Source organism: Ischnura elegans, chromosome X, assembly GCF_921293095.1.
Source record: "Ischnura elegans chromosome X, ioIscEleg1.1, whole genome shotgun sequence".
In the NCBI taxonomy this organism is placed as follows: Eukaryota; Metazoa; Arthropoda; class Insecta; order Odonata; family Coenagrionidae; genus Ischnura; species Ischnura elegans.
Genome location: NC_060259.1, coordinates 29,799,686 through 29,943,864, shown reverse-complemented (window position 1 = coordinate 29,943,864; position 144,179 = coordinate 29,799,686).

The window sequence follows — 144,179 nt, the reverse complement described above, 5'->3', positions numbered from 1 at the left end:
CCACGCCATTTTAGAAATTAATGCAGCTCTAAACTGCGCAATTCAGTGCCCCGTGTAAAACGGCCTTTTAGAGTTAAAAATGATGCATTTTCGATCTAAAGATCATTCTCCTATCTCTCGCTATAAGTGCCAGGAACATGATAGCGATCTTCCTGCAATGTCACTCTTGCAATGCTGATAGTTCACTTATCATTCAATAGTCTATATTGTAACTTATGTACTAAAAAGGTGAAACTTATCATACAACTGATAACTTCAGGTTTTACTTTGTGAAACATCTCCATATTGGAAATAAAGAAATACAACTTTGTAAGGTTCACTATTATTTAATTATGGGCACGACCCGGGTTTCGTAACTTGGTTACATTGTCAGGTCTTACATGCATGTTATATTTATACATACATATGACAGTGAGGACATCTATCAGAAAGGAATGGACTGGTTGAGAGGGCAGGGGTGGGGGTTTATTTTCGAAACTTATCATATTCAGATTTTCTAAAGTTTTTTAATATAAACCTTTATTTTTTGGACCTAATTTTTTTCCTAACCTACTGCAAAAACAGCACAAATGCCTCGGCACTTTTAGCATAGCACTTAAAAAATCTGTTGGAATTCAAAGGGTTAAACTATGAAACTTTGAACCTGCCGCTCCGATTGAACGCAAGTTTGCCCTGTTGCCAGATGTCGTGAATACATCGCGATCTCCGGCCGGCAAAGCATTCGAAGTCATGAGTTGTCCTGATAATCCGGCAAAAGGGTAAACTTGCGGCCAATCGGAGCGCTTCGGTCAAAGTTTCTGCAGTTTAAAAATTATACGATTTCGACCAAAACATCATCGGTTAATTTTTTTCTACTAGCATCAGCTGCTCAGGGATAAAATTTCGTGACACAATTTTCTCACCCCTGTAGTTTAGGGTGGATCGGAAAAAAATCGATTTTTTTTCCCAGTCCATCTGGCGCAATGAAAAAGGTTGTGAGACTGATCAAAAATAAGGCCTGAAATTTTTGAGACCTCTAGGTGAACCCCTGACCCTCGCTCAAATGCCATTAATGGGAGGTAAGGGTCAAAAATAGAAAAATTTACTATTTTATGGTCGTTCCCTGTAGATTTTGCCGAGTTATTGCTCGTTTAAGGCATTTTGACGTATCTGCCACCGTTAAGCCACAAAATACCAAGTTTAAGTGCGCGCCCCCGAGGAAAATATTCCATTGCCCACGCAGTGTCGCGGATAAAAGAGCGGCATGCCGATCCCGTTCCTTCGTTTTCAACATAATCATCATTGGTAATTTTGGTTTCTACTTATATCAATCCGTTAAAATTTCGTAGCATAATTTTTCTCCACTATGTGTTTACAAAGAGTGCTTGAACTCGTGAGGGATAGAGTTAAAACTGTGTCGCTTTGATTTATAATATTACGAATATAAATTTCAGTAAACAGCACTAATGATAGCCTAATTCCCCATGAAATTCGGATCGTTTCACCGTCAGAAAAAAGACGGCAAAGACATGATCGTGAACGCGAGGCGATGTGGTCCTGCCGATAGAAGTTGGTCCATTTCAAGGGCAAAGGGGAGTGGGAATAAAGCCTGAATCACATCATCACTATTTTTATCCCTTTATAGGGAAAATTCGAGCGATCGTTCCAATAATGGCAGAAACAATTCTTGAGATTTTTGAAAACAAAAGTTTTTCCTTTTCTCCGTAGTGAAAAAGTTATTACTTTCTTATGTTCAACGTGATCAAAAATATTTGAGGTTTTAACGGTAACGGCAGGGTTACATCGCCTCACGTTCACGATAAAAACGGAAAGGGACGAATAAATCGATGGAAGGGGAACGGTGCGAGAGACCGTGCGATGCAGGAAATGATGGGTCGAGCGATGACTCTTTTGGTCCCTGAAAACCTATCGCTGGAGCCATCAGTCTGAGGGACGGAAAAATTTTCGTGTGATTCTTAGGCTATCTTGAGGCTTATGAAACTCTACTCGAACGACTGGAGCAAGAGGACTGTATAGAAAGGGCCCCATTCTGTAGCGCAAAACCTATATTACAGATGCCATTTCGGCACATATTAATCGGTTTACAGAAATGTCCGCAGCGTGGCGATAGTGCGTAGCCATCCGTTAGCTCCCCATATTTGCAATGTAGCATTTCCCATCGCAAGTAATAGAACTGAAAAGCTATGATTTTGATATATCACACCATCACAAACATATATAGCGTCGAAATCAATCGATTTGGCTTTCATTATGTTCTTTATACTTTCATACGACGCGTTTCAACGCTGAGGGGTACTTGAGAATGACGCCTAGGGGTTGAAACGCGTCATACCAATAAATAATTTCCAGTGAAAAGTTATCAAGGTTGTTTATTTTTCATGTGTAGAGGTTATTAGTTCGAATTATAGCTTAGTTCTCTGAGAATTTGGATCACTCTGGTCATCCCATTAATTTATTAAACCCATTCAAATGCTCAGTATGAGATAATACGTCCAGAGGCCAACTGGATAATACTATATTGCAATATTCCTTGGGATTTGAGCCGCAACATGCACTCACGATCGACCGTCCGCCAGCCTTGAGGAGGTAGAAAAGGTATTCCATCGAACCGTCGCAGAAATTTAGAACCAATTCCGGTTTGCAGTACGATAAAACATCATGGCGGTAGTTACCGTTAAAACCTCAAATCTTTTTTATCACTTTGAACATAAGCAAGCAATAACTTTTTCACTACGGAGAAAAGGAAAAACTTTTGTTTTCTTAAATCTCAAGTCCAGAGCCGTCTTTCGATGACTCTGAGTTAAAAGTTATCTGAAAGAGACTAATTGACCTATTAAACGATAGTAAATTAGTAATTCCTTCTTAAAATTTCATATTTCACATGAGCATTCGCTTGAAAATAGTATACAGCCCCAAAAAATGATGCTATGTTTCGTTATGTGTATATATGTATAAGTATTATGTGTTATGTTATAGGTATATGTTTCGTTAAATCCGTGGAGAAAGGAGGCAATAATTTTAGCTACTGAATTTTATATTTCACATTTTGAAAGGTAAAATGTACACAAATGTTCAATTCATCTAATTCCGTCTTTTGAATATTTACTACGTTTATTACCAAAATCGTTAATCGATATTATTCAAGGGGTAAATTTCTGTAGCAGTAACATAAATTAGTATTCAACGTGAGAATATTTTGTGGGCATTACTCAGTTTTGCTATGGTTATTCTGTTTCGCAATGCAATTATCTCAAGGTTTATCTCCCTCACGCACCTGCAATTTGGAATCAAATTTCTCAATAGTCTGACGCAAATAACTTTACACTCCCAAGCGGGAGTAAGGAATCTTGGAGGGAGAAAGTAATCTAAATACTTTTGCATGAAATCCAAGAAATATAGATACCACCAAAGAATCCGAACTGGTTTTGCATTCGTATTAAGATGTTTATGTTTAGTCATAATGAATTATTACAACAAACGTGGGCTACGGCAGGGTGAAGTGAACAATGCTGCCTAAGAATTAACTGTCTTGTAAAATGAAATCGATACAAATCCCTCTTTCATTATCCGACGCATAAATTCCTAACGCAAAATGTTGGCCGGCGTTGTCATTTGTTGTTTCGTGACGATGCAAAGTGCTTGTAAGCATTCTCTAAAAACACGGGCATGATCAAGAAAAATCATTATAATTTGATTTATTGCCAGCATGCCTTTTTGGTTTTTGGCTCATTGTTCATGCACAAACATTCGTATTCATGTTCACAGTTATCCGTAAATTTATGACACCTAATTTATGAGCATGCTCTCCATCAATCAAACACAAACTTCAACAGAAAATGTCATGAATGCTAAATGGCTAATTACTACGCGACGAATTGGCGAAAACATTTAACGAAATCATTTTTTTCCCGTTTATTTCATTCTATCCCCAAAATATTTTCACTTCAAACCACATCTATAAAATGTCGTTCGGTATTAAATTTAGAACTAGAATGTATCAATGAGAGAATGCTTTTCAAGTGCCTACTAAAAAAATGGTTTCTTTGGTTATTTTTTTCAGCGATATCTTCTTCGCCCAGACCTGACAACAAGCAACTAAATAGTTGAAAATCTCTCAGGGTTCAATCTAGGAGGGAGAGTCTAATATATTGCCAACGAGATAGCCACAAAAATCTTGCGAGAAATTTTCAAGTAAATGAGAGTTATAAATAGTAATGTTTCAATAAAGTAATTAGACTCAACTGACTGAAATAAATACCAGAAAATTACAGAAAATAGTGTTAATATTCATTTTATGACGACCATTTGTGGGTGAGAACTTGCATTTTCTCAGGATAAATTTACCACAACAACTATGACTTTAAAATAGTTAGACTCAACTGAATGGAAACCTGAAATTAAAACCTGAAATATAAATCGACGGGAAAGCATCATACATAAATTCAAGAAACTGTTGCTTTAGACACATTACACAAAATAGCATCTTAGGATACACCAGATTGGATAATGTTACTACATTAACAAATATCGCAGATATTTCTGCGTCTAACGTCGCTAACAATGAATATTTCGTAAGCACTACCTGATGAAGTGGAAAATTAAAAGCTGAAGCTGAAGGAATACAAAGTTTCCATAGAAAATATAAAAAAAGTAAAGTTGTTAATAATGTCAAACGAAAAGTCGTAGTGGTTGTGGTAAATTTATTTCATCAAAGTGCTAGGTCTCGTTCCACTGATGGGCGAGAAAAATAAATACTAGCGCGGTTTTAAATTTCTGAAATGCATTTATTTAAAAACTAGTTAGTGTAATCACCATCGCAATATAAATCATAAATTTAGGAGCCATGGTCTGAACTAAGCAAGTCAAATATTTCATTGTGCAACGCGAAATTTCTTCTCCAGCGGCGTGGTTCCTAGAATTGGAGCCTTAAAATTTTACGCTATAGTCTCACTTGGCCCCTATATTGATCAATGTCTTACATATCCTTACGTTACTAATATGCGGCGCATATTTAATCGGTGATGTGAAGAGGACGGGTTTATCTGTAATCACTCACGTTTGTCACAAATATAGCCTACAGGGTTTTCCATACACACCACACCCAGCGCACCACAGTTATTCAAAGCGTCTTAAAAGGCAACTCACAAGAAGAGTCATCGACTAAAATCGTCATTCTCACGAGCATTCCTTTACATTATTTCCGCGCTTGGCACGCTATCCTCCTTGGATGAACCATTGCTGAGCAGGCGGAATTCTGTATTCTGGTCGAATAGCCAGAGATGTTCTGCAGCCGCTTATCTGATTTTCCCCAATTCGCGATTTATGACGAGGGGAACTTAAACGGGTGGGTACTGATCTGGATGCCTTATTCCCAGTTACTCGTTTTGCCTTTCATATTACTCCCCATTGATTCCCTCCTTGGGTTCCAGCTGCAACGAACGTCCACCGAATACGATTCCAAGCGATTTTAGATGTAAAATAGGAATCGGGATAGATACCGCGGAGAGTATAAGATCCGTCAACCCAGTCTCGTAACCTACGTATTGATTAGAAAGGATTGTCGGGGTTTCAACCGGGTAGATGGCTCCTGGTCTCCCGACGTTTCGAAGAATGACTTAATCTTCATCCCCAGGGTATCTTCCTGAGCCAATCACCCGGTGGAAACCCCGATAATCGTTTATGCACTTGATAAGCCGGGAGAATCTAAGATCCTACAATGTAATGATTAGGTCTCCAAGTTCCCCTAAAGTAAAAACAAAATCTCAGCCGAAAACCATGGTTCTCCGAAAATGTTACGCAAATTTCATTGATTAGACTCATTTGGACAGGAGTTCGATACTATCTAACGTGCGCTAGTGAAAAGTTGAGGTTAACCATTGAAATAAAAGGCTGAGAATTCTAGAGTGACTTGACTGTGACCTTTATAATTTTTTTTAGTTTTAAGCATCTAGTCCATCATTAGTATCCCAAATAACATCCAATTAATATTCTCAGAAAAATATCAGCATGTAAGATTCCTTTTAGCCAGATTTGCTCGGAGATTATAAAAAATAGCTTAGCCAAAATCTTCGAACTCTTCGAACTATTCACGCAAATCTATTGATTACACTCATTTGGACAGGAATTTGATACCATCTGGAGTGCGCAAGGGAAAAATCAAATTTGAATTTATATATTGAAATAAAAGGTTTTGAAACTTTGTGTAACTTGACTGTGATTTTTCAACAAAGTTTTATAGATTTAATCATCTAGTCTGTCATTGTTATCTCTCGTTGCATCGAATTAATATACTCAGAAAGATATCAGCATGTAAGATACTTTTTAGCCAGAGTGGCGATTGTAATTTTTCCAAAAATTATTTAATTCAGGCGACGCGTTCTGGCTCACAGAGCCATCATTTGATACAAGGCCTCTGATAATGAAGTCTCTGAAGTTGAATCTGAAGTGAATTAAGTCAACATTCCCTGATAAGATTTTTTCATCGAGACTCATCATTATACTATAGGTAATTCAAAGTAAACAGCATTATACCCGAAAGATTTTTTAACAAGTCATGAATAAAGCGGGTCAACTTGTGTAAAATTCAGGATACAGAATCTATAATTGCGACCAGCCGCTAGGATCTAGGGATTTTATTTAGCCTAGAAACTCCAGTTTACTCACTTTAGCCTGTCGTTGCATATCGCTAATGGTTTGACCTAGATATGCTTGACCCCACGACATTTCATGGTTCATTTCCCTTGCCGCCAATGATAGGCCAACTCTGATTGGGCCCAAGTTCATCCCATCCGAAAAATATATTTCGACTTATTTTCAAATAATACATCACCAAATTTTACTCTTTTCCATTTTTCAATACTGTGATAACATCATAGTAAACAAGATGAACAGGTCAATTTTGGAAATGGGCATGTTACTTTCCCATCCTCAGGGCCCAGAAAGATGAAAATAGTTGTAGTTATCACTCCTCATTATCAACACTCACTTTATTAATGCGAAAAAGCGTTCAATGAGTGAAATTAAAACAGGATAAATTATTTGATTTCTTTGATAACATGCAATTAATTGATAATTATCAATTACAAACCACCAGTGAGAAATTGTGATTGTGTACTTTTAATTTTACTAAGGGTCAACTTCTTAAAGATTTACATGAAGAGCCAGTGTAAGATAAAGATGACTATATAATAGACACTTACGACTTTTTGTTTTCGTGAAATTGATACTGTTGATATAGTAGCAATCATGACTGTATTATGAATATAGGCAGGTTTAAGTATGATAACATATTCATATTCTTAGCATGTTAAAGACATGTGACAGGAAATGATGGACGTCATCAAAATTTACATATAAGGAAACACAAATTTGATTGCAGACAAAGACCCTTGGGAATCAATATGAGATCAGTAAATCATTACTTTAACCTGGTTATATGGCATCATAGGGATAGAGAGTTGGATTGGTAAGAAGTGACCGAGGAAGTCTACACAGAGATAATTGGCATACTAAGTGAGGATGGGATAATGTTTGGCAGGAAACTAAGAAGGTAGAGGGTGTTGTGAACTAAAAGGTTCTTAATTTTAAGTCATTATACACATCTAAACTCGGAATACAAGCATGAGACATGACTAATTGCTAACAATGACAGAGTGGTAGAGTTTTAAAGCATCTAGTCCGTCATTGGTTCCTCTCGTTGCATCGAATTAATAGTATACTCAGAAAATAGATCAGAATGTAAGATTATTCTCAGCCAGAGTTGCGATTGGAGCTCGCATCCTAGCATTACTAAACTATTTTGACACAAATTTCATTATCGCAACAAGCAATAAACGCGCGCTCAGCTTGTTTGATAGTACCCCATTGAAAGGATCCTACGTCGCAGAATATTCCAAATGAAGGTGTAACAAGGTCTAGCTAACTAAATATTGGAACCCACACCGCAATTCGTTGATGTTACACTTATATTTTATATTAATTCGAAATATACGAATCCCAAATTTCTATGTCTCACAAAGGATCAGATTCATTCAATTTGGAGGTGTTTTAAAAATTTCTACCTCTTCCTGCAAGGTTTGACTTTCATCAATGAGTAATATCAAAATATATATTATTTCGATAGCTTATAGGTGCTCAGGGTTTAAATTGATTTAATATAAAAACTTAAAAAACGTCCATTCCTTTAATTAGTACCTTCTACCGAGGTGAGTCACAAACCCGCGACATCCGGACAGGCGGACGACGACTTAAACCCTCTTCCCCCGCCACCGTGGCAGACAGAATCACATATTCCTCGAAGTTGGTTTCTGACATACACATTGCAAGCCGTCGTCGTCTTCTAAATTGGTAAATATCGTTAGCCAGCTGAAAGTACATTGGAGTCATAAATACGACCCGAAACGGTAATTCATGAAAAGAAATTGGTTAATGGAAAGGAAAGATTAATGGCGAGGGAAAAAATCTTCTCCATTCAGCTATTATCTGGTATGTCAATATAACAAAAAACGAAAGTTGCCGCTCAACTTTCATGAGTTGGTGACGGTATGAGTTCTGGTTAATTTAATCAACCTGGTAGAATCTTTCTCCGAGGAAAGGTATCGCTCTCAATGAGTGTAAACCACAGCTTACCACGAGGCATTTGTACAAGACCGAGGAGTAGCTGAGAAGCGGAGTCACGCTCAGAATGATTTCGTGACGTAAACAACTCATGCGCGAGAGGTTAAAGGTCGTTGATTTTGCGCCGTGAATAGCTGAGTTAGCAGTTGGCAGGCGTAAACCCGGAAGAATAAGGAATCCCTTATTTTTATTTTATGTTATTTGATTTATGGTTCATTTACTCTATCAAGAAGAAACTTTTATTGAGGAAAGGTATAGCTCTCAATGAGTGTTAACAACAACTAACCACGAGAAGCTCTTGTGCAAGACCGAGGAGTAGGTGAGAAGCGGAGTCACGCTCGAAATGAATTAGTGACGTCATAAACTTAAATGTGAAAGCGGGTTAAGGCCGTCAATTTTGCGCTGCGAATAGCTTATTAAGTAGATGAGAGACCTAAAAACGGAATAATAAGGAATTCCTTATGTTTATAACTCTATCATAATCAAAATTTAAAAAGAGTTAGCCCAGCTGCGAAGGACAGGAAACATAAATCTTTCCTCTTTCGGGTTCAAATCTGGCCATTCTGAAGTTATTAATTTCCTTACGATAAGTATTTTGTTTGAGAGTTTCAAGCACGCAATTGAATAGTACAGCAAGAAATTTTTCTTTCCAAACAGTAACTTCAATCCGGACGAAATGCACAGTTCGCCGAGAATGTAGTTGGATTAATACCACTGTAATGTGAGAGCAAACTTGAGTATCTCAATTAGAGCGTTGCATTCTCTCTATTAACGACGCACTGCATTGTCCGAGATCGCTTAATGATAAGCAAATCAATTAGAATCGCTGATGCCGCGGAAGTGTCGTGTATCAGTAATGAAGAGGAGCTCGTATGCCGAGTCATTTTCCACAGAAGAATGTTAGGTTAGCTCGTAGCAGGAGGAACATTTGTGGGAAACACGAAAGTTAGAAATGAAACTTAGGCAGACGGAAACTTGGTAGATTCACTAAACGATATCCTCGACGAGATCTACGGTGTAACTTCCATCCCGAAGCTTCAATCGGACCATTCCAAGACCGCTCCACAAGGTGTTCAAATGAATTGACTTTTCTACGAAGTAACCATTGGGATGTTAAATTCATCGTATTTTACTGAAAGACATTATTAGATGTAACTATATCGAAAAATTGAATGCTGCCTCTGAGCTATTGTTCTCCTATTAATCTCTAGACAAGCAAGCAGCTTCACTTTATTTTCGGGGAAAGCTTGGGTAGTATGCGGTTTGGCCATCCTGGTACTTTGTTAACAATTAGCGAATTGAAAAACTCTACCTTTCATTAAATCAGCTATATATTTTGTTTGCATACCCCTGAAAGTTAAATTCATCGTTTGTCACTGACAGACATTATGAAATGTTACTATATCGGAAAATTGAGTATCAGAGAGTAGCCGTGTCTGAGCTAGTGGTTTTCTCAACACATGTGTCGCAGGTAGCCACCAGGAGGGTAAATAAATCGGGGGGATCTGAAGCCTCCAAAGCCCCCCCCCCTGGACACAAGCATGGCAACAGGCAGCAAGCAGGCATGTGCATGGCAACAATTCACAAACCTATTTGAGATGCTTTTATAACATTTTCAACGATACATCTGGATAGTGGATCTTGTTCTTGAATCATACGACAAATAAAAACACAACAGGTAAATTACGGTGAGATTCCCCTAATTTAAATGAATAAGTTCCATAGCAAGAGACAGAATCATCAATGTGGAATGAGTATAGGAGGGGTCCCTCATGTTGTACAGGATGTGAATCGAGGCACTAAAAGCAAACGAGCTGGAACTTCCAAGCATGTGTTAATATGTATTAGAAGTGCCAAAAGGTTATATCACCTCAAATTTCACAAAAAAATGCTATAAAATGGTCATCATGGCGATTTTAAGCCACACATTCTTCATTGCGAAAACATGGGAGTAAATTTAATTTCTTAGAATGCTTGGAATTGTTAGAGCACCAAGAAAAACATTTTTGCTCAATGACCATGTTTGTTTGCTGTTACTCAACGTTGCTGCCTGCCTCAAAGAATTTATTCGTGAATGACCCACCATTCTCTTCCTCCACTGCCCAACATTCCTTACATCGTTCACCGTTTACCATGTTTTTTTGTTGGGTTTAAGTTGACTAATCGGTACCAGGCTATCCTTGTTCGTATCATATATAGAGCCGACAGTGTCTATCCTTTATCACATTCTTGGGTTATAACAATTCCAAGCATTTTCGAGAAATTCAATTTACTCCTTTATTTTCTCAATCAAGAATGGACGGCTCAACCTCTTCAGTCCTGGCGTATTTATTAACACGTTGAAGCCGGCGTGACCCACCGGTGTGTCACATTAGTTTTCGCCATTGGGCGGCGTGACCCACCGGTGGGTCATACTCTCCATAGATCTGCGGAAAATATCTCAGCGCAGCCATTCCGTTGTATTATATCCTGAATAGTCCTCTGCCAGATAGATCTTTTAAGGTTCCATTTACATTTCCTTTTTTATGACTTTTCGCATTAATTAACTCGTTACTATGATTAGAAAAACTTACTTTCACTCAGTATTGATGTATTTATTCGTCTTTTTTGGGTAAGTAATAAAAAAGACGAAAATTACTCAGAAAAATACTCAGATTTTTCCTGTTATCTAACTTCTTGTGAATGCACCACGCATTTACCAACATGGTGCCACAAATAAGCTCAATTATAATTTTCTTATGCCACTTTATCGTCTTCCTCAAAGATGTATAGTATGAAGACATTTGATCAGATATATTGACACCTTTCTTTGCAGCATTGTAACTAATGACGGTGTCTGGTTTTCTAACAGACGCGTTTCTGTCGACTTAAGTACATTTATGAGTTTTGCACATTGTCAACATGAGTACATGCCTTTTTTCTGTCCACTTCACAAATTTGATTCCATCTGAATTTTGTAGATTAATATCTCACCTCTTTTTTGTTGAGGAACACTTGTGTAGAAACTGTCCGTATATAATAAACGAGCTTCATGCAGGAGTTCATTCATGAGCTTCATTACAATGTCATGTACATATCCCTTTTCAGATGAATATCCTATTTTACAAGAGTATACAATCACATTATAAGTGTAGCCTTCGGGAAGGCAAAGCTTATAAAGTTTGATGCCATATTTATGCCGTTTACCTGGTATATATTGGCGAAATATCATACGCCCACGCCAGGGAACCATGCTTTCATCAATCACTTCTTCTTTTCCAGGTTTCACATGCTTTTGGGAATTCTCATTTATTTTATAAAGAATTGAGCTAATCTTATGTAAACGATCTTCATATCGCGCATGATTTTTATCGCAAAAGTGCCAATACCTTAGAATGGCTAGGAAGATAGATAAATCGACGCATGAATTTTTCACCGTTTTTATAAGTGAAATGTCGTGATTAAAACTAGTGCATCCGGAAAGATGACAGCTCTATGATTCACAGAAATTGCTAATGCAGTTTGTTAACATTAAAATTACCATAAATATGTAGTTACCAGCACTGAGGCGGTTAAAATCACTATGACGACAACTTTCTATCAGCTGCTTACTGAAGTCTCTTACCCAGACCTTTTCTTTCACATCAACTGAAAATTTTACATTACAGTGCTTTGCTGGTGTTCGACGCATTGAGAATGACGTTCACCGCTGAAACTTTAGCAAAAGTGTGCTAATTTGAATGTGTGAATAATTACTAAGGAAGTACTTTTGCTTCTATTTTCATTATAGAAAATTTCCACCAGGAAAAATTTGAATCAATGGTTTTTCTCCCTGCAAGACTAACAACTTTCAGAAGAACCAAATACTTGCAACTCTAAGAACTTACCCGCAATATTCTCTTTTTTTCCACTATTTTCATGATGGAAAAATTCCACCAGTTAAAATCTGAATCAATTGTTTTGCTGCCTTTTCAACTTCCAGAAGAACCATATTCTTGCAATTCAAAAACTTTCCACGCAATATCCTCCGTAATTTGAACCAATCCGTGGAACAAGCACTGTTACAAAGAATTCGGGAAGAGTTGAAATCGTGCCGGGCATCACTAATGACCCGCTTCTTTGTGAGATACTTCAATTAAAAATTTGGCCCTTCCGCAGTCGTGAGCACGGAATGTTTTCTACGCAACTCGTCAGTATGCATTACCTGAGGGTCGTCGATGTGAAGCTCCACACTTCACTCCGCGAGACGGCTTGTGCTTGGGATTCCTGGTCATAGAACTTTCGTGTAAACACCGAGAGGATATAATCTCTCAGGACTTCGTTTCTTCCCCGGATTCTTTCATTCCCTCCGTAGCATCCGATTGCTTTAACTTTAAGGAATGTTATCCTCGATCCGCTAGAGGGGATTTCAACGCGTTGAGAATTTAGGAAAACCCAGTTTGGATTCATAGAGGACCACATTTAACACAAAACCATTTGAAACTTTACGCCTCGCACCTAAATTCCCATTTAATGTCGGTGATTTTGAGAAATATGTTATTTGGCTTTTCTCTTCAGCTTTATTATGCATGCAAAAAACACACCGAAATTCATGGTAGACAAGGAGTTATTTTACACATTGAATGTATGATTCATTTTATGCAATGTAGACTCACTTTAGGTTACCGCAAATCCTAACTATTCGATATGATTATGTCGTGCATTTATTCTGGAATAACAAGGTACCAACCAAATTTATCCAACTTATTTAACCGTACCCGATCAAATCCATGTGTTTGTAGGCACATAGTCGAACAGCCTTCATTTTGGCGAACAAATATGAAATATAAAACTTGATTAAATAAATACTTAGTTCCATTTTGATGTCTTAACAAACCGGAAGCTTTGTGTTAGGAATATTAAAAACCGTGCTCACTGAAGATATGGATAAAAAATAGTGTCTTAGCTTAATAAAATATGTGTATGTTACGTAAAAAAGTTTCATGAGTACTGTTTATGTGGAAAAAAAATAAAATGTGACAGCAGACGGTAAAATTATTGTGGTTATCATTATAAAAATCTACAGTCGAAATTTTATCCAAGAATGCGCTCATAAGCTTTATTACTTTTGAATGAATATATTATGGATAGCACCATACTATATACTATAAGGAAGTTTGAATCCACACCTAATTTCAAGCAAAATGCCGTAACTTTCAGCACTTTCTGCCTAAAGTTCAGGTGTGACATATACTTGAATATGCAGCGAGCGTATGGGATCCGGTACAGATAGACTTAATCCGCGAACTGAATAAAATACGAAGGAAGGCTGCGTGTTTCGTCAAAAACTGCTACGGGCGTACAGACAGCGTTACGCAGATGCTAAGCGAATTAGGCTGGGAGCCGCTGAAGGCTCGGAGGCTGCGCGCCAGGCTTAGATTGCTTGAACAATTGAGAATGGATATCTTTAAGAGCGACACGGAGAACATAATATTAGAGCCACACTATATTTCCAGGTCCGATAGAAGCGATAAATTAAGAGAGATGTTTTGCCGAACGGATAGGCATGGGAATTCGTTTTTCCCCCGAGCCATAAAGGACTTTAATAAATGCTAGTCCCAACTTCGTATAGTTCATTTTTTTATGCGTATGCGGGTGGTGTCCTAACAATCCCCGCCACACGCTATTTAGGCGGCTCGCGGGTTATCATGTAGATGTAGATGATACTTTCAAACCTCCCAGACATTTGCGGCCAACAGCACGACGCATGATGAGTAAAATTTCCACGCATGTCGCGCACCCTACAACTGATTCGTATGGAGCTGGTAAAGGTGGATTGTGGCAGCGCTCGAGGCACACTGTGGAAACGAAATAGAATGGTTTGCGAAACTGTTTCCACAAATAGTGTTTTGGGAGCAGATGGAAAGCGAGCGGATTCCATCCTTTCGATGTATTTCGCCAATCTGTGGGGAAATGAGAAGTAGACCTGACGTCACGCAATGCACTTAAAGCAACACAAGAACCCAGAACAAAGGGTGTATTTAAGCCTAAATTTTCATCCCAATACCGGGGACTGCGGAACTGCGCCTAGCCATCCTGTTTTTCAATCGCCAGAATCTATTTAGTCCCCGCAAAAAGCACTTAATGTTGAAGTTGAATGTATGCACACAACGTAACAGAGGTGAGTAACGCATAGCACATTACTGCCGGAGTGTATTCGCGATAATGATAAAGCTGCGCTGAATTCTAGTCCCTATGAACACAGCACTTCGTCTCTGAGCAAGTAAACACTAAATCGAATAAATGGCAATGCAAACCAAGCGAAGGCGGGTAAACACCATTAACACCATCAGAGTGTTGATAACAGCGGCTTAGCGGGAAAACTGTGTTGAGGCACCTAGGTACAGAATCTGGATTTTTTAATTCCAGTAAATGTCCTAAATCTTCAAGTTTGAAGGGAAACTTTAGTACGACAAAAGTAATTTTTAAACGCCAATATAAATCGATTCCCCCATATTTTTCCAAAATTTCGCATTTCATATACACTCGTCAAATGGAGAGTAGAATATCGGGTACACCAACCCATAAATAGTACTCCTGTCTTCAGGCGCAATCAGAATAAGTAATCAGACCAAGACTATAACACACTGATCACTTCTATAAAAGCGAATATGGGTATTTTTCGCGAAAGGGATAAGCATTTATGACAGATTAATGTATTACTTTTACAATAACTTGGCATTTTCAATAATTGCTTTAATTAATATTCTTATAATTAACGGAAATCATACTTAAATATATGGTGCATTAATTTCAGGGCAGGGGATCGGGTTGGTGTGGTGTAGAGTGTAGCTTTCTACCCAGTGGACTCGGATTCAATACCTGGTGGTAGCAGAGAACTATCAGAGACTGCCCGATCCCTGCTTAAATGTTGTGTGGTGGACATTTCAAGCGCAGCACTCCGTCCGTCGGATGGGACGTCAAGCCGTGGTCCCCTTGGCGCCTTTCGAATCATCAAAATAGCGAAATTTATTCAGGCTCTTCTCACAAGGACTCATGAAAGAATCCCTGAATGTAACAGAAAAACTTTAATTTAGGGACACTTCCCGTCTGAAAAATGATTTTCTCACGGTAGATATATGAAAATAATGTAGCTGGACCATTCTTTCACTTATAATTTTCAGAAAAGAATGCAGATAGCATATATTCTTGGACGTTGTACCTCGCTACTATCACATGCACCGCGAAAGCCGGCACAATATATAAGCCATATTAGGGTAAATAACATCGATTGCAAAAGGATTGACGTCAGGGAAGGGCATGAATAGAGCCCCTAAGTATGAAATGAAATGACATTAGAAGAGAATCTCAATTCATCTAAGGCGTAATTACATCCCCCTCCAATAATTCGTAATCAAAGGACAATGACACTCACTAACAACAGGCTCTAACTTTGAAAGTAGTTATTTTAAGTTCGGAGTCACACCACACCAAGAGGTATCCTCGTAATTCTTTCAAAACCTTCCCGTGGCAACGCATAAAATTCAGTATTTATATCCTTCTCAACAAAATACTACCCCGCTGTAAAAATAAGTCTAAAATAAAAAGGGGGCCTCGATAAAGACATATTTATTGCTCATTGCAGAACAGGTTTTGCTGAATCACTTGCGATGGAAAAGACACAAACTAATGCCAACTGCGCCTGATATACATGCACTAAAGAGTTAGAAGGAAACATAAATTTAGGATGGAAGGGGGATTAGCCTGGGATATTCATCGTGTACGAATGGCGAGGACCGCCACAAACTTGAGAAGATAATAGGATTGACGAGAGGGAAAAAAACGTATATCAAAGGCGCGACGGACAAAATATCAAGAATATTACTTAAGCATGGTATTATAGCGATCTTTAAACCGGGGAAACTATTAAGGGGCTCGTTGAGGAATTTTATGAATAGAAAAATACATAATGGAGTTAGAAGGATTTGAGTAGATGAAATGCAAGAGATGATAGAAATTCTACGCTGTAGAAACTGGAAGAACAATAAGGGCAATAATCAAAATACATTAGAAGGAAACATAAATTTAGGATGGAAGGGGGATTAGCCTGGGATAGCGCTGCCATACGGCTGGGTCATACAGAAAAATCAGCCGACGCAGAACACGCTGCCCTGGGTGCAGATATTAAAAACCCCACTATCTCCGCAAGAGAATCAAGATTTTTTTAAGAACCATCACCGGAGTTAAAGAACCACCAAACAATTAAAAAGAGAAAATTGACAACGGATCAATTACTCGTGGCCTCAGTAACTGCCAGAAGAATATACCCCACTCCAAATATTCCACACCCACTCCCATAACCAGATTTATAGTTGAGGTTTGAGCCCTGGCGAGGTAAACGCGAAGAAATATGGTCCGTTGCTTCAATGGACGCAAGAAAAGCTGGAAATAACTTTTACAATCACCGTGCAGAGGAAAAAATACGGGTTGTGAGAGTGCCTCTTGTGAGGGCTGTAATGGAGTTAGAGAAAGAGAAAGAGAAAGGTTACAGAGTAGAATAGTGGTTACAGAATGGGAGTTAAGAGAGAGTACGATTTAAAAAAGTACATACCAACAATTAAACGTACCATTCTCACGCTAGGTATCCTAAAATTGTTAAAATACGTCATATTTGTCATTTTTTCCTGCAAATTTACTACTTCGAGGTGGCATTCTAACATTTGCATTTTATCCTTAAAGCGTTTAAGCGTGTAAACATTGCTAAGATAACTTCGTTCATTCACGGTCATGAGATACTAATTTGGCTTTAGACCTATCTCCCGGTTAAATATCCAACGAAGTAAGTTCATAGAATACAAGACGGCTAAAGACATTATTTAGTTTAATAGAGGGAATAATGAGGTAAGAGGCTTATAAAGCTCTAACGAGCATTTATATTAATAAAAAACGTAATTCATTAGCATCTTTCATAATTTTCACATCCTATTTACATGTTATCTTCTTTCACTTAATTTTTAAGACAGTTTTAAACTTTCCCGGCGTTCCAAGCGGTTCAAAATCATGCATGTTTATTTCAATTTTGTTTAAAACGTCATCCATAGCCCAGGCAGCATTTAGGCTCCATTACGGCCTTTACAACAAGAACAAGGAACCAGTCCAGTATCCTCCTCCCCCTTTCAACTACCTCACAGCTTTATCCCCAGGAGATATTGGCATATTATTATAGTGAATATGTTAAACCCTTCGCTAAATTTCATGAAATAGTCCTTTACTGTCCATAAACATGCCTAAAATATTCCCTCCGCGTCTTATGATGGCCGAAAAAATGCTAATGTTTAATGCAATTACAACTTAGATCGCAGGGTCGAAATCTCTTTTGAATATTTATAATTAAGAAAAACTGAGATGACATGATTTACAGGTAAAATATATGGTATATAATTGTAGACGATTCAAAAGGAAGGCGATAAATTTGTTGATCAGTAATTACCGCAAAGAGTGCTTGTCACTCAACCTTACAGTAACTTCATTGCGTTGCATTACCTGAAATTATTTGTTACTTTGATGCTCACTAAAGTATATTATTTCCATATCTTGTATGATGTTGGGCACGATATGGTGGAAGTTCTTAGTATTATTAACATAAGACATTGCAATATTTCCACTGAGTTTTATTATGACAGTACGCGTTTCGTCGTTACAAACAACTTGATAATATTGTTTGTATCGACGAAACACGTAGTGTCATAACAAAACTCAGTGGAAATATTGCAATGTCTTATTTGAATAATATATTATTTTCATTTATACGAATATGAAAGTGAAATTGATGGAACATTTCAGATGCCAATGTTGCATCGAAAGATATAATGCAAATTTCCGTAGATTCTCCACATATAGAGGTTAAGAGTGGAGGGACTGTCGTTTGAGTCCAGGCACCAAATGATTCGGTGTGTAATTTTTAAACCGTAGAATCATTGCGTGTAGATAAAATATGATTTGACGCCAATTTCTAACGCTTTCTTCCTCAAACGTTTCCGCGTTTGGATATCAAATAAGGCTGAAAATTATATAGATAGCAACTGAAAGGTGGAAAAGTAGAATCGGTTATGAACCCTGAAAACTACTAATTTCTACGTAAAAGCATTCCATACGAGCCGAAAGCCCGAAGTCTGGAAAATTTCATTTATATTAATTACTTCGCAAAACATCTCGAGGTGATGAGAGTATTTTTATGTAAGGGTTTATGGAAAGTTCCTGGGAAGTGACTGATTGAGAGAGTGCAAGGCGGCGGTGGAGAAACATGAACGCTTAGAGCACTAAAATAAATTTGGAGAGGAAGCGGTGCAAGAACTTGAAAATTTCAAGTAGAGAGAAGTTGCGAAAATTATTTTAGCTCGTGAAAAAAAATCCTGCACAAATAAAGGCCTGCGCCAACCACTCGAAAAAACGAACTACGACCTTCGGAACGATTGATCAAATGGACGCCGTACATTCATCAAAATCTACGCGCGTTCCACGCTCTTTCGTTCATTGTCGTCCGGAGCTCTGTCTTCGTAAAAATGCGAACGGGTCTGCGACAGCTGGAGGCGTACAATCACCGCCCCTTATGACCCTGATTGCCGTGTGCCCGAGCGAACGATTCCGATGATGGAGAACGAGGCAAGCACGCCGTGTTTTTGGAGCTCTCTGGCAACGCACCGAGACATCGGGCGCACAGCTGGACGTTACGTCGTTTAGAGAGCCGCATGATTAATCTCGCAGGGAGCTCGACCATTTTTCAAAGGTATCCGAACTCCGTGACAGAAGATGTCCAGGCGAAAGGAAATCAATATTTAATTGGATTTAAGCGTATTGGGCGTTCGAGTTTTAACAGCGCCGTATTGCATTGCGATATTTTAATTGAAGGGCATGTTCATAGAGATGTAAAATGGTATGAATGAACTAAATTAGAGAAGATTTAAGCTTTTAGGTTCTGAATTCGAGAAAATTAATGCGTCGGCAAAATGTTTCAATTCATTATCAATGATTATCAACAAAAAAATTGGTTTCGTCTAAAAATCAACGTTGGAATGTGTCCGTTGTTCGATTCGATAGGTTTTAATAAAACGTAAATGCCATATTCCTTGTTTTTTTTAATTCAAATCGTAACTTAAAGACTAAACCATTAATGATGATTATATGTTTAATTGAGAAGATTAATAATACCTCATAAGATAGTTCCGTAAGTGGTGAGGAATATAGGGGTACGGGACGGCAACCCCCGTAATATCCAGTAAAATTGAAAAGTAGGAATTTTTTAACGAGGCTCTCGAACGTAATTATTTGCTTACTATCTAAAGAGAAAATGTTAAAAAATAATTCATGAATAGTTAACAGTCACTTGTTTACATTTCAGATATGAGACGCACATTCGCGTGGCTATATTCCATACCAACAAGACGGGAAGTAATGAAACCCCCAGAAACAACGACCTTAATCCGCCCCTCGCTTCCATTGCCTAGGTTAGCTCTTTCTTCGGCTTTCGTGCCACGTTCGATTGTTGAACATAAAACATCGCGAAAAAGATAGGAAAGATGAGATAGCAATTACTTAGAAGTCAGGTCCCATTCTATTACCCAAACAATATGTCTAAGGCACTTTAGCCCTCCAGATACCGTAATATTCAAGATATAATATTTATAATTCTACAAAAATACTGAACGAACTAGCACATGCTATCCTATAAACTGAAATAGAGATAAACTGTATGTTCCTAATCGGAAAACAGCCACTAATTTTCGCTCTTGGGCATTTTGTCACCAAAATTCATTCCAAATATTTAAAGGAGTAAATTTATCCGGCTATTGGTTGTAACATGTTGACTGTAGCATAGAACCTTGCTGAATAGTTTTCGCACTTGCTGTCATCATTGAGCTACTTCACGAATTTATATAGCTAGAGTGCTTAATATCTCCGATGGTGTTATTCACTGGCGTAAAAATGCTTGCGCCTTGAAATGACATCTAACCGCGCCGTTGTGCTGCGAACCGAAGGGAGTTCTCTGGTGACTTAATCGATGATTACCAGAACAGCGATTTCTCTGAAGGCCCTCAGTACCGCCGACGCGACGGAGGTCGTGAGGCATGGGAGGGGAGGTCATCGGAGTAACCAGAGTTTTTCCGAAGATACAGATGCTTTCAGAACGGTGAGTCAACCCTGATGGGGTTCACCGAGTCCAAGGATTGCGCTATTATATGAGTGGGTTAGAAGCCAAGGGGTACAAGTGATTTTTTTCTCCACTGAGTTAGGTAAAGTTAATTGTTAGAATAAATACACAAAAACTTAGTTGCCACGAGATACGAGTGAGTCCGTGTTCTGTGCTGACATCGAGTGGAAAATCAAATGCACTGCTAATTATCTTATTGATCTCGTTTGTTTTCTATACCTAATTTCCATATCTAACTCTGTATAGAAAAGAGAAATCACCTGTACCCTTGGCTTCCAGCCCACTCACATAGATTCGACGTGTTTTCAGCGAAATTTTAATCTACTAAAAAGATACGTACGCACATCTTCGTGTGTATTCAAAAGATATAAATATTTATAGAAAAGAACATATTCCAAAAAGAAACTTCAAAAATTCAAACAAGTGACGCATGGAAACCTCTAACAGTATTAGAAAAAAAACCTACTACTATTTCAAAAAACTCCCCTTTTTTTCCTTGCATATGTCTGAGCTTCTAATTAATTTTTCACCAGTAAATGATTCTTAAAATTCCTTTTAAGGCTCATTTAATTGGTGCCATGTTAAGAAAAAAGCATCGAAAACGCGGCAAACTATCGCTCCGATGGCCTCCGCTCTGCGCCCAGCGCTAGCATGCAGGTATTATCAACACCCATTTCTTTAACTAATGATAGAAAATAATACAATTCGAAGGACAAATAGTGATACAAATGGCATGATTGCCGCAAAGAAGATTCTATGGAAATGAGAAAACAAAACATGAGCGAAGAGTAAGACAATTTTGTCAGTTTTCGCGATTAAATATCTCGTAATAGGGTCTAAATAGTGTTTTATTACCGTCTTCAGAGAAAAGGAAAGGTGAAATCATGGCCTCGTTCCCTGAAGCGTTTTATAGATCACATCAAGACGAATATTAAATTCGGTTAAAGGCCCAAATTATAGTTTATTTATTCAGATCGCTCTGCCCGCCAGTGACAGGAAGGAGACTTTAATGAACCCATTTAAATGCGCAGTGGGTGACATCCAAGGAGGATGTAAATATCTGGAGGGACTGTTTCTGAGTTTTTAGCGAGGTCAAAGTTCCTTCAACCTGGTTTGTCTATTTTTGGACTTAGTCTCCGACTGATATTTTGAGGTGGCTAAGTTTTGTTCTGAAAATGAATTACATTAAGAAAAAAATGCTACGATAGTCATTAGCATTTCGCCGATGATTGTCATCGGATTTTTCCCATCATTTGCGATACTTCTTTTAATATATAAACTCTTAGTATTTGAGCCACTTTACTTGCGGGGTTATCCCTGAAAATATACTTTATTACTGTAATTGTTAGATTTCCGTTGGCTACAATAAAATTAAATACCAGCACAAGTGCAGGTAAATGATTAGTTTACTTTCGTAAATTTTTATTTTCAGCTGAGCTGGTTGTAGAACGTAACCGTGGTGATTGATAATAATTATCTCTTGGGTAAAATTTGCTAGAGTCATTACTTCGCGAAGCCTACCAATGAAGTTAGAAAAAATGCATTCTTTAAGGAGCAGGATGTAAATTTACCTATAAAACAAAGATAAAGGGATAGATTTTCTCCTAAGAAATATCTGACATGAAAATATGATGGAAAGAATCCTAGAGAAAAATCGCGGAAACTTGACCGACTGAATGCTTCAAAAAGAACATATCATTTTAACTAACCTCACTGGTGAGTAGTACATTAAAGTAAGTTTTAAGGAACAAAGAATGTAACATATATTTTTTCATAGTTTCCAGTGCCAAGAGATCAACAAGTCCCACATTCTATCAATATGTCCTCCCACTTACGAAGAGCCAAGTACTTTCTGGACCTAGTATTACTATTGGCTCTCAGAGGCGAAGGATTGTAATTATGACCGCCTAGAAATTTTTGGAGAAGTTTAGAAGTGAGAAGTTAGAAATAGATGGAAGGGACGTAAATAGATTTAAAAAAACAAGAAATAACTACTTATTTTAATTTAAGAAGACAATAGTATGGAAGAAAGGAAGAGAAGGAGATAGTGATGAGTAATGGAATGTGGGATTTCGTAAAATGGGAAGAATTTTACGGTGAAAAAAAGGGACTGGAGAAAATTAGCCACAGGAATGAACTAGAGCAAGAGACCTAACTGCCTGAAAAAAAAATTTGTCAGGAATTGACAAAGTTAACGACTATAATGTGCTCTAGAGCAGCGTAACCTAAATTATAGCCTATCAAACAGTTTAATCAGTCTGATTTCCTGCTTTATCGTGAAAATACGAAATTATATTCCACATTCGATAACTTTAAATTCTATTACTCTTGCAAAAAGGTAATTATGGATAGGTTGTTCACTGAAAAATACATTAATGATATTTTCACATCATAACTAACATTTTTAACAGGGTATCATAATGGTCTCCAAATGAATTTAAACCATCAGAGATTGGCTTATAAGGACTTATTTCTATGTTGAATATATACATTTGATTCTTAAAGGCCATTCACCGCTGTGGTAATTCCGATCAAAATATTTCATGGTTGAAAAAACAAGGTTTTAATGGTTGAAGTATCTTGTAAGTTACATATAGATAGGACTTTTGCTCCTCTAGTGATTTACTACAGAAATAGGCAGGGAAATCACCCAGACTCTAAATTAGTAGACAAGACTTATCAATTCCAAAACCGAATGTTTGCGATACCAGCATTGCGCGTAGCATTCCTACATGTATTAATTTGTGCCCGCTCTCGTGCTCAAAGTGCTGCCATCTTGGAGGAAGCTGATTAAGTACAAACCATTGACTTCTTCCCCCTCTCAATGACTCGGCGCTTCAACTCACAGAATGGTTAGCATATTGGAGTTAACCTCAGAGGTGATGGCCACGGACGTGTGAACATCACAATCAGTATAGGGCTTAAAATACTTTCTCCCAGGCCAACTCGTTCTTCAAGGATTTGAATGTGGCTTGCCCAAATGATATACCTGCACTGCTTCACTTAATACAAAAAACCCATTTCAGCCCATATACTTACATATAAATTAAAAGGGTGACAAATAAATCAAGTAAAATGTAAAACATATTTCTATTCCAGCATATTTCACTACCTACGACTTGTTTAAAATAAATGACAACAGCCGCATTTTGTCCTCTTCCCATCCTACAATTTCCCAAAGATATCGCAGAAAGCGTCAGTTCTCATCCCAGTTCGAAATTGTGACGAAAAACTTTGTCTATGTCTTCCAACGTTAGAGGTAAGAGTTCAACACTTTCACCTACACGATTAAGATGTTGTATTAACGAGTGCGATTCGCCGCTGGAATATTGGTTTGCCGGTCATAGGCGGCGAAAATGCGGAGGAATTGGGCAGCTAAAGGAATCGGTCCCTCAGGCGATAAGGTAAAGCCATTGTGCGGTTTGTTTTTTGTACTCTGGTCATGAAAGACAAAGGATCTCAGTAATAGCTGCGCGCAGGAATTTAAATCCCATGGTTTTATCTACAGCCTAACGGGGAGAGTTACGAGCCGAATGGCCTGCAGTAAAACTCTTAAGCCCACGAGAAACGTCCGTTGATCCGAATCCTTAAGAGAATCCGATATTCGATATTCGAGTCAACTGTTGTCTTCACCACAAAGCGGCATCTTCCGGCCCAATAGCACTTTTTGAATCATATATTTTATTTCCCTTTTTACTTAGTGATAGTTTTAGTTAGTATCAACAAGAATAACGAAAATTTCTAAGAAATAACGTCTAAAGTGGTTGATTATATAGCCAGTAAATTCTGATAATTTATGATCAGGGTACGCAGTACATTCAATTAGAGCAGCATAATTTGGAATTATGATGAAAATAACAAATCGTCCTCATTCAAATAGCATGCATGAGACATTTCATCAGGGGATTAAGGTAGTTGATTTGGGGAAGGACAATGATAGAAACAGAAACTAAACGAAAGTAAAAACCAGTAAAATTTCAATAGTTTCGTTCCCGGGAGGGAAATGTAGAAACAAAACGAAAAATAATTAAACCCGGGGAACTAAACTCAGGGTCGAAACGAAAACGGAGTTTAAACTACTTCGGGTAGATACTAAAGTAAAACTCTAGGACGAAACGAAACGCAGGTAATGTTTCGCACCGGAGGGATCACGTGCTTCTCCTTCGAAAGGTTTAGGCCCGTATCCAGAAACCTCACTACTGCTAGATACGTCATCAGATGATGACGTAGCCGCTGTAGCGGCCGAGCACCGCTACGGGCACCGCTGCAAAAGTCTAGTGAGGTCCATGGCACACTACTCGCTACAAGTAATATGGCCGCCGGGTTTCGTCTGCTTATCGTCTCGCATTTATTATTAATAATTATTGATGTTTAAAGGGCTATAAGCTCATGATAATTATTTATTATTACTTAAAAAGATAGTAAGAATGCTTCAATAACCATATTTTATCCTAACGAGTAAATATTTTACCTAATTTAACTACCAATAAATACTGTCAACAATACCGTGATGAAACCTCTTAGGATTCACCGTTTTATTTGCAATTAACTTCTAAACGGGCCCTGTCATGCCTTGAAAACCATTTATAATTAAATACAAATAAATTAGGGACACAAGAATGTCTCGCCTTGATGCTTTTGAAATACTCTTTTACGAAAAATAACCATTGTCAACGCAACTATGCTGAAACCTCGTCGACTTTGCCATTCTAATAGCTATTAACTTTGGTATAGACCGTGGCTTTCCTTGAAAACCATTAATATTATATATATATAAGTGCCCAAATAAAGTTGCAATCACCAGCTTTGTCTCTCTGATATCCAAAATTTGCGTAAAATACTCAAAGCGACAAAGTCGTCTTCCAGTCAGCTACGTCCATTCTCAGTTACTGCTAGTTTGAATAATTTCAGTTCCGAGCCATTGAAAACCATGTTCAATGACGTGAAAACTTACCTATAGTGATTTATGCCGTCACAAAAATGATGAGTTAAAGTTTAAGGGAAGGGTCGATGGAAATGGCATATTGCTTCTCAGTCCGTTTACAATAGCACATGATATTCATCTCATAATGAATGTCACGTAAATCTTTGGACGTTGCAATACAATACATGTATCTATTATATTACCTCAAAGTCTAAAATATCCAACTATACCAATGCAATCGACAGTTGTACGAGTATATTTGTCAACCACAATGACGAATTGCGCAAGTGACACCAAGGATTATTCAGCAATAAATACCACCACAAGAATTACTGAGTTCACAAACTTGTATTTATTAACGTCGTAAAACTCACTTTCAATTCAACAAATAAAATGATCACACTTTACAAGAACACTTGTCCAAAAAAAAGTACTCACGAAGAAAATCAACATCAACACGACACGTACTGTTACTTCACAAATCTAATTAACACAAATTGCAAATAAAATTGTCCAGGAAATGTTCACACGAAGAAAATCGGGAGCGAATACACTAACTGTAACTTCACAAATCAAATTACACATACATTGCGGACACAAGAAGTCGGTAATTAGAGCGAAACATCGGCAGCGACGACCCGTACAACTTAATAACGGCACTATTTTAAAAAAATGCTCACTTTCCTTTCATTTCGCACTGTCAACAATAATTGTAACAGATGAAACATTTTATTTAAAAAATCATCAATAAAGTCAGCACCGAAACTAGGGTGTCCTGAACAAAACTTGATGAGGTTACTCTTTTCCGCCCAGATTGGTGCATTTTCGGGGTGCGGGGTCTGGGGCATCGGCCGGCTTTCCCCGGCGGCAGAGCCGCCGAGGCCAGCCGGCAATCACCGGCGATCGACACTAGTCGAGACACTTGGTACACGTCGCGAGATTTCTGAACACGAAGATTTATCAGCATGTACCAGCTGGTTCTCAATGATAACTTTGCCGATTTAAAGGGACACTTTTCACATAATGAACGGAACCAGATTCACAGAAGAAACTTGAAGAACCAAGAAAATCCCATGGAACCGAGAATAAATTCCGTGTGAGATACCGCATCTCCTAAGACATCTTATTTCCACGAACACCACTAAAAAAGATAAATTATATCAATAATTTCCATTCAGATTTTAAGAACAAGACAAAAGATTCTCCGCTGAAATTTCACAAATCACGGCCTAATAATGTGCTTACCTTCGTTACGCCATCGTGCCGATTAAAATTCAACCTCCACCTTCTCCCATGCCATAGCCTTTAAAGAAAGACTCACAGCATTGGTTTTCTTGCACTCCAATACAACTTTCCTATCAATAATTAGTTTTAAAATCAAACTCTTCTTCTACGCCGAGATTCTTCTTCCAACCCGTTTCCATTTTGCTTACAAACAAAGTCGCGTTGCGATATTCGTTATTCAATTGTCGCCCTTAGTTCCTCTCAAAGCCCGCATAGTAGGGACTCAAAATGTCGCTAAATTCGTCGACGTCATCAATCCAGCCCAAAATAAATGTGGCAACACTGCCCCCACCCATTTGGAGCGTTTTGGAGTAGTGAGGTTTCTGGATACAGCATTCAGCGGTGCGCGCCGCTACAAGCTGAAGCATGGTTCCTGGATACGGCCCTTAGTATCGACCCACACACCGAGTACGAGGTATTAGGGTGTCCCAAAAAAACCAAAAGTTTGAAAGTTGAGGGGGCATTTCCATTTTCCTATGCGAATGCATGAAAACACATCCCATAAAAATTTTCAGCTCAATCGGACAATATTTGACCCTGCCGAAACGCATTCAAAGTTTGAATTATTGAGTTTTCCAAATTTCATTCAATGTTGCCTAGCTCTAAGGGTCTTGGGGGATTTAAAATTAGAAACCTCTGAAAGAAAATGCTCTCTTAATATTATACTGTCACAATGCGGATACAAAAGCACTGGGAACAACAAGCAATATGAAAAACTAGAGTTTTTTGCCACTTTTTTCATACATTTCCCTATGCCACTTAACAACTAGTCACCGATGTTGCCTCTGAGCCTCATCATTTGTCAATTTTTTCTTGACTAGAAAATCTTTTATCAATTGAACTCCTCTCTCTGCAGTATCATTAACAACCTTAAGGTGTTGAACTATAGATAGATTCAATACATTACGTAGTGCCGTGGAGGTATACAATACATCCCAGCAATAACGCGTCCAAGGTGTGGTATGCGCAGATGATTCTTTTAGATATTCATAAATTATGGTATGGTATTTGGAGGAAATGACCGACAGCTGAGGTCATTTTCGCCATGAGGGAAGGGTAGGTAAGGATGGGTGGAGAGAAACTAGGCGTTTTTCACAGGAATGACCGCGCCAAAGGCGCGAACTGTACAGTTGTTCCGGTGAGTGTATTACTCACCCCAACCAGCCAGTTAACATAAAAATTGTTAAAATGGCGTAAGTGTGTCGTTGTCGGTGTAGTGTGATGCTTGTGAGAAGTTGAAACTTAAAATATCACCAAAAACTAAGAAGTAATCAAAGCATTAAAAATTGACAAAGAGTTTGAATACATTTAAAACATTTAGATAATAGTGGCATTACAATTGCACGAGTTGAAGGTATTTGGAATACAATATAAAATAATTTGATGAATGATATACATAGAAATAATGCTTAATAGATAGGATTCATAATATTTTTCTTTGTAGTGGATATATTTTCTTTTATATATTTTTTTTCATTTTTTGTGAACTATTTTGTATTATCTTTTATATTTTTGTTATATTTTTTATATATTATTTGTATTTTTTCAGTAATATTTAAGTTTATATATTTTGATTTTTTTGTTTTTTTTTCAACTGCACTTGGTATTTCTTTCAGACATATGCACACATTTTTACATCATCAGTTTTTTGGCAGAGTAACAAACAGAGTTATGATGAAACATTGCTTTTAGAAGGAAAATACATTAAAAATATACTGGAATTAATCTAGAAGAAGTAAAAGATGTAGGAAAGACTCATAGTAGAGTGATTTGTTGAGGCAGTGCATATTTTGTCGTGGTACTTGGGACGTAATCACATAAGTCTGTAATAAATGTATTATTAGTGCTCTTCAGCCTGGACTTGAAATTGCTTACTAAATGGAAAATGAAGTCGTTCATGGTGGGCAGACTGTGGGTGGAGAGAACATCAGATATTCGGATTAAGTTGCTAATACGGAGAATGCTGCGGATAGACTTGTTTTGAAATATTTCTAGTTAATTCCGAATCGTTTTATTTTTTGCATAAATCTCGAGAAACTAGGCGCCGGCTTTAGCCTGCTCTTAAGGAAAGGCGTCAAGGGGACCACGGCTTAACGAACCATCCAACGAACGGAGTGTTGTGCTTGAAATATCCTCCACACAACATGCAAGCAGCGATTGGGCAGTCTCAGAACAATAGCTGTCAGAGCCATCTTAAAGAGTACCATTTTTTCAATTTGTCCGCAAAATTACTCTTGGGGGGTTGGTTGCACTCCTATTCCCCTAAATATACTACACAAAGAAGCTGAATTCTCTTCCAGTTCAATACTTGATACTACAAAAATCACATATAGCATAAAAGAAATATACTAAGAGAAAGTTAGGTACCCGGCCACAATGTACACGAATAATATTCATCATCAGGACCATCAACTACTGAAATAAGGCCATGCATAAAATACAACATTAGATGACATTTAGAATTTAAACAGCGGTCATACATCGTGTTAATGAAAAAATAACTGTGCATGATTTTTAGGGATTCATAAAATAAGTAGTAACAAACACGAATTCGTAATCACTTAATCGCTTTATAGTAGAATCCCTCTAAAATTTTTATCTTCTCAACCCTCTCAGAGAGCCACGGGCCGAAATATCAGCTATGGCTTCTCGAGCTGTGTGTGCCACGAGCCGATACATCGGCTTGAGCGTACACCGGATTTAAAATCATAATAAGTTAATATTTTTCTCCATATGTAATAATTTTACAACGAACAAGTTATTCCTTTTTAAGAAAATTAAATTAAAAACATTACATTGATATCTAAAATAATAACTTCATGTTGATTTTTTATCATTGAGTGTTACATAATTTACGCTGGCACTAATCTATAGTGCCCCCACATTCCAGTGGCACTATCAAGGGAAACCGAAAACCGGATCTCAGAATTCAATCATATTTTGTGTTATAATGGTCCATCGGGAGCTGTCCTCGAATCATCCCACACATTGGAATATATAACCAATAATTAACACAAAAAACGCAGTTAAACATATGCAGGTCAAATGTATTCCCGAATAAATGCCCCCACTGGTAAAATTGAGCTCCATTCCAATCCAATCCAGCGGTTAGGGTACCCGATTGTCATACTGATGGCCTGGGATCGATTCTCGCATGCGGCACATTCTCTTCATGATCTCTCTCTACTTTTTATTTTACAGAAGCCTTTCATTCATTGATATTTCCGTGAGCTTGTAAGAGGGTGAAGGTCATTCCGAAATGAGAATAAAGCGTGTAAAGAGGACTCGATTCCGGTATCCTCGCTACGCATGCTGGCCCCGAATATTCGCACCCCCCCCCTCCCCCCCCCCCGAGTCCACTTCCGCTTCGCCCGGGGACCGCATGCGCGCGTTGGAGTGGCACTTGTGTGGAGGCAGCAAGCGAGCCGTGACCGCTGCATGAAGGGTGTCCGCCGGCAGAATTTTGACCGATAGGCGTGGCGTAATTGATGTAAATGGCCGAGGCGGCCGTGTCACGAGGAGGGACAGGCGGGCCGACGTGTGTACCCGTGACACGACATTACGGTTGGGACCCATCGACGCACTGAAAGGATTGGGACCAAAATTGCAAGCTGCTGGGATTTTTTCCCTAATGACTTCATTTCGAGAAGAAAAAACAACTCGAGCATTAATGAATGCCCGGCCTTCATGTGCCTGGCGTGGAAAAGGTACCCGAGGATAATTTGATGACAAAAACAATTTGCATGTACCTCATGCTGAAAAGTACTTTTCGGGGAATGAAGTTTCTAAATATACTTTGAGCGAATAGCACCATGGATAATTTTTCCCTAATGACGTAAATTATAAAATCCTTAAAGAAAATAATAAGAATGATAATGGGGGCAAAAAGAGACGACGCTTCTTACCCATTATTTAAATTACTAGGTATTTTACCCCTTAGATATTTATATGTTTATAGAGTCCTACGCATGTTTTATATCAGAGGAGGAAATGTCACTGGCTATGTAAATATTCCCTATCATGGCTTGAGGTCACGGAATAGAGTACCTATTCTACAACCGAATAATGAAGCTTTCAGAAGATTTTATTTATATTGTGCTACTAAGATGTTTAACCTCCTACCATTTCGTATCACACCAATAAAGTCCTTCACGTTGTTTTTAAGTGAATAAAAAATATGGTTGTTCTCTATAGACAATATTGAAGTGTACTTGTAAATACTATCTTTGCACATTATTTTTTACATTGTATGTTATTAGTCTGATTTCTGTACAGTGTATGAAATATTTCTATGTATCATGGTAATTAATGTATTTGTTTTCATTTATTTTTTTATTTCAATTTTTCATAATTTTCTCAAAGGAACAGACGTTAAAGAAAAGCGTACTTTGACTATTTACTTACGGTATATTCTTTTGTTTTTGGCCGCACCAGCCAGCTGTATGTTTAATTTAAGAGATGGCAACCCCAACACTGGTTCTTACCACAGGGGTGCCTATATTCCACCTTTGTAAAAACTCATGCTTGAGTAACCTATTAAAATTTTATGTATCATAATGTGGAATAAATATTATTATTATTAATGCATGGCTGTGTTATAAAATAAAATATTTGGGTTTTGATTACTTGAAATTGTCCGAATTATACAGCCTGCTCCGCTGAAAAATTAAATTTACTTCAAATTCAATACCAGATTTTCCGACAATCTCACATGGCATAGAAGACATACCACGAGGTCACAACCGTAATGTCGATGAATAATATTCATCGTCAATGCAGTTTATGACCATCAAAAACGTAGAGTCTAAAATATAACATCAAATGAAATTTTAAAGCTGAGCTATGGTCCCTTGTTGTAATAAAAAAAAATAATTACACATATTTTCAGAGGATTCACAAATGACTATCAAAGAAATACATAATCACGTCATTCAATTGATGAATTGATTTTTGAGGCAATGGATGAAAACAGGAAATAGTTGATTAATCAGATTATTTACGTAATTTTGACCAAGCCCCTTAAAATAATAAATTCTTTCATGATTTTAAATTCCAGAAAAAAAACTGCGAAGAAAACGCTCATGATCATATATTGTGCGACGGAAGAAACTAATACAATCTCACATTTAATGAAATCTTATTGACCCTGATTATCATAGGATTTAGCTTGTTTTGTTTGAGTGGTAAAGACATTTTATATTATTACTTTGTGAACCTAATGTCATTTTCTGTATGATTGAAACTATTTGAATATGTTTGGACAAATATAAAATGAATTATTAAAACATGGCCACATTAAATAAAGCAAAAATATTTTATCAGTCTCTTCAATGGCGGTGACCAAGTCAAAAATAAACCAGCCACAATAATTTCTGGATATATTCTCCGGAAAAACGGGGGAATTCTCCAAAGAATAAAGGACAAACTGTCATCTGGTCTCCATAAACATTGCAGATTCGGCGGCAAAAAATCACACCAAAACGATTTTCACGTCCACCATGTATCTTAACAATCACATTTTTAGCCTTTTCGAGGCCATGTAGCCCGGATAGAGCATCGCCCTTGGCACGCAACTCTCACAACGAGAAATAACACAGGGTCCGCAGATATTTATTTCGCTTCCGTGACATCCTCCTCCCCTTTCCCCCCACAACAGAACGGACCTTCATGATAAACAGCTGAATTTAGTCCAAGATGTTATTCCCTTGGCCAGATTTTGGTCCAGAGGGATTAGCTACGCTTGAGTAAAATAGAAACAATTATGTTACATTTTTATTGCTGCAAGTTATTATTGTATTCATCATTTTGGAAAAACATGAGTCTAACTATTCAATATGTTATTTGAAGGAAGCGACCGACGGCTAAGGTCATGCGCCATGAGGAAGGGGCGTGGATGAAGGAATGGAGAGAAACCTGGTATCGGCGTTAGCCTGCTTTTACAAAAAAGGCTAAGGGGACCACGGCACATCAATGGAAGGAGTGCTGCACTGGAAGTTTATTCAAGCATCAAGCAGCCTCTGAAAATTCTCTGCCACCGCCGGGAATTGAACCCAGACCAACTGGGTGGGAAGCCAGTACTCTAGCCACCACACTAATCCGATCCGCAGAATGTATTCACTACTCTCGTGTGATCTGAGATGCGAATAAATAATTAACCGACCAGATAATGGAATGCACACTGGAAAAAACCAGCTGCGAAAATAAATGATTTTTCTTTAGACTTCCGAAGTTGCTATTTAACCTTGCATCTACGATGGAGTTCAGAATCGTCAGATCCGTCAGAATAATCAGAACCGTCCAAAAATACAGTTTCTAATACTTTTTTACTTCATTATTTTAACGTTTGAATTTAGTACGTGGTTGTCCACACGAAATCTGTATGCACCTCGATGAAAAATGTTTTACAATGTCCTGATACGGCGCTCACACTGAATTACCTAAATATTCTGATTCTATGTACAACATTTAAAATATAAAAAAATCATCAATTTACCCTAATATATCAACATTTTAACGCCATCTTATCGAAAAATTGACAATAATACCTTTCACCTCGACGTAAAAAGAACTTCTTAATACCTTAATAATGAAGGAAACTGGATGGAATAACTGGTAATAGATTTGAACGGGAGTAGGATAATTGGAACCAAATAATATGATAAATAAAAGGGTAGCAAGGTGTATAATTAAAAAATAAGGAAAAACGCAGAAAAAATTATATTTCGTATCTATTGAATAAACCTTGGTACAAATAAAAGACCTCTTATGCTCGGAAATAGGGAAAACGAAATATAATTAGAATACTATCTCAAGATCCAAGCATACTGTAGTCAAAAATTTAGTAAAGAGCTCATCGAGTCAATAACATCAGCCATTCTTGGCTAATTTTAACTACTCAGGAATGTGTAAAAATTATATCGGAAGATTATATGAGAGCTATCTTAAAATTGAACAGTAGTAATGGCATAAGCCGGCAAGTAGTCGATAAACGAGACATAGGTTAGTAATGGATGGACAGAGGCATACGATCCCCATAAGCAATCAGGCATTAATGTGTATAAATTACTGAGGGTTATGCGGAATTCAAAATTATTATTAAAAATTAAATTTCTGGAACAATATCTCATGAATTAAGGCCTACATACATCTACCACTAACCCATATTCCTCATTCTATTTGTATTTGCATTTCAGTTCGACAGTAATATTATGTTTATTTCGCATCCCATGTAATTAATACCCTTTTTAAAAGGCGATAAAACTAAATACAAAGAAGTGCCTGACCTGAGAAGTTGGGGCACATTATTCCACGGGCTAATAAATGCAATTTAGGAGAGATTTGTCTATTTGTAGTTGGAAGTGATGGAAAGTTCGCTGTTCTAGAGACGTGACGGAAAACGAATTCAGTTTATGAGACTAATTAAAGAATTGCCTCTTTTTTCTGTTAATTGCAAACGATTCCACTGTTGCCCAGAAACATACTGGAAACACTGCATTCATAAATCTCCTAAGCAATTAAATTCTAGTGAAGAAAGTCAGGAATTACTTTTCTTATCTCTTTAGGTAGCCTGCATGGTAATTTTTTGGTTAATGGCCATAATGATTCAATAAATACACCTGAATATAATTGCCCAAATTTGAACGGAACTCATACACGATATGAGCGTCAAGCTCCAGTCTAAACTCAGAATTACTCAAGTTAGTCAATTTTTAAAGCTAACTTTATACGGCATATATTTTCTCAGGCTAATTATGATTTAAATACTAATTATTTAATTTTACCAAAAGCCTATAACCAATTTTACTAAATATTTTGTGCCAAAATGCAAATCATCATTGAAATACGTTCCTACATTTCAGTATAATATCCGACACAAAGAAACTTATTTATTTCCCAAAAAAATTAAATGCATATTACCATAAGAATAACATGAAATGTGAATATAACGCCGTAGGAGTATATAATACTTTTTTAGATTGCTCATTTAACCCAATTAAGATATTCATGCGCTTGTATCAACGTACCAGGAAATGGATTTCTTCTGAGGCACATTCGGTACATATTTGTAATGAGTCACCATTGTTTTCTCCTTAACCTTAAGTTAATCAAACTTTGGTAGTAGTTACGAAAATATTAGTTCTAATGTTCTAAAGAAATTTCTTAAAATGTTTATGTTTTTCTAGTACACATTTTGGCTACATAGTGTGTAAAAGTCACATCCGGTACATAAAGAATAGCTGCAGATATACCTTAAACAGCATTCACAATTTAACCTTAAAAAATAGGAATAAAATAGGAATTAAATCTCCAAATATTTTGGCACAAATAATTTATGTATGGTGGGTCACGAATAGAAATAAATTATTCTGCTGAGATTGATAAAAGTGACCTTTCCACAATGAAAATGCGTGGGGTAATTTTCATATTCCTTTAAACTGCCTTACTTACTGCCTCAATAAAATACTTCTAAAAGACGACCTATTGCTCACAGTAATACAAGTCCGAATTTCAAGGGAGCAGAAGCGAATACGCACGGCATGTCGCTACCTAAAATAATTGTATTTACGTTGCTCAACCTCGGTCAAATAGTGAGCAAGTAATTCGTCTTCAAAATAGAAGATTGAGACGACCACAGTATGAAATCACACTGAATGTTGAAGTATTAACTCAGTGAAACTAACACTTTCCATAACAACCATAGCAACGTGTGTCCCAGAAGTGGCGTATGTTTACCCTAAATCCGGGCAAAGCTCTTCACGCTGAGGATACACTTGAATTTTTCAAGATTTCTTTGGAATAATGCGAATGGCCACAGTTCCTTGAGAACTCTCTTGGCCAAAAAATATCCTGCCGTCCCATTTCCAAAGGGCATGTCATAAATTTTCTTAGCTAAAGCCGAGCAACCTCGGAAACGGGGTCTTTCGCGGGGACGATGAAAAACACGAGTGTTTTAAAGAGAATCTAAGAGAAAGTAATACGCCATTAAATTATTGCAACACTCATTTCCTTAGATTGAGGGGTGGCAACTAAGCTTTAATGAAACTTAGCTAGCGGTCACCAAAACATATTTTAACGGTAACTTTACCGTTGCAATGGTTGAAGGTTAAATTGAATTAGCTGACCGAAACTCAGCCATAATCACGAATATTACAATAGAGGATCCTCAAGACGGCCTCTAAATGTGTTGTAACCCACCGCGCATTTAAATGGGTTTGCAAACGTCGCCACTTGCGTCGCTGATGGAAAAATTGATCCGAGTTTCACGGGATTATAAGGTATAATTAGGGGCGTTAACCGAAATTTATATACATGATGATCTGATCTATAAAATTCATAATTTTTTCATTCCTATTCTTGAAATTGCAGAAATCTTTATGCAATATATTGAAAAAAGTGGATTGCATTAAACTCATCACCTCGCGGTGGACATTTTTGAAAACTAATTAAAATGCGACCGAAGTGGCAATAGAAATCAGCCTGGTATGGGATTGAATTGGGCCTCCTCTATGCAATCCTCTTGGCCATAATAATGGCCTTAAATGGAAGAAATCATGAGCTTAATTTATCTAATGATTTCGTCCCTTGCCCGTTTTACCTCGGGAAAAAGTGTAGTGCATGCTTAGATATTCCAGGTACCGGGCAAGCAGAAATTTGCCCACACCCATGAACTGCGTGTCGGAAAACCCACACAATCGGGGCTCAAACCCGCGACCCCAGGATTAGCAGGCAAGAAATTTACCTCGCCTCCACCGATCCGACCTTTATAACGAAAAGTATATGAGAAAACATAAAATTTAACACGCCTTTACTGATGCAGGAAAAATAAACAGTATACGCTCCCTATGGATATCTGCTCTCCTTAAGAATTTGATTTTTATGCCCTGAAAAATCTTACTGAGGCATAATAAAGCCAGCCATGAAGAGTTTACTCCCATTAGTACAGAGACTAACGTGAATGATTCTCTATCGAAAACTGAATAGCAAAAGGCGCAAAATTATCGTTGTCAAACAGAATGCTAATATATCATGCGAAATACAGATTGGTAAAAACGACTTTCAGAAACCATTGAGGAGAACCCATAAATGTAACGATTGCGGTGAAATGATTATGAAAGGTAATCATCACGTGTAAATCTGTCACTGATCTGTTATTTTTCATCTTTGTCCATTGATGCATAATGAAAGTGGAATGCATTCTCTGATTACTTCTCTTTCCTTTCTTATTCCTTCAGAATATTTTTCACGCTCATCTCTGAGCGGTTAAATCAGTTTTTTTTTATCAGTTTTTTATCGTAAGGGGGTCTACAAATAAAGATCGCGTAGAAAACCGTTGGTGAATTTAATTAGCGTGGTAAAGGAACGGGAGTTCATTCCTTTGCCAACGCCATCTGGTTTTTACCTCAATTTCAGAAAACTTCAATGCAACAGATAGTCCTGAGAAACACGTAGTTGAACCACAAAGATTTTTGCATTAAGCTTTACAGTACTAAAAAATATCACTCCGACGCCCGTTTCTGAGGGGTAGACATAAAATATTTAGGTCCAATCACACCAAAACAACTTTCGAGTTGGTAGAAAAAGTGAATGATTGAGCCTTAATCAGCACGAAAAAGTGGCTACTGTTGGCTTGGGATCCAGAATACAATTGAAAAGCCATTTTGTCGCAATGATTAGATGTAACGTATTGAATACTTGAAATTTCCTGGCACTCGTGGTTATGGGGAATGTCTGATGCTATGCTTCGTCCTTTACAGAATTTAATTTTAGCGACTACGAACCACAAGACACGGGCTTACTATGAGGTCATACATGAGTGTCAAAAGTTCAGCTGAGAATTTTCAACTACTTAAGCAGAATTCTAGTCTTTTTATTAGTCAAAATATTTCTTCATTTGGTTTATTATTAATTCGTAGGAACATGAATAACGTAAATTTGCTCTGATGAATGATGTGCGTATAAATTAAATGACATTTTAAGAATTCTTAATGTTCTAATACTAGAACTATTCTATTAACAATACTCTTTTAGGCAAGAGCTTTCTCCAGCTTGGGCAATAGCTGTCTCCAACATACAGGATTAGCTACATTTTCGGCTGTCGATGATAACTCTTTATTTTCGCCAAGTTGCTCGGGAAAGGGAACCCTACAGCAGGGGCAGGGGGCGATCTTTAATGAGGTTCGGATCTATTGTGAAAAGAATAATGTACCGGATGTCGAGGAAGGAGAGTGGGTAGGTAAGGAAGCTACAAGAGCCTCTATGGAGGGATTAATGTCAGATGACGAAGAAAGTCCACACTCCAATACATAAAAACTGAACTTGTTTGCGATACTATATTTTGATAAATAATGGATTACTTTCGATAATTCTTTGGCTTGAGATGCAGCCATAGAATGATCTACCTGCGGAAGAGCTCAGCGCCGCCGAAAATCAAGGAATATAAGGACTGCCCTGGAGATTTTTCTCTTCTTGTCGACTCTGTGGAAAACGAAGTATAGCAGTTACAGCGGCGACAGCAGCAATGACATACTAACAATATGGCATGTAGTATCCAGTAATACGCGCGAAAATGATAACCGGAGAGGAAATGAAGGCTTCAGAATACTTCGTTATTCAACTCCCAGAGGAATTCATTCTCGCTTGAAGGAAAAGACTAGCGCGCACCACATCATAAAAATCACTTTGCTGGTCAAATTTCCTTCCTCAATGAGCTACATGCTCATTTTTGACGTCACCGAAGAAAGGACCTTTCTCCCCAACTCAAGAGGGTTTACTGTTCTCCGAAGCGAAGGCGCTGCTCAGCAGCATTTCCAATTCGGAGTTATTTCAGAAATTAAAAAAATTTTCGTCCCTTCAGTGGTAAGATTTTTGTGTCCGGGATTGTATCTACATTTCTACATTCATGTAAATAACCGCATAAAATTAGGATCCTTCAACCTATCACGAAAGGTGAAGTTGCTAGATGTACTGCAAGGGGAAAGGACGCGGCCTTGAAGACCATTTAAAGACAGGCGGCGATCAGGCTGGTGTGATGGCTCCCTACCCCGTGGGCCCGAGTTCAAACGTCAGCAGTGGTGGCGGCAGCGGTTTTTCAAAAATTGCCCGATCCTTGTTAGGGTGTCTTGTGAAGGGCACATCATACACAGCACTAAATCTGTCGGGGCGTTAAGCCGTGGTCACCTTGGAGCCTTTCGCGCCAAGGGGACCATACCCTTTCCTCATGGCGCAAATGACCTCAGCTGTCGGTTGCCTCCTTCAAATGCCATGAAAAAAGCAGTATGAATTTAAAAATGGAGATAAATATACAATCGCTCTTTAGAGGCATGCAATCATCAAACCAATTTTGGTATTTCAGCATCAATTTAGGCAAATACATCAACCAGTTAGTTACCAGCACTTACGCGCGTAATAAATATATATGTAAATTCAGGATTCTTAAGAGGAATTAGAAACCTTTTTTTTTCTATATTTTAATTCCTGCATATTCCTATTTTCCCACTTCGTGAATCACTATCATAGCGTTATTACTTCACAACTGATACCGTGTATTTCACTCGCACACGTTGCATACGCTGCATTCAAACCAAGAGCAAATCATTGCACGCAACGGAAATCCAGGCCAAAGGTTCAAGTATGGGGATTCAATTAGATCCGTGAGTGGAGTTTCTCTTGCTTGCGTGAGAGCTTCAGGGTCCATTCACCGATGCGACTTTTTTCGTCATCAAGTGGGATTCCAGAGCTACTCATGCAGCAAGTAGTGGTTACAGCAGGAGTAAGGGAGCCATTAGACAAGTTCGAGAGCATTCGATTGAACACATCCTCGACCCAAGATCCTCAGCGATCGAGAGGAGCAAATTAAGTCGACACCGCTGACTGGATCAGTTCGATCGACCACCAACTAATGCGCGAGAGAGTAGCACTGCTAGTGTGAGCATTAACGTACGTAGAAGTGTTAAGAGATGATTAATTATCACCGATATTACATATATATTGAAGGAAAAATTATATACGGCGATAATTTCATAAAAAAAGAAAATATCATGCAAGCCGCAGCATTTTATGAGTACTGCAGGCCGAAAGCGTACGAGGCACTCTCCTAGGATTTAACTCGAATTTTTTCATCACCCATATTTATATTATTTTATGCCATTATATTATGCTATTTTGAAAAAATTGGATCAAGCGCAGAAGATAATTCAATAAAGATGAAAAAAACATATTTACCTCTCTTTTAATGAAATGTTTAAAATTTTTGCCGCGTCATACCAATTACATTCCATTGTTTAAATCTGCTGAAGCAAAAAGTAAAATTCTGGTGAACGAAAGTGTATATAGGTTTTTTCCTCAGTTTTCCAAGGCTGGCTGGGGCTACTACTGCAAGATCAAAATCTCATTTGTTCCATTTCGCAGAGTTTTTGATTTTGCGTTAATAATCTGAGATTATAAGAGATTGCTGCAGAAAGATTAAATTTCCGTCAGACATTAGACATGCATCAAGCGATAAATACTAGAGCACTTTTTTACATCAACCATCATGATAAAGTAATGTCAACGATAAAATATCCGATTTTATGGATATAGCCAATCGGCTCATTGAAAATTGGGTAGAATGGAGAAGATAAGATGAACGAAGAGGAAACAACGCGGAGGTATTAGATACAGTGGGTGAGGATATGAAACTTCAAGATTGGTAACGGGAGGAACATGAGTTTTGACGGGGCTCGGGTTGGTGTATTGGCTAGACTGATGGCTTCCCACCCGACGGGCTCGGGTTCAAATCCCGGCAGTGGCAGAGAATTTTCAGAGACTACCCAATCCCTGCTTTGAAGTTGTGTGGAGGACATTTCAAGCGCAACACTCCGTCCGTCGGATGGGACGTTTAGCCGTGATACCCTTGGCGCCTTTCGTTAAGGGCAGGCTAATGCCGACGCCAGGTTTCTCTCCACCCTTCCTTCCATACCTTTCCCTCATGGCGCAAATGACCTCAGCTGTCGGTCGCCTCCTCCAAATACCATACAATGAGTTTTGGAGTGTACGTAAAGAGATAAAGGGAGGGAATGGAGTTGTAACAAAGCGGAGAGGTGGAGCTGAAAACCAAGAGTGAGACCAGAAATTTATGAAAGCGGGGAACAGAAATGTATATTGAGGTATTGAGGAGGCAACCAACAAATACGGCCATTTGCGCCATGAGAAATTCCTTTGGAAGGAAAGTTGTAGTGAAAATTTGGTCAAAGTTTGAATTTTCCAACCATGGTTCCAGCCATGGGCTGTTATAAATATTAAATCGGGAAAACGCGAGTCATAAATATTAAATTTAAAAAATAGCTCACATATTAATCATAGCATGTAATGTTAAATTGATGTGGGGATGAGATTTGGTTAGGATATATAATAGTTTTTTCGGTGCTATGTGTAGTAGATGGTGTAGTAGTTCTCAGCTCAAAGGTGAAGAGGCTTAAAATGAAATCGTTATTAGTGTCCCTGAGAAAGTGTTATTTGACAAGTACGTTAAATTATCCACAATTGTTAGTCCAATTGGCTTCAAACCCCAAAATAAAACTTATTTAATGAAATGTAAAAAACTACAAATTCCACTATAATTTCTGTGGAATTATAAAGTTTTTTTCACATTTCATAAAGTTAAGTGAATTCCATGAATTCACGCCCAAAAAAACGAATTATATAACTTATTTCTCAGTGACATTTGGACCATTCTGCCATAGGTCGCGAATGGCGACTTAAGTTAAACCATTATAATGCACAGAGGCCGTTACAGTACGTCCAAGAGAACCTATCAATGCAATATCCGTGGTTTAAACAATATTAAGCTCAGATGGCAACTCGACGAAAACGCCACAGTGAAACTAAGCACGGTTTAGAAGAACTAAGGAACATAATGACTTCATCCGCCCACCCTGTAACTTCCAACTTAGATATTCCTAAAAAAAAAACTTCCCCTCACCGCCCCGGAAGCGGGTTTGCAGGCAGTGAGTGCTTTCGGCGGCGCGGTGCGGAGGCGCGGCATTTTCCTCGCGTGCGACGACGGGCTCGCTTGCATTTCCAATTGTGTTTCCGGCCATTTCCGCGCGCCGCTGGGGTGGGGATGCAGCCGAGGAAGGCGTGCATGAAATTCTAGAGGACGGCGTGGCCGCAGCCCATCAACGCCACCGCGAGAGCATTAGTCAGAGGACTCCTCCTCACAGCGGGCCTCAATATCCGCATGAAATATCCACCCACACCGCCGAGTCCCGCACCGACCGTAAGAGTACACTGCATGGCAGAACAAGTCGGCCAAGTACTCAAGATCCACCATTTTTTATTTTCAAAAATGCATCCCTCCCGCTCCTTCTAGTGACGCAATACTTTCTTAAACCTAGAGCCGGAAATGATCAAGTTCTATGGAGTCCACTTTCACTTAACATGTCAAAAAATGAGACCTGTAGAGCGGGTCAAGAAGACATTCAAGATGTCAGCTTATGTTTTCAACTAGTAATGCTTCACCAAAATAATAAGGGTTAAACGGAAGCGATTAATCACCTAAAACTGCAAAAAGGAGGAGAAAAGATTAATTAAAATGCCTTGAATAAAAAATAATCAAAACAGTGGCGCAATGACGTTTTTTATGCACGGCTAGACGAGGAGCGTAATCTTTGCATTATAATACCTTATAAGAGCTACATTTAGCGGTTTGTGAATATGTACAGAAAAACGTTCTTATATCAAAATCTACATAATACCCCGCAAGCCGCCTAAAAGGCGTGTGGCAGGGGTTGTTAGGACACCAGCCGTTGCAGTGAAAAAATGAAGTGCTCTAACGAAGTTGAGACCAGCGTTTATTAAAGTCCTTTATGGTTCGGGGGAAAAACGAATTCCCAGGTCTATCTGTTCGGCAAAACATCCTCTTAATTTATCGCTTTTACCGTACCTGGAAATATAGTGTGGCTCTAATATTATTTTCTCTGTGTCGCTCTTAAAGATATCCATTCTCAATTGTTCAAGCAATCTAAGCCTAGCCCGCTGCCTCCGAGTCTCCAGCGGCTCCCAGCCTAATTCGCTTAACATCTGGGTAACGCTGTCTGTACGCCCGCCGCAGTTTTTGACGAACCGCGCAGCCTTCCTCTGTATTTTATGCAGTTCGTGCAGCACCGGATCCCATACGCTCGCTGCATATTCAAGGTGCGGTCGGACGAGTGCGAAACAGCACCTTTCTTTTACTTTCTCATTCGAAAATATTCCCACAATACGCTTGAGGAATCCTAATTTTTTCAGGGCTATGACGCAAATATTCCTTATGTGTTCCCCACGAGAGGCTCGAGGTTATCGTAACTCCCAGGCACTACACTTCGTATGTTGCCCTTATGTTTATAACATCCACAGCATAAACATGGCTATAGTTGGACGAATTCCGCAAGAAATGTACCGTCATGCATTTGCTCAGATTCGAGTCCCCACTCTTGGCTCCACAAATGAACGTTGTTTTAATCCGACGATAGAATTTCATAGAGTGATCACTAATTTCGCGATAGATGACAGCTTTGTTGTCAAATAAACGTATTTTACTGCTAATTCGGGAGCAGAGATCCTTAATGTATATAATGAACAAGAGGGGGCCGATTACTCTTCCTTGTAGAACACCTGATGGAATTTTTTACTACATCAGAACTAACTCCGTCGAGAAGTACTTTTTGTTTACGATCTCTGAGAAAGTCGCGTATCCAGTTTACCGCTGTTACGTAAAATGGGTTATATGGGTTAGTGGATCTGAAAAAATGTATTCAGCAGTGTGTTGGGCCGTTTATATAGTGGTATTGAGATTCAATACGCACTGAAATATTTTTGAATCACCTCAACTTCCTCGACTGAAAGACTGATCCCGTTGCTTTAATGATGTAAGTGATACGTCACAACTTTTTCAGTGTATCCTTGAATCCTAGCACTCAGGAGCACGGAGGAAGTTGTAAAAGTCTTACTTCTCTCCGTCCGATTATGACCTGGCCATGCCTCCTCTCCGCTCGTGCCTGTCCTCCCTTGATTCATCCTCCCTTTCTAGTCTACAACCCATTCCTGCATATATGCTGTGTGTTTAATATACTAATGTAAAAGTCAACTTTTTACAGAGAGATATCGCGGAACAGTATATCTAATGATAAACAAAGATATCGTAATGCCCACTAATTTTATTTGACACAACATGTGTTTCAATTGCCTAACAATCATTATGATATTATGATATATAGTGAGTGGAGTAGCAAACAAATCATACAAATACTTAACAAGAGAGAATTCGCTTAGAATATCCCAAGCGAAGAGAGAATTCCACCAAAAGAGAGACTTGGTAAGAGCGGGAAACTCATATAAGGAAGCAATTTATAAGAACCTACGTTAGGAGTATGCTCCTATATGGAAGTGAGGCATGGAAAATGACAGCATTGAAGAAAACAAGAATAAGACCTTCGAAATGTGGTGCAACAGAAGAATGATCAGGATCAAATGGATCGACCGAATTAGTAATGAGGAAGTGCTAAGAAGAGTAGGAGAGGAAAGAAGCCTCATGAAGACCTTAATAAGAAGACGGAACAACCTTATAGGCCACAGCTTGAGACATGATGGCCTGATGAAGAGAATCATCGAGACACAAGTGGAAGGGAAGAACGGATAAGGAAGACCTCGAACAAAGTATATGGAACAGGTAAAGAAAAATGTGAAAGAGAAGAAATACGTAGGTATGTAAAGATTAGCTGATAAGAGAATTGAATGAAGAGCTGAGTCAAACCAATCTTAGGATTGTTGACCGGTGATGATGGATGGTAAAACCATTATCAGGTACTAACTAGTTAATCAGTTAGTACCTGATGAACTAGTTAGAACTAGACAACTGATTAACTAGTTAGTACCTGGTGATGATTGCAACGCAAAAGAAACATATGTTGTGAGCAGTTAAATAAAATTTTTGGGAATCACGATATTTTTGTTTATCATACAAATATCTAATAATTAAACTAGCCACCTTATATATCGTCGGTTAAGTTATGAAAAGTTTTAGGGAGGGTATGTAACCTGTGCCTGGGTTTTTTACATATTTATATAAAAATAATGGTGGATTAAGTGGAGGCAACTTATGAAAAAATTGTACAGGAGGTAATTTTTAAAGTCGCACTCAAAGTTTTTCACCAGATGAACAAGATATTATAAAATATAACTTCTTTTTCTCTAATTTATTTTCTTTCTTCAGGTTTTTCCATCTCCCTCCTATCCTCCTGTACTTTCACCCACTTCAGCTAAAAATTGAATAAATGGACTCCACTAAACACCATTTGTACCTTGAAGATGATTTAGTAACGTCGAAACCTAGGTCGCTAAAAATTAATAATCATGGAAAATTGAAAATATTTATTTCAATATGGAAAAGTTCCTCTCCATCACGCTTAAGTTTTCGGATTGCATAGAATATAATTGATTATTCACTTATCAGGCGTCAGGCACATTATCAATGAGAAGCATCGTATACCACCACGGCGAAGCGGAAAGCAATGAACTTCCCCATTCCCCAAAACAGCGACCTTATTCCGCCCATAAATGAGAGGGACCCCCAAATAGATTTAACCTTATTAAAAGAGCTAAAGGTCGAAGGACAGAAATTCTTCCTACGAATATTAAATTTCAAGGAATGAATATGCTAATAAACTTATATAATATGTTGTAGGACGCGAAGTCATTTCTTCGCACTCATCACTGACCCACCCTTTAAGAACTTACGCATAAGACGGAACGCACACTTGCCATATTGCCTGCCATTTACCTCAATCCCCTCCTGAAACACAGCGTCTACCCTATTTTACTATACATCTCACGAGAAATATATATCAGGTTTCCATTTAATAGGAAGAAAAATGCATAGAAAAGGACGAACAATTTGTAAATTGATGTGGTTTCGTCTTACTGAGTAAAATTTGTGAAGGTCATCTCTTATCTTCCCATAGTCGCCCGTTTTGAGTTACATGCTCCAAAAAAGCAGCCCCTGATTAATTTAGGAAAATTTCATTCAGGACATAACGTAATACTTATCGTATCGAAAATCCTTTTCGCTCATCAAAATATTATGTTTTATGGGACCAGTGTCACCAACAAAACTGCCAGAGAACAGTATCTCGATAGCTCGAATAATAGCAAGCGGTAAAAGAGCAACTTGGGGATAATGTTTCGACCATCCAATTATTTTTAATCACAGTCTGACGGTTCCGCACCAAATGGCATGAAAGACCATTTTGACCTCGATTATAGTGACCTACTACCTTCCGTTGAATCTAATATTTTTATGCAATTTCGGAAAACGATAGAATAGGAATTACAGGTTTTTCGAATAATTGCGATTGAAATACCAATATGAAGTCTTCACCATCTCTGATACAAAAATTTGAAAGTAAAAATTAATGAAGAAGCTGACCTCAGAGCATGCCTTGCTAAATTTTTCTTATGGAGAAAATGTGATTAACTACTTTTTTGTACGAGTAAATCAATCTCCCTCGGGGCGGACTAGAAACATTTCAATGTAAAAGTGCTTCCCCGACGATTCAAATGCGTAAATTTTCCTCGGGTCTCCCTGTTAGGTGAGTAACTCGACCTCCGTCGACGTTTTGATTACCAGCCCATCAAGACTTCTGTATGAGTCTAGTAAAGAAATTTTGCGGGTGATTACCGAATCAACAATAAAAAGTCGACGGAAATGAAGTTACTCACCTTGCAGGATACCCGAGAAAAGTTCACGTATCCCTAAATGGTCCTCTTGGGCTTTTCTCTCGTGAGCTTACAAACATCGCCTCCAAACCAGATGACGATTCCACCTCAGCAGGCGTTGCTATTACCTTTACTTAATCGGTGTACGATAGTCCATTACCTTGTCATTCCAATTATCCAATGAAATCTGCTGTGATTTAATCCAATCACTTTTGAAATTGATATAAAACTTCTTATGGAGTTAACTTTATTAACACAACAGGGCGCACATGCTTCTGAAACCTCTTACAACGTACTGCCCTCGCAGCTGACTGACTTTCGCTGTAATCCCATGTGCACCACAGGGATCGACTGGTGAAACACATACTTGATATATAAATTTAATTTGCTAACTATACCTAAAAAACTTTCTTACTCCTGAAAATTCAGACATATACCAATTAAATTTGCTAACTATACCTAGAAAAACTCTTACGAGAGGGTTTTGTTATGAGTGTCTCACAAAAAGGTTTGAAAACATTAAGAAAATGCGACTTTATCAGCAGATGGATAGGAAGAATTTCGATAGCACTAAGCGGTGAGCGGTAGAAGGCTTAAAAGCTACAAATAGTCCTCATTTTTGAGGTAACCCGGGCCCCCTGAGACCTTCCCTCATATATGCCCTTTCAATTAAGTATATTTCACCCATATGACCACGCACTCCTGAAAATTCAGAGATTTTGAAAAGGTTATTACCCTTGTTAAAAATATTTAAGCGATATTACTGTTGTAATTTATTTAGAACGTGTAATTGCATGTACAGTAAATGCTAAATGCCAACTTAGGAAATTTTTCCGTAAAAACTAAGCTGCAATTTTGTAGATACGCCTTATAGCTATTACATAGAAAAGTGTCACTAGAGCAAGCTATCTCTTCCGACGTCACCGTTAATAAGCAAGTAAGTTCAGTAAGCGCAGACAAGATGAGCGTTCCCACCGATTGCATATTAACAAAATGAGAACACTCTTTACCGGAAACGATTGACACGGCAAGTCATTCCAAAATATTCAGCAGACACACTAAATAGCTTTCAAAAATGATTCCGTATCGATGTTTATTATTTTAAACAAAAAAACGAAAATGGACGTTGTTTTCCATTTTGCAATTGCTGATTAGTCATCCATGCCAGATTACCATATTTACAAAAAAAAACTCAAAAGAGATGAAAATTTGTAGATACATTAACGAAATTTAAAAGATTTCCAACTCACCCCAAAACAGGAAATCCCTAGGTTAGGTGGTCCGAAGAAATCCAAACGTCTTTCACACGACTGACTTCGACGAAGATCGCTCCAAACCTCAGTATGTAACTTGATGATCACGTTCATTTTCCTCCATGACCGGTCGTAATCACTGAACGATTATGATAAGTGGCACATACACTTCACAGTAATCAGTTACTGCGATAAGTATTTTGCAATAGAAGGCATGGCAATGATCACCAAATAATGTTTTAACACACAAAAACTCATATCTTCTTTCCACGCCTCTCTCTCTCTCTTAACGGCTGGACGGCAATTAATTGAAATTAACACGCCGCGTAACGTTTACACTTCAGCACCGCAACAGCTGATCTGAGACTCGGTTCCAGCAATGCACCCAGGGAAACACTATGCTTACACTGTCAGTACACTAAGCGTAGTAAGACTGTATTGAGCAGGAGACAGGGACTGTTCAGTAACGGAGAATCGAAAACGTTCTTGCATCACGTGGTTGACGCTGCTTGACCCGAAGCCACGATGCTCAGTAAACCTCCCATTAGCACGGTCTACGAGATGTTTGCACCCTCTTGCCCATTGAATATTATTTTCACCTTATCTCTCACGTAGGCAAGAGTTTTGTAGGCCGTTGTCGTTCCGCACGAGTGACTTCCGAGGACTGAATACTCAAGAGTGGGTAGGTTAGAAGTGAATCAATTAAATAACTTACTTATTACCATGACCATTTATACCCTAAATGGTATTCAACCTCACCAACTGTTTGCCTACAATTATTCCAATCTACTCCTCCCTCCTCCTCGACTCCCATTGTCCTCATATCAATGTTCACCTCATCTTTCCATCTTTTTTTGGTCGTCCCGGAGGTCGTCTCTCATCAGGATTTTCTGTCCATATTTGTTTTAATAGGGCCCCTTGTTCTCTTCAAATGATGTGCCCAGCCCATTGCAATCCCCAGCTCTTGGCTTCAGCTACAACGTCTGGCGAGTTAAAAAGGTCAATAAATATCAATTCCTGTGAGAATACCGAGTCAAATATTCTCTGGTGAACATTCACCAGAGAATATTTGACTCGGTTATCGGTACAGCGCAGCTAGATGAAATTCTAGCGGAAGTTTACGTCCTTGCAGAGGATGCATGCCTCTCGTTCTAGCGTTGCCTTTTGTAAGATCTTCATGTAAAGAAGAACTTTCAAATACTATCCAGTTTTTAAAATTTGAAAATTTTAGGCACCACGCTATTTCCTCCGATGAAATATATGTAATACAATCAAATGTTCAGAAATATGAACTCAATATTCCTTAAAATTTTCAAAATGATGGAATAATTCCAGCTATTAAAATCTACTAGAAGATATGAAAAATATTTCTAAACGATAATTTTAGAAATACCCCGAACCAGAGGTAAGTCTAATCCCATTATTAAGGAATACAAAATACTAAATTATAAATATGATGCCGATGACACGGCATAGAGCAATTTTGAACTTTTCACACCAAAGAGACACTGAACGTTCTTACAATGCCATTTAAATACACTTCGGCATTGAAGGGTTCCAACATCACCCAAATGTTAACTCATCAATGCAGCAATTTGTTTGCTGCATTTATATATTGGTAAGCTGGCATTTAATCTCAGAATGCAAAATATTTATTCAAAGGAGTCATACAAGCTGACAAATTAGCTGAGACTAAATGTAATAAAAGAAAAATTTAACCACCTAGAATTGTTTTACTTGAAAGGAGGGTACCTGCATACATACGTAAAAATTTGGTTCCCAATAAAGAAATATACTTATTCGGGCCATATCAATTAAATTCAACAAAAAATGGCCAATTTTGTATTTCTGCGATATTCCTTAGCATGTAAATATAAGGATCACCTATTAGGCCAATTTTTTTACCTCAACCCGAACATAAATATTTTACGGAATATTTTTTCTGAGGAAAAATCTTAATGTTCGAAATGGAAGCCCATCTTAAATTCGCATTACGACAGGGAAGCCTCTAAAAATGAACTTGGCGGAACGTCGGTTTTATGCGTCAACGCGATTTATGCATCGATACTCTGATTTTCCGAACAGTGTATGACGCTTCACTTGCATGTGGTTTCTATAAAAGAAATAATTCGAAATTGGGTGTTAGAAAATGGAGAAACATCGAATCAAAAGCTTCCTTGAACGTGGAAACGGGCATATTTCTGTCAACATTTGTTTAGGTTGATAGCATGTACACATCTATTCTCTACATTTTTCAACAAAACCAGCCAATTACGATGGTTATTTTATAATTTATTCAAGGCTGTAAGTTGTAAGTAAACCATTGTCATGAATTATAAGGCGAAAGGGTCAATGAAATCAGGACTTTTTGCGGAACAGTTTAAAATACATAATTTTACAAGCACGTTCAATGTGCCGCACTATCCCAAATTACGGTTAAATAATGTTCATAAGTTGCAAGATCCATTGGAAAACATTACGAGAATTTTCATAAAAATCATTTTGATGGGCTGTGCATATAACAGGATATTGCGAAAAATCCACAGAGGAAAAATCATTCGCCTTTACCGGGATTCGAACCCGGATCCCTCGATTTCCGGCCGAGTGCTTTAGCTAGTTAAGCTACTGAGGCATCAATTTCCCCTGTGGATGCATTTTCAAGAGATAGGGATTTTCAAGAGATAGGGATAGGGAGATAGGGAGATAGGGATTTTACAGGATATATTTTCAAGAGATCTCAGATTTTTACATCATTTATGAAAAGCTCAAGTGGTTACTTCGATATTTTGAAATAAGGAAGCAAAATAAAAACTGAAAATAGAAATCTTATAAACATTTTCTAATAATCTAAAAAATCTTATTAAAATTTTAGAGAGAGATAAAATTTGTCAGTAAATCAAAACACATTAAAATATTTCTGAGCTGTGATGAAAGTTGTGTTGAAAGTGTGATACATCACAATCTTTCGATGATGGTAATTTTGCTATAAAAGAGCTTTTTGAAACGATTGACACGAAAAACATGCTTTTAAGAAGGAACACGGATTAACCTACTGGTAGGATAAAAAAGGAGCGACAGCCGTCTTTTTCCCTCATAGCAACGGACTCTTTCCGGGTAAATGATCCCAGATTACAATTGATGAGGATTCCGTCATTTATTACCTACCGAGTGCCCTCGAGAGAGAAATGTTTCGAAGAACTCAAACGCTGTTAAAGTCAAAGGAGAACCTTTTCGAATGCAGCATAGAGTCAGGCCATTGATTCGATGGAAGGAGGAGAAGAGGAGGTAAACGGCCCTCGAGCACAAAGGCTCACCGTGTTATTGAGACATACAACGCTGTAACCTTCACTTAAAAAAGGCCGACCGTCAGCTGAATGGAATTTAAAAGTGTTTCGTCACGCCCTTGACGAGGCATCGCTCCTCACCTTCAACATCCGCGTTCGAAAGCGCTCTTCTCTCCCGGTAAAAGATGCTTCTTCCACGGAGCCGTAAAGAGTCTGGAGAGTGCGGAAACGGAGCGGACCTGAAGTTTTCGAAGCTTGCTCCTCGGAAAAGAGGAAAGACTTCGGTTTTTTTTCCCGAGAGGAGGGCAACGAAGTTTCCGAATGAAACAGAATGACACCCTGACTTTAAGGGGGGAAACATTAAAAAAATAATATTTACATAATAGAATAATTAAATCAATTAAATAATTAAGATATAATAATATAGTTGAAATATACATTTTTTAAATAAAAGGCTCTGGTGAAATGAAAGGTAATTTACAAATGAAAGATAAAAACTTTCAAAAAGTGTAATCACCTTTCATTTCAACGCGTCAACCTTCCACATTATCACGCTAGATTCGGTCGAACTTAAAATCAAAAGCCATCGCACATTGATCAAAATGTTCTCTTGGTAAAAAGTTAGCATTTTTCCATAGTGATTTTATGCGTGTGATACGTTTAATTGATTTTCAAGGGATCTAAGACTTTTACATTGCATATGAAAAAACTTTAACATTATGAAATGAGAAAACAAAAAAAATCAAAACTTAAATCTTCTAAATATTATCTTAAAATATTTAAAATCTTCTACATATGGTAAAGAGATAAAAATATTTTACAGTGGATCAAAACAAATCTTGTACAATATGATGGCTCTGTGAGCTGAAACGCGTAACACGCATTAAATTATTGAAGAATAGTGTAATCACCTTTCATTTCAATGTGTCGAACTTCCACTATATCACGCCTAAATCGGTTGAACTTAAAATCAAAAGCCATCGTATGTTGATCAAAATTTTCTATTGGTAAAAATTTAGCGCATTACCACTGGGCCATACCTCTACCTCAACTAAAATAATCCTAAGCTGTAACTTATCGTGATATCTTCCTTTCCGCTTTAACCCTCGGCGGAGAAGGAAAAAGAAGAAGGGAAATTTTGAGACTGATTAGAAATAAAACTTTCAAGCGGTAAAATATTTAGCTTAAGTTGATGCAGCAGCGATTGATAATCAATTGGTAACATTCGAGCAACTACTTATATCGGGTCTTTTTCTACCCGATTCTACCCGATTATATTTTACCTTTCATTGTTACACGGTTATATAATGCTTGAAATATAAAATCATGGTAAATATTTGCTACATTAATTATGCTATTAAATATTGATTCAGTACTCTCGTTTCTAATTTCACCAGATATGGATACCCAAGTCGTTTTTATGATTATTAGCAAATAATTTAATGTAAAATAAAATGTATTAAGTGTTGTATTGCATTAAAAGAATCTTATTTTTAATTTCGTTACGCCTAGTAAATAATTATTGCATTTTTTACCCTAATTTTTATATCAAATAATGACCTACTTCCCTCCTCACAATCAGGAAGCAGTTTCTCTTTCCAATTACTCATCAATAACTCATGCACCAGCTACAAATAAATATTTTAAAGTTTGAAGGAAATATTTGTATTTTGTTTCTGAATGCGCTCAATTTGCCCACTTAATGTCCTTCAGACTCGTCTGATATATCGTCGGGGAGAAGGCATTGCTAGGGAAATGAACCTGATTTCAATCTCATTCTGGGACAATATTTTGCAATCAAATAAATCACTTCATGCTCCATGTCGCGTTGCCAGGTTATGTCCTTATTTCCCTCCGACATGGTGTAAGCAAAATTCTCTAGAAGAGTAAATCAAAAATTTATTTGAATTCCAGACGGCACAATAAATTAGCGGGGTGGACTGATTGAGTTGATAGACGTTTTAGGTGGTCTTTACCCGAATCAGACCCCTTGACCGGAAATGCACTCTTGAACTCTAACCTCCGAAGATTGGGTTATATTACTTATCTCCCAGGCTGCTGCCTGGGAGATCAGAAAAAAATTGTATTCGATTCAAAGGGTTTGCTTTGATCTGAGCAACGCTTAGATAAGCAGTAAGAATGTGTCACGTAACGCTGAGGCGATTAATCCCTGTATTCAATTATTAGTTTTTTTCGATAGGACAGTTTGTTGAATGACAATTTATACAATTCGAGTGGGGAAAATATTTCTACCACATAAAGAGGAATTACTCCATCTCTAACGATATCTTTCGCGACGTACCACTGCATTAAAGTCTAAGCTATCATCCCGGCATTTTCAGGGTATCTTCATCTTTGGAAATTTTCCCCACAATTGTTTTAGACGTAATACTCTTATATTTTAGATATAAGCAAATGTAGATGAAAGTCAGTAAAAAGTATCCTCAAAATTTCAAAATGATACGGTAACTTGCAGCCAAACAAAAAGTTAAGAAAATATACAAATACGGCCTGTAGCGAAGTGGTGATGTGTCCTCATAAGCTATTAAAGTAGCTGATTTGAACAAAACAAATATTATACTGCATATTTTATGTAGATTATCTGAAGGAAAGAACAATAGCTATTGGACATGAGAATTCTCTGAGGAAAGTTCAAAAGTGGGTCGTGCTACATCAACAAATAATTCCTGTATATGGCAAAAAGAAAATGGCGTTTTGTTCACGTTTCCTCAGTGGAAGTTCAGCTCGATGTTAACGGTCCATTTGAGGTCAATCAATATACCATTCATATAGGTACTGTGCTTCGCAGCTTTGTCTTTAACATCACCATTTCATAACACCGGAAAGACTTTTTTGTAAAATTATATTTTTCTTATCACTATTTCCAGTCCCATTTTCTTTCGCTCTTTGCGTGAATTTTCAGACAGAAAGTTAGGGGCTAGCTAATAATAATGCTAGTTATAGTAGAATAACGTGTTCTCAATAGAAGGTCTCACGTGTCGCACGATCTTAACGGTCGAGTTATTTGAAGTCAACCAATGCAGTACGTTAGAGGAAAACGGATACATCAGTAACGACATAAGGAAGAGAATTGTATTAGCGAAGGAGGCGTTCATTAACAGGAAGGAGCTTCTGAGAGGATCGTTATGTAAGAGTTTAAAGAAAAGGTTAGTGAAAAGTTTGATCTGGAGTGTAGCTCCCTACGGTGCGGAAACGTGGACACTGAGGAAAGAAGACGGGAGAAGATTGGAGGCATTCGAGATGTGGGTATGGAGAAGAATGGAGAGGGTGAAATGGACGGAGAGGAAAAGGAACGACGAAGTGCTGGATATGGTTGGCGAGGAGAGGCAGCTTTTAGATGAGATACGCAGGAGACAGAAGGTATGGATGGAGTTAGTGCTTAGCTGGGAGGGTATGCTGAAAATGGTGTTAGAGGGTAGAATGTTGGGGAAACGAGGGAGTGGAAGGAAAAGAATAGGATTTTTAGATAGATTTAAAGGGAATAGGCATTACAGTGAATTGAAGAAGGCAGCGCTGGATAGAAAGGGAAGCTCCCAAATCACTTCTTTAGTACTTCATGGAAACCTTCCTTAATCGGTAGAATACTGTAAATACCAATATTTACCATTCATATACATCTACATCTATATCCTATCCCGTAAGCCGCCAAAAAGGCGTGTGATGGGGGGTATTAGAATACCAGCCATTTGCATATAATAAGGAAATGCTCTAACGAAATTACGACTGGTTTTTATGAAATTCCTTCATGGTTTGGGGGAAAAAAGGAATTCGCATATCTATCCGTTCGGCAATACATCTCTCTTAATTTATAACTTCTGTCATACCTGGAAATATATTGGGGCTCTGATGTTATGTTCTCCGTGTCGCTCTTCAACATATTCATTCTCAATTGTTTAAGCAATCTAAGCCAAGCGAGCAGTCTCCGAGTCTCCACTGGCTCCCAGCTTAATTTACTTAACATCTGGGTAACGCTGTTGGGTGCTGTGCTTCTCAGATATATCCTAAAATTTCACCATTTCAAAAACACTTTTGAAGACATTTTTATACAAAATTAGATAAGTGCCTATCAATCTTTTCGATCTCATTACCCTTCGCTCTTCCGTTAATATCCAGATGGAAAGTTAGGGGCTAGTTAAAAAAAAGAATAATGCTAGTTAATAGAGAATATCGTGTCATGAATGGAAAAACAGTTCGACTTGATTGAGGTCAACCAATATTTATCATTCATATAGGTGCTGTGATTCGCAACTCTCACACAAAATTCACCATTGAAAATCACGTTGAAGACATTAAAATTAGATATTATAATCATTCTTCTAGATAGCACTATCTTTCGCTCTTTTTCGTCAATGTCGAGACGGAAAGTTAGGAGCTAGTTAATAGAGAATAATGTTGTACTTCTTTGCTTCTCTTCATCCAGAGCCCTTGCTTTGAGCGGCCCTCCTTCCACCGCGCGGGAGGGCCGCGCAGCGAGAGTTTTGTGTCGAAAAGGACGGAGAGCTTTTGAAGACAGACGATCAAAGGGGACACACATTCCTTATCCCATCGACTTACACAGCTGCATGCCCCGAAAAAGGGACTAACATCTCTCAGCGAGACTCCCTTTAATCTCTTCTTCTGCGCTCTCCGGCGTCTTCCGTATCCTTCGCCTTTATTTTCTCTGCGCCCCCCAGACGTGGTCCTCAGAAAACCCCGATGACAGCTCCCCCACAATCTATATGCTGCTCTCGTAGCTACCTCTGGCATATCCTCCAAGAGAGACGCACTGCCTACGAGTCGAGCTCATAAAATTCTAGATCTATGAAGTGGATGACGGAAAATGGGAGAGAGCTTACAGGGTCTAGGGCGTCTTTAACCGACGTCTTCGTAGTCTAGTTTTGGGTCTAGGGCAGCGGTTTCCAATCTTATTTTTCCTCCCGTACCCCTCTATATGTATATAACTAATATTGTACCCCCAAAAAAGGTGTGTTGAAATTATAAAGTAGCTTTACCGAAAACTGAAGTGTTAGAGGACAGAGGCTCGCTAGCTAGTGCACCACTGTGGTAAGCTTTTTCGAAGGCTAACCGCGATACATCTGCTGAGAAGCAGATGTATCCGGGGCAGTCGTTATAAGGGAGAATATTTCGGTGTGGGAGCGCTGAAGCCCTCAAAGTAAACGAAGCATAAGGATGAAGTACATATAAAAATTAAGTAGATGAGTCTTTTTATGAAGTAGATTTTTTTTCAAAATATCCTCGATTTTTTCAGTTGTTTTTGTGAAAAACTACCTCATTCAAATTTAGAACTATAAATTTTAGTGCATTAGCTGTATTATTTTTTTACTTTTTAGGGGGTGAGAGATTAAAAATTAAAACCAGTGCAATTTTTGTGATTTCCTCCACCAATCTATACTAATGGCTCCATCATGACTTTTTTTCTTAGCATACCAAAAAACGGAAGCATACTTTTTTTTCATATTCTGCAGTAAATTGTAGTTTGGTTGAAAGTGATTAAAATAATTCAATGCATTTCTTCTCGTATATCATTGGCTAGTGCTACATATAAGTCATCGAAAAATGTATGAATGAATGGAATATTCAATGGTTATTTTAGCGATTATATTGTCTCAGAAGTGTTCCATGGTCAAAAACCAAAAGCGGTCACCACTGGGGAACCCATGAGTACTCCATTTTTTATTTGAAATTGACGCTCCTTATATTGTAGGCAGTCATCATTGACAGCATATCAAAAATTCTTCTTTGTTAAGATACTATGTGCCAATAATCTATAACAATTTTGTTTATAAAGCCGAGTGGGATGTTTTTGAATACTAGTGTTACATATAGGAAGCAAATTTTTTCATTTGATGGAAATCCAAGTTATTTAAATTAATTGAAATTAAGCAACATGGATAATTGTGAATACTGGTTTTACATCTAGGAAGCAAAGTGTACGATTCAAAGGAATTCCATGTTGTATAATTTTATTAGAAAGATGAAAAATATCTTTATTCTTGTATTAGGTTGATGATAAATGCGATAGAATATTTGTAATAAATTTGATGCACTCATTAGTAGGACTATTAATTAATGAAATAATAATTTATGAAACTCACCACCGGTCTTAGAGGTATGTTATGTTTAACCGTTAACTAAACCATACACTTTAGGTACAGTTCCATTGTTTTATGCCATTGCATTTTTTACAAGAGTATTAACTTTAGCTTGAAGTGAAGTTGTCATTTCTTTATTTTTGGAACTCTCACTATAGATATCATTGTAATCGAGTAACTCATTAATTTTTTGTCGCATTCTTGTTAACGAAAAAATTTAATTTGCTTACACTCTAAATTATTGTAAAAAAATTGTTATAACCCGTTATGTTGTTTACATCTTAACATTATATTAATTTTACTTTCAATCCCTGGCGAAGGAAAATTAATTTCAGAGACGTCGGCAAAAAATTGCATTTGAAATATTTGTTTAACTTAAGACCTACACCCCAAGAAACTCAATTACTACTCTATAATTTGTTCAAAATAATTTGGGCAAGTAAATTAATATTAATTCAAACTAAAACCAAAGGTTTAATTTACGGTAATACGCATTCACGCGCTTAGGAGCCAACCCCCTAGACTTTAAAAATCAACTTATACTAAGAGCAATTTAGGTACTAACTGGGTAATAATTAGCTACTAATTTAGGTATTAACTTTATGGTCACAATACTGGCTATTTATGTCGATGGAATGCGTATTATGATGCATATTAATAATTGAAAAATTGTAAATTCATGTAAATATTTATATATAAATACAAATAAATTCATAGAATAGGAAAGAAAGGGACAAAAACATATAGCAGGAAAAGGACGAGGACAACGGTTCCGTGGTGGATGGAAAAAATGGCCAGAAATCAAAGGGTAAAAATGCGGCCTGACTGGGACACGAACCCAGGAAAAATACACACATGTATGTAATACATGTAAGTCATTACATATACAATTTAGAGTCATAAGTGATTACATAACTTTGTTAACAACCTTCCGAGTATTTTCAACCCTAATAAAATAATGCCCTCGATTAAAACTTCGGCCAAGCAGAAAATAGCCCCTGCGTAACGAGCCCAAAAGGAAGCGTCTATACTCCATTTCAAGGAATCACATGCTGAGACCAATATCGCACTCGCCACTACCATTACCCGTTAAACGACGCGTGAGTTACGATACAACCCAAGCCAGAGGTTTGCTTTTACAGGACATCACGAGACACTCACTACATCTCCTCCTCCATTTGTGTACAATAAACTCTGGTGAGACCAAGGTTAAGAGGTTTCCCAGACACTGTGCTTCTAGCCTTTCCACTATTCAAGCATTCGGCGTCAAATCTGCCCGGATAAACTTTCCTAACGAGCGCTCGAGTCCTTACTACGCGGAGTCTAATTCAGGAGCTGAGGCCTTACTGTTTAGCCCGTTGCCTTTTGTCTAGGTCAGGAATAATACTTCATGCATCAGGGTTAAAATATGTTTATCCCTACTGCACATACAATTCTCCATATCCTCTTGCAACCTCCATAGGTAGTATCCTAAAAAGTTTTGCCACTTTTATGTACCTTAAAATGCCATATTCACAAAATTATAAACATATGGTAGAGTAAAAAATATTCATTTCAAATTGCCTCTATGATATCTTGTCAAACTGCCTTGTTTTTGGGCAGTAAAAAGTATGGCCAGTGACGACTTCATAAGATTGAGTTTTTTTTTTTCATTAAAATGGTCACTTTCATATTTTCTCTGTCATGCAAGGTATTCATAGCGAACAAACGTATCACCATTGGCCCTCTTAAATGCACGGAATGAATTTATCGAAGCCCTCTATGTGATAAAGCTCAAATGGTCGTCACGAGAGACAAAAGAGTCTCAAATTTTCGCGTATTTGGGTATTCTCTGTGCGTCCATATAACCTTGAATGAACAGGACAGAATTATAATAATTCATGAAGCCGTTAAGAGATCATGAAATTCTTTATGATATCGTTAACTCAGGAAATGGCTTTCAAAAAGTTAAAAAACGTAAGCGCAAAAAAAGATTTACGGTCATGAACACACCATTCGAGTATAACGCTGCTTTCATGACACAGGAGACAGAAAACCCGATAGTCTTTCATTTGTATCAGACAAACAATGAGGTTACAATCAACGAACAAAGAGGTACAAAGGAAATCAAATAAATCAATCTAATAAAAATACATTTTAAAAAAAGCTAAAAATAAGTAGTAGAGAAATTTGTCCTCCCAAGCAACCTCGTTTTTATATAAGAAAAAGTTCGGTAAAAAATCACATACATCTATGAGTGACTGAAAAAATTACCTACTAAAGACTGACCTGAAGATCTATCCTCTTCTAAGATGACATGATGATTAAAGAAGATAACAGGGAAGCTAAAAATCAGTGCCCCTTGATAAATGAAACACCAATATGAATTCAATAGAAAGAGTTTTCATACATCAGAATACTCAATTGAAATAATTAACCTGAGATGGAATGCACCCATTATCAATATGGACCTATACATTTAACATGAAAGGACTAAAATAAATAATAGGACAATGGAATGATATGATATAATGCAACGCAGTTCTTTATGTACTTAACATTATTCTTCTTTTGCATCACTTTTCACTGCTCTTGAATACAAACCCATTATTGTAAATTAAAATCAATATTTTGTGAAACATAAAACTTCAAAACCCACCCGCCTTTACTTTCATTAAAAAGTATTTCCTTTTTGCTATTATTTCAAATGCAATCAGGATAAGTAGTAAGTGCATTCAATTAAATCAGAGAGCCAATTAAATTATACAAACGGGCTTAGATATACCTATATTTAATTGAAATGGCAATAGTCACGCGGCCCATTTGATTTCAAATTTATAATTGGAAATTTACACCTGAATGATAAGCATACATACGATTCAGGTTAGTCTGATTCCGAGCAATGCACGCTCGTAATGCAAAACTACCATGGAGATTCTTTTTCCTCGTCGATGCAGGAATTAATTGCAGCAATCAAACGAGCGGCTCTCCGCGAATGAGACACGAGCGATTTGCAATGGAAGTGGAGGTGGTCACCGATCCACGATTCAATCGAAGCGGAGAAATCGCTCCGGAGTCGCCTCAGCGAGGCCTCATCGGATGAGCTCACCCTCGATTCAGTGTGGCTCCAAGCCCACCACTTCACCCGCGATCGTATTCACGAATGATTTCAGCCTTTCAAAACCTGCGAGAACCTCCTGCGGGAGGGACCAGGTAACCGTGGCGAGAGGTTGGATCGTCGCGGCCACACATATATATGAACTACCAGCAAAGGCACCGGTTGAAACTCAGCAGGCAATGAGAACTCAAATATGGCTTCAATATGATTGAAGTATTGATTTACTGTGTATAACTGGTTTAAAAAATTAATTAATAGTAGCGGGCGTAACTTGGTGGAAATCCATAATCGCAGGAATAGAGGGATGAACAACTTTGCTATTTCCACATGGTAAATTATTGAGACCGACCATGGTTTCGTTAATGAGTAACATTATCAAGGTTCTTATCAAGGTAACATTATCATGATTACGTTACAGAGAAATTATTAATTAGGCGTATTGAGAAGTCTAAGAAAAAAAGGAATTACATTATTCCTTTTCCCACTCAATGACATAAATTACCAATAATGTAAAAGCAACCAAAAAACTATTTTTTCACAAACATTTTACCTTAGGGTGCTCATGCCTAATAGAATGTGTGTACCTATCCTTAAAATATCCTGTAACGAAACCATGGTCGGTCTCAATAAATTACCATGTGGAAATAGCAAAGTTGTTCATCCTTCTATTCCTGAGGTTTAAAAAAGCTGTTTCGCTTTCGCAAGCTATTCTAATGCATGTATACCTCGGGTCGTAACTACTAAACCGTTTTTCTACACTTGAATTGGAAAAAAACGATAAATTTGGATGCATAAATAAAATATCAAAAGAAAATGAGGCGTATTGAGAAATCTAAGAAAAAGGTAAATACATAATTCCTTTTCCCACACAATGGCATAAATTACCAATCGATAAATTTGGTGAACGTACCGTTTCCTAGCAAAAGAATATTGGTCTGCACGGAATACAATCCTCTTATTGTGGAAGCCAAAAATTGAACTTAAATAATATAAAAGCAACCAAAAAATTATTTTTTCACAAACATTTTACCTTAGTGCGCTTATGCCTAATACAAGATGTGTACCTATCCTTAAAATGTAATGACTCTATCGTCAGTAGTTTGAGGTGTGTGTTGACTAGTGAATGGAATTGCTAGTCAGGATGCCTTCCCTTACACAGGGGACCACGGGGGAGATACGCTTTCGGTTATTGCGTATATGGCATCCGGCCTGATTACTAACTTTTGTTGAAGGGTTAATTGCAATTGAATGGAAAATAGGTTAAAAGTTACATCTATTACAGTAAAAATATTATAACCTTTAAATTGACGCTGTCAACCATTCCGGTAACTTCCCCCCCTCCCTCTTGACAACTATATAAGTGGAAACAACTCTATCAATAGTGCCTGATGATGATACTATGTATTCGAAACCGGTCGCAGTATTTATTAAATTGTGGAACCTGCCATTGTCTTTCCTTTTTTGTTTCATCATGAAGGAGTTCCATCATGTTTCGCCTGACACGATTGAATTTAAATTGAGGGTCAAATAGGAATTAGATGAAGGTAAGATAAAAATGTACAAATGGGATGCGTTTCAAGGAAAGAGTTATCCACGGTAGTTGTGGTCATAGTGTATGATTTTACTGCCCTGACATGGCAGTAAGAAGTATGTTTATCAAGAATTCGAATGAAAAGGCTATTAAAAATTTGCAGAACAAAGCATTTTGTCATCAGATTATACAGCGGCATTGAGCACTCCTTAACCGCCCGTTGTTATCTATTATCTATCTTCTGTATGTATAAAAGAAGATGTCTCTTTGTCTGTCCGATCTACATTTCCAAACGGCTGCACGGATTGCTACTAAAGTTAGTACAAAGGTGCATTTCATACTCTCAAACCCCTTAGTGGTATTTTCAGTTACCCTCTAAGTGTCCTTTGTGTCGTTTTCTCATTACCTTTTATTACGTCACGTCATACAATTACTATGTTTGGACATCCTGCCAGGTAGGCACACATCTTGAGACGCTCAAAGGGAAAACATAACTCTAGAGGATATAATAGAATTCTACACTTAACTATTGATCATCTCGATGCAAAACTTTTTGCTGAGGTATGAGATCTCCAGACGTTTTTGGTCTACTTAAGTTACTGACACACATTTTATTTATTTAAGTAATTTTCACATACAGCCGTGACGCCAATTTACAGTGAAAATTTTAACAATGACATGAATAAGACACAATAAAATAACGACATAAAAACAAACAAAGAATTAACCAGTAGGGAAACTATAACATTCAATTGGCATACATATGGGACAGAGCTTGTTCGGTGAATTTTTTTAATGACAGGTAAAAAGAATCAATGGAAGGAGAGAGTGAATTTAGAAGGGAGGAGAGACGATATAAAGGTGAGCGCTTGGTCAGGGAGATTCTGGGAATAGGAAGGTGGAGTTCAATCAAATCAAGGAGGAGTTCAACGATCAATATTGTGGAGCGGGGTATAAGCTCATATATTGCAATCGTTTTTTCCATTGCCCTCTGTTCAGTTTGCCTAAAAATCCTGCTATGTGACATGAATTCCAAGTTTCAAGTTTCTCACTTCTCTGGATACTATCTTTCCAGGGCAACTCCGGGTGGCCTGCTAGATATCATACATAAATGTGAAATTGGAAATAAATTGAAAAGGAAACGAGGTAGTAAAGAGAATGAACCTGTAAAGATTATAGAAAGTGGGAGAAATAAATTTTAATTGATTCCCAGACAGGAAAAGACGAGTAAAGTAAATAGGGATAATTGTAAAAAAAAGAGCTTCATTAATGCAAACTACGATGCTAGTGTAAGTACCCACTACAAGTGTTTATGAAATTAAAGCCAGGAATTTTGAGTGATGAAGTCACCATCCGATTAGCCGCAAGTATAAAAGATGATTATAAGGAAGTTGTTGTCAAAAGGTTTCATTTTATGACGAGAGTCTGTGTATGAACCATTATACGGACTTCATTCGTGGCCAAGCGAATGCTTAAAAGCTCTGATAGTCGCCATAGAAGACAAATGACTCGCCATTAAATTACGGTGACGATGCATAAAATGTATACGTGTCATCTTGACCACAGACAGATGATGTGAATTGTTCTCCTTTGCTCTTCCACTGCAATTATTTCTCCTCCCTTCCATAATTAAGCATTGTAAAGTAAAAAAGCATTAGTCCGTCACGGTACTCAGATTTTTTTATACCAATGGATGCACAGACACGGAATTAGCGATGCGAAATATCATTAATTGCATAATATGGCAGTAAAGTACATTTATATATTCATTTTTGGGTAAACAGATAATAGCTTTCTGTCTTCCATTGAAACGAAGTTTATATTTATTACCTCATTACGTAGTTTCCAGTTTTTTTTTTTTTTCGACATTATTCACCCAGGATTTCTATTCAACTTTCTTTATTTCATATAATTTATTTTGCAAAATAATTCATACATCACGTTATGAATATTTCATATAATTTAGCATTAAGGAAGCTACCTAAAGCTCATTTGTATCAATTCAGTTTTTTTATATTCTTGTCTGTATGTGAGTACTAAATATATCTATCTATGTAAAGCTGCGCTCTATTTAAATCCGAATGTCGTTCTATAGTAAGGATTATATGTTTAAGACACTCAGATGTGTGTGTAATAACCTGGCATCCTTAGGAGAAACAATCCAGCTCCACGAAGGGCCCATAGTTACCCAAGGTCACATTCGCGGTGGCCGACAGCCTTGCGAAGGTGAATTCGGGTGTGTGTGCTTGTGTCTGTGGTAGTCCCTGGCGTGGAAGTTATTCCCGTAAACTGCCATAGGAGGGCATTCTGGTGAAGTGCTTTTTGTCTTATTCCTCTGAAGAGTGGTGTCAAAATTTTTACGGCCATTTGAGAATCCCCCTTTTGAATCATTTGAATCTATAGAGCGTTCCACATTTAGTTGACAGTACGGGCCTTATGGATAACAGTGTTGCCAAGCTTCCGCTCCGCCGGCAGGCATCCTAAGAGCATATGCAACCACACATAATATGGCGCCAAAATGGTTTAGTTCAAAAAGGAGTTAGGGATCGCACGAGAGACGACGTAAATTAAGGAATTTTTTAGCGTAAATTACAATACCTTTGCTGCAATATAAAAGGAAAAGTCTTTTGTTATTTTATGCGCGTACTTATTCAATGCACAAGCTGAATAATGAATAATCTGTAATGTAAAAAATAACAATAAATTGAAGGATAATAAAAATTATCGCCACTCCTGAATGAGACAAAATTTCTATTCCTTCCATATTATGCAATATTTTTTGGCTCTGGCTAGTATTACATGAAAGGCAATGTTGTATAAGACATCATCAATCTTTAATTTTTCAAAATTTTCCCGTACTTGGTTTATTGTAAATTAAAGATCTCTTTTCAAGCTGACATCTTCAAAGCTAATTTCCTTAATGTTCTCTTTCCTCCACCTTGTAGTAGACAAGGATTCCAATTTCCTTGAGTAATAGGAGGCATTATCTACCACTATAATTGATCCATCGGGTAAATTTGCAAGAAGTGAGTGCTCAAACCATCTCTCGTAACACTCGCCAGCCACTTCTTCATGATCATCCATTGAGTTCTTTTTGTACAGAAACACATGCGATGCTCCTTTTATGAACCCATTTTCCGTTCCTGCGTGTATAATTGCACATCGTCCTCCTCGGGAAGTGGGGGCCAAGCCCAGTATTTAGTCCAGCAAGGAAAGCTTGACGCGGATTCTCTAATTGTTTGTTTCGCAAACTAATGTTCACTATTTGTCCAACATTAATCCAACTTTCGCCTGTGAATACACTCGTCCTGTGTTCGTGAAGATATTTTTTAGCTTCCTTAAATAGTTAATTGTGCCACCAACGAATAATATCATCCCTTTCGATAAGGATGATTCTTTTCCCCCTGCGTTCGTACACGAAGCCCATGTCCAAAAGAAGACGATATAGTGTTGTCCTTTTGTAATCTGGGAGAATACTATCCATATTTACCGAGTTTAAGATGCATTTTAAAGTCGGAGGAATACTTTTCACGAAGGATTCATGTACCTTCCTTCTAATTCCCGATCTCACCAAACCGTCGAAAATCACTGCTCTCGAATTTTTGTAAGGCTGCCTAATTTCTTTAGTTTTTGAAGGAGTTACCAATGGACCCAGGGAGCTTTCTTTTCTCACTCTGTAAATAGTGTACTCCTAGCACCCAGTAGCCTTCGAAGCTTCTCGGCAGCCCTCACTAATGCTGAGAGATTTCCTGAAGTACGAGAAGACTTCGAGCACCAACTGTCTTTCGCGGCTTATGAGCTTCTCACCTTTACTCCTCTTCTTTGTATCAGACATATTAATTGGGCGTGTTACAGGAAAGATAAGTGTAAAACACACTTCACAATTCTCAAATTCAGCAGACCACACAACACTTGTTCACTCCAAAAAAATGCAATGACAAACTGAACGCCTTCGTAAATTCTTCCCACGGCCCCTTCGGCTAGGGTCGCTTTTGGTGCAGGTTTTATGGTACCCTATGAAAGGAACTCAGAACAAACCCAAGCCCCCTTTTGTAAAAGGCGTGCACTGGATGGGGTAGTGTTTCGCATAGATTATGAGATATTCTTTTTCTTGGTTTCCGCGATGGGACCTTAACACCCAAAGCGAAAGCGTCTTATTTCCAAGCCGCTTGCTTACTTTCGTGTATCAATGTATTCAGATAAAAACACTGCTGTTATGACGTATGAGTATTCTCTGTTTAGGATATCAAACGAATAGATAAATACATTTCATTGTATGCATTGACAAAAAACTCCTTTTCCGCCCGAGAATTTTCCCTCTGCGCGCAAGAAAAAGCAAGAAGCCCGGCCCAGCGCACAGTGGTCCGAAATCGGAAAAAGCCGGACAAAAGTCCAAAATGGCTTTTTTTGAGCTAGGAACCTGAAACTTGGCACAAATACTCACAAATGATGTTTGATTATGGATTTGTATGCCATTTTTCATAATGTTGATCCGTTGTTGAGATACAGCAGCTCAAACATGACCAATTTTCAAAAACTCGCGCGAACTCGCTTTTCTCCGAAAATCTTTGAACTTAAGCAGGTGGTGTTGCAGTTGTATGATTTTTATGGAATAAAAAACACAATATTCCTTTGAAAAGATGCTTTGGCTATATTGTTTATGATTTTTGAAGATTTTGGTTCACATTTTCATAGTTTTACAACACAAAATGGCGTACCCATTTTTCGCGTGAAATTTCAAATAAAGTAGACATTATCTTTCGTTTACGAAATATGGTAATCGGGAAATTTACATCACAGTGTGAAGTAGACATTTGTTAAGAATATTGCGAAGAAATCTTGGAAAAAAGTTTGCGACCACGGAAATGAGAGCGATTTTTCGATCGCGCATCAAGTCTGAGCTACGCCACGCGGGACTCTGAGGCTTGGTAACTGCGGGCGATTTATCAAGTTTTTTTCAGAATTGCTTCTTAAAAATCGCCATTTGAAGCATGGCACATAGTCAGTATTGACATTAAACACTATTACCAAGATAATGGATCGATCGATTAACCGTGTAACGCATTACTCTAGTGAAGATGGTAAGGGTTAGATTTTTGTCCGTACCATTCTACGTTCACGAAGTATGCTTCGGATATTGAAGTATTGTTAAGAGATTCAGTTGGCATGCGAAATAAAGAGAGAAGTAAACAGCTTCTGGGAAAGGCAACTACCTATATTCTTTGTCCCTACCACTAGCTACCCTCCCTTTTCAACCCTCGCCGAGGAGGGTCGCGCGGATTGTTGTAGTAACTTCCGTTATTAAATCCGCGGCTGCAGTATTTCCTTCCTCCCTTAAACCAAGGGTGGTGGCTAATGCCAGCTCAGCTACTGAAGAAGTACTTTTTATGTTCTGAACTTTTCTTCTCTTAGATCTGTAACACGAAGAAGTAAAGTCTTTCTCGGGCCGCCCTAATGAGCCTAACAAAGCAATAATAGTAGGATATAGAGTGGTACATAAAATGCATTACATATGGAATAAGTATAGATATTCAGAAATTAAATTTACTTTAAAAGTTCAAAACATAACGTAAATATAATACATACCTGTTGCCTTTAAGGAACCAGGAAAGTATTGACGGACAGATTCAGGGATAATTATTGGCTCCGCGAGCCATTCCTTACTTCGCAATAAAAATCGTTTATTAATACGGCAACATTTGTTCCATAATTTTTCGTAATATAGCCAAAATTCCAACCTAAGAAATTCTCGGAGACCATCAACAGCTTCTTCATAGCTCTGGACATTCAGTCTCCGCGACAAAAAATCCAGTAAGAGTATTTTTTTCTCGCCTGATGCTTTACTCTTCATTTCTAATATTTTATTATGCAACTCAGAACGATTTATTTGACATGAATCCATTGCTACCCTAGAAAACAAATCAAAATGATAATTGCCATGATGACAATCTAAAAGTGATATAACACATTGTTTAAGAAGTCGGCAAACACACGTATATTTTGTATGGAAATTGGTAGAACTTACCTTAAAAATTTTCAAGCTGGAAAATCACAGTTCCGTCCAACTCCGAGAATAGATAGTAATTATTAGTGATAATTCAATAAAGGTCGAACTAAATCACTGGGCTAGATGAATTTCAGAATTGCACTAGAGCACGACACGTCACTAGGGCAACAAACACGACCTTTCTTCACCGATTCCAAAATAAAACTGCAAGTTGACGTACGTCTTTGCCTTGAAATCCACCCCACCAATGAATTTACTATAAACTAACACACAAACAGACTTCCGAGTCACTTTTTTGCTTTTCAATACTATTGCCTTTTCGTAGGATCCCCAATTATAAAAAAAATACCACACACAGGAAGTACACCCGATGAGAATTTCAGCACACTGCCTGAAAGTACACCACATAGCTTGAATGGCTCTAGTGGACTGAAGCTAGTGGTTTAGAAGGTCCCTCAAGAGACGAGAAAATATCTCGAAGGGGTCCTGATATACGCTGACTGTTTACATGGAATCCTATATTCGTTGATTGCTGTCCAGAAAAAAAAATGCAGTGCGAGGCACATGGCCCCTTTGCTAAGGACGCTAAGGACTAAAGACGCAGGCCAAACACACTTGGGGCTCGAGGTGACGACAAACAAGGAGGAGACAGAGAGAAGGCATTGAGCTTAGAAGATACCGTATCTCAAGCTAAAGTAGCTGACCGAGCTGAAGATTTAAGAGATCTGCTAGATTTTGGATGATGTTGAAGATGAGGACTCAGACATCAGTGACGACAGTTCATTCGGGGATTGAAAGAAGAATTACCGTTAATGAAAAAAGACAATGTACAATCTCATAAAAATGCGAAGTAAAAGGTGAATTCCGAAGTATGTATCCTCTTTATATTCCTGTTCATAACTCTGCATTAAATTAATTCGTAAGATTTAGAGCTAATGATTGGTAATCCATTAATGCTACATTGTTTTTTTATTGAAATATTCCACTACGAATTTAAAAAACAGGTTCCAAACTTAAAAAACGCAAGTATTTGATTTCATAATGATTTTTGCATTAATCAAACGTGTTTCTTGTATGCTGTATAACGATGGATGAAAAGTGAAATTTGACAAAATCAATTTAACTCTTTATTTACCAATTTAATATAATATTTAATTATAAATTAAAGGATAAATCATTATCTTTTCTTTCTCCTTCAAACATTCTCCTAGTGTATGGTGATATCAAAGAGTAAAAACCCGTGTAGAAGGACCCTTTACATACCTTTGCCTTTAAAGGCCTTGCGTGGTCATAAAACGCCACTATCCGCGCGACCCTCCTCGGCGAGGGTTGAAAAGGGAGGGTAGCTAGTGGTAGGGACAAAGAATATAGGTAGTTGCCTTTCCCAGAAGCTGTTTACTTCTCTCTTTATTTCGCATGCCAACTGAATCTCTTAACAATACTTCAATATCCGAAGCATACTTCGTGAACGTAGAATGGTACGGACAAAAATCTAACCCTTACCATCTTCACTAGAGTAATGCGTTACACGGTTAATCGATCGATCCATTATCTTGGTAATAGTGTTTAATGTCAATACTGACTATGTGCCATGCTTCAAATGGCGATTTTTAAGAAGCAATTCTGAAAAAAACTTGATAAATCGCCCGCAGTTACCAAGCCTCAGAGTCCCGCGTGGCGTAGCTCAGACTTGATGCGCGATCGAAAAATCGCTCTCATTTCCGTGGTCGCAAACTTTTTTCCAAGATTTCTTCGCAATATTCTTAACAAATGTCTACTTCACACTGTGATGTAAATTTCCCGATTACCATATTTCGTAAACGAAAGATAATGTCCACTTTATTTGAAATTTCACGCGAAAAATGGGTACGCCATTTTGTGTTGTAAAACTATGAAAATGTGAACCAAAATCTTCAAAAATCATGAACAATATAGCCAAAGCATCTTTTCAAAGGAATATTGTGTTTTTTATTCCATAAAAATCATACAACTGCAACACCACCTGCTTAAGTTCAAAGATTTTCGGAGAAAAGCGAGTTCGCGCGAGTTTTTGAAAATTGGTCATGTTTGAGCTGCTGTATCTCAACAACGGATCAACATTATGAAAAATGGCATACAAATCCATAATCAACCATCATTTGTGAGTATTTGTGCCAAGTTTCAGGTTCCTAGCTCAAAAAAAGCCATTTTGGACTTTTGTCCGGCTTTTTCCGATTTCGGACCACTGTGCAGCGGCTCCGTAATATTTTTCTTAAGATCAAAACCTTGTAACTCGCTTCAGAATTGATGTAAGTTAATGATTTTTTCACCAAAAATAACCTTGCAGTTTTCTTCATATTTGATACGCAGCATATAGGGACCTACGACGTAAGAGACGTAAGTTAGTAAGCGACTACTTTTTACCTTGCAAAAATCAAAATGTTCTTGTCCTAAAGGGTGTTACGTCGGCATAACAACATTTTAACTCAATATTTGTACAATTGGTGAATACATTCAAGGAGAAAATAGTGTGAAGAATTTGTTGCAGAAGATTCGATTCAATACAGACAACGGTCAGGCAGAAATTGCGAGAAGAAGATAAAGTAAAAAAATACACGTTTCTGACGGAAATAGAAGGAAATGTTTTTTATAGCTTTTGTTATAATTTTTATCGAAAAACTATTGGCACCAATGAATGCAGCATCTCTTTCTACATTTGAATGAAATTTTTAATCAGTGCATAACGCAACATTAATTTTCGTGCTGTTATTGACAACACCGCGCTCCCGGCCTTATGGAGATTAACATGGGAAACGATTCTCCATAAGAGCCCATACTGTCAACTAAATGTGGAACGCTCTATACCGCAGATATAGAAGACGTAGAGCTCATTTACTCCGTTATCTATTTAACGACTCAGCTACATTCAGCGGATGATTATTGTGCAAAATACCAACACTTAAGTACGATAACTGCATTTTTGCTTGAAAAGTGGCCGCCAGCAATTTTAAAGGTGTTTTCTATTTTAATTTCATCCGTTATCAAAGAATTTAAATGTCGTGTTTGCCATAAGAATCACTGTTGGACAATATCAACTCAATCGGCGTCTTATGATAAAGTAAAATATTGAGAGATACTATCTTTCCATATGATAGATAAACTGTAACTTAGTATTTACCAGTGTGCATTAAAAATAAAAATTTCCTTAAAAATAAGTACACCTGGGTACCCGCAACAAAAATTTAAAAATAGAGGACTTATGTGTTTTTTCAGCAATTATTTTAATTGAGCCTTAGTATGTTTTGCAAAGTTTTTCATTGTTTGTACCGCTTGCATATTGATTATTTTGTTAATATATGATGTTAAAAACTGAAAATGTGTAACCTCTCGTTCTAATGAACTTTAAGCTCAAATAGGCTCGTTTTTGTGAGAAAATAACAACAGAAAAACAAATAATTATTTAACATAGTCCATTATTAGATAATAATAGCGGTAAAAGTTGTAATTGACGGAAAATTGTGGTCTAATTCCATGAACGAAATTAATATTATCCTGTACCAGCATCACCGACCCTGAAATCGAGGAGCGCCGGATATATCAAAGATGAAGTATTACTTAAAATTCCTGAGGACTGAAAATTTCACTAGTTATTATGCAGCAGAATATCATTTTAAAATATAAGTGAATTCTTATTAATAATTATGAAATTATCTGTGGATGTCAAACACAGACCGCGAAATTTGAGATAATAATAATTGCGTCTTTATCAACCCTTGTGTAATTAGGACGGAAGCTGGAAAATTACTCATATCCATGCTACAGATGATGTAACTCACACAGGTTGGACTCGAACCCGCGATCCCTCGAGGCACGATAGGTGAAAACGCAACCCCGCGGGGCCCCGCCACCTCCGAGGCAAGCAGAATATAACAGACTACATCCGGTGATTCCTAAGCACTCGGCCATGGCGGATAACATATGAGCTACATTTAGAAGCTATTAGCTACAGAAGTTTCGCATTGAATTAATAAGTGCATTTTAAATATTTTTATTGCATTAGGAGTTAATTTCCTTTTCATTTCCTACTAACACCATTTATAATTATTTACTATATGTCTTATTCTTTAATTTATTATTGTTATGCGTCATAATTATTTAAACTATTCCGTATTTTGCAAATAACTCTGTTTCATCACACTTTCTCGTCAACTATTAGTGCTACATTATGAAAATAAAGAAATAATAGATGCTACAAAATGCTATACACTCTAATTGAATGTGTAATAATATTAAAATGAAAGTGCTATTTTCACGTATCCTCACTAATTAAGTAACCAACACCAGGTTCAATTTATCATCAACATTCAATCATCAGCCCTGAAGATGTTGTAAAAATCTCCCAACGAATCATCAGCCGATAATCAGCAACGAAACATGCAGACACTAACCCGGTTGGGAACCCGAGAAAAATTCATTCTAGCCATTCACCGGGAAAAAATCAGATTCTTCAACTAGAAGCATTAATTAACTATCCAATCCTATATGACAATGAAACTCATATACCGCTAAACTGATCATTTTATTAATTTGCACCGCTTTTTAGGGTGAGCGAACAGTATGACAGTTGATGAAATATCACTTGGCGCACGTTAATTATTCTATGAGTAATTCTCGCTCTAAAACATAAATAACAACAAAAGAGTGAATATAATCTAATTAGAGCAAATCAATTTAAAATATGGGAAATCATTGTAGCTAACTACAGAGTGGATTATATTAGCCACCCGATTAAATAATTTAATACAATCTCACGAAAAAGATTTTGCAAAACGCTTAACAACAAATCATATATATTGGTCGCGATTCGCGATAAACTACCAAAAAATGCGGAACCTTCACCGGATTTCGGAATTGTTTTTTTTTTAATTCTTTCATAAATTAATCGTGTACAGTCCATGATAAACAGGAATGCCACCGAAATAATGCAAGACACGGAGCAATTTGATGCAAAATTGTGATAAATACTTTTAATGTAATTAAGTATCTAAAACCACGCTATTGTTAAATTTGCAGAGTTTTTTTGTGAAACTTACTCACAACTTACTCAACACGTAGTTGGAAGCAATACAAGCATATCGAAATTTTATTAAATCCAAATTTAGTTCAAGAACGAAGCGGTGCTGAGCATCACAACCTGTACACCAAGTAGTGGCAACAATGAAGCGCGAAAAGCACACACCGACAACACAATGGCTGAACACATCATGGGATCTCGTCACGATTCGGACATGAGGGCCTTAATTGAACGAACTAAAGATGCTTTCTATCATTGTCCAGCGGTGGACATTCGAGTTTTACTTCAAATTTAACGATTCACTGCCTGAAGTTGTGAATAGTTGCCTTGGCACACATAGTGAATAGTTCGTTCAGAGCCGTTCGTACACGAGCCATCTCCAGTGGCCATTGTTTGCGCCACAATGGGTCATAAGGAAGTAGTGAACGAGTTGAGGGGCCGGGGGATGGTCCAGGCTGCCAACGACATCCCCCAGCCCCCCTCCACCCCCAGACCCAAAAACCACGCCTCTTCAACTCACAGTTTACGGAAAAAAAGGCCTTGGCTGGCAAGATGCAATTGCCCACAACGAAGTGTCTTCCTGAAGAGCCCTCTCCACTAAGGGAACGAGGAGCCTTTAAACGCCCTTCCGACCCTTCAACAACCCCCCCCTCTAAAAGCTCCGGTCCCCGGGTTCAAGCCTTTTGAGGACGGAATAGTTTTCTCTCCTCCACACGAGTGGATGGTGGTTGGGAAACATGACGTCGGTCGCTTCATCTCGCGGAGGACACGTCGGCCGTATTATGCCGCGCCAGCCATCTTATTCTTCGCGTCGAGTGGGCCAAATTTGCTTCACCATCCCTTGAGAGGCTGTGAAAGAAGGGTTGATGTGTCAGGCATCTTTTCCTCAAGACGCCCTCACATCCGACAAGGCGGGAAATAACGATGGGACTGCCTCCCACATTTTTTCATTCTTGCCTCATCCTCTTTTTCAAAAGATTCAGAAAGATTCCAGGAGAGCATGTGGAAAACGTTTACCATTTGGTGGAGGCGAGGAAATCAGGGCTAATTATGCCTCTTCTCCCCGCCGCGGCGTTTATTCCCCGGCCAAATGGATGAAGATATTCGCGAATGATTCCGTGTAAACAAACGCAAAGTGATTAGAATGAATCATTTTAGCCCCCAACCTTATTTACGAGTACCTCACCCTTTCGAGTCCTACGCAAACACTTAGCTTGAAACTGGGGAGGCCATAACGGTACTCGATTTGTCTACAGCCGATAAAAAGAGTTGGCTATATGTTCTGATGGCGTCAGCACTATCATTGATGTCATTTCTGGAAATGTGAAGGCTTAGTTGTAAAAAGGGAACTAGAGTGGCGCAGCATTTTCATGAGTCGTGAAATTGGACGTTCACTACGGCTGAGGAAAAAGTAATAAAGCTCGTGTGTTTGTTTCTTTTTGCTCCTGAACTTTTCTCACTTTTATTCATCTATACGTACAACCGAGAAGAATTCTTACACTCATAACGAGCTCAAGGTGACCTCACTTGTGACTCGCCCTTTTAAACTCACGGTGACTTAAACATGGTCCCAGGCCATGACCTCATTTTTGTGTAATTTCAAACTCTTTTGACCAAAAATTGGGGAACAGAAATATATATTTTTTATTTAAACATACATATATGCCACCCTGATTTATGATAAGATAATTCATTTGGCACATTATCCATACTGATACTTTGTTTCCAACCATAATTTCGGTGGTAATATGTAATTATCAAGGCATATTCTTGGCCACGTATAGGTAATTCCTAGAATTGAATTCTCTACTTTCGAAATCATGTCGAAAAATTATGCATCAGTGTGGAACGTATCAAGATAGTTTTCATTTACAATTTCATGGTTTCAAATCAATGCCGCAACCTTAAACTCATCCGTGGGTGATTTCCATGAATAGGGTATTTTCCTTCATCAAAAAAAAACGAAAGGCATTGATTGCGATTCGTTACCCACCATTAGGGTATTCATAATATACAAATTATTTGGTTTTAGAAATACCGGTTTATACGATTGGCAAGGGCCAATTTAATCCTCATTTGAAAAACGCCAGAGTGGCGCCCATGCGATACCACTCCACGTGACGTCACAGGGTCCTAGTTTCTATACGAGTAGATAGGAGTTTTACATCGTCTGCGGTTACCAATGCATGCATGAGGCACAGAGCTCAGGGAAACATGTCTTAATAATCACCTATTATATCTGCCTGAGGTCGGAAAGTTTTCCTCGTTTGATAAGGTATTAATAATCCTTATTTAAGCCAAGCGCTACCAGCTAGCATGGTACTCTGCTACCTGCTAGCATCCTGCGTCGCGTCGTATCAGCGCTGAGAGCCTCGCCCCAAGGTCACCTCACATGCGGGTACCGGAACCAGAACGACGTCACACGTTTTTCCGACATTCATACTAATGCCCCGTTTACACTAGGAACGTACCGACGTTGATCGCGACTACTGGACGTTTACACGTCTAAAAGTTACCATCGTAACTCAGTGCTGCCCTCGTTGGGGAATTGTGTCAGATAACAACTGACGACGTGACTGCGTGAGAAAATTGTAATCTTGGAAATTTAGAAGCAAAAGAATATTAATGTTTTCATGTGCTATAACTAAAGGTAGGCCGAACTGTTGGTAAAACTTTAAAGAATGTAGGATTCATTATGGGAATCGGTCCAAATTTTAATAATATTCATGCGGTAAAGATAATAGTTACGTCGCTTTGCTACGTTCCAAATTGGAATATATTGTAAACTGGTCACTTTATTATAATATCGACTCAATCCAGCTTCAATGTGTCCAAAATAAATTTCTCAAATTAAATAATTACGATTTAGGAATCTCACTGTCTGATTAAAACACTTCATATATTCTTTCCCTAGTCAATTTCAAAACTCTATCACGACAAAGGATCCCTTAGCAAAGGCCAATTCCTCTACAAAATTATCAATTAATATTTAGATTGTTCTATGGATCCCGTCATAGCTATACAAATCCTCACCTGCTTGTTTTTAATTACCATAGAGCAAATTATGCATTCAACTCCCAGCCATCCAGAATGATGAGGTAAAACTAAACTAGTCATAACAGTCCGTGAAGCCTTTAAGAATCTTGATTCTCGGAGAGAATATGTCAAAACATTCAATAATATTCACGCATTAAAGACAGTACATATTGCTGTTATTATTTAACTAGAAAAGGCTTAGATTTCGGCTTGATTCGGCACAAGTATTGATTTCTCCATGTTCTCATCTAAATGTTATAGTTATTTCTGGCGAATTTTATCGTGAAATCCTATATACAATGATTTAATTGGTTAACATTTTGTGCATGTTTGTTATTTTCCATCATCTGTGAAGTATAATGCAAGGATACATGGTTATGGGTTAACCTGTAAATAAAGAAATGCATAAAACTGGTATAGTATAGAATATCGGATATCATTTGCTAAATAGAACAGCAGAAAAAACTTTCCCCTATCGTCCTTCCATTACCTGCTCAATAATGTCTTCAATCGTTGCCATATATCTTTGATATATTAGAGTTATTTATGAAACATCAATTATCGTATCAAGATTGCAACGGCGCGAAAGAATCGTATATGCATCGATCTTCATTTTCTAACTCTTTTTTTCTTGGCACACTAGCGCTTACCATCGTAAGTTCGGCAGTGTTAGGTACTAAGGCCTACGATGGTAACTCTGCGCGTTTACACGACGTTTTGAGGTAACGCGCGTACGGATCAACGTCGCGACGATCGTTGTGTAAATGGGGCATCACCCGTCGCGTTTTCGCGCTTGTAAATTTTTACTTTTCATTTAATCGCGAAAAATAGATATCGTCATTTAAAAATCTGAAAGCGTGAAATACGTACTCCAGGAGTAATAATAATAATAACAAATAATCTTTCGATTTAGGCAATAAAAAATAATAGAAAACCACCCTATTTGGCGTGACATTTACACGGTCATCTGGAGGTTACAATGATTCCAACTTCATTTAATGCACTTCTTGGGCGTGTTACCCTGCTAGCCAACTCCAGGATATGTTTTTATCTGATGAGTATATTCCAACAAAAATTGCCCTATATTTTCCATTTTTTTAAATACTACAGCGCTATGAAATGTTTATTTTTGTCCAGGAATCACTCACACAAATCATGCTCAGTTGATTGTAATGGCTTATTTACATGGAGCTCGGAATCAAAAGACTCTAAGATGCACTCCAACATTTTTGCAGTTTAAAATGCTTGTGCTATATTAGAAGTGGATCATCACGCTTCGTGTTACATCGGAACTTGAAGCTTGTACGTGGTGGGAGGGCTCCATATTAGCAATAGAAGACACTTCGTTACTTCCGCAATACAATTAAAATTCTGACCGGTTTCGGCTATTATATCATTATCAAGTCCATTAAAAAAAAATTTAAAAATTAACCAATGAAATATGTAATGATCAAAGGTGAGAATCGTAGTGAGCAAATAGCCGTGAGCGAAGGAACAGATGCGGTAAAATTTTAATTTTTAAATGTACTTGATAATGGTGTAGAAGCCGAAACCGGTCGAAATTTTAAATATATCTTGGATGTAACAAAGCGTCATTTATTGCTAATACCGACATTTTTTGATACCGACAATTGTTACATCCAAAATATATTTCATATTCCGACCGGTTTCGGTTGTTACACCATTATCAAGTACACTTTTTACTTAAACGGCCACAATATTGTGTAGCTGCCAATGGAAACCACCACATCCCCAGCAGTTGCAGCTACTCCTCTATTTTATTTAATATTCATGCATAAACGAGCTCTCACGAGTGAAATACTACTCGACACAGTGCTTTGTACCAATGTAATAAAATTTGAGGATAGGAACATGAAACGTTACATCACATTGTACCTGCGGGAGGCCGGAAAATCTGAGAGTGGAAATGTTGAAATGCAGAGGTTCAACCTCAACGTGCTAGGAATTAGCGAAATGAAGTTCACCAGAAGAATGGGGCTTAAAGAGTGGAAGCCTCAGAATAATACATAAAGGATGGCTCAATGTTTACGCTGGAGTGGGGATAATGCTTAGAAAGAGTACTAGGATGCGTTTGAAAACCTATCTGTAGTTTTATTCAAGGGTAGTCATGGTTAAAATCGGGATAAAACCTATGCATGCCGTAGTGGATCGGAAGGTTCTACTTAATAAAGAAAATTTTAGCAAAGAAGTAAGGAAACTACGTAATTAGAAATTACATCTGGAGTGTGCTTCTCCAGAACAATGAGGAATGGACGATGATAGATGCAGAGAGATCAAGGATGGAGTTATTCAAAATGAGGTGCTAATTTAGAATGGTGAATATCAAATGGGCCGGCCACGTGATCAATGAAAAAGCCCTAAGAGGAGTCTTATGAAAAATTCAAGGGAAAGATAGAATAACGTAATCGGCCATATCTTGGGGCATGATCGTATGATCGATGATGACCATCGTCGACGGAAATGTGAATCGAGAGATCGTAAAAGTAAGACCTCGGATAGCATATACGGAACGTTTCATGAAGTATTTGAAAAATAAGATTAGGTGAAAAAATAAGAACTTAGGTGTGAAAAAAATTGCCGATCGGAGAATTGAGTTGAAGGGTGCGCCTAATCACTCTTTGGATTGGTGACATTTTGGTGAGGATTCATTTTACACTACTAAGGTGCTCCTAGGATATCCTAATACGTGATAAAAATTTTCCTTCTAAAATTCCTGAGGCATGATGTGTACATTTTTGAGAAAAGGTATTTCCTGAGGTATGATTTTTGAGAAAAGGTCTTTCCTTTCCGACGTGGAGCAGGTTTAATGGAATAAAACAAATGGCAATAAGCAAATACCAGCAAGATTTTCCCTGAGTAGCAAGAATTCTATTTTTCTTGAAAATTAGCTCTTCCATTAATATTCAGATTCATGAGATTAGAGATCACAAATGCATCACTATTATCATGTATGATTACACAGAATCCAAAATCTCTCCATTCAATTTTTCAAATCATAAACGAAGATAGACATAAAACGGGATTACCTCGCTCAGAGTCAAAGAGTAGATGCATTGGTTATATTCTTATTGATGCAAAATAATAAATTTATTCTCACATTCTTCTTTTAAGTAATTTTCGACGTATATAAAAATAACAAATACTAACGGATAATTCAAATGGTGCCTATATGATACGGTACAATTTATTGTGTCTGCCGGATAACAATCTCAAACTAATACCATCGGATAAAGTTTTAATATTTCATTCCAACTGAAGTTGATATTTCAAATTACTATTGGAATTTTATGAATTTATGAGCATAGTTGGTTTATAATTAAATGATAATTAAAATCCATACATATTGTACTTAAAATTTCCAACCAAATCTAACTCAAAATAATACAAACAAAACCTGAGTTACATTGCTACGTGATCATTTAACTTTAGCAGATATTTTCATGAACTAGCTCATTGAGTTACAATGAAATGGAATTCAAGCGTTTCAAATTTACTTAAACAATGTAAGGCACATTACATAGTTTATAACAATGGCATGGATTTGAATCATTGGAATCTCCCTCTGTGGCCACAAACCACATTAAGCTACGTAATGATGTGTTAGGGTATCCAATGCGGTCATTTTTATGTAAATCATAGATAGAACGGAGATTATAATGCATGCGAGGTTATGAATAGCTCGAATTAGTCCGACGCACCGTGAAATTATTTTCTGGATATACTAATTGCTTCCTGTGGTCGATTTTGTTTGGTAGACTTCGGACGTTTACCACTTGCTATTCGATGTTATTCATGAGGTAATCTAGATATTTTTTCACGACTGAGTGTATGAAGAAAAACTAGCTCAAACCTCGGGGGACTCATAAGAAGAGAAATAAAATGAATGCTCTTTAATCAAGAGGCTAATTCCATCCCGGTCGTGCATAAAAAAATAACATGACTTAGTCAAAGGCAGTGATTATGATACATAATGCAATCGCTTAACACAGACCAGATAAACATATAACGCTAATGGCTAGAGAGAGAAGAACCTATAGGTGTATTAATTACGGTCTGAGCGAGCGGATATAGCAATGTCTCACTCCCTGTGATATTTCATTCACCACAAAGGCGGAAGCATGTATATTTAAACACTCTTTTGCATCATGTATTGATTTTTGTCGATACACTAGACGTGACCGAATTGCATTTTTAGTCCAATAATTCTTATCGCCCTTTTGAAAGCTATAATACTAATTTAAAGTGGAATTAAAACTCAAGGAATGGACACTCAATTTTGTGTTCATCTTATTCTATCCTGTCCAACGCAATAATTCAATTAATACTCAGATCATAAAGCCTAAAAGAACCACTTCTGAAGCATTCTGCGCTTATCATCACGATTTTGTTTAGTAGTATCTATGATTAAGCGGACTCCTCACTTCCCCTATACCGGTCGAGATCTTTTTAATTTTCCGCATAAATGTCTCACTCATCTGGGTCGTGCCGGAGAAAATGGAATAGCTTAGTCTAAGGCAGTAATTATGATACATAATACAATCGGTAAATACGTAAAAACATGGCACGAATAAAAAGAAATCTATTTTTTTGTGCATATAATTTACATCAAGAACTTAGTTTCCATCTTGAAATTTAAATGGTATACAGAGTAGACCTCTGCCAGCATTAACTCTATCCCAAATAGAAAAATGTTTCAACACGTACTTGGGCATTCAGGCTCAGGTGTTGGCAAGGATTTAGTTGATATAACATGAAAATTTTCCGGCGGTAGCTTTGGTTACACGCAGGGGCGGATTCAGCTTCAAATTTGGGGGGATCATGACCTTGATCGGGGAAGTGTGGATTAAGTCATGGGCTTGTAATTCTCCTGTGAAAATTTTTAAAGTTCCTATTTTTACACATTTCGAAACCTAAAATTTAATTTTATCCTTAACAGATAAAATTGGACAATTTTAAACATTTAAGGATAGAAAAACTATTTGAATAATATAATTCTTTTGTTTGATAATATTTGGTGAGATTGACCCTTGTGAACCCCCGATAAATCCGCCACTGGTTATATGTCGTGTAAAACGACTAGTCGAGTGGCAGTGATGCGTCATATTAAATAATTTCCAGCAATTTTTTTTTATTTTTATAATTACTTCTTTAAACAAAATTCACTAACTCTTGGTTAACTATGTGGTATTCCATTATTTCCTGGATATAAACAGTTACTTATACCACTTATTTTATAAGAGCGCGACCCGGGTTTCAATGAGTAATCATCATCATCAGGCGCTAATTAATTAATTAATTAACTAATTAATTAGCGCCTGATGATGATGATTACTCATTGAAACCCGGGTCGCGCTCTTATAAAATAAGTGGTATAAGTAACTGTTTATATCCAGGAAATTACTTCTTTCATTAATACTTGATCTCTACATATATTCCACTATATAAATGAAGCATAGAACTCAAAGCAATGGCCCAAATAAAAAATATGTATTTTCGGTGCATGCAATGGCGTAGCTAGGGGGGAATCTGGACCCCCCTACCCCCTGAAATAAGAAAACTCAATAACTTTTAACAAAAAAATTCCTTCATCTCAAAAGAAAAAATGTTGAAAAATCATGAATTTATAAAATATTTTATTGATAAATTAAGTTTTTCCATTATGAAAAGAGTTAAAAATAAGTTATAACCCGCTACTTAGTACCCTAATTTTAAATAAAATTTCCCAAGGTTTAGATCCCCCACGAACCAAATTCCTGGCTACGTCACAGGGTGCATGCACTGTTTTCAGCTACATCTAAGGCCGAAAAGGGTACAATGATGTGTAGGTACATAATGTTAAAGGGTAACACTGCCGTAAGCATGACATACGCCGAACGCTTCCACATCTTAAAGGAACAAAGTGGCAAAATAACTCCGGTATCCTGGTCCAAAAACTTCAAGACACGAGAGAAGGCTGTTCTCTGAGAGCTGATTGAAGGAAGACCACTCGTTCCAAATTAGGGGAGGAATCGTCTTGGAATGCACGGGGAAGGGCCGTTGCTCTGAATGCTGGGAAGGGGGAAGGACAATAGGGGGAAGGCCTCAACCCTGGAGCCTTTAATCTTCCTCCGAATGGGTTCCGGTTCAGGGGAGGCTGCTTAACGAGCCCTCGCGGCGTGGCAGGCAGGATTTGCTTCCTTTTCGCCCACCCCTGCCACCGTTTCGACCCTGAGTCGAGTGGTCCAGCGAGAGGAGGACACGGAAAAACCTTTTTCAGAGAATCTCCAGGCCTGGAGAAGGGGAATGGAGCTGGAGAGGAAACCGGAAAGAAGAAAGAGCCGGAGTTTGCCGCAGAGGCGGCGGGAAGCGGACGGGTTCAAGGGTCGACAAGGCCGTAGTCGGAGTCTTCCGGAAGGTTTTATGCACATCCGCGGAGTGGCCTACAATTCGGTTGGTTGGCTGGCTGTATAGAGATGTGGCCAAGGGGACAGTGGAGTAGCGAGGGGGGTATTTACCTATGGGTCCGGACAGCCCCCATAAATATTAAAACACAATCACTTCATTCCATCAAAAAATAAAACATAATGTTGAAAAAACATGAACTTACAAAATATTTTTATTGAAAAAAGAAGTTTTTCCAATTTCGAAATTTGTTGAAATTAGTTTAAAACCCTCTACTTAGTATCCTGTTTTTTCAAAAAATTTCCCCCGGACCCCCATGGTTTTGGACCTCCCCAAAAATATAAAAAAAAACAATCACGTTACTTCATCAGAAAGGAAACCAAATATTGAAAAAACATCAATTTACAATGTATTTCTTTGAATAATGAAATTTTACCGATTATTAAAAGTGTTTAAATTAGTTTAAAATCCTCTATCTAGTACCCAGTTTCTAAAAACATTTCCCCCGAACCTCGAAGTATTTGGACTCCCTCCCTCCCTGAAGTTTGAAAACATCATTGCTTTCGTTCAATCGTTCGTTCATCATTCAAGAAAAAAATATTTAAAAATCATGAATTTAAAAAAGGTTCCTTTGAAGTGTGAAGTTTTATCGATTATGACAAGTGTTAAAATAAGTTCCGTAGCACCCTGTTTTTCAAATATGTTCTCCCGGACCCCTCTGGTTTTGGACCTCCCGAACGCATTTCCTCGCTATGAAACTGGACTAATGTCATTTTATCCTTAACTCACAATTTAATTCACATCTGCATTGTGCCCTAAAATCTATCTCCTACTTTAATGATCTTCCACACGAATCAACAAGGTCGGAACGAACAGAGAAATACCAACAAATATATTTCGTCACTAGCGCTGAGTGAGGAAGAACAATCCAACCGTTGATAGTTTAAAGTATACGGGAACTAGCCGCGGTGATAACTTTTACGGGAGTCACCCGCATTCGAACAAGCATTACTTGAGGTTATGGATCACCTAGGATGCTCAAACGATTAAGACTGAATGTAGCGCTGCATTCAGGAAAACACCATAATGGGTAAAATATTAATTGCTCCATTCAATAATTTCAGGGAAGTAATAAGAAGGAAAATAGCGGGGGGTCATTCTCATTGTATTATAATAATTGAAGAGCGTTTTCATAATTATCTTCCAAATGATCAAAATTTATTTTCCAGCATTTCACAGTAAAAAAAGAAGTTTTTCCGCCTCCCCGTCATCATTCCCTAAGCACAACATATCACTCGGCGTATTGATTTGCTTTCCTCCAAAGATTCATCCAAGATAACAACTTTTACACTCTTATTTGAAAAGATGATGATACTCCATAGCAAACGCATACATCTTTTCAAATATTTCACTTTATTGGAAACTAAATTTGAGTATTTTAAAGAAAGTTAGACAAACCCATGTAATAAATCTGTTCAGCCTACTTAAATTTTATATATTAATCACTAGTTGAAATCTATATTGGTTGGTTAGAGGAGGTGTCAAGAGGCCACGAAATATTTTCTATCAAAAAGACACAGGGCGGAGAGCAATGAGTAGGATTTCTGGAAGTGATAAAGAGCAACACGGTGATGCTAACATTAGCCTTCTCGTAAGTGAAAGCATGTCCCTCTCCATACGCGGATATATGGGGGAACGCGTAGGCAAGGAATAGGAATGCTCAAATAACGAGATTTTCAATATAAATATTAAAAAATTCTATATTTTAATATGAAATTTGTAAATATTTCCATATTAATAACTTTTATAATAAAATTAAGAGTAAATAATGTAGCTAAATTGTTGCTTGTGTTTTTTATCCCAAATATGAGAAGACCGTTTTCCTGTCAGATCCTAGTGTCCCCTCCAGAAAAACATCCTGAATCCGCCTTTGTCCCTCTCAACATGTCTTACTTTGTCTTTTAAGGCGACGATTTAGTTTTTTTGAAACTTATGATCTATTATCGATGTGTTCTAGGAATGGAGAAAGACCTTTACTACTATTTTCCTGTATCAAGTTCAAAAAAATGTTTACTTGGGCAAAAAACGAAGCAAAATTTTCAAACTTGAGATACCCGCAAATGGTTATGGTCAACTCTACATACCACGAAATTTAAAACAAATACTTGAACTTTCAACCAAAAAGCTACAATCACTCAGTCAAAAATTAAAATTCGTTCCATATCTCGAGGGATTTGATCAAAATACGTAGTTTTTTTACTCTAATAAAACTACTTGGAACTCATTTTATGCACCCAAATCCTTTCAACGCTCCATAAGTAGATACAACGGAAGCACCACCAGAGCGAATATTATATATTACTACAGTCAACGGTGATTGGCTTGATATATTCTAATGCATAAAATATATTTTACTAATTCCCACGCAAATTTTCAAAACTGGGATCAACAAAAAAGACTTGGAAGAGCTTCATGACATGAAATATTTAAAATTTCAAAGAGATGCTTCAATCAGTTTAGCATGATAGCCTTGCCGATGTTTAATAGTTTCAAGATAACTAAATAACTGACTATAACTTATAGCAATCCTTAGCACTCCTAACGCAATTGTTCTAATTTCTGACATTAAAAATAACACAATATTACTTTCAGTTCCCCAAGGGTTCAATTACTACATGAACCAATGCTGGAAATGATGTAATCATTGCAAAGCTATGCGATAAGTAGCGTGGTAGATAGTTTAAAGCATGTCATGTGTGCACGGCTCGGTGGTTTAGAGCGGTCCTGGGAGAAGCTGGCGTGGAATGTGACGGTCTAGAGTATGATGCCGAGGAGAGAATGGGGTGGGACGGTTGAGGCGGCGAGGGAATTGTGGCCAGCGTGCAGGATGAATGTGCGGGTTTTAACCCAGAGCGAAGGCGGCAGAGGAATCAACGAATGCTGCGTTTACATTACCCAACGTGGTTTGGTGACGATTAGCGTGGTGGTTTCGGCCATCTTCTCGGATAATCTTGCTTATGTTTCACACGAATGGGGCTGCGTGATCGCTGGATTTAGTATTTCCGGTGGTAATGTAGCAAACGACCTCGGGAGGATGTTATAGAGAGTGGCGATGGCAATTATTCGCGTCCAACGACATAGTCCTGTCAACATTGAGTGCACTAATTTCATGTGGCTAATGAAGCCTGTCCTGAGAGACAGTCTCATTCATTCCCTCGTCAGGGTACTGCCCTAACTACTGAAGTTATGTTACATATGCAGGATCTATTATAAAGGAATTTAGAAAGAAACCGCTATCGTTATTTACCCCATCGATATCATTTTTTTCAAGAAAAAATAATGAATTTTCATAATTATTCAGAAAAAGATATCAAGTATTTAATTTTTGTTGGGATATTCCATACGCTTCGTTTACTTTTACTAACAGTACTGAAGAGACAAATTTATCCTTTTTTCTTATATTTCAGCAATACACATAAATCGTAGAAAGAAGGTGTAAACACGTAATAAAATATATCACTATACAAAAGCGCTTTTACCTAATATTACTGTAGACAGTAAACCACTGCTTTCATACATGTAGAGCCGTATTTTAATCATCAATACCCCAAATATTCCAATGGGTACCTTCGCTAGTCGATATGTAGGCTATACACCAAATATCTGGCTGACCTCCTTAGCAGTGGCGCAGCGAGTGGGGGGGGGGGTTTTGGGGGATAAAACTCCCCCCCAGGAGCTCAGAGAAATTTTTAAGTTTAATCCATTTTACTTATTTGGATCAGTATTACTTATAGAATAGTGCTAGGATTAATCAAATATCCCTCAGGAAGCCATAAAACTCGCCATTTTGAACCATTATTCTTAAAAAATTTCTGGAGGAGGGCCCCCGCAACTCCTGCTTACCCTGGTGGGTATGCAATACCACCACACCCGTAAGTATTAGTTGCACCTAAAACCCCCCTAGCCTTAAATCCTGGCTGTACCTCTGCTCCTTAGAGACAGAAACTAAGGTTTCTATTCCTCGTGGCACCTTGTCACTTCCGCCTGGGAAGTGACACTAACGATTGAGCAGAAGAAATTGAGGAAAGCGAAAAATCCGATTCGGTATTAAGACTTTATCAATCTCTATTCACAGGGTGCTCTTTGAGAAAAATAATATGATATTTCTCAGCACTCCATTCCATAGGCTCCTTTATTATATAAATATGATCACCCAACTAAAATGCATTACGAACCAATACCTCCTTGACTCCTGGTGAATTTGATTCGAGACAAGAGAAAGATATTAAATGAAACATGGAGACAAATATTTTGAAGTACATCCTTCAGAATAATCGTCAGTAGCACCATATGAAATAAATAAAACGATTGATTTAAGACTGGTGAACGAATCTCTAGCTTTTACGGATGAAAGCATGGTCCTCACATAAAGGACCTCAAAACTGTCACAAAATAAGTTTCCGTAGATGAAATATTGACTGGTAAGGCTTCAACTTTTGAATTATTAAGTGATACTCAAGCTTGACCTAGGTGATAAGAGCGGTCAGTAACGGTGGACGTTTTTACACATTCAAAATCAACTACATATGAAAAGAGCCATAGTCGTTCTGGATTCTACCTTAGCTGGTCTCTTTGACAAAGACGCTGTTTAGGGACCGTATTTTCTTAAATCTGTTTCTCAATGTTCCGCTAATGGACCCTAGATGTAAGTGGGATCATTCTGCGCCCTTTATTCGTTCGTCACGTGAGACTAGAGCTCACAAATATTCGCGAGAGTCATCCATCTTCCAGAGGTTTACCAAGTCTTCTAATAACAACAAAATTTGATAGTTTTTTCGACAAAATTGCCTCTAGTATATGGTTTCATCAGGTTTTTCCAGGCAGAATATATTTTACATGCTATATAGTAAAATGATAATATGCTATTCAATAAATTTAAAGCTAAGACTTAAAAAATGATATGCTCAGTATCCATCGCTTACGAACGTTGTAGAAAATCCACAAAAAAGCAACTTATTTCCAGTTATTATCACTCAAATTACAGATGCACTTCGATGAATTTTAAATTGGCCGAGTTATTGATAGTTATTGACAGTTGAGGCTATGCCTTTGAGGTTAGGCGAAGTACTTCGGACATTGGCAGGTATGAGTTGTCTACTCTATGGTGGCTGATTTTTTCTTGCAGACGGGGAATAACCCTAGTAGGTAATTGTATTAATAATTGCAAAAGCAATATATTTTAAACCGCGAGACAAAAAGTGTAAACTATTATATTCCAAAACTATTGAGCCCTTTTGTATAAGTTTCCTCAACAAATCGCTTCAGACGACTTGCCTTCATAAAACTCGATGATACCCTCAGACTGAATAAGGCCCTTAACTTTTACTCGCGCTGTACTATGAGCTGCGTGCGTTGGGTTGCGCGTCATGTTTGATTTGACATCGTGCTACTTGCGTTTGTATCGTTCCGATTGGAGAGATTGCATCTACCATGGCTCCGTCAATTGCAGTCTCGCGCAATCCAAGCAACGAAATAATTAATAATAAAACCTATGAAAAATGCGCAAAGAATCACCGGGGCTCAAATGGGGGTGGCTCGACTAGTGCTTAGATCATTTTTCTGAGTAAGGTGCGCGAGATTGAGGCGTATGTTAGTGCTCCAAAACGGAAGATAAAGGCAAACAGTAAAGATGACAATAAGCCTGAGGTAGAAATGGACCTAGCTAGTGATTTTGGTGAAGCAACATACCCATATCTTACCTTCGCTTTCACTAAGGTGAGATGTGGAAAGTGTGCGGAACTTAATCTCGTAGGCTTCCGCAGATGCACTCTTCACTATTTCTTTTTTCGGAAATCATTCCGCGTTTATTTAAATAGTATGACAAAAATTCGCCAGCTCTCCAGCTAGCTTGAACAGGTTATCTGATATGTCGTTTTCTCGCTATGAGTGGAGTTACTTTCGATTAAGAATTTTAGATTAATTTGGGCAAAAAATGGAAGTTTTTAAGAAAATTAATAATAAAAACCAAGAATCGGAAGTCGATATTTTAATCCAACACGATTTTGGATTTTGTATCCCAATCCCACCTTCAGACCTGCAGGATCACTGCATTATTTAATTTCTAGTCTCAAAATCACATATAAAATGACTGGTTTTTTGCACCAAAACCTTCACTCTAACGTCGAAATAGCAAAAATATTTTAATCGCAAAAAAACCATATTTTTCATTCCACAGAAAGAAATTGTTTTTATGAGTGAAAATGAGTTTCAGCTGGAGTGCGGACCCTTATTTTATTTGCGCGTTCCTCGCAAAAAAACTGAAATCATAACGGCGAAAAATTCATAAACTCGATGGAAATAGTGCTGCCGCCCGTTGGTTTATTGCTCCAAAGATATGGAAATAAAGTTCTCAGTAATCTCTTTAATGCGATATTTTATGGGGTATTTTGCGCGTATTTATTGCCTCCAGTGAGCTTCCAATTCCGATACATTCATTTTTCAAGCTCTTTTCACAATGAATTCCCACAAACGTTCGACGTACTGCAATGCAAATATATTGTGACAGATGCAAATAGACAATCATAATTAGCATCCTTTTTTAAATGAGATAATAGGATAGAGACATAAAAAAATAGCAAAGATTTTATTTAAAATTCAGCTACTTGCAAATAACTAGAAATTCCGCTCAGAAAATATGCGCACGATCGATAAGAATGGCGCCTCTGTTTAATTTAACCCTAAATAAGAATGAAAACGTTATAAATATGCATCTTCCAGGGAAGTAAATTAGTCAATTAGTTCCCAATGCTTGTGCACCTTTATTGTCAATTCAGCTGGTCAAATTATTAACCCAAGATTGATGTGGCCCACTCTCTCACACCGTCAATTAATTCTTCTTGGTAATGCAGAATTATATTTTTCAGCCCAAACTCTTTACAAGCTCTCTGTTTCGAAGTCATCTCCGCTGTATGTGCTTAAATCTTACTATAAATAGTTACGGGAGGAAAAAAGTAAAATCAAATGTTTATCATCCTCAAGTTATCCAAGTCTGAATGCACACTAAAAATATGATTGAGTGATTCCGGGCATTTTAAAAATATTGGATATGAAATATTTCAGGCTCTTTAAAATCTCTATATGGTCATTTCTACGATGACTCATGAAAAAATGGGCATCATCAAAACGTATCGCCGCGAGTTCAGACGGTTTTGGACTTAAATAAATGATGAGTCAATTACTTAACATTCGTGAGGAAAATGATCTCCATATACAGTCCAGAAAAAAAGCTCTATACACTTTTAACTGTAAGCATTTTTAAGACCCGGGCAGTGTGATTCATTAAAAATATCGTTTTTTCTCAGGGCACTCCAATTATATTATATATCGGTATTAGTGACCGAATTCACCCCTAATGCCGTGGCAGTTCACATCACTACTGCATGGCTCCAATTTCTACTCTCCATTAAAAACTCATAGGCACCAGCTTAAGAGGGCATCACTCCAGCTCTAACGCAAACGGAAAATATGATTAATCGATATTTTGCCTTTTTCATGACATGTTTTAATATTTCGCTCATTAACTTCTATTTTGATGGTACGTAGAGTAAACCCTGGTCAATAATAATTTATCATCAACCAAGTAATGCGTCACAAAAAAGAACACTTTCGCTGGAGTAATGCGACTTTATATGGTGGGAATGTAAAATATGATACCAATCACATAACGTACTCAATCGGCCTCATTAAAGCTTCGCAAAGCGATTTCTGAAACATCATAACGGCATGGAAAATTGCACTTGGCCCAAGAAAACATTTCTACCCGAAGCGTTTAAGTAAAATTGCAAATTGAATTCAAGAGAACACTTCTGTTTGGTCTTAAGTCTATCGGACCAGACGTTGTGACGTGTCGTGATATTTCATAAAAATTAATCCATATCCCATTTATTAACATCTAATTCTTCCTTCTTCTCATTCTTCTTTTAACCAAAGGCAATGTTTCACTATGACGAATCTATAATTCGTCGACCGTGCCTTTGAGCCTCTTTTGTTCTGCGAAGTAACTAGTCAATTCGATTTCTGCTGAAAAGGCAAAGCGCTACTCAAACTGTCATTACCTAAACATTCAATTTCCATCCCATCAACAAGCATATAAATATAATTGGAACAAGGCAGTCCTTACTCACCATGTAACCAATTGGTATGTGGCTGATTTTATTCCACCGTCGCGTCAGCTCATAGTGTGCCTCTAATATTATGTTCTCGGTGTCGCTCTTCAAGATATCCATTCTCAGTTGTTCAAGCAATCTAAGCCTAGCGCGCAGCCTCCGAGTCTCCAGCGGCTACCAGTCTGATTCGATTAACATCTGGGTAACGCTGTCTGTACGCCCATAGCAGTTTTTGACGAAACGCGCAGCCTTCCTCTGTATTTTATTCAGTTCGCGGATTAAGTGTTTCTGCACCGGATCCCATACGCTCGCTGCATATTCAAGGTGCGGTCGGACGAGTGCGAAATAGCACCTTTTTTTAATTTCTCATCCGAAAATCTTCCCACAATACGCTTGACGAATCCTAATTTTTTCACGGCTATTCCGCAAATATACCTTATGTGTGTTCCCCACGTGAGGTTCGAGGTTATCATAACTCCCAGGTACTTCACTTCGTCTGTTACCTTTATGTTAATACCATCCACTATCTAACATTATTCAATCATTCAACATCATCCACCTTCGAACATTATTAAAAATTATCTCCGTAAAAAAGCAATACATTGCTTTCATAATAGCGTTACTTTTGCTAAAGTTTTTCGTTACGATTTTCGCTGCTAGCTGAAGAATTCTCTGCAGTTTTTTGATGAGGCTATTTTGGTTTTGGTCTTAAGAAGCCGGAATCAAAGTAGGGTGAAACTTTATGAAAAATAATAGGTAAATACTCGGTATGAAGAACTCACTTGAAAATAACGTAGAGATTATTAGCTGGTCGAGACGATTAGCAGAAAAGTAAAAATCGCCCATGAGGATAGGAAGAGTAGTTTTTGAGAACGGTGATCAATAGGGATAGAAGGTGAGTGTGAAGGCATAAGCCAGACGCCCTCATTCACGGAGATAGTTAGAGCTCACGTCCCAGCCAATGGCCGGAACGATGAACGTTAAGCGCTATAGCACCCAGGTGCCACATGTGGGCAACATCACCATTGAGGTTTTAAAGGGAAAATATGGACCAATGGACGACCTCCCAGGACCAACCAATTTAATGGCATTTCACCACTCTTGATACGGAACACACATCCGATCCGAACATAAAATTGGACTATCGCGCAGACACCACGTCGAAATTTTCTTCCTTTTTTTATCTTCCTCTCGGAAAGTCTCTCAAGAATTGAGCGGTACATTTGGTCAATTTGCACAAGGCAGGGGCTAAAAATGAGTGTGGCTTGTGAGGCGGCTGAGAAGGCCATACAATGGATCGAGAGGTGGAGGTAAGGGGCTTTTGGGCTTGCGAAACGGAATCATTTCTTCTGGCAACTCCGCCCGAGTCTTTCCGCGGGACGAGTGGACCGTGGAAAATACCAGATGAGTTCTTTCCCGGCCTCGTACAACACCCCGTGGCATTGGTGAGAAAGAGAGGGAAGGGAGAGGGGAGAGGGGTAATGGGGAAGGCAAGAAAATTGAGAACGGGAAGAGATGAGGGCCAGAAGAAAATAAGACGAGGAAAATGCGATGGATTCCAAGATAATGGAAAAATAAAATTGCAAGGCCATGGGCACGGAAGGCTGGCATCTCAGAAACACGCTATTATTTTTCGGAAAGGTTTCTTCGGTGACTTATTAAGTCTCGTCCTATTACACTACCTTAATTCTATCTTCTCACAGAGAACAATGATAACTAAGCCTCAATCTTACCTTCGAGATACTTCAGTTCTCTTCGAAAATATTCTTAAGCGGGTTTTATTCCGACTAGTACTCCAAGGGTGCTAGTACTCTCGTGGAGTATTGGGCCACTATATCCACTTGCACTATCACCGCTCTTATCGGGACTAAAAATTTCACTCACGGGGAACTCTATTTTCCATTGCTGCGTAATAAATACTTAACCAGAGTAAGTAAAAATGTATATATTTATTTATATAAGAGAATGGATATTTTAGAATGCCTGCTGCATAATATATCCCTTTATTTCGATTACTTCTTAAATAGTTTCATTTAGGTTGCCGCCTTTTTTCTTGGGATTGCGATTTAACTTAATATTAAATCATAGCCTAAATAAAACACTTGAAAAATTCCTCGATGCCATAAAATGTATAATTTTTTCATACAAAACAGTTTAGCATGAAGAAAAAATAAAATGGAAAAATTATTTATTTATGCATTTATTTTTAGTTGCATGTCTATTGACCGTAAAACACAATACTTTAATCCTGCAGAAAAGATACATGTGCATCGATGTCACTTTCAAAATACTTTTGATTTCATCGAAAACATTCCTGACTGGTTCACATTCAAACTGGGACTCCAATAGAATTCTAAAGAAAAATATGCAAGCGAAACTAGGTCAACCTCGCTTTTTCTCTAAAAGTCACTAAAGCCGGATGCATTATTTTGCACACGTCCCTCTCAAAGTATCATCAATGACTACTAGTACTATAGAAGCAAACGAACATTATGGGAATACCTGTTGCATAAAGTATCCTTAAGTTTCTATTACTCCTAAAATAGTTTATTTTACGTTTCCCTCGGGAATTCAATTGTGATTGTATTTACATTCATTTATAACCTCTATAAAACACTTGACAAAATACACAGGCGCAAAAGGTCATCCCCACACATAAGGCTGTGCGTTTGTAATGCACTGCTCTGACAATGTGGTGAAGTTATTCCGCATGACATTATTTCTTCACATATTGACTCATTTGCGGAAAATACATTTAATGAAAAAGTTTAGCCTCTACCACACCAGGAAGCCGAAGTCTGCATGTAAGCTGGAAAATTCCTTCGTTTTGGTTTCCTCCATCAAAGAAAACATTCATAAGCATTTTAGCAATTTGAATCCCTTGAGCCCTTATAAACAGCTGGAAAAATCTAGAAAGAAATCATATTCCGGCATTTTTCGGCACATAAATACGTATAAACGTCTGCTGATATGTCGAGAACCTGATACATTCCGTAATACAATACAAGCTCTTATTTTCATCTCCTATATTTTTATTTAGCTCCCATCATTCATCCACTTTTTATTCTTCATGCCCCTGCTTTGATATTCATTGCAGTCGTTTCTTACTACATTGAAAGAGAAATTCACTAATTTTGCTCTTACCAACACTAGTGGCGAAAATATTCGTGTTCCCTTAGCTACGAAAGTACTGGAGAGAGCGGAAAAGATCGCTTAGAGAAGTTCTTTTGCCAAAAAAGGAGATATATTAAATGCATTTTTATCACTGGATTAGAAAAATATTATATGCCTTAACTTTTTTGTGTGTACCCAGGTACCCAAATCGTAAAAAATGTGAAAAAACTTTTAACGTCCCAAGAAATACCTTTGAGTATCTGAAGTTTTATGACTTGGCAATTTCATAATTTAAAAATACTTCAAACGCTTATTCAACGTGATTCATTGCAATAACAAATAAGTTTTTAAAAATCTTCATTGCAAGCTTTTCTGCAGCATTTAACCAGGACTCCGAGTACATTCATATTTTTCTAGGCTTCATTTATTTTGCAAGTGCTGTCAGAGTCATCTTGATTTATTTGAGCAGCTGCAACGTGAAATTCATTCCCATTTCTTCATTTTAAACGCATCAATTTTATCCTAGACACATAGTTCATTATTTCGTATATATGCTATTATTATCAAGCAGATGGCTACAACTCCTGAAGCCCTATTGCGACTATTCGTCGAAGACTCAAGGGACACGAGGATGCTGAGCAAGGAGACTAAATATAGGATACCCAAATCTCTCCCGTAAAATGTTGATTTATACTGCCGATCAGCGCGATTTTAGTCAATTTTCAAACATATCCACAGCGCGGTGATGAGTACATAGCGAGGCATTTATTTTCATGGTTCACGCTGAATTGCAGGAATACCATAGAATAGGTATATTTTAGTATATTAAATCAATAAGAAAATGGATTTATGTCAAAATTCCTAATCATGGCTTAAGGTTATCGCGATTCTGATCACTCTACCGTAGCGTCGCAAGTGGCGACTTTTGTAAACCCATTCAAATGCGCTGGCGGTGACAGTGCATTTAGTAGCTGACTAAATAACCCTCGTCTCTCATCACGGATATCACAACAGAGACCGGTTAGCCTCTAGTTGGCCTATAGATGTATAGTTGTACGATTGAATGATTTTCATTCAACTCGCCGCCCTCGTCGCTAAAGGGTGGAGCGATCCGAATTTCAAGGAGAAATATGCTCAAATCGGGGCTGTTAAGCGCAATTTATATCCCTAACCTATCAAAGTTATAGATTGTCCATTATCTTCCTCATAATTGTAATAAATTATGTATTAAATAGTAAGGATACATGGACTGATACGCACTCACTCATCATAGCGCTGCGGATATTTTAGGGAAATTTCAAATACATTATTGATAATTATTAATTAAGTAATTTATGATTCAATTTATACGTTCATAAATGATGAAAATAGAGAAAATAGGGATTAGAATTTCACGATGCCGGGAAAATACACGTGGTTACCCGGATATGTCGGGGAAAGACAATGTTTTTAGCAGCTACCATATTGTTATTAATCACGTTAAATGAGCGTTTGAAGTGTTTTAAAGTTTTAAAAACGCCTCTTTTGGCCACCAACTTGTAGAAGCACAGGAAAAAATAGAATTACATAGGTAATTTAAGTCAATGTAACTAACATCTACGAGAAAACTTTTCTATTATTCCATTTTTTGGCATATCAACAAGCTCTTCTTTTAATTTTACTCTAATTATATTTTTTTAACTATGCAGTCAATCCTAATTTTTATTCAAGATTTTAGTAGCTGCATTATTATTCATTTCAACAATTCAAAAATTAACAATTTTAAAGCCGATATTTCGGCTCGTGAAACTTATCGGCTGAGAAGATAAATCTGATATATCGGCCCACGGCATTGAGAGGGCTAAAAAAACTATTTAAATGCGAATTAAGTGGCAACGAAAATCGAACTTCAATGGCACATACCAGGACGTACCCTCTATAGTCTCCTTGACCTTTGTATCCGTGATGCTACTAATCCTAGCAGCGTCGCTCTACGCCGGGGTCTAGCGCCCACCGCAGCCCCGAATCCGACGCTCACTCACGAGCTTCATTCCCGCGCCGAACGCAACGCGTATAAAATCGTAATGCAATCGATTCCCCGACCCCAAAAGCCGTGCGGTGACGCGGGACCGGACCTTCGTACCGCATTAATATCCTAATTACAAACGGCACGGGACTACGGACGCGATATAACCACGTGCGGCGTAACGAAACGTGACGCGTAAAATGACCCCTTCGCTCTCAAATACACATCTCCCAATCCCTGTGGGAAAGGCTCCGAGTCATTCACTGACGACTGACTAGTTCCACGCATTGAAGTGCCGCACGCTCAATCGTAAAAGATCTCGTAAAAACGAGCGAGCGGGGAAATAGAATCGGAGTGTGAGGTTGATGGGGGTGAAACTCAAAAGTTAACGAGTTAACCTTATGCCAGCGAGGTTCGAGGACCTCCACGCTTCCCTGAGTGGCTCCATAGACCTTAAATATTCCCTGTACTAAGAGCTACGCTGCATAGTGATATATCTATCCGAAAATAGGAAAATCATCTTCATTAACTCTCCACCACGCAGCCGACATATTTTAAAACTTCTTGTAAAATCCTGACTGTTGAAGTTAATGAATAATTTCAGGCGACCTATGTTGACCGTTGTCATCAGAATTCACATTGATGCATCAATATTCCACATAAAGTACTTACTGCGCAGTATCCTTTAGGCCCTGGTGCCAAAACATTATAATTGGGTGTGTAACTTTAAAACGAAGGATAGCCTAGAAAGAGCTACTTTATTAGTACGAGTTTCCCATTACTACTGGTATATTAGACACCACATGGATGACGGTAGGAGAATGTACCAAATATGCTAAAGATAGGCATGAAAAATATAAATTAGCAAGGGTATATTAAGTGTTGTTGGCATGTCAATAAAAGTTTTTATTTTAGAGAAATCATATGAAGAAATTGACTATTCCTATCGACTAGAACCTAAATACATCTAATTACATTGCCATAATGACAGATGCACGGAATACAATAATAAAATAAAATCATTTTAAATTTACTTTACCAATATAGGTATCAACATGACGTCACATCATGCCTGTTCTGATAAGGCTATGAACACATTATTTTTCAATATTTCGTACAGCAAAATTTATGTCAAGCCCCTAATAGGCTTTTCATACTTAATTAAGGTAGATTATCAGACATTATTGAATACAATAACCAATTCCGTCTACAGAGTCTTTTACATCAAAATATGCATGCATTTTATCGCCATATGTCGTAGTTCCACTACCATATTCTAAAAAGTGATTTTATCTTGGATTTAAAAATAATTTTCCTGAAACAATATCTATTACAAGATCGTGTAGGAAGACAAAAAATAACACGGTAAAGGTCAAACAATGTTACCAAGTAAGATAGCATGTGCTTTTAAATTCTAAATGGCGTAAGAATACCAGAAAATATTAAATGAAGATCTTAACTGTGTAATTGAATAATCAAGAATTTAACTGGATTAATTTTTCATTGATTTCATTAATCACAGGATTCCAAACCAATATCCTATCGGATGATGCCGTCAACTAGACAATGGAAGAAAAGTTTGGTTACAGAGCATTAGTAGTTAAGAATTTAAAAAATTGATTATATGACGCTACACACAGGAACACTTCCGCAGTATCATGAAAGGACAATTATCGCTAAGCCACATTACAGAGGGATGCTCCTGCGACACCAGCTGTTGGCTGGCCTCTCCACGGTTAATACGCCCGGCTGGCAATTCATGCATGCTGCGTCCAAATTTTGTACATTTCCGTCGACAGGGGATGCGATGCATATCAACGATGTCCCATTGTTGTTCCAGGAATGCAACCGTGGAATCACCTGCTGCCTACACTTCAAATTCGCCTCGCAGCATACATCGCTTTCGCAATCATTTCTTCGAAATATTATTGATGATTCTACTTCGCAGACACATTTAGGCTATTGTAGTTGCGGAGCGGATGTAGACACAGCTAATACACGTACTCATCGCGTCGCGTCCACAACAAATGCGACTCGAATGCAGAATGGACACACTAATGTGAAGGACAGTCTTTAGGCCTTGTCTTAGAAAAATAGGCAATAAATTATCCGCCAGGAGCAGTTAGTGTGATATTCTGGTATCAATTTGTCAATGGATGCGTCAAGAGAAAAAAAAAGGGCAGAAAATTGCTGAATTGACGAGAAAACTATCGTGGTTTTTAATCGATTCTGAATTAACGAGAATATTGGCGTGAAATTTTTTGAAACGCGCACTTTCGTAGTCATTTGTTTCATGGTCTTTTCATCCGTGATTTGTCAATCCAAGCTTTGAGACGAGGGGACGGCATATAGGTGCCACCAGTCCGTCTCATTGAAGCTTGATTTTTGCAACCTATTTGAGCACATTGAAATAGGATTTCTAAAATTTCTGCAGTGCACTGATGAGTGGTAAGTGACCCATTTATTCTCAATCTTTTTTTAGTATTCTACCAATTAAGGTAGGCTTGCATGGAGTATTTAAAAAGTGTTCTGGAAATATACCTTCCCCAACGGACTTTCCCCTTCAACTCACAATAAAGCATACTCCCTGTCATTCTATCAAAAAATCCTATTCTTTTGCTTCCTCTCCCTCGTTTACCAAACAATATACCCTCTAAAACTGTTTTCAACATCCCCTTCCCGCTAGGTACTCGCTCCATCCATACATTATATCTCTTCCGTATCTCATCTACAAGCTGCCTCTCCTCACCCACCATGACCAGCTCTTCGCCGTTCCTACCATATAATATGTACAACCGTGACATGTAGCACTGAAAAGAAATGAATTTAACGGATCATATCATCACGAATGTGAAGTTAAGTTATCAACCCAAATGATATCTTATTTTTCTGTGTAATTTGCATCATTCTGCCGGTTAGAAACACAAGTGACGACTTTTGTAAACTCATGTAAATGAACTTCGGGGTACAACACATATAGAGGCCAATTATAGTCTTTTAGAGCAATAGATACGTCTAAATTAGCCGTAGAAGGATCGTCGTCCACGTCTTGATTGTCGATTAGTGCCGTTAATCACGGAGGAATATATCTTGGAATTAAATAACTTGGATATAATAACGGAGAAGTAAAGAGGAAGATTATCCTTTCTCGTAGTTTATATAATAATTAAATTCTAGTAGTTAACTAACAATGTTCTAAAGGTCCAAAATTCACTCCGCATTTTCGTTCGACCAACCGTTTCCGACGGCTAACATATTTCAGTGTGGAATGCGGTCGTGCGCTCTATCCTTAATGTCGCAACGGGTGCTCGTGGGACGCAATCACGGTCAGCTGATTGTTCGTGCGCCCTTCAATATCTATCGTCCTTCAATACCTATGGTAAACTGGATACGCGACTTTCTGAATGATCGTAAACAAAAAGTAGGTCTTGACGGAATTAGCCCTGATGTAGTTAAAGTGATATCAGGTGTTCCACAAGGAAGCGTAATCGGCCCCCTTTAGTTCATTATATACATAACCTCTGCTCCCGAATTAGCAGTAAAATACGTTTATTTGCTGACGACTCTGTCATCTATCGCAAAATTAGTGATCCCTCTGACTATAAAATTCTATTATCGGATTTAAACAACGTTCATTTGTGGAGCAAACAGTAGGGACTCAATCTGAGAAAATACACGGCGGTGCATTTCTTGCGTAGTTCGTCCAAATATAACATGTTTATGATGTGGGTGGTATGGAAATACAGGCAACAGACGAATTGAAGTATCAGGGAGTTAAGATAACTTCGAGCCTATTGTGGGGAAGACTCACAAGAAATATTTGGGGCAGAGCCACAGTTATAGTCCTAATCAGAGTCACTTAAAGCTGACTCAGTTGCATTTTTGCAGAGTTCTTCCAACTTTTACAATGTTTACGCTGTGGATGGTATTAACATAAAGGTGACAGACGAAGTGAAGTGCCTATGAGTTACGATAACCTCGAACCTCTCGTGGGGAACACATGTAAGGAATATTTTTGGCATAGCCCTGAAGAAATTAGGATTCGCCAAGCATATTGCGGGAAGATTTTCGAATGAGAAATTAAACGAAAGGTGCTATTTCGCACTCGTCTGACCACACTTTGCATATGCAGCAAGCGTATGGAAGCCGGTGCAGAAAACTTAATCCGCAAGCTGAGTAAAATAAAGCAAATAGAGATAAAGTAACAAAATGAGACATTGCAACATTCCACTGAATTTATCTGAGCACGACGTGTTTCGTTGTTGCAACAACATTTTCAAGTTCTCCGTATTGAAAGCTTCATGAATGTTGTTATAATAACTAAACGCGACTTGCTCAGATTAATTCAGTGCAATTGCAATATTGCAATGTCTCATTCAGTGGCGGATCCAGGATAGGGGCAAGGAGGGGGGATTAAAATTCCAGCAGTAGTGGGGATCGGGAAAAAAATTACCTTTCTATCTAGTGTAAATTGGATACACAGGGAGGGGGCAATAGCCCCCTTAGTTATGCCCCCATAGGTCCAAAACTTGTCTCATTTAACTAATATTAATTAAGTCCACCAAATCGTGCCACATGTCATACAAGATATGGAGTAAATAATTTCACTGAATTACTTCCAGCCACCATTAGAAATTTAGTTATGAAGATTACATTAAGCTATCTCGATTACGCTGAGTATTTTGCTGTGTTTGCACTTGGATTAAATTGCATGAATTATTGTTTAAAGAGAGCCTTGGATTAATTAAGCCTTAGTTTATTTTGGCCACTTCTAATTAAAAATTTTCAGAGCGTAAATCAATGTGCTAATGGAGTCGCGATTACATACCAGTGCGATGCACACATCAGAGGACGTTTATTTTCCGCATACACAGTAGCTACGTAAACCGTAAGCTATTTCCGTCGTGATAGCCAGGCGCATCCATTCATGTGCTTCATCATTCATAATTGCATTCGTCAATATAATGGCGATAAAAATTTTAACATGCTTTTATTTAAGTTGCTTAAACGATAAAAGAAGACCAGAATTGACGAAACATGCATGGTTAATGATGTCGAGGCATCATATCCGGTATGTAAAGATTTACGGCTGATATTTGCATGTGAAATCATTTATAGAGAGAAACCAATTTGGAGGAATTTGACGGGTGAAATATTTCTCAATTCGTGCTGCTTTCCATCCAATAAACATTGGGACTAAAACAATAAATTTTTTTCACCGATTGAAAAAATATGATGCATTATAATATTCAAACAAATGCGCAAGTCTTCACCGCAAGTGCCACTAAAATGCAATTTCACTCGCAAACAGAAATTTAGTTATGAAGATCTCATAACAATTGTTGAAGGTAAAATGTACCTACTTAAGCATTTACAATGTGAAAAGATATCAAGGAGTTCTTTACATTATGGCAATACTTATGCCATACTATAAGTGGTACTTCCCCCAAAGACAAAGAAATGAATGCGCGACCAGCGTATGAAGCTATATCAGCTTCAGCTTCAATGTACGGAAATATATGTTTTCATTCAAAGCCTAAGGAAAGACATGGGATTTTTTAATGTTTTGGTAACGATGAACGCTCTAATAATTAATAAATTGCGAACTTTCTTAATAATTACGATCCTTTGTTTTGATTATACAAGGTTACAATACTGAAGAAACCCTGTCCTCGAGTTTCAATTTTAAAAACTTTTATGGTGCTTAAAAGTTTTCATATTCCTAGTTATAGGTCATTATATGGAATATTTTGTATGAAAAAAAGTTTCTTGTCCATTCAATCCTTAAAGTTACTGTAACCACGCTACTGCATCTGCCAATCAATACCTAGTAACTACGTTCAAACTCAATAAGTAGTCTTTAACACAAGATGCCATGTCAGTTCACCTCTTGAATACATTGTGACGCAACTTCTAAAACTATTTATTTTTTTCTTCTTAAATATAAAGGGACCACGAAATTGAAGATTTAAAACTAACCCAATGTATATTATTTTCACCTAAAATGAAGTATTTACGACTGAGTCACTGCTTCACCCACTTTTACCAAATACAATTCATTTACTCACGGTTTTTCCAGTGTTATACGATAAGCAATCACTTTTCGAAGACAAATTATAGTAATTCGGCGAAACATAAATACAATATCAATTCATACATGCCGATCAACTTACAGTTCGCAACAATGCTCTTCCCACTTCACTGTAGTAAGGATTTAAGATAGATTTACTGAAGTTTAAGAGGCCTACCACAATTCAATAAAAATTTGGAAAAAAATTCTGTATTTACGATTTGGGTAAACGTTTTAATTTGAATACACAGCTATAAGACATTAAAAGGTTGCCAACCCCTGATGTAAATGGTTTTTCTAAAGAATTGCGGTAAAAAAAACTCCCCGAGTCCTGTCAAATTGCATGCGCCTACCACCCAAGAGAGATTTCAGGTTTGTTTCTGTGATATTAGTTCCACAAGGAGTATGTTTGCTTTGACTGACACCGAAAGAGTGAGTCCACGTAACCGATTAGTAAAGGTTGCGTTGAAAATTTCTCCGTGTTCCGTGACAGGAATGAAAGAGTTCCCCTAAGGGGCAGTTTGTGTGAGACGCGTATAACCAACGCTCCCTCGTGTACTGCCCGCTCGTGCAAGGAACACGTTAGAGCCTGACCAAACTTCGTTACCGGAATATAACACAGCGGGACCAAAAAAAATATGAAGGTTGACCGGAAGAGGGGCTAAAAGGTCTTGAGAATGTCTCGGGCCCATATTTTGCTGCAAGCAAAGGGGTTACTGGCTGCCTCCAACTTCACCGTTTTATAACCCTGTCAGCCAGGGTTTTTCCTTCCCCGGTAGGAAACGGTCCCAGCTACACAAGAATGAATGGGATTCGATTGTTTCCTTATGAAAGGCAGCGGCCGGATGACAGTGTCAAGACGTGGAAGGGTGAAATGTCCTTTAAAGCGTGCCTTACCATGTCTTTCGGGTGATTTTTCATGTCTTCCAACGAATAAGCCGTTAGTTATCGAAAAACAAGCGTTGAGGACATGTCCAGTAAAGCCACTTAAAAGGCATAATTTACTCATAACACTGAATTTACGTTATTTTACAGAGATTCTCTTATGTCAATGGTAGAAATGTTGTGGGAATGGAAGAATATGTCCTTGATTTAGTGGGCGTAAAATAGTTGATTACACGAATATTATAATTATAGAAATAGCAATTATTTCTATTGATATCTATTTATATCATTCCTCTTTAATATAACGATCTCCATTTTATAAATCCTTAAATTTATGTTTAAATATAACTCGGAAATGCAATATCAGAATCCTGACGGACGAGGATTTCAAAGCGTGCGAAACGGTGGCCCGAAAAACGACTTTTGGCAGGATTAAATTTTCCTTTCGCGAAAAAGTTGCATAATCACATCCGGATCTAGGTTTATAATAATTTCAAAATTACACAATGTTAATCTCTGCCGCCTGAATCCTGAAGTTTAAAATTTAACGCAACTTCAAGTGGAATTGGTAGACAAGCACCTTTGGAGAAATTGAAGAATTTGAAAGGATCAAATATTTCATGATTCATTCATTAATATTTATTACAATTGAGCAAATGCTTATACTCAGGGTTTTTTTAGTAGCTTGGATATATAAACAAATGAAATTGCCGAGATATTACAACAGTTATTTAATGGTTAATTTATTTCAACAGTGCTTATGGAACTGTTTAAGACGTATTAATTTTCCTTCATATCCTAATAATGACAAATTACTATCAAATTTTGTCATTATTTTTCTCATTTTACATTAGGCTGAACATTTAGAATATAAAATTTACAAGGGAAATGGAAAAATTAGAATATGTTGGAGTATACATTATTGTATTGAATGGGCCAGAAATTACCATACTCGACTATACTAAGTATTAAGTACTACTCGCACATCCCTAATTATTTTCGGCACCTATCTAAACGGTTTCTTGGATAATTCCCTTTTACTTATACCACTAATTTTATAGTACAAATAAAATTATAAAATTAAATTCTTCGTTCAAACTTTCGCGGGTACTCGTCATGTTGAATGAAAACTTTTGTGCTCTGTCGCCGCGTTAATTTTTGGGTGGCCCCAACGTTTCCCGACCGATGCTGGTCGCTTTCTCAAGGTGTTCTGAAAAGGTGGGAATTTTAATTCATATACATAGGTATCTATGTCAGGTGTTGGGGAGAGGGGACGGGAGATTGGAGGAGCAGGTTATTGATTGTTTTCGCTGATTACGGGTCGCCAAGTAGGGCTAATTTTAAGGCCAGTGTCCCTGTTGAAACTTTTTTCTCCTCTTTTGATATTTCAATGGCTTCTCTGACGAGTCTCTGTTTAAAACCTTTTACTTCGACCTTGACGAAGCAAAAATGGTTTCTGAACCCCTCCAACGTCCCGCTATAAGTAGTGGTATAAGTAAAATTGAACTATCCAAGGAACCTAATAATGGAATAACACACAGTTAAGAATGGGTTAGTGAACCAATGTAACTCTAATTTTAAGAATAGCCCGTCATTTTTTTAATTTTACAATTTTTATTGCTAAACTCTTACAGCTTCACTAACCAAAGTTTATATATTTAAGTATTTTTTTCTATTCGCACAACCGCAAGCAATACCAGACTTAAAGGATGGTGTAAATCAATATCTGCAAATTATCACAACTCTGTCAACCACAGAGTTATGCTGAAATTATCGAAACGGACCCGGTCTCCCTAATATATAAAATTCCCGCGGTTATAGGATTAATGCTAAGGTACTAAAGCGGAAGCAAATCTATGCCTATGAGGGCAAAGGATTCATTGAGATGGGTAACCTCTCGCCAAAAGAAGCTGTCAGGAACAGTTGAAAATGAATCCGATACACGTAATCTGGTCTATCAAATAATAGCTGATCTGACATATGTAACTAACAACCTCCTATCATTCATTTTTTCATTAGCTCCTCGACGATTAAAATGATAATTTCTAAAAGCCCAAAAAAGCTATAAGTCATTTTAAACAAAAAATTGCGACGTCTACCTTATACCCCAAACAAAGGCTTCATAAATGGCTTCCACTCCTCTCTTTTAATTATTTTAAGCATATATGCTTTTTAATTATCTTCCTCGGGAGTATAATCGTGCATTCTATACTGTCCAGCGAATTTATCATTCTACTGCAACACCAGGTCTTCCCATATCTTTGTCACATGCAACCCATGATTAACTTACGTGGAGGACTAAGGTTTACTAAAAAGAAGGCAAGTGCAGCCGCTGGGTCATTTATCAAAGATAAAGTTTTAATTACTTCATAAGCATGATTCAGAAACTCCGGGAGATTCACAGACGTGTTGTTCCATGTTCGGATCTAGTTTTAGGTTTGCAATGCACTTCCTCCACTTTGATATTTCCATAAGGAAAAAAAAATCAGCCACTCCCTCCTGATATGGACCACATGTTGCACACAGATGGTGGCGTTGGGTGATGTATGAATGCAAGCGACACATTACGCCACCGCAGTCCTTTGAAGCGTGCGACAGCTCCTAGACAAGCCCGCCTAAAGACTCATGTGAAGAAATAAAAAACATATCCGCCACAACGTGGGAAGTTAACTTCCTACTATTCATCTTCCGTTCGCCACGCGCTAAATGCTTCGTAGAAGCTTCATAACATTTATGATGCATGGTCTTAATGACTCGGTAATCATTTTTTTCTTCCCATTTTGAAATGAAATGCCTACAGGAAACACGCTCAGTTTTATTTCAAGGCTAAAAAACACTAAAGCTTTCGGGCTACTATCTACTATCGTTCGGACTGCTATAGAGAGAATGTTGGCTTTGATAAAATTAATACTGTCAAGGTAACATTTAAAAATGTTAAGCATACGACAGACATGCTAGGAACCCATAGAGTTCCTATTAAATATTTTACCATCACCGTCGCCCCTACATGTTACTCATCAGTTTTCAGACGCTGGTGGATTCTCTCTCCCATCAAAATAGGAAATCACCCAATGACTGTCGCTTGATACCATTTTTATCACCGCAAGAATACTAGTTTATCAAAATATTTATCAAAAACATACCCGAAACAGAATATACACCCAATTCACACGAAAATACTATATTACTGTTACGTTTGTGATGAACCATATAATTGTTTACGATTTTTAAACCATAATTGATTTGAAAAATCAAAACCAAATTCACGAACATATCTTTAAATCTCAATGTCTCAAATAAAATTTTATTCCTAGTCGTATACAGCGACAGTAATGGCAAGGAACAACTGTAAATGTTAATGGAGCATTTTTTTCCATTCCCGGTTTTAGTAAGGAATATTTTGAGCATATAATAGATTAGCTAACCTTTGTATAAAATAACTTGAAGTTACAATGGAGCACATTATACTGCAAAATTAAGCTTTAAATAAACAATTGCAAACTTAAAATATAACCTTGAAACGCTTTCAAAACCTATGCATGGCAATTAGAAGACAACAAAACGAGGAGGAAATTTTTTATTGGTTTCTCAGTCTTCTCAGTCTTTTAACCTTCGAAACTCACCTAGTTTCATATAAGGAACGGAATGAATTTATAAATCATCTAAACTACTGGCTGCTTTTATATGTAATTTCATATAATGTTGCACAAAATTCTATTTATACACATGGTCCTTACGGTCGAACAAACAATGGTAATTTGAATATTAAAGAACACACTTCGGCTTAGTGAAATGCTAACGGTATGACTATCAGGCGTAACCGAACCAACCTCTAAATAGCAGAATGAAATTAGAGGAAATTAAAATGAAATTTAGACCAGGCTGTTCAATTTTCAGCGCTTGACTGTTAATGACGCAAATGGGTGTAAGAGCCACTTCTTCATGGCGAAATTTAGTCATTCACTGCAGAGAATTTGGCACGGTAAATTCCTAGCCCAGTTCGAATATACAGTTAAAATGTCTCTTAAATGCTATCATTTTCGGGGCACAAATATGAAAATTATTTTCAAAATTCGTACAAATCACCAGAAAGGAAAGATGGTTGCTTAAACGACAAAATTTTAATCATCATCTGTCCATAATTTTGATTTTCCCACAAATTCCCTATTAAGTGTTTGCGAGCTGTTCGCGTTAGCTGTGTGCTGTGATCAAGGGGTGTGCTTAGAGGAGGCCAAATTCCATCACATACAAGGCTGATTTCTGTTACCACTTCGGTCGCATTTTAATCGCCTTTCAAAAATGACCGCGGCGCGGTGATGACTGCAATGCGATCCACTTTTTTCCAATATTTTGCTGTATGGACTCTGCAATAGCGAGGATTAGCATTAAAAAGTTATAAATTTGATAATCTACATCATCATGAATGCAAATTTCTGATGACACCCCTATTTATACCTTATTTCTCCGTGCAACTTGGATTGATTTGTCCGCCAGCGACGCGAGTGACGACTCCTGTAAACCTCTTTAAACGCGCTGCTGTTGGCAACACATTTAGATGCCGTCTTGAGGATCCTCTTCTGTAATATTCGTGGCAGTGATAGTAGCGCCAATGGGTCTACCGTTGATTTTGAAATAATTTCTCGCCCTGAAACTTACTCCCCGGCAGAGAATGAGAACTGGATGAAATCTGGGAATAAACCAGCAACCGGAGAATTGGTCTTACTTAACTTCGCTTATTACTATGCATCATCATTATCATAGGTAAAAACACGGTTTGATGCAGCCTTCCATTCCAATTTCATATCTACTAACCTTTTCATACTGGTGTATTAATCTCCTTTAATAATTCTTCAATAACCTATCCTATGTAGCTTTGCTCCATTCCGACATCATATCTGCTAACCTATTCATTTTGATGTATTTCTCCTCTTTTGCATCTTCAATAACTTGACCTATGTAACTCATAAGTATGGGTCCTTTCCATGCCCTACATTAAATTCACCTGTCATTTGACGGTTGTAATCATCAGGTCATCGTGCCGTATCACGTGGCCGAGTAAGTTGTCCCATCTTCATCTTAGGGTTATTAGAATAGTCCTTCCTCCCACATTTTTCAACAAATCCCTAAAGCAACTTGTATATAATTAATTAAAAACAGCTCCCGTGGCGTCGCAAAATAAATCTGTCTCATGGAAGCACAACATCCCACGGGATATAGAGCCGTATTTCCATGGGCTCCGCAAGCAAGGAGGCACCAAGCACGGTTCGCTCGGGGAAGCGGAACCCATTTAGCGCCACACGTTCAGCAAACGTACCGCCAAGTCTCGCGAGACGGCACACTTTCTCCAACGTCCCATCTGTTTGCAAGGACATCCCAATCGGTAAACATTTAACCTTCCAACTCGTTCAAATCTGAGTAAACGCCTCAGTTTACCGAAGTTTGGTCCACAGCAGGCCCTTTGAGAGAGCTTACTTGCGTCGCTCGTGATGAGGAAACTTATGAATTATTGTCCGATTCTCATTAAAATTGATGGCTAGAACTACATTACGACTTGATCAAGTCTGAATTAATCGCTCAAATTTTTTTCCGACCTTTATAGAAGTTTTATATTACCATATAGTATCATAGCCATGGGAAAAATTTATTCGGCGAACAACAAGGTTCTTAGTTTGACTTCTTAATTGATTTGAGAACAAAATGGAAAATACATTTAGTTGAAATAGTTTCTCAAATAATAGGTGAAGTGGTACCCCACCTGCTTCACCGGAGGAGCCGCCATTGATAAAAAGCTAGTTAAATGTTAGAAATTAGTAACTAATTGATAACAAAAAACATAATTCTAAGTATTGCGTACGGGATGCTGCTTCTTATCAAACCCTTCAAATTATGGGAGCTGTTTTGGTATTAGTAAACTAATCGCAAAATTCGCCCCCTTAAGTTCATTTTATGCATAAGTGACCTCTGCTGCTGACTTAGCAGTAAAAAACGTTTCTTTGCCAACGACGCTGTCACCTATCACGAAATGAGTGATTGCTCTGACTTTGAAATTCTATCATCGGATTTTTAAAAAATGTTCATGCGTGGAGCCAAGATTGGGGACTAGAACTTAATTTGAGCACGGCGGTACATTTCTTGCGTAGATCGTCCAACTATGCATATATATACATACATATATATATATTATGGATGGTGTCATCATAAAGGCGATAGATGGAGCAAAGTGTCTGATAGTAACTATCTAGCGATTTGATCGATGGATTATTATTCCTCATAGGATAATCCCCTAAAATCGCTGGCACATTAATGGCTTTGCCTGGTTTCGCTATTTAGTTGGGCCCTTTTCGCTTCTATAGCGTTAAGGTGTTTTTTCCCCGTCCCGTCCCTTCCTCCCCGATCCTACCCCAGAGGCATCGTCGGGCTCCTATCGCGGCGGCGCCTCTTTCACTCCTCTCCGCCCCCTCCCCGGGTGATCGGTCGTATAAGTCTCTGACTTGGTTCCCGGCCCCGGAGTGTTGTATCCTCGAAGGGCTCCCCTTGAGCCCTCATTATCTTTTTCTGGTAGTAACTATAACTTCGAACCTCTCGTGGGGAACACATATAAGAAATATTGGTAGCAGAGCCCTAAAAAAACTAGGATTCGTCAAACGTGTTGTGGGAAGATTTTCGAATGAAAAAGTCAAAGAGAGGTGCTGTTTCGCATTTGTCAGCAAGTTGTAGGTAAGATTTAAGCATAAAAAAGGTGAATATATTAATTTTTTTACTTTTTAACAGCAGCTGTTCTTACACCCTCACCACACGCCTATAGAGTCGGTTTGCAGGGTAATATATATACGTCGATGAACTTATGCCTCCCAATTACAATGCCTAAACATTGGTTTGGGAGGTGCATAAATATTTACAGCTTAATATATACTTAATGTTTTGATAAAGTGAATTCTAAATATCTAAAATGATAGTTGTGTACAAATTAGACTCCAAAGTGATATAATTTCTTCAGACTAAATAAGGGTGTCCACACCTATCCATAAACGTAGATCTCCTGTTGTCCATTGCCTTCTACAGTGGATACGAAACCCTACGTGGGGATCGCGGGGTTACTCTCCTGGGCCGAAGTCTGAAGCTATAAGCTTATCACCTCTGCACCGCACGAGGGGGAGGACAAGGCAGGAAAAAGGAAGGAGGCGCCGCCGCGATAGGAGCCCGACGACGCCTCCTGGGATAGGATAGGGTTGGAGGGGAAGGGAAGAGGAATCCCGCACCGACACAGAGGCGGGTCCTACTCTTAGCGATAACCATCCTTTAATGTTTCTACAAAAAGGAAAGATTTTCCTATGAGGAAGGAAAATCCAACGATATTTCGTAGATAACCATTGCCTTCCACAGTCCATTAGATTCATTATCGTGGCCATGAAATCATAATTTATTTCATAATTCTTCTTCACTTCTGTCATCGTTTTACAACGACCCGTCAACGAGGTGTTTAAATCCGACATGTAAGACTACACAGTCCCACAGTTTAAAAAAAGCCCAGCTTTGAAGGCTATATATGGCCCTTTCTCCAGTCGAAAATCAAAAGCGGCATGGACTATCATCATGCCAACTAGTAGTAGACAATTTTTTTTTTAATAAATTTTCAATATCGCGGAAAAAATATGATTGTGAAATACTCTGATAAAAAAGGAACGAGGGTGCACGAAACACAGACGGTGAAGAGATAATGTGAGATTATTAAGAGAAAATTAAACCCATTAATTCTAAAACAGCCCAAAGGTACAGCTTTCAATAAATAGTTTCGAAGCTGTCAAAGCCACCTGTCCTTATGTTCCTCATGAATGAATATATTACTTCGTTAAAAATCCTTCTTTAGAAAAAATGAAGCAACAGCCTTAGAGTAGCCACAGCTTTCCACGAAAACTGATCATCCCAAATTCCTGTCAAGAGCACTTGTTTCAATTTGGAAATCATGGCTTGAATTGCTATTTGGGATAGGGGAGTGGTAGAAAGGTGGGTGGTATTTATTTTGAACTGCGGATGGCTGCTGGGGACAGTGGCGAGGAGAACTATTTTTATTAAACGGGGGAGGAAAAGAACACGCTCAAATTTAGAATGAGGATCAATATGGAAATGTGGATCGGTGGGGTGGCATCTAAAATTAGTGAGTCTTTTCCCATTTAAACCTACCCTCACTGATCGATTACCATTGATATAAAATCTGGCCAAATCTGTGGAGGACGTACCTAAATTGGTAAGGAATGTTGCCATAGGGCGGCGAAAAATTTCCTCATAATTTTAGATTGCAGGCCAAAAATACCAATTCCAATTGATTATTTTAGAGATGAGGGACAAAGAAGAGCTAGACGATATAGCTAAAAAGCCTTGAGAGCGATCCCTTAAATTTGCCAAACACCATTTGTGCTTTTAATGTCATTAAAAATCATCAAACATTATCATCCCCTTCGCTATGAGCAAGTAAAATCAAATTGCTTGGGCTACACAAAAGGTCATGCATATAATTTGAAAAATTTTATTGACAGAAGTTTTTTTTTGCCCCCAAGGCGTAAAAATGAGCAATATTTTCTTTTTGGGACGCAATCCAAGAAATTTCTCTTTAATGTTGTAACTTGGTCACTAAATACAGAGAGGATTTATGCATAACTGAAGTTTGGAATTCCAATACTGCGCGAGATATATCCGCATTGTTTCCGTGGAAACAATTAACGTGGATTTAAGGATAAATCATCTGCGGGCTTACGTGTGGCACTATCTCATCACCAACGAGAATTATAATCCATGTTTTGGCAGTTTGGAATAAAACAACTTGGTACCTTTCCACACGAGGTTATTGTCCTCTGTCGGTTTCGACGCAATAACGTCAATTTACAGAGATTACAAACACCAAAACCGTCAGTTTCAAACATTTATATCCTTGCCAGCCACATAGGAGGTCGTGGGTTCCAATCCCACCTGGGTAGGTTACCCCTTGGACGTTCATGTATTTTTAATTCTTAAGTTAAAAACGCCAATGTAAAAATTGTGCGAAAAATCCCACAGAGAAAAAAATCGTCCACCTTGACCGGGATTCGAACCCGTTCCCGGTCGAGTTTTAGCCAGTTAGATTCAAATCATTTTATTTATTTTTTTAAGTAATTCTCAAAATACATAGCTATCGAGGTGTCATTCTCCCCAGTGGAAATTTGATGACTATGCCGAGGCCAAAAGTGCTGTTTTCAGTGGTACAGGAAAAATAAAATAATTTATACACTGAACCAGAGAAAGCATCAGGAAAGAGGTTGCTTAAGGGAGAATGGTGAATATTTGGAAGGTTACTGGGTGAAAACATGGTTTGTGACTTGCAAAAATAATTTGGTAAAAGGAGGGGGGGTTGGAGAAAAGAAAGGTCAATTCATTAGAATAACTTAATTTACCATTTTCTCATAGAGAAATCTGAGACATTCTCTAACTTCAAAATATTTTCAAAAATCTAATTTGGCACCTTTTTATTCAAAACATAACGCCCTAAGATTTAAACGCGTAACATTATCACTTGAGTGTTTTGGTAACATAAACTTACAATCTACAATGTTAAATAAATTGCATTCGGAGAGTAAACCAATGGTTTGCCCTACGTTTGAGATTACAAAAATAGTGCGCTCGCATTAAAATAGTACGATAGTTATTAAATGCAGTGATATATAATTAAAAATTAATAAATAAGGATAAAAAAGCGTAAATAAAGTTACTGTGAATTGGACGAATGTAATATGAGGTTTTCATATCAGGAGATCAAAATAGAATTGTAATACAGTAACAATTTTTCCCTCTAATTGCAATACATAGCTTTGTATTTTTATTATGGCTACGCTTAAATCAAAAATTACTAACAACATTAAGCATAAAGACCATGCGTTTGCCATATGTGAAAAAATATCCCAAAAGAATCCTTACAATATGCCCTTTAATCGAAGGGAAATAAAGATTTAAATTAGGTGCTAAGAATAAAAACTTTATCATATTCAGAAGCAAAACAAGAAAAACACAAGTAATGGAGGGAAAGTTTTGCAGGAACGAGCATGAACATAAAGTTTGTCATGACTTATGCTGGCGTAGAACTTCTTTACTACGAAGAAGATGTGATTAAAACTGAAATACCTTTAAAATGTGAAGCATAGCAAAATTTTATTTTAATTTACTTTGAATTTCTGATAATGTCTTCATGGGTTTTTCTACAGGCCAGTTAATCAGCCCCAGCAATCCTTCAATGCTTGAGAGACGCCATAAAGCAATAGGATTTGTTTTTAGACAATATTTCTTTATTCTAAAATTAGTATTGGATTCCACAAATTTTCATTGCCTATGATCGAGTTTCAATTACCTTTATACACAAGTAGGGGAGCCGAAGGCGAAATAGACAGCTGTACCGGCGACAATAGTGAACCGTCCCAATCAGCATTTTAACAAATGAAATTAATTTATTTCCCGCATATTTTTGTATAGTTCGTGCATTACGGTGTTTTCATGCAAAACTAAACTTATATAAAATATTTTTAGCATGAAAAGACATTAAAATCCACATTAAATAGTTTGAATTTTAATTAATTCACAACACATATCCAATACCTTCACAATTTTGAAGGCTTTTATTATTTTCAATTTTTGTATCATAATTTGATTTTTTGCCATTTTGTTCACCCAAATGGTGAATTTCCCCTCTATTTCTATTTTTCTAATAGATTTCAGATTCATTAAACTGTTTATTTCTATTTTGGCAGGTTCACGATGATATACAAAGTCAACGACCTCCCTTCATGCGGGAGTTTGTTGAAACGTCTTAAATGTGTGCAATCTACAAGGGAACGAAAAGCCCTTTAGGAGGAGGGATGATAGCGAACGAACAGTAACCGGCAGATGGCAGCACCGTACGGTCGGCGGCGAGGTTTTCCTCGGCTCTCATGACAGGCTTCTGGGACGGTCTCTGTCGCCTGCCCAGAATAAAAAGGAAGACCCAATGCCGAGATGATAGAAGGACTGACGGTGTGCGCAATATCCTCGCCCTAGCACCAACCTGTCAAGTAACCTAGCCTGTAGATCTTTTTGGAAGTCCCGGCGAAGACTGCAGATTGCAGACTACCAGTTATCAGTATTGCTATATTTCAGTATTTCACAGAAATATCTCAATGCCAACGGTTATCTTAGCTTAGATAGATGAATATACTTGAAACTATTTATTGATCGATTCAAACGAGTTACATTCGTAAACATTCATAAATTTAAAATAACCAACCTCGATATGCTATTTTTACGCAAGATTGAGAGAACTTACTTGGTATTCTAATTGTATTGAAAAATGCATTAGTGGTAAATGTTATAACGGATCAATCCTTAAAAAGAAACATCTTTCCCCTCCGTTCTGCGGTCCCCTTCTTAAAATATCAATTTTCTTTTTCCACTTTGTTCCAGTTTTCCTGTACTTAAAAAGCTTGATATTTGACATGAAATATCGTCAATATCATGATCATGAATAGCTCTCTTTTGCCACATAAAATGAACAATGAACATGAAATGTGGATAGAGAGAGCTCCTTATAAATATGACGAGTATTCACACTATACACGTGCAAGGAATGCAATTTTTTTACATTTTGACGGCAAGTGTCTATTTTAATTTCTCACTCAGTTAGCTCTAACACGCCTTACCAACTATTATTTTCATTTTTGCATTTATCAGCATATCATAAACGAAGAAATGACCCTGCTTACTGAAAAGAAACAGAATAGATGAATTCGCTCGAATAGCTCATATGGATTGGTTTAAAGAATGTCCTCGATCGAACACTGAGAATCTGAATGGAAATTTGTTTCACGAAATTGGTACTTAGGTAATTCAATAAAGAAACTTGAAAAAAACACTGGGAATTGGTGTGGCAACATCAAAGCGTGTCGAGGAGTGTAGTAAATAAATTTTTTAAGTTGAACCTGCAAAATCTCTTTCATTTTTGACAACAGAACCGATTCAAGTTTGAACATATCAATTATTTTACATTTCGTATAGGCCCAAAAAAGGAGAACTTTCACTTTCGTAATTTAAAAAATAATGCGGAAAGTGGCGACTCAAATTTATGGATATCATACGTGACATTCAACCATAATGTAACTAAATTCAGTTTCAACATTCCTAACCGTTCGATGGAATATAAATTTGGCAAAAAGTCTAGCTTTCAGCACGCGTAAACGAATGGAAAAAATTCGCGAAAATCGCCGGCCTCTCGATAAGTTCGTAGCATAATCAAATCTCCTCCATAGTATCCTGTCTATTCAAGAGAAAAGAGAGGAGAAAAAGAATACTGCGAAGCACCCCTGGGGTTTGAACTGGAGCGAAGAGTGACGGCAACAGCTTTCCTAGGCTCTTTCTTGGAAAGATAAACAGGTTCCATTTCCCGTTACCAATAACTCACTAAGTAACCATAAAACCGTTGGGGTAACTGGGTCATGATGGACCCAGTTACCCCAATGATTTGAATTTGAATAAGAATTGCACGGATATATTTGTTATGTATCTTCACCTAGGTCTGAAATAACTTAAAAATTCCTCTAACATAACCTTTTTGCTCATCTGCAGATAATGGTGCGAAAATATAAGGGAAATTCAGAAGGGTGCTGCACTAACCTACTCAATTGAAGATCTTGGAAATGCTGTGAATTATGTAAAAAAACGGGAACAAAACTGCTTGCGGAGCAGCATAATTTTATCCCATTGCTAGGAGTACGGTATAACATGATGTCTCTGAAACTTGGGGGAAAGGACTCATATCTCAACTTCAAAAATGGGTGTGTGACTTCTTATTTCTCTGCTGCTGATGAAGAGGAGTTTTTCAATGCAGCAAAAGTTATGGAAAAAATGGCTTTGGCCTTACCGTCAACTGGTCTAAAGTCGGACACTTTTATTGGTAATTTAAATAACACGAGTTTGGTTTTTGATTTACGCTAATAATTTGTTTACGTAAGAATTAAAAATCATTCAAGTTATGCATTCATACCATACACTCATGGAAAGCCCCATTACGATACCATTATGTGTTTGTCAAGCAAAATCCGTGAGGTCTGCGTTCCCGTCCTTATACAATGGCAATAACATTCATAATAATAAAAAAAGTGGCGTTAACCAATATTTTTCTGATCATTTAAAGTACTTTGATAGATCCAGTTACCCAAAATAGTTATGGCAGTGCTCAAATGGGATTTTCCATGGGGTGATCCAGTTACCCCTAAGTCGTGGGGTAGCTGGGAAAAACAGGGACGTGAAAATAATATTAATATAAAATATTATTACTGGTAGAAATTATCTTCAAGTCCGCGATACTCCGATTGTTAGTAAATCATTAAGTTTTTTCCTCAGCCATTCACTGGGGTTATCTGTACAAATATATATGAAAATGATATTTTATTATCACATTGAAAAACTATGCCCCAGTTAGCCCAGAGCACCTTATCCCTTGCGTTTTATCTTGAAATAGTCAGTATGATAATTCAATGGACACCTGTTAACATTTAATTGTATCTTGAATACAAAATTCTACCAGCTAAAATGATTCTTCTCGTCCCTTCTTTGCAGGTATTTCCTGCTCTTATTTAAAGACGAAAGACGTAAAGTAAGGCAAGAAGCAAATATTACTCATTACCGGCGAATGATAGGAATATATTAAGACATGCTGAGTGATTTTTACCAAGAATCCCTATGGCATAAGGAAATTCTGCATAGGTGAATGAAGGAATGAAAAAAATCGAAATGCGAACGAATTCCTCTCCCGAAAATTCAGTCATAACATGGAAGTCGCTTTTAAAAAAACGAGTTGAGTATTAAATAGAGTAAATGATTCCCTCTGGCGCCAGCACTATCGCAATAATCTCCACGTATATAGACGACAATGATAGAAATTATGCCTCCCTAAAACGCCCAACGGCTGAACTATATTGTTATTCAGGGGATAAACGAAAGCAGCACGTTTTATTACGATATTATTAGTGATAATACAATTATTATATTGAATTTTTAATTAGGAAATTCACTGGAAAAATAATTCTGTTGCGGCTCTGTGTCTCAAAAAATCCTTCGGCAAAATGTTTCCTTTAATTTCCAATCCCGGTGCCGCAGCGCCATATCGTCCTTAAGTGGCAGCGTTCTGAACTACGCATGAAGACAGCTCGGAAATACATAGACGATTTCCTTGCGATCGCACGGATGATCGTGCGCACGACTTTCAAGGGGACGGGGTACCCTTTCCACTACCCTCCCCTAAGTGGCGTAGCCAGGAATTTCGTTCGGGGGGTCCAAAACTATGGGAAAATTTTTTGAAAAACAGGGTACAAATTAATGGTTTTAAACTAATTTTAACACTTTTAATAATGGAAAAAACTTCATTAGCTAAAGAAATATTTTATAAATTCATGATTTTTCAATATTTCGTTTTCTTTTGTAAAGGAAAATAATTGTGTTTTTATATTTCGGGGGGAGGGGCCGCGCCCCCCGGACTCCCCCTGGCTACGCCACTGCCTCCCCTCAAAAGAAGGTTTCTCCACGTCTCGTGGCATTACCTTCCTCCAACTAAAACACCATTCCCGACTCCCCTTGTTCTTCCTAGTGTGAAGGCCGATTTAAATGGGGCACGTTATGGCAATATCTGACGTACGTACGAAAGCGCAATAAAAATTGCCTCACTCAAAGCGGTAAATTGCTAGGATACATGCAGGAATGCGTGGACATTTTTGAAATCAGATCAAATGCTACTAAGGTAGAAATAGAAATCATCCTTCAATAGGATAGAATTGCACCTCATCAATTCTATCTTCCCCCTTGGCGGGAAGATAGGACCTACAGTATAGGAACCATGCTTGAAAGGAAGTGAACATTTTTTCTCTATGAGATAAAAATCTCAAAATTCTTAATAGACCTTTTTATTTCTTCGTAAATATCGTGAAAAACCGTAACCCCTCCCTCCATAATCTCACTGCTGATGATCTCCTCTCTTAACTTGACATAGTGCCCTTAAGGCGAAGACGTACTCTTAGTGACCTCAGGTTTTTCCACCGAATCATGAATGGCCACTTCAAGTCTAACGACATTCTTTCAATGTTCTCCCTCCGTGTCCCTTCCCGTAAAACACGGAACTCGTCTCTTTTCCATCTACCTCTCCACCGTTTATCTGTGACCCAGAGATCACTAACCTACCGGCTACCTCTTACCTACAATTCCATCAAAGCTCCTTCTGTTGATATAACATCATCAGTTTCATCATTTACGACCGCCGTCAGGAAACTCCCTCTTTATATCCCTCTATTCTTTCTCCGCCCTTCCCAAATAACAAATGAGCGGATGAGGCGTTTATAGAAGTGAAGTACTACGTGATATCTGAGTGTGTCTAATTATGTTTCTTTTGTTGTTGTTTCTTGTCACACAATATTATTTAACCATTTATTTAAAAAGTCCAATGTAAAAGGTCTCATCTACTGTTTTTGGGTCTGTTGCAAATAAATAAATGAATAAAATGCAGGAGGAAGTGATACGGAGAGATGTGAAGAGCCCCATTTAGGGGGGGATCCGGTAAAAAGACTAACGGAGGAATAGAAAAATAAATAGGTCTCAGGGGTCTCTATCGCGAGAATGACAGGCGCTTTCGGATACACATGCCTCCTCGCTGAGGTTTTTCGGCGGGGCTGGTAAGAGATTCGACCGTAAGAGGTAAGGACATTCGGGGAGCAGGGAAATGCCCTCGAACAATGGGAGAGGAGGGTTTTCCCTGTCCCGGTCTTCACAATGCCAGGGCCCGGCATGAAACTGAGCGCGGCGTAAGAGGACAAGAAAACAATTGACGGCGCCCTAAAACTTTCGCACGCACGGCAGGCAGAGCGCGGATGCAGCGGAAAAAAATGCAGACCACTTTGGTCCGCTTGAAGGGAAAGTAAACGAAAGAATAAAGTAGGAGGGAGGGTAAAGAATAGCTTTTGCGTGAAATCGAAACCGAAAATTCGCTCGAGCCATAAATGTAACGAGAAAGGGAAAGAATTCAATCCGTTTGACAGAATAACTAGGGGAGTTTCAGGGTCCGTGGTACTTTTCACCTTTAAATGAAATGTCGGATAAGGTGAGCAGCAAACCCATCCGTGGAAAAGGAGCGAGGAGAGTGAGCAACTAAGAAGTACAATAAGTTAAAAAAACAGAAAACAGAAATTTTGAACAAATCCTTCCTACATAGAGGAATAAAGGAGTGGAACGACCTACCTGAAGTCATTTTTAAGATCTTCCCTGCTAATGCGAAAAAATTTAGGAAGAAGTGCTCATCACTTATTTGTTAATTACATAGTGGTTTAAAAGGGAGAGTGTGAAATTGGGTTAATTGGGTCAATATTCATTTTTAGTTGTATTATATTAGAATTAATGTATTTAATGGATTGTTTGAAATTTGTTTATTGGGAAAATGCGAAATTCTTAGTAGTATGAGATTAGAATGAATGCATTATTTTTTACAATGGTTGTCTTTTCTGTTTCTGAACTTTGTATTAGAACTTTTTATTCATGTCTATACATCTAAAGCTGCCACCAGGCAATAGTCTACCTGCATCAATGTGTAATAATAATAATAATAATAATATACTCCAAGGTGATATTGGCCGTGAAAAATATTTGGCTTAATTTAAGTATACCGGGACCAGCCAGGGTGATATCTTTACGGAGTCACCCGCAATGACAATTTGTGCGAAATATCCATGGAGAAAAATCATTCGCATTGACCAGGATGCGAACCCAGATACCCCGATTTCCGGTCGAGTGCTATAACTAGTTAAGCTACGGAGGCATCATTCCACTGGGAAGAATGACGTATCGAGAGCTTATCTGGCTAAAGCACTCAACCAGATATCGGAGGATCCGAGTTCAAATCCTAGTTAAGGCAAATGATTTTTTTCTCTGCGGATTTTTCGCACAAATATTTTTCCTACCCGATATTCGAACCCTGATCTCCCTATTGCCATGCAGGTATGACGAATTTCTAAATCCTTTTACGAATTTCACCCTTTAGTGTATATTTGCATCCGCGCGCGTGGCTGTGTATATACAAAATCATATGTTTTTAAATATGAAGATTTCCAAATGCTACGGGTGAAATAGGAGAACATATAGTTCCAATTCTACCAATAATATTTCGCCTTTTTACGTGGTAGTTTACAAATTCATTTCTTAGTTCATCTGGCTGTAATTCTCATAGCATCGAAATTAGAACTTTTTCAGCATTTCACTGTATTTCAAACATAAAAGAGTTTAAGATATGAGAAAATGTTGAGATAAAACTTTAAGAAGCAGGAAAACGTTGCCAAGGGTTGGCTCTACGTGCGTTGCAAATTGCAAAGTGGTGGCGTAACATATATTTATTTTTTATTTATTTATTCATTCAAAAACAGCCGAAACGGCCTTGACTATGAATAGAAAACTCGAATGAAAGGAATCTGCAGATTTAACAAATATAAACTATAAAAAACTATAAAAAGAATATTTTTTTAAATTCAGAAGTTGGCTTTTCGAAGCTACATCTTGTATGATCTGATGGGCATTGAAATATCCGGGGAAGGGTGAGAAGACGAAATGGTATTGAATAAGGTAGGGAGTCTGTAAAAAAGTGATCTCTGGGTGAGAGAAAGACGGAATATAGGTTGGTGTAGTAGGTGGTTATTACGAAAGGAGCGGGTGGGAATGTGGAGTGAAAAGAAAGGCAGTATTTCTGAGGATCGGAACTTGCCATTTAAGGCATTGTAAATGAAGGAAAGATCAGGTATATTCCTACGAAAGGATAGTGGGACTAATGATAAGGCAGGCATTACTTCAGAGCGAGAAGAATTACGAAGGTGAGGAATGCGGTGTCGGACTGATGAAATGAAGAAATTAAGAGGGCACTCAAGAATTTTCAGGTTAGAAGGACAGGCAGTGGAGTAGATTACGGAGCAGTACTCGAGGATTGGGAGGACGCAATCGGTGAAAATAGCTCTCATGGCAATAGGGTCCGTAACAGTGGTGAATCGATACAGAACTCCCACGACTGACATGGCCTTCGATTTTATTTTGTTGAGGTGAGGAAGAAAAGTGAACTTGGGGTCGAAAGTAACACCCAGGTCAATAATGGCGGAATCTATCGGAACAATTTCATTAAATATAGTGTATTTGTAAGAAGTGATGGTACGTTTTAAAGAAAACGGTATGTATTTCGATTTCCTTGTATTAATTTTCAGTTGCCACTGAAGGCACCAGGCCTCGAGGGAAAGAAGGGAAGATTGCAAAGTGAAAGAGAATTTAAGGGCCATACATGAAACTTTTATTCACTCTAAAGGCCTGGTTACACGGTACATTAACACGCACTAGTTAATGTACGTTTGCGTGAATGATTTTGGTAGACCGGAATGGAACATGTACGAATGCATGTACCAAATTAGAACAGGTTCTATTTTCCGTTCATACATTCGCGCAAGTTGGGTGGTTACACGGTGCATTTTCGTATTCATTCACGTGTTCATGCATGTTTTAACCGTCTGGTTACCGAGCGGGGTCCGTCAGGGTCGAAACACTCGAAAATTTTTCGATAAATTTCATACCCTTTTTCACGTCCGTGTATCTCCTGACATGCGAAAACTTTTTAATTATTAATGGCTAAAATAGGATAAAATACCATTTTTCATAAGTAATCAGTGTCAATTAATATATGGATGGGGTCCCAGAAGGACCCCACGTGGTAAACCACCATCCCAGACTGAATCTTTGACAGTTTTGCAAATGTGTGCGCGCATAACTGATTATGTCATTAATAGCTATTGATACACATCACTATTGTTTTAAGAATGGATAGCATTATACACAATTATAGTTATTATTAATTATCATTCATATTTACTCATCGTCATCGAGCTTTGGATTGTGGATTTGTGATTTTCGTTAGTGATATCTGATCAAGAATATTTTTATCATGGGCTTGTGTTTACTTGATCTGTGTTGCATTACTTACTTGATTTTAGTATCGAGTAAACTTGATTTACTTAATTGATTCACTGTGTTTCTGCTTGGCGTGTTCAACTGTACGAATGTCCTTAATGTAATATTACAATTAACAGCATGGAAATAGCCTCCTGGAAATAGCACAGTGGTTGCGGTCTTCATTCAACCAACGTGTAAAGAATTCGTTTCAAGAAGAATAGCAAGTTGCTAGGACAGTTAAACGAGGAATCAAATCGGGAAAAGGGTAAGAGGGGGGGTAAAGAATGCATGTTGCGTGAAATCGTAGCCAAAAAATTCGCTCAAACCGTACATGTAACGAGAAAGGGAAGAAATTCAACCCGTTCTAAAAAATAGCTAGATGGGTTTCAAAGCCCGTGGTACTTTTCACCTTTAAAAGAATGTCCGAGAAAGGGAACTAAAAATGCTGGAAAAGAAGCGGTGTGAGTGAATAATTAAGGAGGTGCAAATTTCGATTAAAATCGGAGATGCCTTTACTGAGAGGAGGTGTTAATTTTACGGACGAAAACATCTTTTCCCGGGGAAAATTTATAATCAATCACAATGGTTAATTTTTACAACTAACTCTGATGAAAATAAATTTCACAAGAGTAATATAGCAGGAATAAATATGTTAAGGAAACAGCGTAGTTGGGTTTTAAATAGAGAAGAGGATGTATCATAAAGTACATTATTTACACTTATTTTCTTGCAAAAATATACAAAACATATGAATACAATAAAAGGAAGAGAGTTAAGTGCCAGTAGGAACAATCATGACGTCTGCTACTGAATAATGACACGCAATCAACAAAAATTCTTTAAAAACAATATTAGAAGTAATAATATTGTCGTCTGTAACTTTTTGGTTATGAGTCTCTTCAACACAAGCATCATGAAAAATGTGAAATTCCGTCATTACAAAAGTTGAATCTTACAGACTGCGGTCAATTGCTCCTCCAACTCACATATTTGTTGGGTTGAATTTAGATATTGACAGCTCCATTTTTAGCGTGATTATAATTAATAGGTGTTTGTTAAACAATAAAAACGTTAATAACTCCTTGCACGAACGAATATATATCGAATTACATGGACCGATAGTCCATTCTCATTGTCGCGGAAAAATATGCTTACGAAAAGAAAAACGAAAGTTGTGGCTGAGTGAATACTAGTGCTGAATACTAGCGCTGAGTGAGGCTAATAAGTGCTAGAAAAACGGAGCGTAAAAAATTATTGAATTCATAATTTAACTGAGGATTTTCGGCACCAACAAATTTCACAATAAGCGCATAAAATGTCGCTCTTCTCTCTAATTACTATCTCATAGGCTACTCACGAATTTCAATAATATTATCTGCTGAGTATGTACCCACATCAAAATGCAATTTCGCCAGCAAAGCTTTCGAGTAGATACCAAAGTGGTACAAAAAAGTATTTTTTTCTCTGTCTCCATCTCGGAGCAAAATGATATCTCCATAAAAATTAAAAATTGACATTTTGCTAAACTTCGCGACAACATTTTCACTTTGCAGTTAATTAAACAAGCCTACGATAGTTGTGTTTTTCGTTTCTCATTACTGATTCCAATACATTTCTCAAAGCTGAGACTGAAAATGACGTTCATTGTCTTTCGTCATACCTTGGTTCATCATGCAACAGTCTTCGCTAACGGCACTCAGAATTTCAGGAAAAGAAAACCTTAGCTTCCTCAGACGTGGGTGCTACGATTTCTAGCGATGTTAACATTTTTCGCAATCTCGCGGTGAAGTAAGCATTGGGTAAGATGTTGTTTATTTTGTTTTAGACAAGTTTTTACTACGTCCTGCTACGGGAACCACATTAATGAAAGCATCATTCTGAGTTGAGTGAAGCTGAGTAACGATTTGGAAAGCACATGCATTAAAGTAGCATAAGAGGAAAAATTGGTTTCCTAATCTGAATTATGAATACAATCATCGAGCTCGTAGGCTGCCGCAAATTCCGATCTAAATGGTTTTATGATTTCTGCCATCCCGTCATGCAAATACAAGTTCTTCCTCTTCGCCGTCCTGGCTGCCACAGAATAATTGGATAATTAAGCCGTAATTGAATAAGTTAATTGAGGAATTCAGTATATAATGATGAAAGATCGGTTTAAAAGAGCTACTACGTTTGAATCAAAAAACAAATTTCCCTAAAGCTTTAAAAGATTCAAATTAATTTTTCATTACAATTCTTCATACAAATATTATAAGCTTCATGGTCCTCTTTCTCGAATACTTAAAAATAAAGGGAAATAAGATACATATATTTCTATGATAACATTCCAGCCTGCAATACTGCTGGACAGCTTCTTCATCGGATAATAAGATTACCTGTCAGACAGAAAATCATGGGAAACAAACGGAAATTGTAGATAATCCCGAAGGCGTAGTCATCTAATTAGGGGTCATGAGAACATCATCAAAATACTTACTTGTCTAAAATGAATTACTATGCCATTCCTTACACTTACTGCTGTCACCCTCCCGTTGTGAATCAACACTTTTTCAGTTTTAACAATGTTATTCTCATTAATATTATGTCACGATCATAAATACCTTCGCAATGGTTCCCATCGTAAATCCAATCCTCCATTTTTCATTGAATAGTGATCGAAGTTTGTCAATTAGTCCAAAAATTCCAATTCCAGTCATAGCTTGTGATGGACTCGTATTCGAAAATGGACAGATGAAATTAAATTACAACTGTAATAAGTTCTGAATGAGCCATTGACTAAAGTTACTTGATTTATGGATTGATATTCGGTTCTCATACATAAAGAGGCGCACAAGTCATGCACTTCGCGATACAGTGGAACCTGAATAATTCAAACTTCTTGAATTCGAAATATTCTTAAATTCGAATATTTCTCTTAGTCTCTGGCATTTTGTATTCAAACAATGCTAAAAATAGCCGATAATTCGAATTTTATTTTGATTAATTCGAAGTTTTGGTTGTCAAATTGAAATTATAATATTCTACGGTTCGAATAATTGTGAATCCATCGGAAAATATGCTTTACAAACGCTACCGTCAATAGGCTTGCATTATAAAAAATGCGTGACAGCGTAGAGTACTTCAACTCTTTAAATATATTAGAATCTTTTATAGCAGCCGAGAGACTAAATTTGAGGAAACCGGTAAAAATATCATACTTTTTTGAAAAACAGTAGGTTATGTTTTATGGTTGCCAAAGATAGGAAAAACCTCGCCACGGAGACCGAAAGGAAACACTCCGACGGCCCAACGTCTGCGGGCACATGAATTACCTCAATGCATTCCATCCGCTACTCTTAATTTCGATTGGGCACTTGCTCCTGGAGTTTGACTCCAGGCTCGGTTGCTCAGTCGCGTCCGTGTCCGACCTCGTCGGCTCGCTGCGAAGGCAAAGGATGCAGGTTCCTTCATGTGCTAATCTTCCAAGTTTACACCGACCCGGCCCCATCCGTTAAGCGGGTCTCGTGAGTGTCTACATATTATTGAAAACGATAGAATATTCTGGTAATACGAAAAAGGACATGATGGAGTATTTTACCTGACTGAAATATTTTCCATATCAATGGTGTATTGATATTTCGGTGAAAACGAATAATTGAATGAAATAAAATAACTTTGTTTTATTCCACACTTTATTTTAAATAGCACGACCCGGGTTTCAACATCTAGTGTTATCATCAGGTCATCAAAACGAATAATGATATCAGCGGAAAGCACAAAGAGAATATTCTCCATTCAAACTTTTGTTACGACAGCTGTGTTTAATTAAGTAAATATGCGTTAAATTGGATTTTAAAAATTGTTACTGCCATATTATGTAACTGAAAAAAGTTATTGCGGAGAGGTTAGAACCACCGACTTCGGATTGCTGCCGTAGTAAGTCTTCTCCTTAACCACAAGTCCATCTCACTCATTGACTCAAAAGGGGATTCATTACGAGCTTTGTCAGGAAAGGGAATGAACCAATCTCCTAGTGTCATTAAATCAAACTGAATATTAACACGCTGTGATATTGCGGCGGATATTTCAGATGTATGTTATGTTCGCTGTCGCTGATAGAAAACCTTCAGCGTTAATTGTAAGACAATATACTCGACAGATCGGCCAACTTACGAGAGGAAGTAAAGTGACGTTCTCGACGTAGATTTATTATCTAGCATGAGCTGCACAATTTATGCTGTAGTAAACATTGCACATATCCCACATCCATTTCCCTTAAATGATGTTGTTATAAAAATATTTCGGGAAATGGGAATGTTGTTAAAATATCCAAAAGTGGCGCCGCTCCATTTGTTGCAATACTATTGAATCCGACTGTACGTATTCAATGTGTTTGATCTCTTTGGTTATTATGATTCTATTGCAGTGTATTATGCTATGACATCTTGTCTAAACGTATACGATTACGAGTTAAGTTAGCAATACACAGCAGTTCAGATGCTGCTGAGGACATTTTAAGGTTAGGATAAAATTTTTACTATACTTTACTTCGTGGTATGTTGAAATAAATATTCCTGGTTTGAGGTTACTTTAATCTTGTTAATAGGTGTTATATTATTATAAGTATAAATTATTTATATTTCGAGAGTATCAATTTAATAAAGAGTTTTGATTGGAAGTATGAATTTTATTATTTTGGACATACTTATTAAGGACTTCTTTAATTTAAGTTTTTGACTGGTTCCTTGATGTTCGAATTCTCCAAGCTCCACTGTACATGCATGCCATAGAAAGTTTTCCACGAGAAAAAATATTTAATTTGGCGCTTTCAATCTGTGGCAATCAATGGACGGCGCTGAAGTTTGTGCTTTTGATTCCGCGGAATACCTGAATCACACGTTCATTTGTTTCCATCGCTTACGAGGGATAGCTCAAGCGCTCTCTCCAATGATGGCGGGAGAACGACCGTTTCAAGCGAGCCTTTTCCGCGATGCCTAGGTCGTCTAAGTTTGTACTTTTGATCGGCATATATATGTCAAACGTCGGCTGTGGTTGGTTCTTCTCTTTGGGGAGGTTTGAAAAAACGAAGAGCATGGTAAAAAACAATGTAAATTTAGTGCCAACAATTCGCATGGCACTCGTTAACTCCAGCGACCAAAAGAAGAAAATATTCAAGTGCTAGTCCAATTGTAAATAAGACATTACTTTTCGCAAAAGGGCATAGCTGGATAAGAGGGTGAAAAGTCTCCTCCGGAATTTTCCCCGTACTTAGGGTATGTGATTTGGGATCCGATCGACAACAATGGCGAGTTTTTTTTAGCGTCATATCCTTATTGTTGCGTGAAAATGTCTGCGTTTGTGCCAGGTAACCTTCATTTGCGGGGAGAGTTCATTTTCTTCTTTCATTCGAAGGAAACAGAGGCTAAATGCATCGAGAGCTCCAAAAAGTTTACGGAGATTCTGCTCTAAGATAAACAACGTGCAGTAATTGCTTCCATACCATACCAGTATGTTAATGAAGATTAGATTCGTAAGATATGGCTAATTTAGTCAGAAAATAAACTGCTCTTGAATGTGCATAATAGGTTTAGTCTAATTTTCAGAGTATGGTCTGACAGAGAATCCCATCAAGTTGTTCTAAGAGGTCAATCAGTCCGACTCAAACGCAAACATCCCCATTTTCCGCACTCGACCATGAGATACGTGTGTATTGGCGCAGCTATGAAGTATGGTTCCATCCGCAACCGGATAAATACGCTCGTAGACTTGGAGGCAGAGCATTTAATGCGAATACTTGAGAGTGGGAGGGGATAAGGTGTCATTAGAGGAGAGAGAATACATTCGGGAACCCTCAAAAGCCTCAGGGCTACGAGGCAACTACCTACTGGGCCTAATTGGTAATCACTCTCCCTCGAAGACCTATGGGCCTTTATAGCATATACACTTATTTAGGTATTAAGGATGCGCTAAACAAAAAGGCAATCGTGGCCCAATATCTTTTTGAGTGGTATATCAAAAAAAACTAAAATATAAATCTTATTTATGAACTCTCGCTATAATCGAAAGGATAGTTCTTGATTAAATTGGCATTATATTTTAATATTACTTCCCCACGTACGTACATTGATCGTGGGATAGATTTCATGGGGGTCTGTTCTTTTTAGTGTAATCCCCACGGAAAATTTTCAATAGTACAATTATACGAGGGCTGTTTTTTGAGTAAGGGCCGTTTTTTATATTTAAAAAAATAAATTTTCCAAATTCATTTTTGTTCGTAATTTTCATACTGTTCTTTATTTTTCTACATAGTTCCTTCTTTATTTAAGCACTTATTTTTCCTTAAAACTGTTTTGAAACCCCTCTTCAAAGAAGTTTGCCGCCTGCCGTGACAATCAAGAGTTCACGGCCGTCTTCACGTCTTCGTCGTCATTGCAGCGCTTCCCGCCAAGATGATTTTTACAGTTCCGAAAATGGTGGAAATCGCTCGGAACAAGGTCGGGGCGGTACGGTGTGTGATCGAACACTTCCCAACCAAAACGGTCAATCATCACTTCCCGGGTCTGAGCAGCGGTATAAGGCCTTGCGCTGTCGTGGAGGAGTAAAGCATCCCTTTGTCAGCATCTTCCCCTCAGTCTTTTGTTCTGAATGGCGCGTCGAAGATTGGCAATGCTTGCTCAGTAGGCTTTTGAGTTGATCGCCATTCCTCGTGTCATGAAGTGCACTAGCAAAGAACCGCACCTGTCCCAGAACACCGTTCCCATGATTTTGCGTCGCAACGTTTGTGATCAACGATGGCCGGCCTGAGCTATCATCATAGTGAACATTTTCGCGGCCATCTTTGAATTCTCGGAATCATTTCCGCACCTTACCTTCAATCATTGCACTAGCACTATACACTTCACAAAGCTGACGGTGAATGTCTGTAGCCGACATGTTTCTTGCGGTTAAAAATCGTATCACTGACCGAATCTCACACGCGGCGGGCGATTCAATAATCTTAAACATTTTAAAGATCCACAGTAAAGCGTACAGGATAGATACAGAACTGCAAATGACATGCGGTTGCTCGCAAGGAATGGCAGTAGGCGGCGCGCACACTCGTTACAGACGACACGCGAACTACTACAGTTTACGGCACAACGGCCCTTACTTAAAAAAACAGCTTTCGTATTTGTACCAAAGAATCGAAAACGACTCTCTTGATTCTCGGATAGGAAAATTTCTATGTCCTGGGTAGGATAAGAATCCGTTATCTTGGGATGCCTATTCAGGCGCGTCCAAGTCCTGAATTACGGTTTTATAGCTACTTCATATAAAAAAGATGTATTTAGTGTTGGTATCATGTTTGCAGATCACCATTGAGGAGTTGCAAAAACGATATTCATGCATCCCTTCAGCTTTTGCATAGCTTTAAAATAATCTGATTGCCTCCTTTCCCCTAGCGTCTGGTCTTTCCCTTTTTCTGGCACAATTTTTAGCTATTTACAGTTATTTCAGTAGGTCGGCGTTTGGAATGGATATGGAATTTAGGAGTTAACTAAAACCCAGCATGAAATAAAAAATCTAATCCATAGTAGATCCACATTAAAGCCGAAAAGTTGAATATGTAGACGGTTTTGCTTCATAAGTTTTCATTTAAAACAAAATCACGCGATAAAATATTAAGGTGTCCATATAGAACGCCTGAAGTTTTTATTACGATGAGAGGCAGCTAAATAAGCGTAACGTAGGTAAAGCGTAGAATTCCTTACCAACAACTTATCTAACCGGATTCTCATCTAATGTGCACCGCTCATAATCCCTACCCTAAATATTGGCTTTGATCTTCTCAGTTAGGACCGTTAGGTGTCGGATATTCCCTTCGTAACCAAGCCCGACTGATTGCCTGGAAACTGATTTGGACAAATCTCATCCTTTGTATGAGCTGATATACTTATCGGGATACAGTGCGACATAGTATCTTTTGGTAGCACATAATATTTTTGGGTGGGGCGGGGCCGGGTCTAGCTGTCGTCACACTTTCTTGGTAATTGTGCTACAGCTACATCAACAAGGAACCGTGCGAGGCACTGCGTGTGGCACAGGTAAGTTCACACCAGGCATGCAGCAGTAGCCAAACACTCTCGTTCGCCGGACACAGGCCAACAACACTGGGTCGCGCCAGAAACAAGGAAAATTATAGGGACACGAACATGCTTGAACTCAAATAAAACTGCCAGTTAGTAGTAGAAAAACGATAGGTTAGCGATAAGTAGCGATTCATGCTTGAGATGCCAAAGAACTCATGCAGATAGTTTGTTTTAAAATACATATAAGGTATTGACTACGTATACAGAGCCTAGTCAGAGTCAGGCTATCCTTGAATTAAACCATTTGTATTGCACGCCAAAGAACGGCATCGGTTCTGCAGTGTTCCGCTGGCAAATATAATTGTTCTACAGTATATCTTCTAATCTTATCCATGCCTTTGTTTCTGCCATTATGATAAGGCTCTCTCAAAATGTCTTCAACATCAGGCAAAAGGTATTCCACTTGAAATTTCCGCAAAAAGTTTTACCTTACTACCGGTACCGGTAATCGGGCCAGATTGCAGGTTTCTGCTTGTAATAGGGCCAGCGCCAGGTCACGGCCTCTTCACGAGTTTCATATAATTAGGGTAGGCTAATACAACCTCGAAATGACGTCAATTTTTGTCCATCGTAGCTTATTCAACGATTAAACGCGCTGATCTCGCAGCTAACCTCTACGTAGAGAGTCTTCCCCTTCACTCGAATGAAGAAGAGCTGCGGCCCTTTCCACCGTACGATGGAAAGCATTATTTCTGGTGGCACGGCATCATCACAGGTTTCGAGTATCATTTGCATGGCCTATCTGCACCAGATCTATCCCACGGTAAAATAGGCCTTCAAAACCACCTTGGAATGCAGACAATTTTTTTGGCTAAGAACGCTTATGCGTTCACTTGCTTATCTGGCAGATTACCTCTACACCTAGAGGTTAACCTACGCATTCGGTTGATTGAAGCTTAGCCACGAGATAGTCTACTTATTTTAAGGTATTTACTAAATATAACCATAGTGACAGGATATCAAAAGAGTACTGTGAAAGAGTACTGTGAAAAAGGTCACTTTTTTCCATTTCTGTTATCGACGAATTATCATGGCCAGCTTAAATACAGACTTAGGAGTACAAATTGACTGCAGAACTAAAGGATAGTGCCAAGAAAAGAAAAACTTTACGATGAAACAAAAAGGAAGACAATGGCAGGTTCCACAATTTAATTAATACTGCGACCGGTTTCAATACATGGTATCATCATCAGGCACTTTTGGTATAACAGTTTCCACTTATATAGTAGTCATGAGGCATGGGGGGTGGAGGAGATAATAGGGGAATGGTTAGCAGCGTCAAGGACTGGGTGTTAGGGTGGGGAGGTTAAGGGGGATTGGTTGGCAGCGTCAAGTCGGGGGCCAGTAGAAATGGGAGGGGAGGTGGAGTATGTAGGCGGGGGAGGAAGGGGAGAGTGGTCAGGGTTGTGAGGGAAACTTAGAGGGGGAGGAGGGGGGTATGGTTGAGAAAACACATTGAGAATGGGGGAATTCAAAGAATACAATTGTTCGTTCACTAACATTACCGACGGGGAATTTTGGCCTCGAAGAATTTCTAGCTGCTCCAAAACTTTACCTCGATGACTTCAACGTTAATCTAATTTATATTTTTCAAAAATGCTCTAATCCATATATAGTATATATTTTAACCGCTGTATAATAAAAGATACTTACGTCAACGTTGCTAACTCCTGAGAAATTGCGCCGGCATGTTCAGGTCGTTGGAACACAACTAAGAACGTGGCCTGCCTCCTAAGACCAAAGAAACTGGTTCAGGAGTGTGAAGCTACCTTCATCTCACTGTGCCAGGAAGGTTTTAGTTTACTTTTAGTCAGGCACGTTCCTTCCCTGAAAAGTAAATAAGAAGAAATGAATAAGCAATTAAATTTCGTAAAGATATCAAACTATCTTCGATGGGCCTCTATCTTGTAACATAACTCAGGCTTTGGATTTCATATAATCAATATGAAACAACAAATAAATGTGCTATTCCTCAATGCAAATAGTTTCCGAAAATATTGTCCAAAATTATTATTTTTTCAAATAACTCAGAAAATTGCGGCATTATATCAATTAAAAGAAATTATACAGTATTAAATCTTAAATTCAACACAAATGAATATCCGTATTTTATTCTATCAAATTTAAATCGTCTCACTCAGTAAACCATGATTCTTCCGCACTCCAAATGTTTAAATACTTTAAATAGGGAGAAAAATATCACCGTTAATGATTCTTAAACATCATAAATAAAGTAGTGTGAGGCGTCCACTATCTGGCGCAAAAAATATTAATCTGCTTTTTAAAACTACTCTATAAACTACTTCACCGGTTAGAACTGATCTAGACGATATCTAAAATGTCTAGAAACCCGCTCATTTCATGAAGGTATTTTTCTTCATATCCTCGTCCTTCCATACAATGATTGATTGCAATGATTGCGTAATGGTTTTTCTTATTTATACGAAATTATTTTTGGAGGTTGAATTTTAGGATTTTTTATTTTGTGCTTAAAATTTCCCATTTACAACATTGGGAATCAATTTAAAGGAATGGATGTTAACACAAAATACCAAAATAAATTGCGCAAAACAATTAGTAATCCGAATGCTTTTATGGGTAGTTAGTCAGACATGGGAAAAAGCAATACGTGTCAATTGAGTACACATGAACTGCCATGAGAAAAAAATTACCTTAGACAGGGATCGAGCCACGGACCTTAAGCTTTCCATAGACCTTTTCACAAATTTTCCTGATTTTTAATAGCAAATTTGTGTACCGAGGCTGATGCTACTGGATGTTGTGGGTGATGCGGATAGCAAACGTTCGTAGAAGGTGGTAGGTTGCCGGTCAATCCGATTGGACTGACTGCTTAAGAAGCCACGCTGTGTGGATAGTTTACTGAAAACAGAATTCAATCCATTGCCTTCATTTTTTCATCAGAATGACGGACAAAACTTTATGTTTCCAGTCCAGTTTATAATTAGGATCATACTTCGAAGAGGACCAGTTCTATAACCATTCATTACCTCATTTTACATAATGAAAGCACTTGTCTTTATCCACACTTCTTTGTATGCCAGTTACAGCCTTGCCAAACCGATACAACTATCTGACAGCAGGAAAGATACTAAATTGAGACAACAGGACTAATAAACCTTCATGAAATACGGTTTAAAATACACAAAAATTCATACTTGAATCACTTTATAGAAGGTAAAAGCAATCTGTCCCCAGCTCGGTAGCCTAGACTACATCATCCTCAGGACTTATTACTCCCCTCCACATCTTCTTCATCACCTTCCCTATGGCGAATTTCCGTCCACGAATTTTCCCTGAAACGTACAGCTTACTGCCATGGATATACATTAATATTAAAGAAAATACGTAAATGAGGGAGCGGCCTAGAAAACTGGCGCCGAGAGCTGGAGTAAATGAAATTTAGAGTGTGGAACCTTATTCTTCAACGGCAAGGAGCTCATAAATATTAATGCGATCCCGACACGAAAAAGTTTCTCGAACCCTGGAATAGGATTTTAGTATTGTTTACACGACAGCTTCCAAATTTAGGTCTCACAAAAGGTTTCATGAGCGTTGCTTCAGAATGAGATTCCTACGAGTAATAGAAAGTTCTCTGCTTGAAAATCACTTGGTTAAGAATGCATGCACTAAGTTGGGAAGAAAAAAAGGATAATAGGTTAGTAGGAAGGAATTGAGACAAAACTTTCAAATTTGGGGCATATGCAGGATGAAGACGGCACTCATACTATATCCATTTAGTTTATTTGCATTACTTCACTATAACGCTAAGGGTTAAGAACGTCAATAACCTAAGTGGTCAGCATCAACGTTTTAACAGCTGGCTATTTCATACACAAGTGCATCGATATTGATCTGGTCTTCTCGTTATTGATGGGAGAATATCTCATTACCTTTAAGACCTTGAGAATTTCATGATACTACTAAATTGATGATGTGTCGAATTATTCCGACTTTTAGAAAAATTCTAACGTCAAAATCCAGTTCAAAAGGTGATATTCTGCTGCTAGGTGGGTAATGAGCTTTAAATGACGGAGGATAGTAGATAGGTGGATAGGAGATTCTTTACTCTGAGGAAAGATTAATGAGTAATTTAACTAACGTAAATTTTTAGCCATGTTAAATAATATGTCTACCTTATTTAAATAACTTAGTTACGTGCAAGATTGGGTGGCTTTAGCTACAGCAATGAATTTCTATTAAAATATAAGTTATATGGAGTAATAAAGAAAAGCAGTTTCATTATATTTCTTCATTTTTCTCTATTAATACATAACAAATAATTCAATAGCCGTTTTATTCTTTGATAAACACGGAAGAGTGTGATGTAATTAATGAGGTATTTTCCACTTAATTAGAGCTAAATACGTTGACCTGTTTTAACATTAAGGTTAAAAAGGTATTTTTAAAGACAATTATTGACGTAGCTATTGCTTGTGATAAAATACCACCATTCAATTTACCTCGCCTTCTTCTCCCTCCTGAACACGGCAATAAACTAAATTAAATAAAAATATAGCAAAAAAGGTAAGTTTTGATATGAAATACCAGTCAACTTACCTTCAACATACCAAGTCATCATCTGGCGGTGCTACATCGAAACCAAGGTCGTACTGTGATTAATTTATGTGGAATTACACATTTTTTTCATTTCATTTAGTTAGCCGATTCCATGAAATCATGCCCGAGACATGGAATATCATCCTAGAATTCAGTGTTTCGTGGCCGTGTGACCGACGTTTCGTCGCCGTGGCTGGTCACTTTTTCTGAGGTAACTTCATGAGAGTCATCCTTCCCGGATGAAGACACTTCCATGTTACAGCACACAAAATCATTCCAAACTTGTTTCAACAAAATTATAGCAGAGAGCGGACGGACAAAAGGTAGATACCGTCGGATCCTTGTTACGTTAGGGGGAACAAGAATTTACTGTTTGAGCGCGGATATCTGTGGGCAAACATCTAGTTCAGCTTAAGGAGTTGAGGAAGCAACAAAGGACGTTTGCACGAGGCATCCAAAGGTCCATCAGAGGCCCAAGTTTTTCTCTTTTACCCTGGCAACCCTTCACAGAAGCAACCGTGGAGAAGGAGCGGTAGAGCTGTTAGGTCAACAAACATCACACCAGACGGTGTACTTGGCAAGTTAAGGAGAAACAATTTGAGGAGCGCAGCTGAGACAAACGCTCATGCAACTCAATCTCATAAACACACAAGCAACGGAGAATTTCATGTCTTTTCGATCCCGAATGTTGTTTCCAACTGGGTACTTGCTCACAGAAGCCCGTAACTTCCTCCAGTTTATCGCTCATACGATTTCTCTCCGAAGGGAAAATTGGCGGTTGATATAAATTCTTTTTATTCATAGAACTGCACTTCGGTAGAATTTAGTATAGAACGACGGCCTCGGTGGCGGCGGGATAAAGTCCTTGTCTACCACACTAGAGGCCACGGGTTCGAGTCCCGACTGGGTAGGTTACTCTTGCCAAAGGCATGTAGCTTGTTGTACGCTTAATTTTTAAGTTAAAAGAAGGGAGTAAAAGGCCAATTCTATAAGGGCAATAAGAGGTCACGTGTTCGAGTCCCAAATGGGTAGGTTGCTCTTATCCATAGCATATAAGTTCTTGTGCGTTTAATTTTCAAGTTAAAAAACTGAATTAAAAGGCCAATTCTGCTGTTTTCGTTTACAGGAAAAAATAAACCAATAAATTTATTTAAACAGTAAGAATGATTCGGATTAGGCATGGCGTATTAGATGAAAACAGACGACAGAAGATGATAGGCCCGGAAATTAAAAGCACCGAAATAACCAACCCAATAAATACAACCATTATTCTCAAATGTTTCAATGTTTGTTCGACGTGTTTATTCATATTCTAATTTTATTTATTCTGGTATTTCTGCAGATTCTGATTGTGAAAAAAAGCTACTGATGCGAATAAGCTGAATTTTTCCCGACTCTAAGTGAGCATTAAGTGTCCGTGCCAAAAAACCTCCATCTCTCTTAGTATTGAGTTTTACATCCTCGATTTGATGCTTCCTTTTCTAGCCTGAATAGATACAATACGGTAGTCAAACATGATTCAATTAAGTGATAGCACGATTTTCTCCATTAATAAGAATTGGAAAAATGTCGTGATCAGTGCCGATTCGATTGTCTTTCAAATTATCCCGTAAAAATAATATGAAAACGGCAGGATATTTTCACTAAGAACTTAAAATTGGCAAACACACGAAAAAATTTTATAGGAAAATGACTAGCAATTGGTTAGATAGGGAGGAGAAAGTGATGATAATTTCGGAGGGTATGGGCTTCTGCTAAATTTTACCACGCAAGCCCTCCATACAGTTTGAGGTGAGGTATTTAGTCTTTCACATCATACATACAATAAATTTCAATTAAATTTTCGCCAGTAAATATATAAACAATGCATATTACGCTACAATGTGCAGTCAATACGCTTCGGAAGCTATCTAAGAGAAGTTGGGTGAGAATGTGGCTAGGAGTTTCAGAGGCTCGTAATACTGCCATATTGAAATAATAAAATATAGAAAAGAAGAGATAAAAATAATAAATCTCTTGAATAAATAAAATGCCAACACCAAAATGCGTATCAAAATGCCACCGAGAATGGAAATTTCAAGCGCAAATATTTGATCGAGAATACGTTTCAAAAAAGATTATTTGAATGTAGTGTATATTTGAGCAAAGGAGTAACCAATAAATAGAAATGAAAAAACTGGAATATATTTTAAGCATGATACATGAAAATCATGGGTTAGGATTTATTAGTCTTTTTACACCATTCAATCAAGGAACGCTGTACCTCTAAAACACATATTTCGAATAAAACGATGAAATAATAACAAGGAATAATATAGAAACAGCAAAAAATTTAGCATGCTTTTTGATATGATTTTCTCGCTTTTACGATGCTGTAAATGAAACAAATGCAAGGAAATTGTCATAAAAAGCATTGACTCCTAACTGCTAAGTTAGCAATGTAAATGATCTATCACTAAGAGAACGAAGAACTAATTTCCCACCAGGAAGTTGATTTGTGCTGTCTGTTATCGAATATCGTCCCAAAAAATAACACATACTCTCTGAGACTCATAAAAAATGGATTAACCTGGACCAATCAACCTATTTGATATTTCAGAGAGCTACTAAATTGTCGCAAACACCGGATATTTATTTATGAATTCCACAACCGGAAGGTGAATGAGCAAATGACAAGGAGTATTGCAGCACCTAAAACAATCATATTGAATTGAAAAAACAAGGAGGCATGTTTCTGAAATAATAAATAGCCCATTCATTTTTTTTTTTCGAAAAGGCCAGAACTACAATATCAAAATGCAAACGTTGGCGGAAATTTCGAACGTAAATATTTGGCCGACAACTAGGTTAATTCAATGGCGGAAGGAAGAGGACGTTGAGCAAATGCTTCATTATTACATTGCACAGGGATTCCAACATGGTAATTCCGTTTCCTGAATGGCGTACCATGACTGCGGAAATTCTGTAACAGCTCTGATCAGCCACAGTATCCGATGGACATTAAAAAAAATGATGATACATATCAATTACAAGTGTGATATTAAATATGAGAGGATTAAATTTTAATCAAAATGCGCAAAAAGTTTTTTACGGAATTTCCATAAAGGAGCAATATTTACCAATACATTCATTACAACGAGTAGTTGTTTTTTTTTTAGGTTTTAATTCGAGGCACAACATTTTCATGGATGTCAATATCGCACAAAACGAGTCGCTCTATAGGTACCCGTACAGTTTTACTCTATAATATCAACCTTCGGTCTCTGTTCTTTTCAACTTTTACATTTCTTTTATATATTCCTTGATAAATCAAATCATTTATATCGATTTATTTTGTAATTTGCAAAGTATTTATAAATCAATTTTTGTCTACATTTAATTATTTTACCATTTTTATAGTCCCTATCTAAAATTCGTTTTTAGTACAGATCTTAATATTCTGTATAAATATTATCGATATTTCTACAGAATATGAATATTCTGTGCTTAAGTTTTCTTTACATCCACAAACTTTTTACAAATTATTACATCTATTTATTGGTGCTTCGTTTTTCCCTTCAATTGATTTTATACAATTTTTATTCTTTCATTGATTTTTTTAGCTATCTAAAGTTTTCCAAAATTTTATAATAATTTGTTATCGATACTTCGTTCACTTTCAAGCCATAAAAAGTTAAAGCGAAGGAATTAGGTTAAATATTATGGAATATTTTCGATGAAATAACTAAAAGTTAGCCCTAGGGGAATAATAAATCCAAAGTAGCTCGCGGTAATGGAATATGGTCCGCTAACGCTTGACATAGAGCCGATAAAAATCAAGAATCTGTCCCGCTGACATCAATAGACTTCTTGGTTTAAAAAAATTTTTCCCTATTCACTATTAGTGTGTCTTCAGTTTTCTCTCCGTTAAAATATCTCGCTCTATTGAATTTTTACTCGGATAAAGAATTTCATGAACCAACAGAATATTTCTGTAGCTGCCCCGTGAAACTTTTTCTGATCGAATTTTTGAGATACGTCCATTTTTAGCCGAGGTGGAAACCATAACCAAGCTTAAAATTTTTGCATTAATTCAAAGGCTTAATTTTTATGGACAAAGTTAGTAAAATTTTCTAACACACCCGTTAAAAGTTCTAAAAGATTTCAAACCTAAAAACTAGACGAAGAAAGTAAATAAAACCGTCATTAGTGTGCACCTGATCATTAATTTTATTATTACTCATTTATTTCATGTTAATAGCTATTTGTTTTTTCTTATTCTCATTATTATTACACGTATTTGGAAATTTCTGTTCAAAGGTTTCCGTGGCGATTAGATGCAGTACTACCATCAATTTCCGGGTGTACTGCTGCGAGCTGAATATTAAACGTTTCTTTCGTCCTGCTGAGAACGTCGTAAAGAGTGGGAAGAGTAAACATTTTTATCTCGTACCGTTGGAAAACTGGTCAATTGTTGTCATGGGTTCAAAAAAAATAAAAATAAACATAATTTCTTTAAAATATCAACTGTGAAACGGGAGATGAGCATATGAATATTGTTATTAAATTTTTTAGCGGAGGATAGAGACCAGGCTGAATGAGCATAAAAGGGCGCTGATGGCAAGACAATGAGAGACATCGCCGATCATTTCATTTCGGGGACAGGACATAAGATCCTCTTGAATGAGGCCAGAGCCATTGCAAGAACATCTGCTTCTTATCCACGGCTAATTAGAGAGGCAATAGAAATATCTAAACGAGCTTTAAATTTTAATATGGTTGATGGGTATAATTTGAGCCATGTCTGGAAAAGATATCTAGCAGAAAAAATTTAATAAAAATATTCCTACTCCGTACTCAACTCGACTAGAGGGCACTCCAAGCACCCCGCCCGTCGGCTTGGACGTTCAGCCAATGTTCTCTTGGAGCCTTTCGCTTAAGGTGCCTCGAAAATTTATATAAAAGTATATATTTGTTTAAAACTTCTTTCAGTGTAGCTAGTGATCTGCACAATGCTCCGATAGCTCCAATGGCTGTAGTCTGTTGTTCTACGGCTCATGGGCCATAGCCTATGTGGAAAAGTTGCCCCTTCAGTCCAGGGTAATTTTTTACCGTTCACACGGCAGGATAGAAATATTCCACAAACTTTTGTATGAACTACTTTTTACTAGCCTGAGCGATAATATTAAGAACGTTTTTCTGCAAAAAGTCAACTTTCTAAGGAGAAATGAAGAAGCAGAAACAAATCAAAGAAAATCTGCACTTTCTTCTTCACTATCTTTTCTGCACTAAATCAAAGAAAACGTGAAGTAACGCCCATTGCAAATTACTGTCCGGAGTAATTGGCGTATCCTATAAAGCCGATGCTGAGTCTCACCCATCATATCAATGCAGCTTTTGATTTCCACGCATCGAGATTTCTTTCAAAACAAAAACCCATGAGCAAAGCCACTCGAGAACATTGAGAAAAAATAAATTTTCCCGCTCTATTTCCGAGAAACAAAAGCTTTCTGAAGTTTACAACGGAGAATTTCCTTAGGGAAAACTACCAAAGAATACGGAGAACACTCATTACGATGGAAATCAATTAAGCTTCTTTCGCGAAACGAGAATATTTCAAGTAATTGGAAAAAATAGATTACTTGGGGTATTTCTGAATGAGAAACCAATGCAATAATAACAAAGGCTCAGTGGGTGACGTATACAGCCTTCCCGCTGCGTGCTAAAGACATTATACAGCATCAACGACTGATCGTTGCTTAAGATTTTCATTTTGAACCCAGGGAATTGATATTCATTCATCAATACTTCTTTATAAACTAATTCCAATATAAAAAATAGTCTTACACCCATTTAAATGGTTTTAAATCACCTAAACTACTTATTATTACTGTGAACGTATTGATAATATTTACCTACTCTCAAACTACACTCTGAAAAACGTAAATGGAGTATCATTTTGCCCCTTACTATTGTAAAATTTACATACTCCCAGTGTTTGGCATGCCCTTTAATATGCAACAATATTAATTTCACTCACATCTCCAAGGAATGTCATTAAAACATGAACGTTAACTATTAAAATATGAGACAATCGAAAATGTGTTACATTTAATTATTAAAACAAAAGAAATAAACCAATAAAACTTTAAAAAATAAAAAATCAAATAGAGTTCACAGAAAAATATCTTTAAGAAACCGCATTGTATTCTGTGATCTTCTTTAAATTCAAATCAGACTCACATCTCAGAGTATATTCAACATGTCAAAGGCATCGAGAAATGTGGATTGAATAGCTCGCAAATTTTTCAACTGATCGTCGCCCAAACACAGGTCTGCTCTCGTCTCCTTTCTTCTAGTAACCCTCCGCATCATTTTCACCGTATGTGATGTAAGGATAATAGCCCTATAGTGACCGCATTCCACTACCTCCTCCCTCCTCAATACATCAGTCTTAAAAAATACCTTCGCCCAAAAAGACCCTTCCTTACAGATCTTACTGGCTGGTCCAAAAACCTTCCCCTCCCACCATTTCCTAAATTCCTCATAGCCTCACAAGGGGTATCATCGATGTTCACCGCATTTATAACCTTCATATCGCCGAGAATCGCCGTACTCCTCTCTGATATCGCGAAGGGTTCTCTCGATTTCCGCGACAAGGTTTTAACCCACAGGAAAGGAGCACTGGTTTCATAAATGTAATTCTCCGTGTCTTGCCGAAAACATTGTCACCATGATTTCTACGGGATCGATTGTAAAAATTGTCTTCACTGCGGTAATTACTGCGGAGATAGTTTAAATTCTCTAATATGTTGCGGGCGGGTCACAACTCTTTGTAAAGTGCAACACGCTTTCGGCTCACAGAGCTCACTCTTGTAGCAGGCTCTGTGAACCCATACGCGTCGCACGCATTAAATTGGTGTGCAAAAGTGCGATTGAATTTTATTATAATACATAATTTTACTGTAATAATATATGTAATAGATACTTTCTAATCCCTGAAAATTCTCTCCCACCGCCGGGATATGATTGCGAACCAACGGGGTGGGAAGCCAACATTCTAGCCACCACACCAACTTGATATTTTCTAATAAGCTGTAACTGATGCGTATCCTCAGATGGTGTAAAGCAGGACTAACTATAAACAAATTTATTGCTGAGGTATCAGAACAGCGGCTCTCGCCGCAGAATGCGCCGCAGAATTGATAAGAATTAATAATAACGAACCGTTCAAGGTATGGTATGGTATTTGGAGGAGGTGTCCGAGAGCTGAGGTCACTTGCGCCATGAGAGAAGGGTATGGAGGGAAGGGTGGAGAGAAACCCGGCGTCGGCTTTTGCCTGCTCTTAATGAAAGGCGCCAAGGGGACCACGGCTTAACGTCCCATCCGACGGACGGAGTGTTGCGCTTGAAATGTCCTCCACATAACATTCATGTAGGGATCGGGCAGTCTCTGAAAATTCCCTCCCACCGCCGGGATATGATCCCGAGCCAACAGGGTGGGAAGCCAACATTCTAGTCACCACATCAACCCAATCCCCGTTTTTAATCGTTTTCAGAGACAGCGCACGTCTTGTAGACGTGATGGACCCGTGCATGGGTTCACGGAGGACGGCGAACGTGTGGCGAGGATAGCGCCCCACCATCACAAACCGCACGGAGCTTGGAGTGAATTTTAAGGCCATCGCCTTCAAGCGGTCGAAAGCCAGCTCACTTAAAGCCGATGATATTTCTCTCCCCTCCAAAGCAATTCTGGAGGTCGACTGAGATAAGTTTTAACGTTCGTGGTCCTTCCCGGCCAGTATCTGAGTTCTACCCGGATGTTTTTAAAAGAAAATATTTATAGCTCTTCCGAAAGGAATCTTACCAGAGAATATCTCAAGTAAAAAGATTTTCGGATAAAATACTGCTCAATAAGTAGGAGCCCTGCCAGTACCGGCATACAATACAAATCTCAAGCTAATAAAGCATTAATTTTATGTACGTAAGCATATCCTTTTTATCTATTTATTGCTTTCACTCTTCTCAAGGAAAGAAAAATGTTACTATAAATATTCCAAACATTTACCGCATAGCATACTATATTCGACAACAAAGAAAGATACAAGCATTTCCTAACATTTACGCCGTGTATCGGAAGGAGAATTTAGTAAATTAATTTTTTTCTAATGGTGAAAGACAATGAACCTTTCGGGGCTGCATTTATGGCAGAAAACTCTATTGAATGGTATTTATAAATGAGATAATAGGCTTTAGTCTATGTATATTATTTCCATATTTAAAAACATCATAAAATAATAATAACTTCCACAAAAGCTAGCGTCAATGGTATCATTTATGTATCCATTTATTATTGCAATTTCTATCTATTCTTTGACTGAATTATCAAATATTTTTATAGAAGTGAATGAATTATTTTTATGAAAATAATAATCTATTTCCTTTTATTGGTATAAAATTTGTAAATGGAGGAAAGGCGAGTTTGTCTTAAATAGAGAGCATATATAATGATAAATTACAATGATCTGATGATAGAAATTAAAAAAGTGAATGTACACCTATTCATCAAAAATGTTTACATCAGTAAGCTTTAAATATTTATTATTAACCCTACTCTTCTGAGTCAAATTCCATAAGCTTCATCACACAAAGATTGAGTTAAATGTGACCGATCAGTTTGATCCTTTGCTGTGATATATCCTGAGAAAATTGCCAAACCAACCTCCTCTACTCTACGAGATGCTTTTTCAAAATCCACGAAGGAGGCATACACGTCCTGGTTTTATTCAAGGTTCCTCTCTACAAGGGTCCTCGTTACCGCTATTGCATCTCTAATTGACTTACCTTTTCTGAAACTGAACGTCGCCAAAATCCATGTTTGCCCTCGCATCCATTCATCTATATATAATCTCCAGTACACCTTTCGCCGCATCTAATATTAGGCTAAGAGTTCTTTAGTTCCCGCATTGCAATGCTTACTTTTTCAGTAAGGAATGAGACCGGTTGTTACGAAATCCTCCGGCAAAGACCCATCCTCAAAAATCCCACGGACTAGTTCGAAAAACCTTTTCCTCTCAGCCTTCCCTAAATTCTTCACAAGCTCACAAGGGATAATATCCACATTCACCGCTTTTCTCGCCTTCATATCCCCGAGGACTCTCTCTCTCTCTATTTTCACGTCTAAAATCCCGGTCTGCGATTTCCTCATCCTCCACACTTTCCTCCTTCATGTTTAATTTCCCTCGCCGATCCGTTTTTTCTATTCCCGAAAACAAACAGAACCTTAACAAATTACACCCAAGTATTCCAAACCGCTTCTTGCTGTCATAATATCCTTCCATATTCAGCCTTGATTTTTGTAACGGCTAATTGTAGTGCCTACGAGGATACCAACTATATTTGCGATTGAGATAACAATGGAATTCAATGATTCTCGGTGACTAAGTCAATTGGCGACAGAACACTTTAGCATTTGAGACTTTTATTGAGAGTTAAATTTATTAACTTACTACCAAAAGCAGGAATATCCAGCCTTTTTTCATTGAGCTAGGAGAAGTTCTAATTGAGGTGCAGGCGGTGCTGCCAACTATATTTAGGATTAAGGTAACGAGGCAATTCAATGATTCTTCAAGTCAGATAGCGGCAGAGCACCATGGTCTCCGCTCTATACTACGCTCTGAGAAAATTACAGAAAAATAATAAAACTTATCTTCACCAGGAAAATTCTGCCGTTCTAATAGGGTGGTTTCCTATTATTTTTTTATTGCCTAAAT